The sequence below is a fragment of the Nerophis ophidion genome, linkage group LG04, assembly GCF_033978795.1.
Source record: "Nerophis ophidion isolate RoL-2023_Sa linkage group LG04, RoL_Noph_v1.0, whole genome shotgun sequence".
NCBI lineage: Eukaryota > Metazoa > Chordata > Actinopteri > Syngnathiformes > Syngnathidae > Nerophis > Nerophis ophidion.
Genome location: NC_084614.1, coordinates 71,069,480 through 71,189,889, shown reverse-complemented (window position 1 = coordinate 71,189,889; position 120,410 = coordinate 71,069,480). Strand labels below are relative to the sequence as shown.

Here is a 120,410-nt window from a genome sequence, read left to right as displayed (position 1 = left end):
TAGTACATTCTGAAATTGGACAAACCCCATTTCCATATGAGTTGGGAAATTGTGTCAGATGTAAATATAAACGGAATACAATGATTTGCAAATCATTTTCAACCCATATTCAGTTGAATATGCTACAAAAACAACATATTTTTAATGTAAAAACTGATAAAAAAATTTTTTTTTGCAAATAATCATTAACTTTAGAATGTGATGCCAGCAACACGTGACAAAGAAGTTGGGAAAGGTGGCAATAAATACTGACAAAGTTGAGGAATGCTCATCAAACACTTATTTGGAACATCCCACAGGTGTGCAGGCTAATTGGGAACAGGTGGGTGCCATGATTGGTTATAAAAACAGCTTCCATGAAATGCTAAGTCATTCACAAACAAGGATGGGGCGAGGGTCACCAATTTGTAAGCAAATTGTCGAACAGTTTTAGAACAACATTTCTCAACGAGCTATGGCAAGGAATTTATGGATTTTATCATCTACGGTCCGTAAAATCATCCAAAGGTTCAGAGAATCTGGAGAAATCACTGCACGTAAGCGGACCTTTGATCCCTCAGGTGGTACTGCATCAAAACCCGACATCAGTGTGTAAAGGATATCACCACATGGGCTCAGGAACACATCATAAAACCACTGTCAGTAACTACAGTTGGTCGCTACATCTGTAAGTGCAAGTTAAAACTCTACTATGCAAAGTGAAAGTCATTTATCAACAACACATAACATAACTATCAGGATTGTTTTAGGCGCAACGTTCAAAAGCCAGCATCTGTGATGGTATGGGGGTGTATTAGTGCCCAAGGCATGGGTAACTTACACATCTGTGAAGGCACCATTAATGCTGAATGGTCCATACAGGTTTTGGAGCAACATATGTTGTCATCCAAGCAACGTTATCATGAACCCCCCTGCTTATTTCAGCAAAACAATGTCAAGCCACGTGTTACAACAGCGTGGCTTCGCAGTAAAAGAGTGCGGGTACTTTCCTGGCCCGCCTGCAGTCCAGACATGTCCCCCATCGAAAATGTGTGGCGCATTATGAAGCGTAAAATACGACAAGAAGACCCCGGACTGTTGAACAACTTAAGCTGTACATCAAGCAAGAATGGTAAAAAATTCCAATTTCAAAGCTTCAACAATTAGTTTCCTCAGTTCCCAAACGTTTATTGAGTGTTGTTAAAAGAAAATGTGATGTAGCACAGTGGCGAACATGCCCTTTCCCAACTACTTTGGCACGTGTTGCAGCCATGAAATTCTAAGTTAATTATGATTTGCAAAAAAAGTAAAGTTTATGAGTTTGAACATCAAATATCTTGTCTTTGTAGTGCATTCAACTGAATATGGGTTGAAAAGGATTTGCAAAACATTGTATTCCGTTTATATTTACATCTAACACAATTTCCAAACTTGTATGGAAATGGGGTTTGTACAAATCATAACGTTTTTTTTGGGGGGCGGGGGGGTTTACAATTACCTGTTGCAGTGAATAGTATTCTATCTTTATTTGTGGTTATTTATATTTTCTGATTAAAGTATGTGATAATGTTCATCAGTCAACTCATTGGTGTTAATTTTCCATCTATCAAGATAAAAAAATTCTATAAAAATCAAATTACAGGATGTTATTTATGTAGTTTAATCATTTTCCTCGACTGATGTACTAACATCATGTGGTTTATTTTGTACATACACTTGATCATCTACAAATATACAAAGAAACGCTATTGCGACATCCAGTGGACAAATTTAGAACAGCTGTTTTTTTCATTCAAAAATTTCCGGGTAATTTTTACACTTAGCAAACTCATTCCATGGGTCGGATAAAACCTGTTCGCGGCCCCCGGGCCGTATGTTTGACACCCCTGATACAAACCAATGATGTATAGCAGTCCCTTGAGAATGCACTTCAAGTCAACTGCAGATGCGTGGTCTATTCGTTGAATTTGAGCCTAAATTCAGTGTCTGGGTTGACTTTTGAACTTCAGTGTCACTGATTCAACTTACGATGTTCATCAGGGTGAGAAGATATCTCTGGACGTGTTCTTGTCCATGGAATAGAAGGACAGAATAATCCACAGCTAACAAGACCTGAGACATGAAGAATTGGTTGAGGATACGGCGTAGGAAAAAATGCAACATCAATGCGTTCTTTACCTCAATGTTGAACACTTCTGCTTCTTGGATGAAGCGTCGCTGTCTGCTGGCAAAGCCAGACTTGGACCTCAGCACACCTGAGGAACCTAAGAGAGGTGCTGAAAAGAAGAGTACAGGGTATCACTTTGACTCAATTGCGTCTTACAAAAGGGGAGTGTTCTTTTCCCACCTGCCAGGAAGTCATCAGTTTGATTGACAGCCTGTTTTGTGTTGATGATGGCAGACATTCGATAAACGATGTGTTGTCTTCCTCCTTCCTCGTCCTCTTCTTCACCCGTGCTTCCAATTCCCTGTCGGCGCAACGGTTCGATGAAAAACTCCTCTTTCCCTGTCCGGATCATCCCAGCCTGCAGACACAGATGGGATCCACTGAAGCTCTGCTTACATACGCCAAGGTTCAGTGAGGATTTACGGAAGACATACTGAGATGCAGTGAGCGAAGTGTGTTGGGTGGAGAACAAAGAGTACAACCGCAGCAAAATGAAGGTGACTGTGAAACAGATAAGCTTTGAAATAAAAGTCAGTGTTTTGGTGAGAGTCAAACAGCTCAAAATAATAGCTTACAGGAACGTTTCTTTTCCTTAAGTGAATATGCAGTGCAGCCCATTCCTTTCAAAAAGTCTCATCTTTCCACCACATCTGGATCCTATCAACCGTCTGCCTCGCTCAAAGAAATGACCGTCAGGCTGGGAGTGTGCACGTGGCTGCGGCGCTTCACTTTTTGCAGCCTTCGGCTCGTGACATCAAGAGTTTTGCGCGAGCCGTGAAATTGTTCAAAGACTGCGAGCTCCGTTTCGTACAGCTTGTTGTCCAACATCTACCGCTTGTCCAAAAAAACAGTCCATCACCATAGTGACTGCCGCACACCCATCACCCATCAACGGCCTCTATCTTGGAAGTGTGTGCGAGTTTCCATCACATCTTGGAATGCGCCACATGCAACAACATTCCTTTGACAAATCAATAAGGCAACTACCAAAACTTTTTGGAAAACGACCCACACTGACATCAATGTAATGAAAACCAGTACGAGGATTGGTTGAACAGACATGCACAAGTGGCGAATTGCTGATTTGTTCAACCAATGTGGACAACTTTGGATGCTTGCTCGTCCAAAAGGTTTCTCATTGTGCCCATTGGGTTGAGTTTTTTCTAGCTCTTGTGGGATCTGAGCCGAGGATGTCATTGTGGCTTGTGCAACCCATTGAGACATTCGGGATTAAGGGCTATATAAGTAAAGTTTGATTGATTGATTGAGTCACTAGTGAATAAGAATATTTTCAATGGAGACCTATTATTAGTCCAAGTTTATTTGCCTGGGTCAGGATAACTAGCTTATCAGTTACTTTGCTTTCAATTATTGCAATTTTGTTGTCGTCATTGATAATATGATTACGTTGATGATGTTCACCAGTGTAAATGCCCTTCAGCTGAGTAATGTGTTTAGGCGGCACCCACCAGTCCGTCACAGTTGCTAATAGCAACAGATGTATCCTCCATGTTGGACACCCCTCCTTTGTAGAGGCAGCTGGTGTCACCGATTGGTTGCAAGCGTTTGCGTCCCGACTCCTCCCACCACTCCATGGTGGCATGAGGGGCCACAAGGCGGCGATTGGGACGCAGTCGCAGGTGGAGTTCCTGCCCAAATACCGTCACGTTGTAAAAAAGCTCCGCCTCCCCGTTGTCCATCCATGGTGCATTTCCTGCGTCACTCAACGGTTTGTTTGCGTCGCCGGAGCCGGCTTGTCTTTTGCTGCGGCGCAGGGAGTGGGCCGACACCGACGCTGACAGGAAATGTCCCAGCGAGTTGGTTCTGATTGGACGGATGACACTGAACTCTGACAAAACTCGATGGAGCGAATCTGAGAGACAGGATAAACATAAGTGAAATCACAAAGTCAAACGATGGAATGGAAACATAGACTGGAACATTGGCAAAAAAAAAAAAAAAAAAATCAAATGATGTCCTCTGCAGCAGTACTTCATGTAACTCTATAACACATTGGATGGATGACGTCATCCCCAGACTATCTTCTTATGATGCAATTTGAATACACTTCTTGTATCAAGGACTTTTATTACAGGCATTTACAGTCAAGTTGAATGAATTACAAATAATCGCTTACAGTACCAATGACAGTAGCAGTGTCATAACCATTATGATAGTATTATCAAAAGTAATGGTAAAGTGCATTACCTGTGTTGTCAATAATTAATGCTGAATGTAGAGAGACGAAGTGCACAAACACAATCAACACTCCACACGCTAACAAGTCCATGTCCGAGTGGCTGCAAGAACACACAAACTCCCACCTTGTGTGCATGTGTGCGCGTGTCTGTCTCGTTCAAGTCTTGACTCCTCCCTCAGCCCCATAGAGGCTCCGCCCACATACTCTGCCTTGTGCGTGTGTGCCTGTGTGTGTGTCCTGAGTGCGTTGCAGAGAGCAGTCAAAGAAAAAAAACGAGAGAAACAAACAGCAACATGATCAAAATAAAACAACTTTCATTCCTTGGTGGAGCCAATCAGAGCATCCGCAGCTTGATGAGGTCATCAGTCGTCATGGCCTCCACAGCAAGGAAGAGCGTTGAATGTCTGCAATCCAAGGCACAAAGGACGAGACACGGGCGTAAACGCCAGGCCGTGCAGGTTGACCACAACCAATCCCGAAGGACGTGACACCTGTCAGCGAAGAATCACATGGATGTTTATTCCCACATGTGGAGTTTCTCTGATGGGAATAGTTGAAAGAAACTGACCAATGAGAGTCCAGTATCCGTCCTCCAGACACACGAGTGGACCACCAGAGTCACCCTGGTCCAACACATTGAAACTTTAGCAATGGTCCTGTGACTGCTAAAAGATTTGCCCCACTCAGACTTCAACACTTCTTTAAATGAGCTCAATGGCCTGTACTGCAAATCGAGTTGAAGTTATCCAGGATCACTTCTTTGTTCTACAGTTTACACAAGCCAAACATTGAACATGTGGGACAAGTGGCACTATGAAGCTGAATTACAACGTGATTTGTTAAGACATGATTTTCTAGGGCTGTGTTGAGAATGTCCATATGAAAGGGGCCGACTTAGCAACAGATGAGCAGTCACAGACAGAATGTACCAACAATTCAGCAGTTTACATCACTTGGAAAGAACAATCCATAATGTTAAAGGCCTACTGGAACCCACTTCTACCGACCACGCAGTCTGATAGTTTATATATCAATGATGAAATCTTAACATTGCAACACATGCCAATACGGCCGGTTTTAGTTTACTAAATTGCGATTTTAAGTTTCGCGCCGAAGTATCATGCTAAAACGTGATGCGTGACGTCACGCATTGTAGAGGACATTTTATTCCAGCACCATTCACAGCTATAAGTCGTATGTTTTCATCGCATAATTCCACAGCATTATGGACATCTGTGTTGCTGAATCTTTTGCAATTTGTTCAATGAATAATGGAGACGTCAAAGAAGAAAGCTGTAGGTGGGAAGCGGTGTATTGCGGCCGCCTTTAGCAACACAAACACAGCCGGTGTTTCATTGTTTCCATTCCCGAAAGATGACGGTGAAACTTTACGATGGAACAGAGCGGTCAAGCGAACACGGTTGGATTGGACCATACACACAAAGTACAGTGTATTATGCAGCGATCATTTCGAAAGATCGTGTTTCGAAGAGGGTCCCTTGCGAAGGGCAGAGATGGGCATCGCCACCACCCGTCGACTGGTACTGAAGAAAGGTGCAGGGCAGACCTTCAGGTTGTACAAGTACGACCATATCATCTCACTAAAACACTAGTAACACAATAAGCAGATAAGGGATTTTCCAGTATTATCTTAGTAAATTTGTCTAATAACATCTGAATCGCTCCCTCTGTCTTTTTTTTTTCTAGTCCTTCACTCTCACTTTCCTCATCCACGAATCTTTCATCCTCGCTCAAATTAATGGGGAAATCGTCGCTTTCTCGGTCCGAATCGCTCTCGCTGCTGGTGGCCATGATTGTAAACAATGTGAGGATCCCTACAACCTGTGATGTCATGCGCATATCGTCTGCTACTTCCGGTACAGGCAAGGCTTTTTTATTAGCGACCAAAAGTTGCGATCTTTATTGTGGATGTTCTCTACTAAATCCTTTCAGCAAAAATATGGCAATATCGCAACATGATCAAGTATGACACATAGAATGGACCTGCTATCCCCGTTTGAATAAGAAAATCTCATTTCAGTAGGCCTTTAAGATTGAAGAATAAAATATTATATATGCTAAAGAAATGTTTTTGCAGGAGGAGAGGCTGGTAGAAAATCCCAGACTATGTGAATGTGTAATTTAAACACACTATTAGCAAACAAATACTATATGAACTGTATTACATTACATTAATACATACTTAATTTCAATGGTGTAGTTGAGTTTCAACCCAGGTGGTACAAGGCAAACTTGGTAGCACACTGAATAAAAAAAATACTCAAAGTCGTAAGTAATGTCATACCTAAGGGAACTCTCCTGAAGGAATCAATAAAGTACTATCTATCTATCTATCTATCTATCTATAAGGTTGTGTCTGTGGTGTAGTGGTCAAAGCAGTCTCAATGGGGCCCAATGCAAAATTTGATTTTGGGGACCTCTATTTCTAATTTTGTGGCCCTCTTTTGGTTTGAGGGCCCTCTAATTCTGATTTTGGGGCCCTCTATTTCTGGCAATAATATTGATTGTTGATCATTCACGCACCTATTTTAAACTCATAGCGGCTCTGGCAGTGTTGTTTACATTATTCTATTGTTAGTCTGGCATGTCTATAGACTTAGACTTCCTTTTTATTGTAATTCATATTTGAACTTTACAGTACAAATAAGAACGACATTTTGTTGCATTAGCTCTTAGTAGTGCAGGATAAAAAAAATAGCAATAAGGTGCAGATACAAATAAATAGATTACTGCACAGATAAATACATTGCACTTTTTCACGTGACCATGTTTATGGATGAATGTTATATTGTCTTTTTTATTCCATCGAGTTTATCCATTTTGGGGGGAGTTGAGGGGATAATTTCATTATGATGCGTTCAAGAGTCTTACGGCCTGAGGTTATCACGTCATTTATAAATACATGGTGGTGGCCCAGTTAAGAACATAAATAATACCAATGCATTGATAAGATGAATAATATCAATTATTGAATGATATCCTGGGTGCCACATAGGGTTCCTAATTTAAAAATGTAAAGCTTTGTATTTACAGTAAAAGTCTCATCTTGTCTCATCCGTCTTGTACATATTAGTCTAAAATTACATGTTTTATATTTTTAGAAAATTGTTATTATCTAATGCAGTGGTTCTCAACCTTTTTTCGGTGATGTACCCCCTGCGAACATTTTTTTAATTTAAGTACCCCCTAATCAGAGCAAAGCATTTTTGTTTGAAAAAAAGAGATAAAGAAGTAAAATACAGCACTATGTCATCAGTTTCTGATTTATTAAATTGTATAACAGTGCAAAATATTGCTCATTTGTAGTGGTCTTTCTTGAACTATTTGGGAAAAGAAAGATATAAAAATACCTAAAATCTTGTTGAAAAATAAACAAGTGATTCAATTATAGATAAAGATTTCTACACATAGAAGTAATCGTCAACTTAAAATGCCTCTTTGGGGATTGTAATAGAGATCCATCTGGATTCATGAACTTAATTATAAACATTTCTTCACAAAAAAAGAAATCTTTATCATCAATATTTGTGGATAATGTCCACAAAAAATCTAGCTGTCACTGAATATTGCTTTGTTGCATTTCTTTTCACAGTTTATGAACTCACATTCATATTTTGTTGAAGTATTATTCAATAAATATATTTATAAAATATTTTTTAATTGTTGCTATTTTTAAAATATTTGTAAAAAATCTCACGTACCCCTTGGCATACCTTCAAGTACCCCCAGGGGTATGCATACCCGAATTTGAGAACCACTGATCTAATGTTTACACACTGCAGAGAAAGCGCAGTCCGGAGTTAAATTCCTTGTGTGTTAAACATACCTGGCCAATAAAGATGATTCTGATTCGGTGTACTATTTTTTGTGACAAAAACATGCAACAGCAATGTGCAAAAACGGTTTGTTGTGCAAAAAAAGAATCAAGTGCAAAAGTAAAAATAGTACAAAATTGCTCTTGAGGTCCCTCTAGTGGCCGTGAGGCCCTAAGCAAGTGTTTTGTTGCGTGTGCTTCGGGCTGGCTGTGAGTTAGTCATATCGCTAATTGTAACCCGGTTCAATTTAAACTTTTCAAAGTTTACTCATCACTTATTACTTGTGTTTAGCGGCTAGCTTAGCGATAAGCAGGCCTTCTTGTCCGCTCCTGCTGGTTTTCCCTAAGCATGTAACATGTTAAGCCTCGTCCTCCGGTGGTAATGTTACTTGTAAGAAATTAGGTTATTTTCCGCAGTGGAGGAATATTAAATTAGGGGAGCATCTCCACGCTCTGTATGGACTTACATAGTTAGCTGCTAGCAAACAAACAGGATTCAGCGTTTGTAGTTGGCATTGAACGGCATTTATCAACATTGCCCGATCACATACTTCTACCACGAAATATTCGATACTAATAAACAGAGGTGGGTAGAGTAGCCAGAAATTGTACTCAAGTAAGAGTACTGTTACTTTAGAGATTTATTACTCAAGTAAAAGTAATGAGTAGTCACCCAAATATTTACTTGAGTAAAAGTAAAAAGTATGTTGTGACAAAACTACTCAAGTACTGAGTAACTGATGAGTAACCTGTTCGTTTAATTATGAAGGCATCAAGTAATGCACAAAAACAGAAAAATAGCGATGAACAAATTCAGAGCCAGGAATATCTCTTAAGCAACTAAAACAATAATATATATTAAATAATATATATTTGTTTTTACACTGTATTGAAAAAAAAATTGAAAATGAATTTTACTTTTGCAACCTCATTATACTATTGGCTAAGTTTAATATTCATAAATGTAAGTTTCTCAATACCCGACCTGTTTTTTGTGCCTTTGAAAAAGATTTAGAACTCTACATTAAAAGACTCTACCTCTAACAACCAAAAATCTATGAAAACGATGATGCTGTGTTCCAAATTGAAGTTATTTACTGAGATTGAGTGAGCCTATGGCTACATATTTTTCTTGCATTCTATTTGAATTACTTTGAATTTACAACCCCCTGGCACTGTTTTGTATGTTTTTTATAATGTTTTTTTTACATACTTTGATTATTATTTTCAACTGTTTGTAAATGTTGGAATTTATAAATAAAGGTTTATAAAAAAATAAAAGGGCAGTTAACCATGTGACCGCATGGCTCTGTTTGATTGGTGAAACGGAGTCAAACGTCACCACTCACCAGTGACTGCATTTGATTGGTGAAATGGAGTCAAAGGTCACCAGTGACTACATTTGATTGGTGAAACGCAGGCTTGTGATAGATCCTACTTTGAAGGTCTGCCTGACAAACCAAAAAAACAAAGCGTGCATTAACCGATCGATAAAAATCAGTAGCGAGTAGCGAGCTGAATGTAGATAAGTGGAGCAGAGTAAAAGTAGCGTTTCTTCTCTTTAAATATACTCAAGTAAAAGTCTGTTGCATTAAAAATACTCTTAGAAGTACAATTTATCTCAAAAGTTACTCAAGTAGATGTAACGGAGTAAATGTAGCGCGTCACTACCCACCTCTGCTAATCAATGACCGATCGACTGGCGCCTCCCTAGCTTTGCCCGATCTCAGCAAATCCTTGCTTTTAACTTTTATTATCCGTGCGGGTCTTGACAGATTTATCAATGAATAATGATGTCGTTTTCAGAAACATCCGATTGGTCAGTGGGGGGTACAGTTATTGACTATGATCTGGTATCCTCAAACCAAACCTGCTCGCTCCATCGCATAAGTTACCATGGCCTGCTAAAAGATAACCGGCGTCGTAGTATCGCTTATCCAGACTTGATCCTCAAACTTATCCAGGATTAGTAGTACAGCCCCCAGTTGTTTACCTGACAAGAGTCGACTCCGCCCTCTTGATATCCTGCACACAGCATGTTGGAGGTGATGGTGTACTCAGGCAAGTGCTGCTGACACTGATCCTGTTCCACCAGTGGTACAGAAGCCTCTTGGAGAATATTAGGAAGAGAACCTGGACAAGATGAACACACAGCTAGATAGTTACGTATATAGTTAGACTGAAAGAGGGATGGATAGATAGATACACAAATAGATCCCACCATCAGCATCTCGTCCCCATCCAGCAATGTAACATTTCCTTCCCGCTGTGAACTCTTGACCTTTTTCAGGTAAACACACTGGTTGTATCAACTCTGAACACGTACAAACACATAGAGACATGTTGAGTGACAGAATGTGTATGTGTGTGTGTGTATATACACAGACAGTACATCAATATAGGCTTTTAGGTTCACCAGTCATGTTGACAGGCATCTTCAGGCGCATCATGGCAATGTCGCCATCTTTGGTCAGTCGGTTGTATTGTCGGTTGGCGACGATGCGATCGAGTTCGCGCATGGCAACACCTCTTGCGTCACTCTGAGCATAAAGTCCAAACTTTGCCGACCAAAAGTGGAGGGGTCGTTCTTTCCTGTTGAAAGAAGCGTCAGCCAGCAATCCCAACGCGACGTCCAAACATCTTGAGCTAGGTGGTCTCACCCGTACACACAGTGGGCGGCAGTCAGCAGCCAATTATGACCAAGCAATGTGGCACCGCACACATGTCGACCCTTCCAATACAGTGATACCATCCACGGCCATGCCCCTTTCACTGCGTCAGTCCCGCCAACCACTCTGTCCTCAACTGACAAATAACGAAACTAGTGAGTGGAACTAAGACACAGAGGGACTATTTTCCCCATTCTTACTTTCCCTAGTTGCTGATTGGTCCACGCTGTCATTGCTGACAAAACGAGTGCCACATGCTGAAACCCAAAGACAACAACCGTGACATAAATATTTCAACACTGACAACTGTGTGTTGTGTACTCACGCTGGTTGTTACAGTGGAGAGAAATCACGTGGTCACCAACACAATTTTTGCTGGAAAATACCAAAAATTGTTCTCCATCTTGTGAATTACTCAAGTGTGTGTCTAGAAACAAAATCTACTTCTACATTCTAACTTTCAGGTATTCAAGGTGTTTGCTTTCTACTACCTCACGTTAGATTCCAGACCTCCGTCACTGGTGACTTTGACACTCGTGAAAGGTGAATCTTCTGGCATGGCAAGCAGCGGAGAGCTCCATCCCGACCTGCACATTGGCAAAGCTGAGCTACTGGAAGCTGTGTCCCAGGACTGACTGGTGAGGTCTTACCAGTGGTCTAAACCTGTGTCCCTGACTGTCCTAGGTACTGAACGTTGAAGTCTTACAAGTAGTCTACCTTGTGTCCCTGACTGGTCAGGTCTTACATCAACCGGTGTCCTAGGTAGTGACTGCTCAAGTCTTACAAGTAGTTGACCTTCTGTTCCTGACTGATCAGGTCTAACATCAACCGGTGTCCTAGATGGTGACTGCTCAAGGATTACAAGTAGTCGACTTTCTGTTCCTAGGACACATTTCCCTGTGTCCTAGGTACTGATTGCTCAAGTCTTACAAGTAGTTTACCTCCTTGCCCTGACTCGTCATGTCTTACATATACATGTGTCCTAGCTAGGTAACAATCTCTCAAGTCTTACACGTAGTTTACCTTCTTATCCTGACTGGTTAGGTCTTACATCTAACCTTTGTCCTAGGCACTGAGCTTTCAAGTTTAAGAACTAATCTACCTTTAGTCCCTACCTGTGTCCTAGGTACTGATTGCTCAAGTCTTACCAGTAGTTTACCTTCTTGACCTGACTCGTCATGTGTTACTTATACATGTGTCCTAGCTAGGTAACACTCTCTCAAGTCTTACACGTAGTTTACCTTCTTATCCTGACTGGTTAGGTCTTACATCTAACCTTTGTCCTAGGCACTGAGCTCTCAAGTTTAAGAACTAATCTACCTTTAGTCCCTACCTGTGTCCCAGGTACTGACAGGTGAAGTCAGACAGGTAAGGGCTCCAGGTGTCCGCACAGACAGTGAACAGAGAAGAGCCGATCTGAAACTGGAGACGACTTGAAGTGTTCCTCTGTAACATAACTAAAGTCGTGCCCAGACAAACATACAGCGTTTTGTTTATCTACAATGCAACCAGTTGTCAAGGCAAAGACGTGTCAGCCTCACCACACTTAGCTTCATCTGAAGCATCCTGACAGTCGAGCACTCCATCACACTGACGGTTAACCGGGATACAGCCGCCTGTCTCACACTGGAACTGGTCTACAGGGCACGGATCTAGTTCACACACAACCACAAGAAGAGTTGAGACCTGTGCTCCTATTTAAAATTCTGTGCATGAAATTGACTAACCGTTTCTATACATCAGACACCCCAAATTTGCGTACATATAAAAGTATTCAGACTCATTAAAGTTGGCTTATGCACTCTTTAGTACTAAGAGTGTCTTGGAAAATGTGACACAAATCAGGAGTCTGATTTGTGTCGGACTTTACTACCAGCCAGGAACACCCCCTCGGACATGTAGCACGCTGTACCACCACGCGCCTCGGTCCGGGCCAAAACTTCTCATTGACCATACCCGGTAATTGAAACCGGCTCATGTCACAAGGGTGTAGCTTCGACCAGTTGGCTCAAGCAGGAAGCCTCCCTAACTACTCCCCTCTGTCAACGGCAATACTAATGATCCTCCCGCAGGTTCGCATAGATAAACCTTGTTTACTTCCTCTAGATAGTTAAGTCTGAGTGTTCGCTTTGTGTTACGCCAGAAACAAAGCTGACCATAGAGTGGCTTATCTGACTACTTCAATTTCTGCTATGTTTTAACCTTCTTTTCTTTAAGGTGGAAAAAGTCGCGAAGGAGATCCGCTTATTTGTGGGTATGCCCGTTAGCTGGGTTCCTGCTTGCTTATTGGTAACATAAAAAATATGTTCCAACGAATCGGATTTCATCCATCCATCTTCTTCCGCTTATCCAAGGTCGGGTCGTGGGGGCAGCAGCCTAAGCAGCGAAGCCCAGACTTTCCTCTCCCCAGCCACTTCGTCTAGCTCTTACCGGGGGATCCCAAGGCGTTCCCAGGCCAGCCGGGAGACGTAGTCTTCCCAACGTGTCCTGGGTCTTCCCCGTGGCCTGTTACTGGTTGGACGTGCCCTAAACACCTCCCTAGGGAGGCGTTCGGGTGACATCCTGACCAGATGCCCGAACCACCTCATCTGGCTCCTCTCGATGTGGAGGAGCAGCGGCTTTACTTTGAGTTCCTCCCGGATGGCAGAGCTTCTCACACTATCTCTAAGGGAGAGCACCGCCACCCGGCCGAGGAAACTCATTTCGGCCGCTTGTACCCGTGATCTTATCCTTTCGGTCATGACCCAAAGCTCATGACCATAAGTGAGGATGGGAACGTAAATCGACCGGTAAATTGAGAGCTTTGCCTTCCGGCTCAGCTCCTTCTTCACCACAACGGATCAATACAACGTCCGCATTACTGAAGACGCCGCACCGATCCGCCTGTCGATCTCACGATCCACTCTTCCCCCACTCGTGAACAAGACTCCTTGGTACTTTAACTCCTCCACTTGGGGCAGGGTCTCCTCCCCAACCCGGAGATGGCACTCCACCCTTTTTACGGGAGAGAACCATGGACTCGGACTTGGACGTGCTGATTCTCATTCCGGTCGCTTCACATCGGATTTGACTATGGAAATCCATAGTCGAAGACAGCCCTTGAAATTACTTAATTAAAACACACATTTTTAGAGTTATGTATCTAATTGATGGAATAATTTAGATTATTGGTGTAATAAAACCTGTTTGATCTGTCCTTAAAGCCAAAACATGGATTAAGTTACATCACAGATAAATTGCTGAATTTTAAGATGAAAATTTCACAATTAACATTATGCTGACGATATTTGATGTACGCTGCCTTATTGTTTGATAAATTAGCCAAAGTAGAGCAACACAGGTCTGTAACATGCATATTGGGGTTTGCGTAATATCTTGTAACTTAGTAAAAGTGCCAGTGCATGGGGGTTGATTATTAGACTTGCAAACATTTACATTATTTTTTTCTTTCTTTCTTTCTTTCTTTAGTTTTTTTTTAGAACATGAACACACTTAGAACATAATACATCACACAATTTCATATATTTTCTCTATACATCATGTCCGAAAAGGAGAAGGAAGAAGCAAAGCTTATTTAATCCAAGCCCTTTCTTACTTCAGAGGGTTTACAAATACATATGTTCATTTACCGACTTATTTTTATAGCACAATGACATCAGTGAATGATTAATACAGACGTTCTTGTATTAGATGATTAAGCCAGTCATAAATCACAAACTGAGATTAAGAATATCCCATTTTCAATAAGGTTGAAGGTGTTTCTCATAATTCTTCTTCTTTGTACTTTGTAAGCACTATTAATTAGAACAACCTCTTAAACTGAATCATACCTGTACATTGTTTAACTTCTTTACTTAATCCACTCCATAATCTAATTCCCCATACTGATATGCTAAAATGTTTTAGTGTTGTACGAGCGTACACGTTTTAAATTAGTTTTCCCTCTAAGGTTATATTTTCTCCTCTTTAGTTATAGTTTGCTTTGTACATAATTTTAGTTGTTGCAATTTTAGCAAATCCATCCATCTTCTTCCGCTTATCCGAGGTCGGGTCGCGGGGGCAACAGCCTAAGCAGGGAAACCCAGACTTCCCTTTCCCCAGCAAATCATCGAACTTCAATATTTTGACTCAATAAATAAAGGGTTTGCATGTTCTCTATAGCCAACATTGTGTATCAGTCTAATTCAGTGGTTCTCAAATGGGGGTATGCGTACCCCTGGGGGTACTTAAAGGTATACCAAGGGGTATGTGAGATTTTTAAAAAAAATATTCTACAAATAATTCAAAAATCCATCCATCCATTTTCTACCGCTTATTCCCTTTGGGGTCGCGGGGGGCGCTGGTGCCTATCTCAGCTACAATCAGGCAGAAGGCGGCGTACACCCTGGACAAGTCGCCACCTCATTGCAGGGCCAACACAGATAGACAGACAACATTCACACTCACATTCACACACTAGGGACCATTTAGTGTTGCCAATCAAACTATCCCCAGGTGCATGTCTTTGGAAGTGGGAGGAAGCCGGAGTACCCAGAGGGAACCCACGCATTCACGGGGAGAACATGCAAACTCCACACAGAAAGATCCCAAGCCCGGAATTGAACCCAGGACTACTCAGGACCTTCGTATTGTGAGACAGACGCACTAACCCCTCTGCCACCGTGAAGCCCATAATTCAAAAATCCTTTATGAATATATTTATTGAATAATACTTCAACAAAATATGAAAGTAAGTTCATAAACTGTGAAAAACAAATACAACAATGCAATATTCGGTGTTGACAGCCAGATTTTTTGTGGACATGTTCCATAAATATTGAAGTTAAATATTTCTTTTTTGTGAAGAAATGTTTAGAATTAAGTTCATGAATCCAAATGAATCTCTATTACAATCCCCAAAGAGGGCACTTTAAGTTGATGATTACTTCTATGTGTAGAAATCTTTATTTATAATTGAATCACTTGTTTATTTTTCAACAAGTTTTTAGTTATTTTTATATCATTTTTTTCCCCAAATAGTTCACGAAAGACCACTACAAATGATTGAATTTTGCACTGTTATACAATTTAATAAATCAGAAACTGACGACATAGTGCTGTATTTTACTTCTTTATCTCTTTTTTTCAACCAAAAATGCTTTGCTCTGATTAGGGGGTACTTGAAATAAAAAAATGTTCACAGGGGGTACATCACTGATAAAAAGACTAAGAAACACTGGTCTAATTGATCTTTTTTTTTAATGAATGAAGCACACATTCGTCTTTATTGTTCTTTTCAATGTATTGCTTAATGTTTTAGTTGTATATAAACTGTATATAATTTAACTTATTGTGAGGTACATTAGCCCCCCCTGGTGGGCCCATGCAGACCTGACCAGTGTATTCTCAATCCACTACAGTGACGTCAGTCTGCAGCCGCCGGAACTTGGGTCGGTGGACTTTTTTAACCGCTCTCACAATGTAACTCGTAAAACAGTTTTGTGAACATACATGTCATTTTTGTTTATCATAACATTTGTTCAGTTTGAGTAAGTAATATTTCACACTTCTTGGATGGTTTTGTCAACTTGTGAACCTTATTTCGTCGAGTGTTGTTTTGTATGACACAGCAACAAACACGTTAGCTGCTCGTTTGCCTAATGCAGGGGTGTCCAAACTTTTTCCACAGAGGGCCGCACACGGAAAAATTTAAGCATGCGGGGGCCATTTTGATATTTTTCATTTTCAAACCATAACAAAATATATGTGTTTTTTTTTTTATCCTTAGGGCTCCTGGGGAGCATAGATGGTCTCAGTCACTAAAATGTTAAAAATAATTCAAAGTATTATTATATTTTTTTTATTCAATGTGTACAGTAAATCTCTATATCAACTTGAGGTTGATATAAAAGTAAAACAAATAAGGTTTTATGCCTTTTCTGTCAAAGACAACTTTGTTTTTTTATAGTAAAACTGAAACATGCAGTATTTAGATAGATAGATAGTACTTTATTGATTCCTTCAGGAGAGTTCCTTTATTTAGCAATTAAAGCCCTCAAAGATCAATAATGCAGGACACCATTTTTGAGTAATCGCAGTGAAAAGTTAAATAAAATCCTACTAAATATATTTGACATCCGAAAGGTTCCCCACTCATGATGCATTTTTATTAGTTTTTTTTTTTTTTACTTTTAAGTCTTAAATTTCAAGATCAACTTCCGATATATCTGTCGATTTTAAGTTTGAACTATTATTTTGTTGGTTTTATGCTCTTTTGTCAAAACTTTGATGTTTTTATATGGCAACCACACAACATATGCAATATTTTTTTCCACATAAAACATTTTAAAGTGATGATTTTTAAGTTACAGTATAATACATTATAACAGATTTTTGAGCAATGGAAAAAAAAGAAAAGAAAGACAAAAGGAACAAAAAAAACTGCCTGCATGGCAGCTTTGTGTCAACATTGACACTTTTTCTCACTAGATTTCACCTCATTCCCCTTTTTTTCAAAATAATTTTTTAATTTTTGCAATACTATCAATTTCGCAATTTTTGCAGAATGTGTGGCGGGCCGGTAAACGATTAGCTGCGGGCCGCAAATGGCCCCCGGGCCGCACTTTGGACACCTCTGGCCTAATGGCTACTAAATGTCTTGTCGTGTTTTGTTTGTTCTCCGATAGATCCTGGAGTTGTTTTACTACTGGGAGAAGCCAACCTATATTTGTTAACATCAGGTACATTTTATTTTTTGGATATTGGAGGTGTATTATTACTGTGGGAAGCAAACGTATATTTGTTACTATAAGCATAAACTGCTTCCACAATTAAGAACAACGTCTGAGATCTGTCAACGCAGACGAGCTAATATGTCTTATCAGTAGTCGTTGACAAATTAGTCTGCTTTTAAGTTTGTGACGTTAAAAATTCATGACCTTACCTGGTGAACCTAAGTTGAGTCCTGAGGTGAAGTTGGCTTTAAACCCTCGACCGTTAACCGAGCTGTCCGTGAAAAACCAAACTGTCACATGATTGGTCGTGGAGAAGATGTCCCGGGTTGGGACTTTGCTGCCAGTAAGAACAGCTACAAGAAAAAAAAAAAGATAAACGTGAATAGAAGTGCCAAGAATTCTGCCTAAAAAAAACAACAAAAACCAGCTCACCCAGTGAGGTAGAGTTTGGCCCCGCCCCGTCCCTCACCTCCACCATGTCAAAGTTAGCTTCCACGTCAAAGTCCAAAAAGTGAAGCTGGATGTTTCGACCATGGGAGGTGTGCAGCGTCCACGCACCTGCGATGCACCAAGCATTTTATTTTAATTACTTTTCATGTTTCTTCACAGTTGCTCCGTTAAACGACAAAAATGTGTTCTCACAGTGAGCTTTGTTTCCGTAGTTTTGTGGGTAATTTGGAGAGCTGAAGATGGAGTCTGGCTCCCACAGTTCAAAAGGGCCCCCACAGTCAGCTGACCAATCAGAAATAAATAAATACATAAATAATAACATTTTTCATGTGGTCAGGTTTTAGCGAGGTATAATGGGTGTGGCTTGTGGATTCCGCTGGTTTTGTCAATGTGGCTTGATTTTCACCTTCCTTAGTGGGCGTGGCTTGAATTTCACCTTGATTAATGGGTGTGGCTTGATTGTTACTTGGTTTAGTAGGTGTGGCTCTAGTGTTCCCTGACATAATAGGTGTCATATGATTGTTTTCTCTCAGGGGTTAGTACACGTGCCTCACAATACGAAGGTCCTGAGTTCAATCCTGGGCTCGGGATCTTTCTGTGTGGAGTTTGCGTGTTATCTCCCCGTGACTGCGTGGGTTCCTCTTACATCCAAAGACATGCACCTGGGGATAGGTTGATTGGCAACACTAAATTGGCCCTAGTGTGTGGATGTTGTCTATCTGTGTTGGCCCTATGATGAGATGGCGACTTGTCCACTTGGCCTGAATGCAGCTGAGATAGGCTCCAGCACCTTCCGTGACCCAAAAGGGACGAACGGTAGGAAATGGATGGATGATTGTTTTCTGATATAATATTAAAAAATGGGTGGGCTTTATTGTCACCTGGCTTAGTGGGTGTGGCTTATGTTTTCTCTGCTATAATGGTGTTTTCTATAATGGTGTCCTATGAAGTTGTCTATATGCATATCATATACATAGAGATTTTTTTGTGGCTTGATGTAGGGCTTCAGGTTGGTGCTTCATTTTGATACTTTATAAGTATAATACTATAGAGCAGGGGTCACCAACCTTTTTGAAACTAAGAGCTACTTCTTGGGTACTGATTAATGCGAAGGGCTACAAGTTTGATACACACTTAAATAAATTGCCAGAAATAGCCAATTTGCTCAATAAATCTATACATATATATAAAAAATGGGTATTTCTGTCTGTCATTCCGTCATATATTTTTTTTCTTTTTACGGAAGGTTTTTTGTAGAGAATAAATAAAAAAAAAACACTTAATTGAACGGTTTAAAAGGGGAGAAAACAGGAAAAAAATGAAGAAATAATTTTGAAACATAGTTTATCTTCAATTTCGACTCTTTAAAATTCAAAATTCAACTGAAAAAAAAGGAGAAAAACTAGCTAATTCGAATCTTTTTTATATAATTAAAATAAAATTTATGGAACATCATTAGTAATTTTTACTTATTAGGATTGATTTTAGAATTTTGATGACATGTTTTAAATAGGATAAAATCCAATCTGCATTTTGTAAGAATATATAACAAATTGGACCAAGATATATTTTTAACAAAGACAAATAATTTCTTCTAGATTTTCCAAAACAACAATTTTAAAAGAAATTCAAAAGACTTTGAAATAAGATTTAAATTTGATTCTAAAGATTTTCTAGATTTGCCAGAATATTTTTTTCTTAATTTCAATCATAAGTTTGAAGAAATATTTCACAAATATTCTTTGTCGAAAAAACAGAAGCTAAAATTAAGAACTAAATTTAAATGTATTTATTAATCTTTACAATAAAATTATTTTTTTTTACTTGAACATTGATTTAAATTGTCAAGAAAGGAGAGGAAATAATTTAAAAGGTAAAAAGGTATATGTTTAAAAATCCTAAAATAATTTTTAAGGTTGTATTTTTTCTCTAAAATTGTCTTTCTGAAAGTTATAAGAAGCAAAGTAAAAAACTAAATGAATTTATTTAAACAAGTGAAGACTAAGTCTTTAAAATATTTTCTTGGATTTTGTAATTCTATTTAAGTTTTGTCTCTCTTAGAATTAAAAATGTCGAGCAAAGCAGGACCAGCTTGCTAGTAAATAAATACAATTTTAAAAATAGAGGCAGCTCAATGGTAAGTGCTGCTATTTGAGCTATTTTTAGAACAGGCCAGCGGGCGACTCATCTGGTCCTTGCAAGCACCGCGTTGGTGACCCCTGCTATACAGTATATAAATGGAGGTATAGCTATTCTAGCACTATATTTTTTTCACTGTGCTGATGAGCTATGTCTCCTTTTATTACAATGATTGTCCATGCATTTAAAAAAATATGTATATTACTTTATTTTTCTATATTATACGGAATCTTGGATGTATTTTGTATAATTTTCCATTTTGTCTATTATTTGTGCCCTTTCCTTTTTTGAAGTTGTTCTTGATTTATTATATCAAATGACCACAGCTGTGACTATTTATTTAAGTGTATCACTTCCTGTTAAATAACTGCACACTTACAAAGACCTTGTCAAAACCAGTCTGTGTTTGGTAAGCGCCTGTGCAGTTTATATTAAAATTATAAGGACATGTGTGTTGCTGGCCTTGTTTTTTATTTTTTTTATGTGACTTTAATGTTACCTGATTTAATGGGTGTGGTCTGATTGTCACCTGGCTTAATGGGTGAGACTTAAATGTTACCTAATATAGTGGATGTGGCTTGATTGTTTCCTGAAATATTGAGTGTGACTTGGTTGTCACCTGGCTGAGTGGTTGTGGCTAGAATGATCCCTGATAAAAAGGGTGGGCTTTATTGCCACCTGACTTAGTGGGTGTGGCTTAAATATTCCATGATATGAGTGTGGTTGCTTATCGCCTACATTTGTGGGTGTGTATTAAATGTTTCCTGATTTAAAGGGTGTGGTTTTATTGTTACCTGGTTTAGTGGGTGTGACTCTAGTGCTCCCTGGCATAATAGGTGTGGTATGATTGTTTTCTGATATAATGGGTGTAGGTTGAACGTTCCATTAAAAAGGGGTGGGCTAGATTGTCACCTGGCTTAGTGGGTGTGGCTTATGTGTTGCCTGATATTATGTTGTTTTGATTATCACCTAAATTTGTGGGCGTGACTGTGGAAGAGGGGTTAGTGCGTCTGCCTCACAATACGAAGGTCCGGGAGTCCTGGGTTCAAATCCAGGCTCGGGATCTTTCTGTGTGGAGTTTGCATGTTCTCCCCGTGAATGCGTGGGTTCCCTCCGGGTACTCCGGCTTCCTCCCACTTCCAAAGACATGCACCTGGGGATAGGTTGATTGGCAACACTAAATTGGCCCTAGTGTGTGAATGTGAGTGTGAATGTTGTCTGTCTATCTGTGTTGGCCCTGCGATGAGGTGGCGACTTGTCCAGGGTGTACCCTGCCTTCCGCCCGATTGTAGCTGAGATAGGCGCCAGCGCCCCCCACGACCCCGAAAGGGAATAAGCGGTAGAAAATGGATGGATGGATGGACTTAAATGTTACTTGATTTAATGGGTATGGTCTGATTGTCACGTGGCTTAATGGGCATGACTTAAATGTTACCTGATATAATGGTTGTGGCTTTAATGTTCCCTGATAAAAGTGGTGGACTTTATTGTCACCTGACTTAGTGGGTGTGGCTTAAATATTCCATGATATGAGTGTGGTTTGATTATCACCTACGTTGTGGGTGTGTCTTAAATGTTTCCGTCTTTAAAGGGTGTGGCTTGATTGTCACCTAGATTAGTGAGTATGACTTGATTTTTACCTGGTATAGTGGGCATGGCAGTCGGCGTTGGCACAAGGGTAGGTTCAGGAGGGGCGGGGCCACACGGCTCGGACGTCAGTGTAATGTCATCCAAAGCGATGTCATTCCTTATGCCTCCTTTCTTCAATGCTTCAAACACAACCTGCATTGATCAGCTTGAAATCAGTTTTTTAAATGGGTTTTAACCACCCAAAGTCTATTTGAAGTAGTTTTAAATCAACTTGAAATGTATTCACTGATCATTGCTTTTATATTGCCTCTGGTAAGGAAACTAAAGGACAGACGAAGTTTGGACCAAAAGTCCTCTACAGCAGTGTTTTTCAACCGTTGTGCCATGAGATATTGTCTGGTGTGCTAAGGGAAATTATGCAACTTCACCTAATTGGTCCAAAAAATATTTGCAAATCAATAATTATAATCTGCAAATAATGTGCCGTTGTCTAGTGTCTGTGCTGTTTAGAGCTCGGCAGAGTAACCATATAATAGTCTATATCAGTAGTTGGCAGCAGGTAAGTTATTTGCTTTGTAGAAGTCGGAACGGGTCGAGGACGTTTTGTCGTGATCCCAATATGCAGAGCACAGCGGGAGACAGAATGCAGGTAAAAAGGTATGTTATGCTTAAATCAAAAATGAACAAAATGCAAGTCCCGCTAGGAAAAGGCATTGTAGTATAGGGATGGCTATGAAAAACTAATGTAAAACTGAACTGGCTACACAGTAAACAAAAACAGAATGCTGGACGACAGCAAAGACTTACAATGTGTGTCCGTACATATAATGACAATCAACAATGTCCCCACAAAGAAGGATAGCGTCCACACAACTGAAATAGTCTTGTTTGCCAATACAAAGCAGGTCAGGCAAATGCACTCAAAGCTGCTATAAGAAAACGCCAACAAAACAGGAAGAGCCACCAAAATAACAGCGCAAGACAGGAACTAAAGCACTACACACAGGAAAACAACAAACTAAAAAAAAAGTTTCTGGTGGTGGTGTGTCTGTATTTTTTGTATTAAAAAAGTGCCTTGACTCAAAAACTGCTCTACAGTCACGTGACATGTCAAAAATAACAGTGGACGTCCTGTGTGATGTCACCAACCTGAGTGTCTTTTGTCAGGTTGAGGAGCACTTGGCCGTAATTCCAGTTGTCGCCATAGTTACCGTCTCTGTGGAAGACTAGGGTGAATTCGGTGTGAGGATGCAAAGGAGAAGTTTGGAGCAGCAGGACTTGAAGACGATGCACATCCTCTCCAAACATGTGATACCTTCACAAACGCACCAATTGCTTTTTTATTCCTCTTTGCCCTTAGCTTATTCGTATCAACTTCCTTGTTTGCATGTTTATGTGTTGTTCACCAGAAGCGCAGGCACATGTGCTGTGGTCGAGGGGCCAAAGGCAGGCTGTGGATCCTGAAGCTCTTCGGCCATTGGCCAGGACTCAAAGGCGTGACAAAGTAGAAACCTGAGTCACCAGATATGTGTTGGATGCAAGCAGCGATGCTAACACCATGTTAACGTTCTTACCCACCTGACAGGTTTCCTAGTGTGTGGTCAACACTTGGGCCACTGAGTGGAGGGAAGGTGGAGCCGCTGGTTCGGAACCAGTTGCCATCGTCATCATGCCGCTGCCTCCAAAGGCACGTGCCTTGCTCAAACGTGCATGTCAGCTTCTCCTCGTCTGGAAGACATCCAACGCCGTCAGCAGGGACTTTTCGACGCTTCTCTAGCCATGACAAAAGGCAGCGTCTCACCGGTGAGCCGCGACAGATTGGTGGCACTGAAAGTGGCGTTGAATCCATTCGTGCCGGTAACGTCGTCCCAGGAAAACTCTATGGTGGATCGGTCGGTCAGGAGCCACACCTTCCCGGGAGGAGCGGAGCCCGACAGCTCAACTGCAATATGGTAGATGTCCGTGAATAAGAGTTGTGTCCTAATCCAGGACCGTTTGGGTCTGTTGGACTGATAGGAAACGGTTCTCACCTTCAATCTGCTTTTCAGCACCAACTCCTTCATACAATCTCAGAAAGGCAATGTTTTCTTCGCTTTCAAACTTGTGGAAGTTGATTTGGACCGAAAATCCAGTTTGGACGCTGAAGACAACAAAACAGACCGCCATTAGCTTAAATGATGTAGAGCAGGGAGGTCCAAACTATTTCCACTGAGGGCCGCACACTGAAAAATCAAAGCAAGTGGGGGCCATTTTCATAATATTTATTTTAAAAAGCAGTACAATATATTTTAAAAAAATATACATTTTGGTCTCCACTCAGTTATGATCCCAGGGACCACAAAGGGTTTTGGTAAAAAAAAAAAAAAAAATTGTCATTATTCAGTATTATTATTTTTTTATTATTCAAGTTTTAAATCTGTAGATCAACAATAGGGGAAAAAAGCCCGATTGTAGCTGAGATAGGCGCCAGCACCCCCCGCGATCCCAAAGGGAATAAGCGGTAGTAAATGGATGGATGGATGGACTTCCATGATGTGTAGGTGATGACAAACAAGTTTCACTAAGTTGATTTCCATGATGTGTAGGTGATGACAAACAGTTCTAAGTTTTTCTCTATAATGTGTTGGTGTTGGCAAACACTTCTACCAAGTTGACTTCTATGATGTGTAGGTGTTGAAAAACAGTTTTACTAAGTTGACTTATGATGCGTAGGTGTTGACAGTTGTATTCTATGATGTGTAGGTGTTGACAAACAGTTCTAAGTTGACTTCTATGACATGAGGTGTTGACAAACGGTTCTACTAAGTTGACTTCTATTATGCGTAGGTGTTGACAAACAGTTCCACTAAGTTGACTTCTATGATGCGTAGGTGTTGACAAACAGTTCCACTAAGTTGACTTCTATGATGTGCAGGTGTTGACAAACAGTTCCACTAAGTTGACTCCTATGATGTGTAGGTGTTAACAAACAGTTCTAATTTGAACTCTATGACATGACGTGTTGACACAGTTGTACTAAGTTGACTTCTATGATGCGTAGGTGTTAACAAACAGTTCTCAGTTGACTTCTATGATGTGTAGATGTTGACAAACAGTTCCACTAAGTTGACTTCTATGATGCGTAGGTGTTGAAAAACAGTTCTAAGTTGACTTCCATGACATGAGGTGTTGACAAACGGTTCTACTAAGTTGACTTCTATGATGCGTAGGTGTTGATTACCATGAATTGATTAACGTGTTGAAAAACTTATTCGGGTGTTACCATTTAGTGGACAATTGTACGGAATATGTACTGAACTGTGCAATCTACTAATATAAGTATCAATCAATCAATCAATTGACAAACAGTTCTAAGTTGACTTCTATGACATGAGGTGTTGACAAACAGTTGTACTAAGTTGACTTCTATGATGCGTAGGTGTTGACAAGCAGTTCCACTAAGTTGACTTCTATGATGCGTAGGTGTTGACAAACAGTTCTCAGTTGACTTCTGTGGTGTGTAGATGTTGACAAACAGTCCACTAAGTTGACTTCTATGATGTGTAGGTGTTGACAAACAGTTCTAAGTTGACTTCTATGACATGTGTTGACAAACAGTTGTACTAAGTTGACTTCTATGATGCGTAGGTGTTGACAAACAGTTCTCAGTTGACTTCTGTGGTGTGTAGATGTTGACAAACAGTCCACTAAGTTGACTTCTATGATGCGTAGGTGTTGACAAACAGTTCTAAGTTGACTTCTATGACATGAGGTGTTGACAAACAGTTGTACTAAGTTGACTTCTATGATGCGTAGGTGTTGACAAACAGTTCTCAGTTGACTTCTGTGGTGTGTAGATGTTGACAAACAGTCCACTAAGTGTAGGTGTTGACAAACAGTTCTAAGTTGACTTCTATGACATGAGGTGTTGACAAACAGTTGTACTAAGTTGACTTCTATGATGCGTAGGTGTTGACAAACAGTTCTAAGTTGACATCTATGACATGAGGTGTTGACAAACAGTTGTACTAAGTTGACTTCTATGATGCGTAGGTGTTGACAAACAGTTCCACTAAGTTGACTTCTATGATGCGTAGGTGTTGACAAACAGTTTTCAGTTGACTTCTATGATGTGTAGATGTTGACAAACAGTCCACTAAGTTGACTTCTATGATGTGTAGGTGTTGACAAACAGTTCCACTAAGTTTACTTCTATGATGCGTAGGTGTTGACAAACAGTTCTAAGTTGACTTCTATGATGTGTTGGTGTTGACAAACAGTTCTCAGGTGACTTCTATGATGCGTAGGTGTTGACAAACAGTTCCACCAAGTTGACTTCTATGATGCGTAGGTGTTGACAAACAGTTTTAATTTGACTTCTATGATGTGTAGATGTTGACAAACAGTTCCAATAATTTGACTTCTATGATGTGTAGATGTTGACAAACAGTTCCACTAAGTTTACTTCTATGATGCGTAGGTGTTGACAAACAGTTCTAAGTTGACTTCTATGATGTGTTGGTGTTGACAAACAGTTCTCAGGTGACTTCTATGATGCGTAGGTGTTGACAAACAGTTCCACCAAGTTGACTTCTATGATGCGTAGGTGTTGACAAACAGTTTTAATTTGACTTCTATGATGTGTAGATGTTGACAAACAGTTCCAATAATTTGACTTTTATGATGTGTAGGTGTTAACAAACAGTTCTAAGTTGATTTCTATGACATGAGGTGTTGACAAACGGTTCTACTAAGTTGACATCTATAATGTGTAGGTGTTGACAAACAGTTCCACTAAGTTGACTTCTATGATGTGTAGATTTTGACTAGTTCTACTTAAAGTACTTCAATGATAACTAAGTCTTCAACTATTTTCTTACCTGATGATCCAACGACAGAAGCCGCTGGTGTTGTCGGTCTTGGAAGAGAACCGTCCTGTTGGTCCATTCAAAATGAACTGTCCGTCACATGCTGTTGCTATAGAGACATAAAAATGACATCGCAATTATCGTATATTTATAGATGTTATTTATTTTAAACAGACCACAGCGGTTGGCGTCTTCGTCTGAGGCATCAGCACAGTCCTGGATGCCGTCACACAAACGATCGGCGTCGATGCACATGTGTCGGTTGGCACAGGAAGTCTGATGAGGAGGACACCAAACTGGACGCAAGGAGGAGGAACACATTTAAAAAAGAATCGTGACAAACACATCTTCCTTACCTGTCACAGGTGTAGTTGGAGCCGCTGTGCTCGCCATGTGTTTCTCTGTGGAACACATTTATTTGGTTTATGACCTTTGACCTGCTGTGACATTGCCTGTGACCTCACCGCTAATCTGGACGCTATCGCTGTCCACCACCAGGCCCCTGCTGTCTTGAAGGCCCGCCCTCATCTGGTGCTCCGCCTCCTTACTGTCGACTGGCTGAGTGAACCAAAGGTTAAAGTTCACCAGAACGCTGCCCTGGCTGAGAGTCAATAATCAATAACCAATAATCAACGTTTGGATCATTGCATCCATCAATATAGGATGCCCTCACGTGAAGAGCAGGACCTCACAAGACGTAAAGTGCTCGTTGAGTTGACTGCGCCCGAACGCCTCCCTCACCTGCCGACCAATCATAAGTCACGTGACCTGCCTCAGATTTATATTAACAATAATATGATAATAATATGACCTCACCAGGTGTTGGACATCAAAAGCCAGAGACTTGAACTGCTCACTGCTGGAATTCTTCAGTTCCTCGCTGAACGTGGCACCGTTTATGATCCTCATCTTCCCGCCGAGCACCCCTGGCTTGACGCCATCTTGGGAGCAGCAAGCATAGCATTAGCATCATCACTTTCTGCGTTCACAGCTAAAGTCACAAAAGAACCTAGCTGTGAGAATCACTACATTATGAGTGAAGGATTAAGATCATCACAATAAACAGAGGTGAGTAGTAACACAATACATAAATACTGTTTCATGTAACTTTTTGTATAAAATGTACTTGTCAGAATAATGTAATGTGACATACTTTTTACTTGAGAATTTTTGGAAGGAACGATACTTTTACTCCTACAGTCTAAATTTATTTACTTCATCATTATGTTTATTTAAAATTTGGCTTGTTAAAAATATTTCCTCCAGCTAACAACGTCACATGATCAGTTTTCACTAATCCAACAAAAGCACGATTGATCAAATGGAGCTTGGCAGTCACATGATCACACTCCAAACTACACACTGTAAAAAGTGACATGTCAGCACAAATTTTAAATTTTTACTGACAAACTCGGGGAAAGTAACTTTTATATCGCGTACTTATCTCTAAATTTTTATATTTAAGCCCAGGAGAATTCCTTCTAGAGGAAACATGTTGCGGTAAATTGTAGATGTGTTTTACTAACGTTTTTAAAGGCCTACTGAAATGAGATTTTCTTATTTAAACGGGGATAGCAGGTCCATTCTATGTGTCATACTTGATCATTTCGCGATAGTTCCATATTTTTGCTGAAAGGATTTAGTTGAGTACATAGACGGTAAAGTTCGCACCTTTTGGTTGCTAATAAAAAAGCCTTGCCTCTACCGGAAGTAGCAGACGATGTACGCGAGACGTCAAGGGTTGTGGAGCTCTTCACATCTGAACATTGTTTACAATCATGGCCACCAGCAGCGTGAGCGATTCGGACGGAAAAGCGACAATTTCCTCCATTAATTTGAGCGAGGATGAAAGATTTGTGGGTGAGGAAAGTGAGCGTGACGGACTAGAAGAAAAAAAAAAGACTTTACAGTGGGAGCAATTCAGATGTTATTAGACAGATTTACTAGGATAATTCTGGAAAAACCCTTATCTGCTTATTGTATTACTAGTGTTTTAGTGAGATTATATGGTTGTACCTGTACAACCTGTAGGTCGGCCCCGCACCAGTCGACGGGTGGTGGCGATGCCCATCTCTGCCCTTCGCAAGGGACCTTCTCCGAAACACGATCTTTCGAAATGATCGCTGCATAATACACTGTACTTTGTGTGTGTGTGGTCCAATCCAACCGTGTTCGCTTGACCGCTCTGTTACATAGTAAAGCTTCACTGTCATCTTTCGGGAATGTAAACAATGAAACACCGGCTGTGTTTGTGTTGCTAAAGGCGTTCGCAATACACCGCTTCGCACCTACAGCTTTCTTCTTTGACGTCTCCATTATTCATTGAACAAATTGCAAAAGATTCAGCAACACAGATGACCATAATACTGTGAAATTATGCGATGAAAACCGATGACTTATAGCTGTGAACGGTGCTGGAACAAAATGTCCTCTACAATGCGTGACGTCAGGTGCACGCGTCATCATACCGCGATGTTTTAGCATGATACTTCTGCGCGAAATTTAAAATTGCAATTTAGTAACTCAACCGGCCGTATTTGCATGTGTTGCAATGTTAATATTTCATCATTGATGTATAAACTATCGACTGCGTAGTCTGTAGTAGTGGGTTTCAGTAGGCCTTTAAGCTAATGTTATAACGTGACTGTAAAATGTGCATATTTAGTAGTACATTTTGTAGTACAGTCAAGTACCATTTAAAAAAATAGTTATTAGACAAATCAGGAGCCTTTTTTACTCGGTACTTGAGTAGGTTTTCCGCTGAAACTTACTCTTTCTCAGGTAATGATATGAATAACACATTTTTAATGGTATTACTCTAAAGAAGGGGTGCTACAATATAAAAATGTCAGATTGTGTTATTGTGACCAAAACTATCATGGTTATTATCACAGTTTTGCCGAATGTGATCAAAAAAGGTAGTTTTATGCACACTGAAATATTTTAGCCAATTATTTAAAAATGGATAAATAAGCAACACAAGCACACAATGATTTAATTGGCAAAAGAAACTTTTACTATAGTTTGGGCTTCTTAAGAGCTATGTTATTCACTGTAAGAACTAAAAATATTGATAAAAGTTTTCCAATTGGGCATTAAAATCAACATACATTTTGTGGTAATATTCTGGCGAGGGACCTGTTAAGTTTTTACTGTAAAATTTAAAGATGTTTTTAATTTGAGTATTTAGATGTGTTTACTGTTTTTAATTGAACCGTTTGTTTCTTAAAGGGGTACTGCAGTTTTATTTAATTTTGCCTCTCTGGCACAATCCCATGTTTTTATGTTTTTTTATTCTTTCTAACTAAAAAAATAAGCATTAGCAAAAGTCACCTAAGAATAGAGCTTATAGGAGTTGCTCTATTCTGCCCATAAAGCGCTTAAAAAAACATCCAAGCATCTCACCTCACCTTTATATACAAGCTGTAAGTATATATGCAAAGTAGTTACAGGCACATTCATAACATGTTATATTTACGTATTTTGATCATTTTAAACATACAGCGGCGCATCACGACATTTGATTTTCCCTTCATTAAAGCCAACATATATAATAAAACATAACTTACTGTACAAGGTCTGCTGTCACTGTGATGCCAACTGATTGGATGTTTATATATTCCCAATTAGATGAAGAATGACCCATAACCCTCGCCAAGAAAAAAGGGGGTGGAACCAAGCATCTTTTCAGGTTATTTTCGCCATTTTCTGGACTAAATTGGCTGTCAATATAGACCAACATCTCGGATTATGTCCTCATCGTTTGACTATACAGGTGAGAGATATGATTTATAATCTGAAATAAACTTTCACCGGCTCTGAGGCGAAAATGCAGTTTACCAGTTGATGACATCAATACAATACCATAAGGAAGTTAGCTGTATGTGACGATGCGCCGCCTCCACTTAAAATAGATCCTTAACATTAGCGCCTATGATAACAATATCGTTAATAAATGGTACATTTTCAGGTCACAAATTGTAAATGGAGTATTATAGGCGGTTTCTGAGGGGTCATTTATAGGGCTTTTTGGTCGGAATAGATGACCTCCCATTGACTCCATTGTAAGTTCACTTTTATTTATGTTTAGTTACAAGTAGGGATGTCCCGATCCAGGTTTTTGCACTTCCGATCCGATACCGGTATTGTTTTTGCACTTCCAATCCGATACCGGCCGATACTGGCCTATGCGAGCATGTATTTAAGGTTTAAAGTTATTTAGTCTATTTTGTTGTCAGACTCATGTTAAAAGGGTTTTAGTACTCTTGATAACAACTAGCCAGCTGAATTAGGTGAGTTTGAATAATACACAATGGTTGTTATTCAAGGATAAACAAAAAATAGAAAAAATTATACATGACAAACAGAAATGGCATCATTAAACAGTAAAAAAGTGAACAGTATAAAGTGCAAATAATGCTGTAAACATTATTAAAAAAAGCAAAACACACAAAGAACCTGAATGGGATAAAATGTCTATAACCCAGCATCAATACTTGCTCTTGAACAAGTGTAAACTTAAAAAAAATAAACTATCTACACACTCCTTTCAATTGTTTGCCCCAGTCAGGGGGGGGCAAACAATTGAAGTCCAAGCATAACGGGGACATTATTTTTAACAAAGACGAGCACTTCAAGATGCCTGCTCCTGTGTTCAATGGTGAGTGCTAAAAGCCTCTCTCTCTCAAGAGTCATTAAAATGTCTTACAACTTTACCACCACACTTGACTTTATTGTGGCATGTTTTGCACTCCACCTCTTCATCTTTTTCGTTTTGTAGGGTAAAATAATCCCACACAACTGACATTTTTACCGTAACTTTTAATTCACACGGCCGTCTTAACGGATAGAACACAGACCTGTGGATGTGTTGAAGGTGTGCTGGAAAATGCAGAAAGGTGCGTAGGGAGCAGTAGAAGAGTGGAATGTATTATTTAAATCAGTGTGTTGGAAAACACTGACCGGATTTTTTTTTTTTTAATCTGGATCGGCATTTTCCCATGCCTTACCGATACGCATTTTTTGGCAAATATCGGTACCCGATCCAAATATCGGATCTTACAAGTTAAAATGCATTAAAAAGAAAATGATGGTCTTGTCACTCTTGAATATTGTGAATTAGTGGCAAATTTCCAAAGAAAGTGCAGTTGCTCTTTAATTAAAAAGGAAAACTAAGCATTAACAGGGAAAGACCTGAATGTTTCTTGTATTCATGTTAGCATTTAGGCTAACTAGCGATTAAGGCACTGGCTAGTTTTCCAGGAAATGAGCAGTATCAGTGACTTTTTCAAAGTACGCTAATCAACCACGGTTTTACGATAATTAAAAATCTAAACGGTAACACAGGGGTGTCAAAGTTCCGGGTCGCGGCGCAAACAGGTTTTATCCATAGGTTTTTACCATGAATTGATTAACGTGGACCCTGACTTAAACAAGTTGAAAAACTTATTCGGGTGTTACCATTTACTGGTTTATTGTACGGAATATGTACTGTACTGTGCAATCTACTAATAAAAGTTTCAATCAATCAATCAATCAATATTCCGGCCCGCGGGATGAGCTTGCTGAGTGTAGAAATGGACTGAAATTTTTGATGAAAGAAACTGTTGTTCTAAATGTCATATAGCAATTGTTTGTATCTTTGTAGATAATGCTACATATGTAAAACAAATAAATAAACCACATGTTAGTATACTAGTCGAGGGAAATGAGCAAACTGCATAAACATCCTGTAATGTGATTTTGATGTTTTTTTGATAGATTGAAAATTAACACCAATGAGTTGACTGAACATTATCACATAATTTTTTCAAAAAGTATAAATAACAAATAAAGAGAATACTGTTAACCGTCACATGTAAGTGTAAAAAAAAAAAACATTATGATTTGTACATTTTCAGAATGTGCTTGTTCTATTTTTAAACAAAGAAAACAATCAGAAGTTGTCTTTATTTTTAAGTTTCCGTGCCGTGATTTTACCAGTCCGGCCCACTTGAGAGTATGTTTTTCTTCACGTGGGCCCTGATCTAAAATGAGTTTGATACCCCTGAGGTAACACTAATTGTCAGGAAATTTACAGCAGTTTATAACTATAACGGTAATCGTTAGATTCCTGCTTTAAATTGAAGGTACTCTTACTTTTGGCTTCTCTACCCACTTCTGCCAATAATTAGGAAACATGACAATTGTCAAGTGGAGTGTCACCTTGTGGCTGATGATCCATCCACAGCAGCACCAACAATCCGACACATGTAAGCAGGAGCAGCGAAAAGATGACGATCAGCAAACACTCGAAAGGTGTCACACCAGCGCGTCCTTTCATCCTGAACATCGCTCGGCTTTTCTTCGTTATGCCTTTTTTTTTAAATGTGACTTTCTCCAAAAAAACAAACACAACAAAGCATGCAAATAAAATGTGAAATAAAATGTAAATAATTTTTTGACGACAGAAAAAAACGCTTGACTTGAGCCAAACTTATTACTCCTGAACGTGAGAATGATTGTGTTGCTTTTATCAAGTGGCAAAGGTAGATAACAAGCACCTTACTGCTAATCATTTATCAAGACAATCACTCGCACACGCACACAATGACAAACAATAATTATTTGGCTGATTAAAAAGGGTTTATCAGTAATTAACGAGCTCGTGAATGGGGAGCCCCGCCCTACACTGAAAGTCCACTGGCAGTAAAAGTGTCTCAATATTGTTAGAACTCCCCCAGGTACAAGAGGTCAAAGTGAAAGGCTGAACGGCAAACAAATCAATTAAACATTGAGATATACAGTATGTGTGTGTGTATGTATATATATATATATATATATATATATATATATATATATTGAGAGAGAGATGTGTGTGTGTATATGTTTGTGTATATACTGTGTATATATATGTGTGTGTGTGTGTCTATTTATATATATGTGTGTGTGTTATATGTTTGTATATATATGTATATGTGTGTATATATATAGATGTATGTTTGTGTGTATATATATGTATGTATGTATATATATATGTGTATATGTGTATATATATATATGTGTGTGTATATATATATATGTATGTATATGTGTGTGTATGTATGTATATGTATATGTATGTATATATATATATATATATATATATATATACTTCTATGATGTGTAGGTATAGGCTAGTAGATCTAGAGCTGCCACCTTACCGTGATAGAGGAGTTTGCGTGACCCAATGATCCTAGGAGTTATGTTGTCCGGGGACATTGATACCCCCGGGTAGGGTCTCCCAAGACAAACAGGTCGTAGGTGAGGGATCAAAGAGCAGCTCGAAGACTTCTATAGGAATGTATTGTGAGCTTGGCGGCAGCCGAAGGCAGGGCACTTGGCGGTCCGATCCTCGGCTACAGAAGTTAGCTCTTGGGTTGTGGAACGTCCCCTCACTGGGGGGGGGGGTCCTGACTGTAGTTTGTGCTTACGCACCAAACAGCAGTTCAGAGTACCCACCCTTTTTTTTTTGATACACTGGAGTACTGGTGATTCCCTTTTCCTACTGGGGGACTTCAACACTCATGTTGGCAACGACAGTGAAACTTGGAGAGGCGTGATTGGGAAGAACGGCCGCCCGGATCTGAACCCGAGTGGTGTTTTGTTATTGGACTTTTGTGCTCGTCACAGATTGTCCATAACAAACACCATGTTCAAACATAAGGGTGTCCATATGTTCACTTGGCACCAGGACACCCAGTTCCATGATCGACTTTGTAGTTGTCATCGGATTTGCGGTCTTATGTTTTGGACACTCGGGCGAAGAGAAGGGTGAGTTGGCTGCGATGGCGGGGGAGGATGCCGGACAGACCTGGCAGGCCCAAACGCATTGTGAGGGTCTGTTGGGAACGTCTGGCAGAATCACCTGTCAGAGAGTTTCAATTCCCACCTCCGGAAGAAGTTTGAACATGTCACGAAGGAGGTGCTGGACATTGAGTCCGAGTGGACCATGTTCCGCACCTCTGTTGTCGAGGCGACTGATTGGAGCTGCGGCCACACAGTGACTAGTGTGAAGTTTGTTCATGTACGACCTCTTTTTTTTTTGGACCGAAAGAAGGCCGACATCTGGTTAGTTTTTTAGGTATGGGTTCCTGAGACATTTACAGGCGCCCCATCGTGAATTTCGTGTTGATACGTAAAACTGGTGGGAGGGGCTACTTTTTTCTCATTTTAAAGTTCCGCTAGAGAGCATATTTGGAAGTAAATTTTTTTTTTTTCTCGCCACGTCTAACAAATGACAGATGGTTAATAGTAAAACCCTCTCAGTGACATTAACATTGATATTATACATGTGGGCTCATTGATATAAATGCCGTTAAATGGGTTTCTGTAGCTTAATGCATGTCATAGTTGACATCATAATGTATGTAGCTTTGATGTAGTAAGCTACTTTTGCCATGGAGTTTCTAGTGTAACTTGTAACAATTCACTGGGGATAGCTTCCCCTGTAGCTTAACTACATTTAATCGAGAGTAACTTAAAGCTTAGCTTACATTTTCTAAGTATCTTGCCCATCATTGGTACCGAATTTTGTAGTGAACCATGTGTAGATTCCTAAAGTAGCCTTAAGCTTGACGCTCCTCTACTATCACATTCACTCCGCTTGCTGCGGCAACAACAAAACAAAACTCCAGACGTTCTTCTTCGTTTGTATGGTTTACTTGTGATTTTAATAATTCAAAACGTAAAACAGTCACAATGTGGGAACAAATGAATGACAAAATAAAGAGAGTTTGTTGCAGTACGAGTTGGAAAAAGTATGAATGAGAATAAGTATGAGTGAGGTCAAAAAACTGTGTGGCTCGATTCCACCGCACCTGACTGCCATTACCCATGACACCTTGCGTCCAAATACCACCTTACCACACAGATCCTTCCGCCATATATGCACTTAAAACAGTTACGTCATCAAATCATTTTGACAAATGTAATAATTACAATTAAAGTGAGATTTATATAATTACTCTAAGCATTCAATATATCAATTTTCTTATCCTGCAAATAAAGTAAATAGTCCCCTTTTGGCTGAATAAACATAAAGCACCTTCCATTAAATGTAAATTAACTTAAACAGTATTTAGGCTCCTACACCATGTATACAAATCGATCCGATACCAAGTAGTTACAGGCTCATACATTGGTCCTCATGTGTCCATGGACACGTTTCCTGAGTTTATAAACTTAATATAAAAAAATAAATTAAAAAAAGATCTTGTGATGATAAAAAATATCAATGTAATCATAGTATTATCGACTAGATTAGCTCTTGTACTATTGTTGGTATTATTGCACGCGACCAGTCGTCCGCTTAGGGAATAAAACACACTGGTCAATCCCAAATTCTTTTGGATGACATACCATATTTCCTTGAATTGCCGTCGGGGCGCTGTTTGATTTAAAACCTCTTCTCACTCCTGTGCTTACCAAAGGCATGCGGTAAAAGTAAGCATGCGCTAACTATTTTAAAAGGCATGCAGTAAACGTTTTAGTGCGATGTAAGCTTGGACCTTAAATCCTACTGAATAGCTCTTAATCTTCTTTCCTTTATGCGATTTAAAATTACCGGTATTGAAATCAGCCTCCTCCATTTTGAAAATTATGACAGGGGAAGTGTCACCCGTGACGTCACGAGTTTGACCAGGCGGTAATTCAAGGCAGGCGCATACTATATGCCCTGCGGCAATTCAAGGAAATACGATATGTCGAGTAAAAAGGACCCCAGAGACAGAATGGTACAATACCAATTTTTACTGAAGCTTCAGGAGACCAGCCCTTACAACACCCACCATGGCATCAGCAAGCGAGGTCGAAATTCAAGCAAAAAGTGTTAGCTTATGTAGAGTAAAAACAGCCCCGCTCGCCCAGAAAGAACCACGGCGTTTTCTTCAAAACAAATAAGGAACTGGCTAAAACAGCTCTGTGAGCCGACAAACAGGAACCTTTAAGACAAAACCAATAGTTTACTAGTTGACATAAGATACAAGCAAGAAGGTCACAAGAAGACACACTACATGGGAAAATACTAGCTGCTTTAAACATGAGTATGGATTAAAAAAAGAACACTTAAAAATATCTCTATCTCATTCTCACAGTATCATTGCAGTGGATGTCATGTGTAAATCCACCCATGGCGTTTTTTTTACATTGTGAAGCGCCATCTTGTTAGCGTTGACGCCGGTGAGTTATTGTATCCTCCTATAGTGTGTAGTGAAGCATGTTTAGCTTTTCACCTGTGAGAAAACGTACTTTATTTGCTGCAATAGAGGCGATGATTAGTGATTTAGAAATAGCTAAAACACTGCCGACTGCGGATGGACGTTAGCCGCTTGCTAGCTAGCCATGTTTTAAAGCACCTCGTGCAGGGCAGCGTTTTAGTGTTATCGCTTCAGCTTTATCTTTAGTTTTCAGGCCAAAATACGTCCATTCTCCCTTTCCTGCCTACACACTGTGTCTGCTAGTAAGTACTCTGTGATTGTGCGCTGCCGAACATGCTCCTCTGCTCGTTAACCCAGCAATGTCACGACAAAGGGGAACCAGTAATTTTTAGAGGCAGTGTAGTACTGTTTATGATTAGTATTGCTGTACTTCACTAGTACTGGTATACCGTACAACCCTAATATATACATATTAATATAATAACAATAAAATGGATTTATACTTAGTAATTATTATGAATGTTTACTAATAGTATGACCTTAAAGTTTATTATCAATCAGCTAAAATGTGCCAAACATGGATAAGTGTAGAGAGAATGTTTTTAATTTTTCCCCATCATCCCTTGTAATGAATTGGTGTAATTTAGATTTTTTAATTGGATGTTTTTTTTTTAATAACATCCACAAAGTTCAATGAGCAATTGTGTTATATGTGATATTGTTTGCTGACTTTTTGTGCTGGTCGATTTTTTCTTTCTGCACCACGACTAGGTTGTTTGGATTGTGTTATATATGTAAATGCAGTGCTGTCATCCTTGCAAGTTTGTTTAATGGTGGAGGTTAATTTCGTTGGCCACCAAACGGTGACAAAATGGCAGCACTCAGACCCCAGGCTATTTGTATATGATATTAATATAGCGCTTCCCGCCATTGTTTATTGAATGAACTTGTGGCGTCTGAAGACGCCAGGTGGGCTGTAAGTTGGACACCTCTGTTGTATACGATACATTTACAGTGTATAGACTATACTACAGTGCATTATACAGTATAGAGCAGTACTTCTCCAATACTTTCTGTTACGCCATAACTTTGTAACAACACAATGGTCTTTCCTCGTCTCTCACTGTGGTTACAGTGAAGTACTACATACGCTTCAGCATATTCTGGTACGGCTAAAAAAAAAAAAAAAAAGCATCTTCCCCGAGATTACACACGCTCCCACCTGGCCTCGCACCGTGCCCCACTATTTGAGAAGGACATGTATGGAGGAAGACCGTAAAACTGCATGAGATGAGATGAGAACAACACGATTAGTGGAAAGATTCATGAAAGTTGATAGATGTTCATCCTCTTCGCCTCCTCGTCTTCCTGGCTGCCACCTGATGAGTAAAGAATCACTCAGTGGTAGTGTTCGAAGCTCCGTGAAGGGAAAAATGCGTAACACTCACTTTGCTCCTCCCCCTTCAGTGACTCTCCATTTCTAACCTCCTCTTCTTCGTACTCCTCTTCTTCTCCACACTCGTCGATATTCTTGTACGTTGGCTTGAGGGGTAGGGAAAAAAACGTAACGTTGAAACCAAATCAGCTTGAACTCAGGTGTGTGATTTTTGTCTTTTACCATGAATTGAATAACGTGGACCCCGACTTAAACAAGTTGAAAAACTTATTCGGGTGTTACCATTTAGTGGTTAATTGTACGGAATATGTACTGTACTGTGCAATCTACTAATAAAAGTATCAATCAATCAATGTCTTCACCTGTTCACTCTGACCTGCCTTGTTGCAGGAAGGGAGGAGCTTCTCGATCATCTCACCAATCATTTTGAAGGTCGGTCTGTCTGTCGGCTCCAGATTCCAACACAGAGTCATCAGCTGGTACCTGAAGGTAACTTTCAGTTAACTCTTGTAGAGATGTCAAAGGTAATGAATTAACCCGTGATTAATCACAAAAACATACCACATTTATCATGTATAACCCCAAATTAATCACACAATTTATTCCGACCACACGTTCAGTCTTTTCAAAAGTAGTGGTGCAGCGGATCAACATTGATCCGTGATCCGTTCGGATCAATATCTTCGGTTCGGGACACACGTGATCCGCGGTCTGATTTATGAAAAAAAAAAAGTTGTTCGCACAGCGTTTTAATGGCGAGCGGAGTAACGGAGGAGCTTGAACGCCCTGTGCCATTTAATCGGTTTGTTTATAGGTGCAGACTCCATTGTGCAAAACGAGGGTTTTAAAGACCTACTGAAATTAGATTTTCTTATTTAAACGGGGATAGCAGGTCCATTCTATGTGTCATACTTGATCATTTCGCGATATTGCCATATTTTTGCTGAAATGATTTAGTAGAGAACATCGACGATAAAGTTCGCAACTTTTGGTGCTGATAAAAATGCCTTGCCTTTACCGGAAGTCGCGGACGATGAAGTCACAAGGGTGAGGGCTCTTCACGTCTTCACATTGTTTTCAATGGGAGCCTACAGCAGCAAGAGCTATTCGGGCCGAGAAAACGACAATTTCCCCATTAATTTGAGCGTGGATGATGATATTAAAAGCGAAAGACTAGAAAAATAATAATACAAAAATAATAAAGTTAAAAAAAAAAAAAAGGCGATTGCATTGGGACGGATTCAGATGTTTTTTAGACACATTTACTCAGATAATTCTGGGAAATCCCTTATCTTTCTATTGTGTTGCTAGTGTTTTAGTGAGTTAAATAGTACCTGATAGTCGGAGGGGTGTGTCCAGGGGTGTCTTGAGGGCAGTGTCTGAGGGAATTAGTCACGGCAGATACAAGGACGGCGCAAACTCCACAGATCTCCGGTAAGAGGCGACTTTTTAACAATTTTCTCACCGAAACCTTCCGGTTGACAAGTGGTCGGGAACCATGTTCTCTTGACCGCTCTGATCCATAGTAAAGCTTCACCTCCGGGAATTTTGAACAAGGAATCACCGTGTGTTTGTGTGGCTAAATGCTAAAGCTTCCCAACTCCATCTTTTCTACTTTGACTTCTCCATTATTAATTGAACAAATTTCAAAAGATTCAGCAACACAGATGTCCAGAATACTGTTTAATTGCGCGATGAAAAGAGACGACTTTAAGCTTCAAATGGTGCTGCACTAATATTTCCTGACAGTCCGTGACGTCACGCGCGCGCGTCGTCATTCCGCGACGTTTTCAACGAGAAACTCAGCGAGAAATTTAAAATCGTAATTTAGTAAACTAAACCGGCTGTATTGGCATGTGTTGCAATGTTAATATTTCATCATTGATATATAAACTATCAGACTGCGTGGTCGGTAGTAGTGGGTTTCAGTAGGCCTTTAAACACATGCTGATAGTGTGTCAGCCACATTATGACATCAACTTCAGCGATAAGATTGTGCCAGATTTTTATGAGCTAGAGAAAAAAAAAAAGAGTTGTGGACGGAATATCCCGAGCGTCATCTGTTGCGCTCACGACAGAAGGGTGGAGGTCCAGGGGAACTGTGACGATAAGCACTTACGACTGAGATGAGAAGACACGCCCCCTCTACAAGAATTACCTTGCGCAGGTACTGACACAACCAGTGGAGGAGAAGGAAGATAAAGATATCCCAGTCACAACTGATAATGCCAAGAATCAAATACATGCAGTGAATGAGGCAGGACTGGGACCACAGGTATATGTAGTGAATTTGGCATCACATCTCAGTCAATAGGATGGAGCGCCTTCTTGGGAGGATCAGGAGGGTTTCCTACTTCCACCCAAGCACAACAGCTATAGTACTTATGTGCTTAAGACAAAGTAAGAAATGCTAGAGCTGCCTACTCAGAAGCTCATACATGATGTCCCAACAAGGTGGAACTCCACTTATATGTTGGAGCACCAGGCAGCTATATACTCTGCATTGACCCACAATACACTGAAGAAAAATGTCAAAGACCTCATCATCCTGTCTGATGATGTGAGAGTGAAAGAGGAGGTCCTCCAGGTGCTTAAACCCCTCAAAACTGTTACATCTCTACTGTAATTTCACCTTCTGTGTCAATGATCCTGCCACTGAAAACAAGGACTCTACAATCCATGGCTCCAAGTGTGGAAGACAGCAGCATCGCTCCAGATTTCAAGCTTTATTTCACTACCTATGTTTCAAGGAAGCTGTTGTGCATTCTTATGTTGCATTGCTTTCGTCCTCTGCAAGGTTCTCATAGTCATCATTGTCACCGACGTCCCACTGGGTGTGAGTTTTCCTTGCCCTTATGTGGGCCTACTGAGGATGTCGTAGTGGTTTGTGCAGTCCTTTGAGACACTAGTGATTTAGGGCTATATAAGTAAACATTGATTGATTGAAATGTTTTTTTTTTCTTAATGGTCATTGGTCCAAGTTTAGAGAAAGGAGAAATGCCTTTTTAGGTGGCACTGTTTTTCATTAATTATGTTAAAAATAAGATATTAACTTTAACGTGATATATTTTAATTTAATAATTAATAATTTAAAAGTGTTACAAAACAAAAAGACAAAACTTCTGTTTATTTGTCTTTTCTTTTTTTTTGCTGATCCGAAAAATGATCCGATCCGTGACTCTGATCCGAGAAACGATCCGAACTGTGAGTTTTTTGATCCGCTGCACCCCTTTTCGAAAGGTTAGCTGAAAGACTGTACGCTCAGTGACCAGGTGCAAAGATGAGTGAGAAGACTCCTACTCCATTACTGTGTGGCAAATTTCGCCTTATCAGCACTTTGTTAACGTTGTTCCAGAAGTTTAAAAAAATTTGCACTTCATAAGACACCATTACTAAATTTTCAACCAATAAATGATGTGCAATCATTTTCAATGTATGGAATTAATCTACATTGAGAAAACAAGTAATGAACTGTGATCAAAATCAAGTGTGATTAATCTAATTTAAAACAGCATGACTTTATTGACAAGGACATTAACCTGCGGTCATCAACCACTTAACCGCCCATAAACTACTACTGTATATTGCAAATTGATTATTGTTAACCCACTGTTGTTGACCACTTAACCCGCTAGAATTCACTAAGTTTCCATGCACTAAATTAGTCTGATTTCACACTCTCTAACGTAACTATTGGTCAGGCACTGTGTGCCTCCCGTACACTGGGGGGCACTTATTTCCTATTAGCAGGGATAAATGTGTTGCTTTTCCCATTGACCTATGATGTCACACCAGGCATCTGCAGATCCTGACAAGTTAAAAGCCGAGTTCTGCTGTAATATTGGCACAAATAACAAATATTACACCTCCAATGGCTAAGCTGATGTTAAATAGCAAACAGCCTCAAAAAATGATCTTAGAATGGGCTACGAACATGACGCTACGACCAAGAATGTATCGAAGCAAAGAAAGACGGGCGAAAGAGAGTTGTTCACAAACTTTCGGAGGGGGAATCATCGAAACAAAACTTTTGAATGTGAATTATATTTATTTAGCGCTTTTCTCTAGTGACTCAAAGCGCTTTACATAGTGAAACCCAATATCTAAGTTACATTTTTTTTTAAACCAGTGTGGGTGGCACCGGGAGCAGGTGGGTAAAGTGTCTTGTCCAAAAACACAACGGCAGCGACTCTGATGGCTAAAGCGGGGATCAAACCTGGAACCCTCAAGTTGCTGGCACGGCCACTCTACCAACCGCAGGGTTTCCCACACTTATTTATTTGTGGCGGCCCGCCACGAAAGAATTACGGCCGCCACATATATAAATTTTTTTTTTAATAATTTAAATATAAATATTGTTTGGGGGCTTTTGACTTGCTCGACCACTCATAAAAGCAATGGGACTCTGTCTGTGAATGGAGCTTGTAGTTAAATATTATATAAATATGTAAATATTATATAAATATGTACATAAAGTGTTGTAATTATATTCCAACTCCGTGTTCTTCTTGGTCATCGCTGCTGCCATTGCTGCCCACTTAACCTCCTATTAACTACTGACCAGGACGTGATCCAGTTGTCACTGACTACCTAACCGCCTATGAACTTTGACGACAAAATTACTCGCTGTCATCAACCACTTAATTTCCCATTAATTTATCGACAAAGATGTTAACTCGCTGTTGTTGACTACCTAACCGCTCAGGAACTTTATTGACAACAACAAAGACATAAAGCCGCTGTTGCCAAATATCTAACCGCTTATGAACTTTATTTGATTGAAATATTTCAAACCTGCATAGTACAACAAAACACTTTTTTTTTCTTTTTTAGATTTTGGCAGAGACAATCATGCAAGGCTTGAAAAGGGGTTGGATGAAGCAGATGCTTATAATATCCCAACCCCTCTCACTCATTCCACATTTAACAAACAATATAATACAAGAACAATACTATATAAACTTAATAAACTTATTGACAAGGACATTAGCCGCTGTCAAAAACAACTTAACATTGTTGTCAAGGGTGTTAACCCGCTGTCATTAACCACTTAACTGCCCATGAACTTTATTGACAACCTCCCATTGCTGCTCACTTAATTGCCTATTAACTCTATTGACAAAGAGGTTGACCCGCTGTCGTATACTACCTAACCGCCCATTAACGTTATTGACAAGGAAGTTAATCTTTCATTGCGAACCACAAAACAAGGCATTACCTCTATTGATAAGAACATTTGCCTGCGGTCCTTGACTACCTAATCGCCTATGAACTTTATTATAACCGGCTGTTGTTGACCACTTAACCGCCAAATAACTTTATTGGCAAGGATGTTAACTGGCTGTCATTGACCACTTAAACATTCATAAACTTTATTGACAAGGACAATAATGCACTGTGGTTGACCACCAAACCACCAATTTACTTTATTGAGTTAACATGCTGTTTATCCACTTAAAGGCCAATTAACTAGCTGTCCACTGCTCATTTAGGACTGGCATTGAGATCATACATCATGAATTGTCATGGATGAAAGTTGATGAAAGACTAGCGTGTAGTTTGATTCTATTTTTAAAAAACATCGATACATACCATAAACTTTCATATCTGTATTATCAGCTGTTGCTTGCCAGTGACAGTCACAACTACGGTACCAGGCTAACCCAAAGAGATGCTCTCACCCATCTTAAACCCAAAAGTGATGTTTTGAAAAAGACTAATGTATCGGGCAATCACTTACTGGAATAGACTTCCACAATATCTGCCATCAATCACCAGCATAGTGGGCTTTAAGAATAGACTAAAAGGAGAAGTATTGCGTAAAGAGATTATTCTAGATTGTACCTAATGTCATGACTGTTTTATTGACTATTGAGTATTTTATTGATTATGGGATAAGCAGCAGAAAATGGATGGATGATACTTTTTCGTCACTTATTGTTTGTCTTTGGTACACTAATGTGTATATTTTAGGCCATTGGTTCTTTGTTTTATTTTTGCAAAAATGTACACAGTATATCTATTTTTATATTGCTATTTTTATCTTTGGTATGAAAATCATGTAACAAAAGTTATTAGTATTTTTTGGTTCTTTGATGTTGTTATTTTTGTATTATGACAATTTATTATTGGATCATGTTGTACTGCATTTTAATCTTTTGTTTTGTGGTTGTGTGATGTTTTTTGCCTGGACCCCAGGAAGAATAGTCCCCACTGCGGTGTAGACTAATGGGGATCCTTAATAAACTAAACTTAACTGACAAGGACATTCACCTGCTATCGTCAACCACCTAATTGTCCTTTAACTTTATTGACAAGAACAAACAATTGTTTGGGGGCTTACATTTGTGCTGGAGCGAATTCAGGCTGATCCATGTGACATCCATCTTTGATCATCTTGTAGAAGTTGGTATCCACAGCAACATTGGGGTATGGACTCTTACCTGAGCATGTAGGTACACAGGTGATGTGTCCATGTAGTTAGAGAGATGATGTGGTGTTGCCAGGTTTACCTAGGGAGAAGATTTCCCACAGTAGGACTCCATAGGACCAGACGTCACTCTGTACCGTGTAAACACACTGAAAGATGCTCTCCGGAGACATCCACTTGACCGGAAGACGCGCCTGTCAAAAAAAGAAGGGTGATGAAGAGTGGTCCCCACGTTGTTGTTGTGTAGTCACTAACGTTGCCCTGGACAATGTAGCTGTCATCATTGCGAATGTCTCTTGCCAAGCCAAAGTCGCAGATTTTGGCAAAATGGCGGTCTGTTAGTAGGACATTCCTCGCTGCAACGTCTCTGTGGATACACTGACACACACAGAGTGAGGTGTAGTGAGTCAGTGAATGTGCATTCGTGTGCACGTGTGTGTTGTTACATTTCTTGATGACAGGAAGTCCAAACCCTGAGCCACCTGGTACGAAAACGTCATAAGTTCGTTGACAGACAAACGCTCCTCGTGCGCACCTGAATGACGCAAACATGCACACAAGTTGGTTGTGTGTGTGCGTTGTTAGGTGTGATTGTGCGTGAGTGTTATTACCTGAGGGTGAACGCATTGGTTTCATTTCCTGATACTCGGAACAACATGAGATCCCGCTGTCACTGCAACGAATGAAGACACACAACATTGTCAGTACTTTCATTGTCAGTACCTGAGAGGAAGAAGATGAAAAAAGACAAGAACGAAAGAGAGATTAGGAAGGAGAAAGTGATGGACCTCCTGAGCCTGCCGTCCTGACCCATCACATTGGAGTATTTGGTGTTCAAGATGGTCGCCATGAAGTCTTGGGTGTGCACACGCAGGAAATTGAGCAGGTCGCCATGGCTACAGTACTCCGTGATCATCAGCATGGGGCCTGGTGCATAGAGGTTTCCCATAAAAGTGTGTTTGTAGAAATGTTGCGACCTTTCACTCTCACCTCCTTGAGTGCAGGCTCCCAGCAGGTTGACGATGTTGTCATGGTAACCGAGATAGCTGAGAATCTTCAGCTCGCACATGAGAGCCTCCCGCTCCTCCGAGTGAGCGCTCGCTGTGTGAAAAACGTGCACACGTTTACATGGACGTGTGTGTGTGTGTGTGTGTGTGTGTGTGTGTGTGTTGTATTTCTACCCTTCTTGAGACATCAACAAGGAAAAGTACCTTTAAGACTGAAATCATGGTTTCAATAAGGAAAACCGTTGCATCTATTAGAAAATGTCCGATTCACACCACTGGTGGTGAAATATATCAAAATTAGGGTGGTCCCAAAAAAAAGGGATTTTTAAAATTGACTGTGCGTCGGTTTTAAAAGTGCTCCCCCTTCTGGTCAACATATAAAATAACAAGTCTGTCTAAATATATGACGTGCTTCCCCTCTGGCCAACATATGTAATAAGTGTGTGAAAGAAAATGAAATGCGCCCTCTTTGGCAAATATTTATAAAAATAATAAAATATGTATATAGAGTCATACTGTAATAACGAAGTAAATAATGAAGATTAAAAACTATTTACAAACAAAAAAATACATTTAAAAAAGACTAAAAGCCTGCCTTTTTTGTATTTGTATAGTATGCATATATTATTAATGTTGTAAATGCAAATCTTTATATATCTAAAAAAGGGTGGTCTTAAAGAAGTAGACATTTTTCGGATGTCTCAAGAAGGCAACAAACAAGTGTGTGTGTGTGCATTGTGAATAATGAATGCTTGATAAATATTTGATTAATTATTGATGACTGATGTTTAATTTGTTGATGAATCATTGATAACTGATTCATATTTTGTAAATGATGGAAAAATAAGATGATTGAATGATGTATGATTGATTGATGAACATTTAGTGAATGATTGATGAATAATGGAAAGTAACTGAATTTATTATTAGTAATTAATTGATAAAGGATTGAGTGTTTGATAAAAAAATTATATATGAATTATTAATGACCAATTTACTTATTTGTCGATTGATGATTATTGATCAATTGATTTATGATAAGTCATTTAACATTTGGGGTATGAATGACGAATGAATGATTGATTTATTGTTAATGAATAAAGTTTGATTTATTGATAAATGATTGACAACTGATGAATATATATCTGGTGAATGTTTCTTAAATAATTGATTATTGATGAATGACCAATAAATGAATACTGAATGATTAATTGATGACTAATTAAAGTTTGATTTATTGATGCATAATTGATGACAACTGATGACTATCAGGTGAATAACTTATGAATGATAGATGAATGATTGATTGATAAATGTATAAATAATGGATGACTGATTGATGAATTGTCAAAGAATATCTAATCATTGTTTTTTTTTATGACTAATCGTCGAATAATTGATGAATAATTGATGATTAACTGATAACAATGATCAATGGATGCTTTATTGATGGACAATGGAAGATTAATTGATGGAAAAATAAATGATTAATGATAAAGAATGGATTAATAATATATAATGAACTGATAAAAAACGATGAGTGATTGATTGATGAATGATTGACTGATGCATGATTATTTGATCATTGATTGATGATTGATTGATTAATCGTTGACTAATTAAAGTTTGATTTATTCATACATGATTGATGACAACTGATGAATATCTGAATAATGGATGAATGATTGATATATGATTGATTGAAACATTTATATAATTATAGATGATTGATTGATGAATCATTATTTGATCATTGATTGATTTTTTGATGAATAATTGATTAAAATGATCGATGGATGATTTATTGATGACAAATTGAAGATTGAATGATGATTGATGATAATGGAAGAATGATTAATATACAATTTACTAATAAATAATGGATGATTGACTGATGCATGATTAATGAATGTTTGATTATTAATTGATTGATTAATGAATAAATTATACTGAAGAAAAATTGATTGATGGATAATGGATGAATTATAGATAATTGATAACTAATAGATGATTTAATAAATAGTCCATGGATAATTGATGATTGCTTAATGAATGATCAATAAATATTTGATCATTGATTGATGAAAAATTGATTGATTAAAGAAATGTAAATATTTAAACATTGACTGATGATTATTTCTTTGAAAATGGATGATTGATTGATGATTTATGGTTAACGGAATAATTATTAGGGCTTTACACTGACAGAGGGGTTAGTGCGTCTGTCTCACAATACGAAAGTCCTGAGTTCAATCCCGGGGTCGGGATCTTTCTGTGTGGAGTTTGCATGTCCTCCCCGTGAATGCGTGGGTTCCCTCCGGGTACTCCGGCTTCTTCTCACTTCCAAAAACATACACCTGGGGATAGGTTGATTGGCAATACTAAATTGGCCCTAGTGTGTGAATGTGAGTGTGAATGTTGTCTATCTATCTGTGTTGGCCCTGCGATGATGTGGTGACTTGTCCAGGGTGTACCCCGCCTGATTGTAGCTGAGATAGGCACCCGCGCCCCCCGTGACCCCAAAGGGAATAAGCGGCAGAAAATGGATGGATGGATGGAATAATTATTGACGATTAATAGATTAATTATTAAAGATAGATAAAAATTTGATAATGGATGGATGACTGATGATTGATCAAGATCAGTGGAAAAATGGATGGCAGTATTGATAAAAGTCCAAAATTGGGACTGACGTTTGAGCATCTTGACGGCCACACGGGTCACGTCCTCCTCGGTACTGAGGCCGTACGCTGTGGCCTCCACCACCTTTCCGAAGGCCCCCGAGCCTAAAACAGCACCTGGCGAAGACAGAGGGGTCAAAGGTTAATTAATGCAAGCTTGTTCTAATTTTAAGCGCCGGTGAGAAGTCAAGGTACCGAGGCGGAGCTTATCTCGGGGAAACTCCCACTTGAGGTTGTAGGGCAGCTGGTTGGGGTCGACGAAGGTGTAGTTGTTGCCGTCGCAGCTCTCGATGATCTTCCAGCGGATTTCGTATTTTGGTTTCTGGGCGGCAGACATTTCTCATAGTTTTGGACAATTTCGAAGGACGTCGTTGGCGTACTAACCATTTTCATCCGTAGAATGACAAACAACAAGAACAGCAAAAGCACCACAACGGAGCCACTCAAGGCGATGAAACGAGGCTGCTTGAAGAAACTCTGACTTCCTGCAAAAGTCCAGTTTTAGGACTTACTTAAGAACCAAGATGGTGACGGTGGAACGCTTACGAAGCATGAAGACGTCCCGCGAGAGTCCCATGCTGTTAAAGGAGACACACTCGATGGTGACGTCATCGGCTGGCGACTGAGGGAGGGGCATGTGCTTCTTAAGCTCCTCCCCTTCCTGTGTTGCCACGTCCTCAACCCGATCCCCGGAAACGTTGCCGCACCTGCACAGGAAGTCAGGGTCAGTGGGATAGGAGCGCCACGCGGGGGTGCGGCGGAACGTACGTGTGGACGAGGCCGCCGCAGGTGACCCAAAGCATTGTGGGAAGGGGGAAGCCCGAGCTGCTGCAGGTCAGCGTGTCGTTGTCCACTGTGATGCGGCTGCGCGGCGCGCCTTGGGGTTCAAATGTGGCAAAACATCCGTCAGAGTGAAGACGAAGGGAAGCGTGGTCGTTTGCTTACGGAGAACTCGCAGGTCAAAGGTCAGGGAGCCGTTGAAGAACCAATTAGCGAATCGGAGAGCGTAACGACCTTCTTCCTCGTAGCGAACGCGACGCAGCCGCAGGCTCGTTAGCGACCTGCAAACATCCGAGCTGTGACAAACACACAACCACGACCAGTGTCATCATGCTAACTAACCTGTAACTGTTAGCCGTGTAGCTCTGCGTTGTCTTGGTGTGTGTCGGCATCATCCAGTCCAGGCTCCTGATTGGCGGATACGCTTCCACGGCGACCGTCAATGCCACGTCTCCGCCTTCTTGCACGTAAACCACGCTGCCGCCGACCACATCAGCGCCCTCTTTGTCAGCGCTAACGTTAGCGAGTAGTTCCCAGTCGTCCGTCGCGTTAGCTGGCAGTTCTCCGCTGAGCTCCGCCCAGCCGCTGCTCACGTTCGCGTTGCCTGGAACATGAGCACGCCGCTGTAGGAACGCCTTCAGGAAGGCAGCGTCTGACGGAGAGAATACATGTTTAGTCCTCTTCCATCACGTGAACCCGGCGAAACTTCTTTTCCCCACCGAGGACGCTTAGCGTCGCAGCTGCCGTCGCCTCGCCGGCCTCGTTGCGAGCCGTGCACACGTAACGTCCGCTGTCGTTCCGAGTCACGTCGACAACGCTCAGAGTGCTGTTCATCTGCAGGTGGCTGCTGTAGTGACGAGTCACCGTGATGTTTGGAGCCTGGAAAAAAGAACCAGACCGCCAAGTCCATTTTTTTTCATATTGGCCAATACAAGATAAAAGATGATGGTGTCTGTCCCCAATTTTTGTGTCACCACTTTCTAGTGCTGTGAATCTTTGGGCACACATTCGATTCGATTCCTGGGTTTTATCATTGGATTCAGAATCGTGCCTCGATTCAAAATCAATACTTTTTAATAAAATTTAGTGTTAGTTCTATGATTAACTAGATGAAGCAATCCCTGAAGGAATTGCGTGTGAATGCTGAACTTGAACTGAAATCCTGTAATTTTTTTAGAATTGTTTAAGTAAAGCACACAATTCCCAAATAGGTTGAATATTTTGAAGTTGGAACAGTTTAAATCAGATGATGAATGTGGGAGTTGTGGAACTTTGAAGAATGTCCCATTGATCTAAATGGGAATTTCCCAAAAATGTGTGAATTTCAGGAAAAGCAGGATTTTTTTTGAAAATGGTAAAAAAAAAAAAAAACTTGAACATTTTGAGTGAGTTGAAATGGTTGGTGTTGAAATTTTTGAAATCGGTCGAGAAATGTTGAAGCGTAACATTTTTATTTGAAAAATGGTATTAAGGAATTCCTGGAAATTCGGGGAAACCAGGAATTTTTCCAGTGCGAAAAAGAACTTTGTGTTTTGTCCTAATTAAGAGGAATGTTTGGACGGTGCAATGGTTGAAGTGGGTTGAAAAATGTGGAAGGAGTAGTCGCAACAAGAAAGGGTTTGAAAAAAACGGGAATTCCTGGAATTTTTGGGAACTTGGAAAATAATACTTTGACTGTCCAGGATGAGTGGAATGTGTTGAAGGTGGAATGGTTTGAATCGGTTGAAAAATGTGGAACTGGTGGAAGTTTGAAAAATGGCCAATTCATTTTGAATGGGAAAACTGTCCCTGAAAACCTGAAATTCTGGGAAATCTGGGAATTTGGGGAATTTGTCTAGTTAGAGCAAATATGCTGAGCAGTTTGAAGTTGGAATGGTTTGAATCAGATGAAAAATGTGGGAGTTTTGGAACTTAGAAGAATGTCCCATTGATTTCAATGGGAATTTCCCCAAAATTTGGGAATTTCAGGAAAAGCGGGATTTTTTTGGAAAATGGTAAAAAAAAAAAAAAAAAAATTGAATGGTCTGAACGACTTGAAATGGTTGGTGTTGGAATTTTTCAATTCAGTCAAGAAATGTTGAAGCAATAACATTTGTAATTGAAAGATTGTATTAAAAAATTTCAGGAAAACCGGGAATTTTTCCAGTTCGTAAAACAACTTTGTTTTTTGTCCTGATTAAGAGAAATATTTGGACAGTGCAATGCTTGAAATGGGTTGAAAAATGTGGAAGGAGTAGTCGCCAAAAAAAGGGTTTGAAAAAAAAAACGTGACTTCTAGGAATTCCTGGACTTTTTTGGAACTTGGAAAAATAATAATTTGAATGTCCAGGATGAGTGGAATGTGTTGAAGGTGGAATGGTTTGAATCGGTTAAAAAACGTGGAAATGGTGGAAGTTTGAAAAATGGCCATTTCATTTTGAATGTGAAAAATGTCCCGAAAAACCTGGAATTCTGGAAAATTTGGGAATTTTCGGTAAATGTCAAGGGAAAGCGAATATGCTGAGCAGTTTGAAGTTGCAACCGTTTGATCGGATGAAAAATGTGGGAGTTGTGGAATTTTGAAGAATGTCCCGTTGATTTCAATGGAATTTCCCCAAAATTTGGGAATTTCAGGAAAAGTGGGATTTTTTTGGGACAATGGTAAAAAAAAACAAAAAACTTCAAAGTTCTGAATAAGTTGAAATGGTTGGTGTTGGAATTTTTTAAAATCGGTCGAGAAATGTTGAAGCAGTAACATTAACTGAAAAATGGTATTAAGGAATTCCTGGAAATTCAGGAAAACCAGGATTTTTTCCAGTGTGAAAAACAACTTTGTTTTTTGTCCTAATTAAGAGAAATGTTTGGATGGCGCAATGGTTGAAGTGGGTTGAAAAATGTGGAAGGAGTAGTAGCCAAAAAAAAGGGTTTGAAAAAAACGGAATTCCTGGAATTTTTTGGAACTTGGAAAAATAATACTTTGAATTTCCAGGATGAGTGGAATGTGTTGAAGGTGGAATGGTTTGAATCGGTTGAAAAATGTGGAAATGGTGGAAGTTTGAAAAATGGCCAATTCATTTTGAATGGGAAAAATGTACCGGAAAACCTGAAATTCTGGGAAATCTGGGAATTTTTCAAGGGGAAAGCGAATATGCTGAGCAGTTTGATGTCGAAACGGTTTGAATCAGATGAAAAATGTGGACGGTAGAGCGCGTCAAAATCTGGAGAAAAAATAGAACATTAAATTGAAGTTGAATAAATAAATGATCTTTGGTATAGAAAACCTTATGCCTTGGAGCATTCACACAACTACATTTCTCCATAAAATTACTAAAAAGATCTGATGAAGTTTTGTATTACTTAAAAATCGATTTTTGATTTTACTTTTTTAATCGATTAAGAATCGTGAATTATTTGAAAATAGATTTGTTTTTTGACACCCTTACTAGTTTCACCATGACATGATTTAAAAAAAAAAAAAGTCCCACAGTGACTCAAAATAAGTAGATACGTTAGTTTATACCATAATTTTAAAATATTTGTCTGCTAACTGTATTTATCTGATCTCCCATCAGTACAGATTCAGATTAAAAAATATGTTTTTCAGCCAGTGTGCCGCGCGAAATTATGCATCAAGTTTTTGCAAACCATCCATCCATCCATTTTCTACCGCTTGTCCCGTTCGGGGTCATGGGGGGTGCAGGAGCCTATCTCAGCTGCAAACCATCCATACATCCATCTTCTACCGCTTATTCCCTTTGAGCCTATCTCAGCTACAATAATCCACATATAATGTGCTGTTGTTGATTGATTGTGCTCTCTAGAGGTGTAATACTCTTTCATACCAGTAGATAGCAGCCAGCAGGTAGCTAACTACATTGTTCTCTTACTTTAGGACAGGCCTGGGCAATTATTTTGACACGGGGCAAATTTTGAGAAAAAAATGTGTCTGGGGGCTGGTATATCAATCTCTCTCTCTCTCTCTCACACACACATGTATATATATATATGTATATATATATATATATATATATATATATATATATATATATATACATATATATATATATATATATATATATATATAAATGTAAGCTGTTCAAATGTATTGTACAGTACGTGTGCTTGGGTCGTGTTATAGGAACACTAATTCAAAACATCACAATAATGTCTGATTGAAAGCTAAAAATGTTATGACAGACCCCTTTAAAAAAACAACTGAATGAGTCACCCAGAATGTGGACTATACAATATTAACTATGAACGATAAAACACTGAATATTAACAACATATGAATGTTACACCTTTCGATCAAAATATTTTACAATCAAGCGAAAAGCAACAAACAGAAACATGAACGCAGAGGGTAAAAAAACCCACCTACAATCTGATATATCCCTAAGCTTTAGAACTTTGTTGTAAAAATCACTGCACATCATAACGGCAGCTACAGTTTCCATCTTAAAGATCTAAAAAAAATATTTGGGAATCCGGCGGGCCAGATTGAACATCTTAACGGGCCGCATGTGGCCCCCAGGCCTTAATTTGCCCAGGTCTGCTTTAAGACAAGAGAATTAGTTGCGGTTTTATACAAGAATTGTAAAATATTTGTCTAAAATGTGTATTTAATATATTTATCAGTACAGACTGTGATTAAAAAATGGGTTTTTCAACCATTGTGCCGCACGAAATTATGCATCCGGTTTTTGCAAACCAATAATTACAATGTGCTGTAGTTGAGTGTCTGTGCTTTCTAGAGATGTAATACTCTTCCATACCAGTAGATGGCAGCTGTTTGAATTCATATGAACAATGACGTCAGGTATTTAATGAGGACGAGTTTATGTTGTCAACATAGGTTACTGAGTGTCATTTTTGAACGTTTTCTGCTGGTGGCGTGCCTCGGACTTTTTCCAATAAAAAAATGTGCCTTGGCTCAATAAAGGTTGAAAAAACATGGGTCTGCTACAATTTGTCGACAAGATCGCAACCGATTTATATCATAAGAATTATACTTTGCTTATTTTTACATTTACCTAAGGCTTTTGAATACAGATGATTTTAAAATTCTTCTGACAACATTTTTTAAATTGAAAATGTTTTGAAATGGCTGTGTAGCTATCTTACTTCCCATTGGATTGAGTTTTTTCTTGCCCTGATCTGGGATCTGTCGTTGTGGCTTGTGCAGCCCATTGAGACACTTGTGACTTAGGGCTATATAAGTAAATATTGATTGATATATACTAAAATAGAACAATATTGTTTCTATTAATAATCATAATTCTAATGGAGCGAGATTAATTTCTTGGGTTCTAAAGGATTCTATTTTGCGAATTTCTAATCTATATCAATTGTTTAAAAAAATGTAAGAATATACTGCTTCTTACATACATACAAAACAATAATCTTTAACATATCAATAGATTCAATGTAATGACAGACTAAGCTAATCGATGCCAACATGTTTGATCGCTCAGAGTTATCTGTTGACTTTCTGGTAGCCAGACTCCAAAATGTGACTTTTTAGCACAGGGTAAAAAAAAAAAGAAAGAAGAATAAATCGGGGAAGTTGGAAGATTGTTTTTGTCAGACAGGGAAGAACCATGTAGCAATCAGGTCAACAAGCTACATGCTAAGGAAATTGCTGAATTGTGTGTTTTTTCTTGCCATTTTACGACCCCTTTGCCACATCATAGCTCTTTAGGAAGTTTTTCTTTGGTTCATGTAATAAAAACAAAGAGCAGAACCCGGTTTACCCTGAAGCAAGAGTTAAAAGTGGCAATATCTGGTTTGAAGTCCAGATTTAAAACGATGTACAGTGCAAAAAGTGCTCAAGTTTTTAATAGTAATTCACTGCACTATTTGAGGAAATAATTGAAAAGGATGTAATGACGAGGGTGTTGAAATTAATTTAATGGCGGACACTTGATGAAAATATGAAACCAGCTTAAAAAATATATTGTTCACAGTAACTTATGTACATTAATATGTTGTTACTTCATAAAACTACTGTAATTGTTTGTGCTATATTTTATTCTACTTATCTTAAAATGCGTTTCTTTTATCAAAAGTGTTATGTTCAAATGTTGATGTTTTTTGAGGGCTGAAATGTTTTTAATGGATTTTTTAATTCATTTTGATTGGAAAAATTGCTAAGAGATATTGGGATGTATGAGCTTGTAAGTCTTGTGTGTACAATTACTGTCAGTTTGTTTACTTGTAACGAACTAAGTAATACACACCATTAGACATTTTAATGTCGGCAAAACATGTAATGTTTCAGAAGTATCTGTCTTCAAATACAGCATGTAACTTCGTCTTTAGGGACATGAAGGCCATCTAAAGGTAGCGTCTGACTTCTCACCTGCTCATGGGGGTGTGTCCAGGTGACAGTGTAGAAGTGGGAGGGGTTACTTGTCACACAGGTGACCTCGAAGGTTTCTCCTTCCAGGCGGAAAAATTCACTCTGTTTGACAGACGCCTGAGGAGGATGACGATGTCCTGGAGGTGGGAAACAGACAGGTGACATAGTCAACTGAGAGACTGGTGGAAATAGAGATGAGCTAGGGATAGACAGGTGAGACAGTCGAGTGACAGACAGACTGAAAGACAGGTGAGACAGACAAGTGATTCAGTCAAGTGAGAGACAAACTGAAAGACAGGTGAGACACAGACAGACAGGCGAGACAGTCAAGTGAGTGTAAGACAGAAAGACAGGTGAGACAGTCGAGTGACGGACAGACTGAATGAAAGGTGAGACAGTCAAGTGAGAGACAGACTGAAAGACAGGTGAGACTGCTAAATGAGAAACAGAAAGATAGACAGGTGAGACAGTCGAGTGACAGACAGACTGAAAGACGGGTGAGACAGAGACAGACAAGTGATTCAGTCAAGTGAGAGACAGACTGAAAGACAGGTGAGTGAGAGACAGACAGGTGAGACAGTCAAGTGAGAGACAAACTGAAAGACAGGTGAGACAGACAGACAGGTGAGACTGCTAAATGAGAAACAGAAAGATAGATAAGGAAGACAGTCAAGTGAGAGTAAGACAGGTGAGACGGAGACAGACAGTTAAAGGGGAACTGCACTGTTTTTGGAATTTTGCCTATCTTTCACAAGCAAACGTTACAATGGACACCCCTGCTTATTTCAGCAAGACAATGCCAAGCCACGTGTTACAACAGCATGGCTTCATAGTAAAAGTGTGCGGGTACTAGAATACTAGTAAACGCACCACAACGGTACTAAAACGGTATTTTAGTACAGTTGTGGTACTAAAATACCACAACGGAGACCCTTGATCAGGGGTCGGCAACCCAAAATGTTGAAAGAGCCATATTGGACCAAAAATACAAAAACAAATCCATCTTGAGTCACAAAAAATTAAAAGCCATATTACATACATATAGTGTGTCATGATATATCAATGGAATTATGAGGACTTAAATGAAACTAAATGAGCTCAAATATACCTACAAATGAGGCATAATGATGCAATATGTACATACAGCTTGCCTAAACAGCATGTTAGCATTGATTAGCTTGCTGTCAGGCAGTCACCATAGCTCGGTTGGTAGAGCGGCCATGCCAGCAACTTTAGGGTTGCGGGTTCGATTCCCGCTTCCGCCATCCTAGTCACTGCCGTTGTGTCCTTGGGCAAGACACTTTACCCACCTGCTCCCAGTGCCACCCACACTGGTTTAAAAATGTAACTTAGATATTGGGTTTCACTATGTAAAGCGCTTTGAGTCACTAGAGAAAAGCGCTATATAAATATAATTCACTTCACTATCTGATTAGCACTCCACACAAGTCAATAACGTCAACAAAACTCACCTTTGTGCATTCATGCACAACGTTGATAGTTTGGTGGACAAAATGAGACAGAAAAAGAAGTGGCATAAAACACGTCTTAGAGAGTCGGCGAAAGTTGTACATGTAAACAAACTACGGCGAGTTCAAGGGCCGCCAAAATAAGTAGGACAAAACGGTGCTCGCAAAATACTCGAATCAGTGAAGCATGTTTAATATAAACTGTGTGCTTTATAAAGTGAAGGGAATTATATTTACATAGCGCTTTTTCTCTAGTGACTCAAAGCACTTTACATAGTGAAGCCCAATATCTAATTTTTACATTTAAACCAGTGTGGGTGGCACTGGGAGCAGGTTGGTAAAGTGTCTTGCCCAAGGACACAACGGCAGTGAGTAGGATGGCGGAAGCGGGGATCGAACCTGCAACCCTCAAGTTGCTGCCATGGCCGCTCTACCAACCGAGCTATACCGCCCCAACAATTAGGTAGGTTTGTGTCATGTTTGTCCTCCTACAGAAACCCTATTAAAACAAAAAATATGTTTTTTTCCCCCCTCATCTTTTTTCATTTTTCATTCATTTTTGAAAAAGCTCCAGGGAGCCACTAGGGCGGCGATAAAGAGCCGCATGCGGCTCCAGAGCCATGGGTTGCCGACCCCCGCCCTAGACTGTTGAACAACTTAAGCTGTACACCTACCAAGAATGGGAAAGAATTCCACCTGAAAAGCTTCAAAAAATGGTCTCCTTAGTTCCCAAACTGAATGTTGTTAAAAGGAAAGGCCATGTAACACAGTGGTAAAAAAGCCCTCGTGCCAACCTTTTTGCAATGTCTTGCTGCCATTAAATTCTAAGTTCATGTTTATTTGCAAAAATAAAATAAAATAAGTTTCTCAGTTCAAACTTGTTAAGTGAGATTAAGACTGAAAGACAGGTGAGACAAAGACAGACAGGTAAACGGTCAAATGAGACACGAATAGAAAGACAGGTGAGATGGAGACAGACAGTTAAAGGGGAACTGCACTTTTTTGCCTATCATTTACAATCATGAGACAAGAACACACCTCACATGTTTTTTTGGATTTTAAAGATGATAAAAAAAACACTTGGAAGATGCAGCTGATAGGAGTCAGTGTTGTAACCTTCAAAGCCCTCTAAAACTACTCCAAAACCCCCTATTAACTTTTATTTACACACTGCAAGTATATATATAATGTAATAACAGACACGTTCACAACAATATGTTCAATATTTATCGTATTTTGGTCATTTTATGCACAGCAGGAACTAGTTCTTTGGCGCATTTATTTCCGTTTCCATGGCAGTGCACTTCCGACTTCCTGCAAGAAAATGTGTTCCTACTTCTGGAATCAAACGCAAGTGTGTTTTCTATTCACGGCAGACTTGGTAACAGAAAACGAGGTCGACTATTTTTGGACGAATGAGGATTCACAACCTTATCTTTTTCGAAGCTGAATATACTGAGGATGAACTGTTGCTTTGCTAACCACCGAGAACGAGACGATTTTTACTTTTGTCTTATATGATTGTGAATGATAGGCAGAATTACCCAAAAAGTGCAGTTCCCCTTTAAGAGAGCAAAAGACAAGTGAGACGGAGAGAGACAAGTAGGACAGGTGAGACCGAGACAGGTAAGAAAGTTACTTGGTGCCACCAGCAGGTTGAAACTTTTGGATCTGAAGTGTCTCCCAAGTTTGGATCCCGAGCAGAAGTAACGTCCGTTGAAGTTTTTCTGGACCTTATGGATGAGAGCTCCTCTGTGGGGGTCAAAGGTCACGTTCATGCCATTGGGGAGTTGTTGGTCCTCTGATTGGAGGGTGAGGTTTGTGACGGACGGGTCTGTCAGCAGACACCTGACCAGGAAGTCTTGGCCCTCTTTGACGGTGGGGGTCATCCCACGAGGCGTGACAAAGATGATGGACGGGTCTGCCCGAGTAAAAGTAGGTCAAATGGCGGTCGATTGTGAAAAAAGGGGGCGTGGCCTCGCTCACCTTTGACGTACAGGTGGATTTGAGTGTGCAAATGCTCCAGACTCTGGTTGACGTAGGAACAGCGGTACGTTCCGGTGTGTCGGACTTCCAGGACGCCATCCTGGGCGGGCGGCGAACGAAACGCAGTGGTGGACCACTGGACCGAAGCGTTGCCCTGACAACTGAGGCTGAAGGCGGAGCTGGCGTTCAAGACCACCTCAGACCCGTTCAGTAGCGATTGAGAGTTGAGATGAATGGATGGTGGAGACATGTCTGGAAGGAAGAGCAGGTGATTGACAGGGGGCGTGGCTACCCCACCTAGGAATAAACCGGAGCCTCATTTAATTTTAAATGTATTGGATTTGTTTGTATTAAGAAGGAAATAATATTGAATATTTAGATTAATTTAAAAAGTAAAATAAATGAATACTATTATAATAATAATAAAAAATCATAATTTAAAAAACATCTTAACAATAAGTAAAATATTTACTTTTTACCAATTACATTTGGTTGTATTAAAAAATATACACAATATTTAGATTTTTGTTAATGAAAATAATGATTTAAAAAGTAAAATAAATCAATACAAGAAATCCTAAAATTGTAATAATAGTAATAAATTATAATTTAAGAAATATTGTTACTTTTACTGGATTTGTTTGTATTAAAAAAGAAATAATTTAGTTTTTCATTATTGTAAATAATAATTTAAAGAATAAATACAATAATAATTAAAAAATATATTTTGTTTACCAAAAAGAAAAAATTAGAATCTAATTGGATTTGTTTGTATTAAAAATACATCCGATATTTATTTTTTGCATTATTGTAAATAATAACACTCATTTATAAAAAAAACAATGAAAATTAATTCAATAAATAATAAAAAAATATGTTGTTAACCCTCCAAAAAATGTTTTAATCAATTGGATTTGTTTGTATTAAAAAATAATTTCATAAAATATTTTGTTATTTTATTATTGTAAATAAGTCATTATAATTGAATAAATAGAATTAATAAATAATAATAACAAAAAAAAAACTAATCTTGTTAACCAAAAAACAAAAAAACTTATTTAAAATCGATTGGATTTGTTTGTATTGAACAGGAAATACATATAGTATTTTGTCTTTTCATTATTGTAGATCCATCCATCCATTTTTTTCTACCGACTGTCCCTTATGGGGGTGGCGGGGGGTGTTGGAGCCTATACCAGCTGCAATCGGGCAGAAGGCGTTGTACACTCTGGACAAGTCGCCACCTCATCGCAGGGCCAACACAGATAGACAACATTCTCACTCATATTTATTCATTAGGGCCAATTTAGTGTTGCCTATCAACCTATCCCCAGGTGCATGTCTTTAACACTAATTAAAAATAATAAAAAAATAAATTAATTATATTGTTAACCAAAAAGAAAAATACATTTTATTTAAAATCAAGTGAAATTCATACAATATTTAGTTTTTTTATTATTGTAAATAATAATTTGTACAATGAAATAAATGAAAACAACAAATAAAATATTAACAATAAAAATAAATACCTTTTTAAAATCTGATATTTTGATGTCTTAATCATAATACAATTGTTTTTGTTTGGTTTTCTAGTGCCTGACTAGAAAAACATACACTTTGCAATTGCCTAATACGTCAAATATAATTAGGACAAATAAGAAGTAATATTTTCAGCTGCCTTCATATTACATGTTGCTCTGGATTGATTAAACTAATTCAGATTTAGCTGTTGAACCAGAACGATATCAATCGGTGAATATTTAGAACAGAAAAGTCCATTTGGGTTTTTTAGAATATCAACAACAAAGAAAAAACTTGTTAGGGAAGTTTGCTTTAAGTCAGGACAAGAAATTTTTGTTGACGTGACAGTTGAAATGACGTGAAAAACAGAAGTGAAACTTTGTGTTTAACGCTTATCAGCAGTTTGGAAGTTATGGGTCTGGGAAAGAAAAGAGGAAGAAGACACACTTGTCCTCATTAGGATGGCAAAGATTTCCACCATCAAACCGGGAGCTTCTAGAACGTACTCTAACTTTTAGCCTACGAGTGTTGTTCTGTCATTATATACAATCACTTGTTAAAAATACATTTATTATTGCATCGTTACCAATATTGTTTTGCTACTTACTAACAATATAATAATGTGAATGCTACACCGAAATTAATCTATTCTTCCGTAACGTTTTTCGTCCACCTAAACGACCCAAACCGTTAATCCGATTCATCCCGTTCAAACGTCAGAATGTTCAGCGCTTCCAGGACACCTCCAATATTACCCATTTTACAGCAATTCATTATTTTCCTGTATTTTCTACCCGTTTTTTTCTTATGACGACTCCTCCCACACCTTTTAGCTAATTTCCTCCATAAAAACATTCATCTTGATCAGGACAATAAAACTTGTTTTTTATTTTTTTTTACCCAAAAATTCCCTGGTTTTAAAGTAGTCAAGATTTTCTAAAATATAGGACAATGTATTTGGTGCTCCCCCCACCATTCTCATTTAGTTATCTTTTTCCCCTGTATAACTAACCTTGAATACAAGTAAATGTTCCACAGCTTTGCATGGCAGCTCCCTCCATCAGTGTGTGAATGTGTGTGTGAATGGGGAAATAGTGTCAAAGCGCTTTGAGTTCCTTTAAAAAAGGTAGAAAAGTGCTATACAAGTATAACCCATTTACCATTTACTATCAGGAAATATATTTGTTGTAGTAACAGAAAACCTTTAATAGTGTGAAATTAGCCAAAACCTCTGCAGATTATTGCCTTTTTACATATTGTATTGATGCTGCAAAAATCATAATTTAGAATTGTAGTGATGTAATTATGTGCTTTTGAGTTCCTCTACCAAATTTAGCTATGGTTTTAACTTTTTAAAATGTGTTTAAAAAAAAAAATGTTAGCTTGTTTGCAAGTACATTTTTCACACAATCAGGTAAAGCCCTGCGATGAAGTGGCGACTTGTCCAGGGTGTACCCCGCCTTCCGCCCGATTGAAGCTGAGATAGGCACCAGCGCCCCCCGTGACCCCAAAGGGAATAAGCGGTAGAAAAAGGGATGGGTGGATGGACAATCAGGTAAATACTTTATTGTAAAAAAAAAAAAAAGAATTTTTATTTAGCCCCGAAATTAACTGAAAACTTAGTACCGATGCGGCAAAGAATTCTGGGTAATCCAATGTCATTTTCAACAGTTTAATCGCTCCCTTTAACAACCAAAGTTGTACATTATTATGACAGTCAGTCTGTTTAGTTCAGTAGATTACACGCTGGCCTCACCCCAGTAACTTGGATTCAAATCCCGGAGCATTTTTTTTTTTAGATACTTTTGCTGCTGTACACCCATGAATCATATAGTCGAAGTTCAACTATTACAACATACATGTATCTTTTTTTATATCCATACAAAGTTTCACTAGTTTCTGATTTTCAACATTCAAACCATTTTAACAATCAAACCTATTCTACAATCATTCAAATTCTATTTTACATTCTACCAACATTTCAACTCGCATTCTTCAATATTCAAACCATTCCTACTGTACATTTAAACATATTTTGACATATTTCAGCTGCATCATTGGGGCGTTCACACTAGAGAAATGGCATTTTCTTATCCTTACCTTCAGTGGAGCCACCGGAGATGATTGATAGCAGGAGAAAACAGAACGCCTTCATCGCCATCTTCTTCAAACTGACTGACACTTAAGAGGCTCAATTTCATGCCAGATGCTGGCTCCGCCCCCTGCTTACAGCCTCAGACATCCAACAGCAGTCCTGACAACCAGTGAGTGCGACAATTATTATCCTATTATGCAAAACTTAGGATCAAAACACAGTAGTTATGCATAAGTCGGTTATAGTACGGCCAAACAGTTAGTCACAAACTAGTCCATTTGCCGGAATGGAGTACCTAAACAAAGTCTCACCGCGGGGCCAAATAAAGTTGCGAGTGGCAAAGGTGAAAAACACTATTGATTTCAAGAAATAACTCGTAGCTAAGTAGAAAGGTGGCATTTGTTTTGCCGTTTTCCTTTTTCGTTTTGGCCGACAAGAATAGCGTAATCCAGACTTCAGAGACCGTACCTTCTGAGCAGCAGTTCTTTGAGAGGGTCTTCAACTTCACGACGATGACTTGGTAGTGCTTGGTGTCGTCGTGGGCTGTACCTCCCACGCGGAACAGCCCTTCGGACTGAAAGAACCACGAAGCCGGGTCGTCGGAGCATGTCGGCCACAATCGTCGCTGTCGCGGCGCCGGCGTCCGCTTGCGGGAGCGCGTTCAACGGGGTCACCAGTGTGGCAATATAACAGCTCTTGGTTTCTTTACGTTCCTGTGTTTTGTATTGTTTCCTCTCCAGCGCTGTTATTTGCAGTTCTACTTCCGGTTTGCCTCTACTACACTTTTACTTTGATGCCTGGCTCCCTCACCTGTTGGCAATCGCGACACAACGGTCTCTGATTGCCAATCAGGAAGCCTCTGGATCATTGTTATCTCTACAGCACTCTTTATTTTGTTATTAAATACTTTTTATCTGCACTTTGCCTGCCGTCCCTGCATTCTGGGGTCGAAACACATTCTAAGCGCTGCTACGCCGGAATAAAATTATTCTTGCATTGCCATGTAGTCTCTGGCGCCACCAGGGAGATGCACCAAAACCACGCCCCCACCTGGGAACTACAACAGGTCCTAGTGTCCGCCACACTATATTCTTATTTATAATTACCGTATTTCTTTGAATTACCGCAGGGCATATAGTATGCGCCTGCCTTGAATTACTACCGGGTCAAACTCGCTTCCCAAAATAATTAGAGCATGCTTAGTATTACCGCCTGGTCAAACTCGTGACATCACGAGTGACACTTCCCCTGTCATCCTTTTCAAAATGGAGGAGGCTGATTTCAATACCGGTCATTTGAAATCGCATAAAGGGAAGAAGATTAAGAGCTATTCAGTAGGACTTAAGGTCCAAGCTTACATCACACTCAAATGTTTACTGCATACCTTTGGTAAGTGCCAGAGTGAGAAGAGGTTTTAAAGTAATTAGCGCATGCTTACTTTTACCGCATGCCTTTGGTAAGCGCAGGAGTGAGAAGAGGTTTTAAAGTAATTAGCGCATGCTTACTTTTACCGCATGCCTTTGGTAAGCGCAGGAGTGAGAAGAGGTTTTAAAATAATTAGCGCATGCTTACTTTTACCGCATGCCCTTGGTAAGCGCAGGAGTGAGAAGAGGTTTTAAATTAATTAGCGCCGCGGCGGCAATTCAAGGAAATACGGTATGTATCTTATTTACCTAGGAGATCCTTTTTTTTCATGCCGATGTTTTTTTTTTGCTTTTTAAACAAACTTGATTTAATTTTAGTGCATGTTTTGTCTACTAAAACATGGAGGAAAAATTGTTCAATAATATTAGTTTTTTGTTGTGCAGTAAAATGAAGTGAATTATATTTATATAGCGCTTTTCTCTAGTGACTCAAAGCGCTTTACATAGTGAAACCCAATATCTAAGTTGTATTTAAACCAGTGAGTGGGGCACTGGGAGCAGGTGGGTAAAGTGTCTTGCCCAAGGACACAAGAGCAGTGACTAAGATGGCGGAAGCGGGGATCGAACCTGGATCCCTGAGGTTGCTGTCACGGCCGCTCTATCAACCCTAGCTATACCACCCCAAAATAAATAACAAAGCAAAATAACACGTTTTAATATTTTATCTGTCATTTGAGACTGTACTGTAAATTTTGAATATCAAAACAAGTCTGTGATCCATTGACTAAAGACCTATAAGGAGTCTTCCTTGCTTGTACCAAGATGGCGGCAAGATACCAGTCCTGTCCAAAGGCTAATGAGGTGCACAAAGCTCTCTGACCCACTTTGGGAGTAGGAAGGCAGCATCAATAGGGACATGAGGTTGATTCGAGACTTAGTATTCTTATCAATGACGGAGCAGGAAGGGGCTGGGAATACGTCTGTGGCAATTCGGTGATTGTTGGTTGAGCTCTGAAAATGATAAAATCTGTTGATGTAACGTAAACGTAGAGGAGGTCACATGACATTGCAACGTGTCTTGTTATGAAATGTTTGCTTATTTTACTGTTGAGAAAAAACATGCAGTTTACATTTTTGAACAAAGAAAAAAAAGCCTTGTTACGATTACTGCGTCATAAAAATGGCATCGAGTTGAAGCCACGGAGGGATTCTCATAGGCAGCTTTCCCCCTGCTCCTCGCCACCGCCTGATGCTGTCACTTCATCAGCTCTGAACACAACACCGACAGCAACCTCTTCAAAATCATCATCATCATCACCGCCATTATCATCATACCTGTCTGCGTCCTGCGCAGCGCCGCCATGAAGCTCCACGCTGACAGGCGTGATATAGGCGCCATTAGAGGGACCCGCCTCCTCCAGGTGAACTGTCACTTTGGGGTCTTGGCTTCCTGTTTGCGCCAGGAGGCGAGCATTGACTTGACAAACGTCTTTGTTGGAGGTCAAAATCATGTCTCACCGCTCGCGCCGGTCGGCCCGTCGGCAGGATTGTTGCGTGTCAGGAAGTCATCCGACAGCCCGGCGTATATCTGGGGAGGGGAGGAGGAGCCGCTTGAAGTGAGATTCAACTTTTAAGAAAGCGGTCCTAACAAGGTCACCACCTTTCTGTAGTCATCAGTCAACATGAGGTCTAGAGAGGCCACTAACGATGAGAACGGCGGTCTGGACCCGGGACGCACGCACCAACACGTCTTCATCAAGTCGTAACTGAACACAGCACATTTCACGTGTCATACATGTTGTTGTCATCAATGTTATCATGCATGATTTCATACAAACCCCGTTTCCATATGAGTTGGGAAATGGTGTTAGCTGTAAATATAAACGGAATAGAATGATTTGCAAATCATTTTCAACCCGTATTCAGTTGAATATGCTACAAAGACAACATGTTTGATGTTCAAACTGATAAACATTTTTTTCTTTGCAAATAATCATTAACTTTAGAATTTGATGCCAGCCACACGTGACAAAGAAGTTGGGAAAGGTGGCAATAAATACTGATAAAGTTGAAGAATGCTCATCAAACACTTATTTGGAACATCCCACAGGTGTGCAGGCTAATTAGGAACAGGTGGGTGCCATGATTGGGTATAAAAACAGCTTCACAAAAAATGCTCAGTCTTTCACAAGAAAGGATGGGGCGAGGTACACCCCTTTGTCCACAACTGCGTGAGCAAATAGTCAAACAGTTTAAGAACAACGTTTCTCAAAGTGCAATTGCAAGAAATTTAGGGATTTCAACATCTACGGTCCATAATATCATCAAAAGGTTCAGAGAATCTGGAGAAATCACTCAACGTGAGTGGCATGGCCGGAAAACAACATTGAATGACCGTGACCTTCAATCCATCAGACGGCACTGTATAAAAAAACGACATCAATCTCTAAAGGATATCACCACATGGGCTCAGGAACACTTAAGAAAATCACTGTCACTAAATATAGTTCGTCGCTACATCTGTAAGTGCAAGTTAAAGTTCTACTATGCAAGGCAAAAGCCATTTATGAACAACATCCAGAAACGCTGCCGGCTTCTCTGGGCCCGAGATCATCTAAGATGGACTGATGCAAATTGGAAAAGTGTTCTGTGGTCTGAAGAGTTCCACATTTGAAATTGTTTTTGGAAATATTCGACATTGTGTAATCCGGACCAAAGGGGAAGCGAACCATCCAGACTGTTATTGACGCAAAATTCAAAAGCCAGCATCTGTGATGGTATGGGGGTGCATTAGTGCCCAAGGCATGGGTAACTTACACATCTGTGAAGGCACAATTAATGCTGAAAGGTACATACATGTTTTGGAACAACATATGCTGCCATTTAAACTCCGTCTTTTTCATGGACGCCCCTGCTTATTTCAGCAAGACAATGCCAAGGCACATTCAGCATGTGTTACAACAGCGTGGATTCGTACAAAAAGAGTGCGGGTACTTTCCTGGCCTGCCTGCAGTCCAGACCTGTCTCCCACCGAAAATGTGTGGCGCATTATGAAGCCTAAAATACGACAGCGGAGACCCCGGACTGTTGAACGACTGAAGCTCTACATAAAACAAGAATGGGAAAGAATTCCACTTTCAAAGCTTCAACAATTAGTTTCCTCAGTTCCCAAACGTTTATTGAGTGTTGTTAAAAGAAAAGGTGATGTAACACAGTGGTGAACATGCCCTTTCCCAACTACTTTGGCACGTGTTGCAGCCATGAAATTCAAAGTTAATTATTATTTGCAAAAAAAATAAAGTTTATGAGTTTGAACATCAAATATCTTGTTTTTGTAGTGGATTCAATTGAATATGGGTTGAAAAGGATTTGCAAATCATTGTATTCCGTTTATATTTACATCTAACACAATTTCCCAACTCATATGGAAACAGGGTTTGTACATGACCTATCATGTTGTCATGCATGATGCCATATGTCTTGTCCTATCATGTTATCATGCATTATGTCATGTTGTCATGTCATGTTGACCTATCATGCATGATTTCATATTTGTTGTCCTATCATGTTATTATCCATGACACATGTTGTCCTGTCTTGTTATCATGCATTTTGTCCTATCATGTTGTCATGCATTATGTCATACATCTTGACCTATCATGCATGATTTCATATTTGTTGTCCTATCATGTTATTATGCATGATTTCATATTTGTTGTCCTATCATGTTATTATGCATGATTTCATACGTGTTGATCTATCATGTTATCATGCATGTAATTCACTTCACATGTTGTCCTAACCTGTTATTATTCACGATTTTAGAAAGTTGACCAATCATGTTATTGCATGTCATACATGTTGTCCTATCATGTTGTCATGCAGGATTTCATACTTCTTGTCCTATCATGCTATAATGCATGATTTCATACATGTTGTTCCATCATATTATCATATATGCTATCTTATCATGTTATGATACATGTTGTCCTATCCTGTTATTATTCACGATTTTAGAAAGTTGACCTATCATGTTATCATGCATGCCATAAATGTTGTCATATCATGTTATCATGCATGACTTCATGTCTTGTCCCATCATGTTATCATGCATGATTTCATACATCTTGTCCTATGTCATGCATGATGTCATACATGTTGTCCCATCATATTATCATAGATGTTGTCTTATACATGCCATCCTATCATGTTATCATGCATGATCTCATACATGTTGTCCCATCATATTATCATACATGCTGTCTTATTATACATGCCATCCTACCATGTTACCACACACAATGTCATACATGCTGTCCTATGATGTTATCATACATGTCCTATCATGTTATGCATGATTTCATACATGTTGTCATATCATGTTATCATGCATTATGCCATACGTGTTGTCATATCATGTTATCATGCTTGATTTCATACTTGTCTTATTATGTTTTCATGCATGATGTCCTACCATGTTACCACACACAATGTCATACATGCTGTCCTATGATGTTATCATACATGTCCTATCATGTTATGCATGATTTCATACATGTTGTCATATGATCTTATCATGCATGATGCCATACATGTTGTCATGCATGTTATCATGCATGATGTCATACATGTTGTCATGCATGATATCACATATTGTTCGATCATGTTATCATGCATGATATCATATCATGTTATCATGCATGATGTGACACAAATCCATCTTGTGTTAGGTTGTAATACTGGACATAATATAAGCTGTCATGTTATCTCACATGACATAATACATGTTATTATGTTGTACATGACGTCATACATGTTGTCATAAGTGTTGCCGTACATATCGGAGTTGGCGTGTTCGGGCTGTGCCAAGCGGTGCCCTCTCTTCAGTGCTGAGTAGAACTGTTGGGTCCTGGTAAGTTCCGAGTATGGACTCTCTCCTGGAAAGAAACCACACCAAGGTCTGGTCAAGTTGGTCCTCGGGGTCCCACCAGTACCAGACGCTCACCCAAAGAGAAGATCTCCCACAGTAGAACTCCGTAGGACCACACATCACTTTGGGGGGAGTAAATATTCCGGAAGAGACTCTCAGGCGACATCCACTTGAGTGGCAGGAAAGTCTGACGGGGAAAAAGACGACAATGACGACTCTTTCTCCCGATGGATCGTCATTATGTCAACTCACCTGTCCTTGTAGGATGTAGTCCTCCTCCTTCAGCAGGTCACGAGCCAGGCCGAAGTCGCCAACCTTGGCCAGGCCCCCTTCACATACCAGAATGTTCCGAGCCGCCAGGTCTCTGTGGACACACTGTTGACACGCGTCAGCACTTCTCCCTCCCAGGTGTGTGCTGACCTGTGCGCGCGTACGTTACGGGAGGACAAGAAGTTCATGCCGCAGGCGACCTGGTAGGAGAAGCTGAGGAGGTTGTTAGAGCCCAGGACCGGAGAGTCGCTGAAGAGGACGGATGCTGCCTCCTGCTGGTCTGCAGGGAAATGATCAAATGTTTAATATACAGTAGCGCCAATGGAGCAGAGAGCAGGCTTAGTGAAAACTGAGCATGCAAACCCTAAAATTAGGGGAACTCAGGTGTTTCCATTTCAGAAAGAGGGCTAAGTCAGATTTAGAGTTAGTTGCAATGGGAACATACACTGAAACCCTAACATGTTTGTCATGTCGCCTCCGTCCAAACTGTCAGACAAGGTGTGTCAGTTCATTTGTCACCAACAGACATCCCAACTAAATTCATTCCTGAATTTTAGGTCAGGGGTAGGGATCTATGATCTAATACACAAAACCAGTGAAGTTGGCACGTTGTGTAAATGGTGAATAAAAACAGAATACAATGATTTGCAAATCCTTTTCAACCTATATTTAATTGAATAGACTGCAAAGACAAGATACTTAAACATTTGAACTGGTAAACGTTATTTTTTTTGCAAATATTAGCTCATTTGGAATTTGATGCCTGCAACGTGTTTCAAAAAAGCTGGCACTAGTAGCAAAAAAGACTGATAAAGTTGAGGAATGCTCATCAAAAACTTATATGGGTCATCTCACAGGTGAACAGGCTTATTGGGAACAGGTGGGTGCCATGATTGGGTATAAAAGCAGCTTCCATGAAATGCTCAGTCATTTACAAACAAGGATGGGGCGAGGATCACCACTTTGTGAACAAATGCGTGAGCAAATTGCCCAACAGTTTAAGAACAACTCAACGGGCTATTGCAAGGAATTTAGGGATTTCACCATTTACGGTCTGAATTATCATCAAAATGTTAAGAGAATCTGGTGAAATCACTCAGGCGGTACTGCATCAAAAACCGACAACAGTGTCTAAAGGATATCACCACATGGGCTCAGGAACACTTCAGAAAACCACTCAGTAACCACAGTTGGTCGATACATCTGTAAGTGCAAGTTAAAACTTTACTATGCAAAGCGAAAGCCGTTTTTCAACAACACCCAGAAACGCCGGCGGCTTTGCTGGGCCTGAGCTCATCTAAGATGGACTGATGCAAAGTGGAAAAGAGTGCTCTGTGGTCTGACGGGTCCAAATTTCAAATTGTTTTTAGAAAATGTGGGTGTCGTGTCCTATGGACACGAGAGGAAAAGAACCATGCGGATTGTTATCGGCGCAAAGTTGAAAAGCCAGCATCTGTGTTGGTATGGGGATGTATTAGTGCCCAAGGCATGGGTAACTTACTTGAAAGCACTATTAATGCTAAAAGGTACATACAGGTTTTAGAGCAAGATATGTTGCCATCCATGCAACGTATTTTTCATGGACGCCCCTGCTTATTTCAGCAAGACAATGCCAAGCCACATTCTGCATGTGTAACAACAGCATTGCTTCATAGTAAAAGAGTGCGGGTACTACACTGGCCTGCCAGTAGTCCAGACCTGTCTCCCCTTGAAAATGTGTGGCGCAATATGAAGCTTAAAATACCACAACAAAGACTGCTGAATAACTTTAGCTGTGCATCAAACAAGAATGGGAAAACATTTCACCGGAAAAGCTTCAAAAATTGCTCTCCTCAGTTCCCAAACATTTACGGAGTGTTGTTAAAAGGAAAGGCCATGTAACACAGTGGTAAAAATGCCTTTGTGCCAACTTTTTTGCAATGTGTTGCTGCCATTAAATTCTAAGTTAATGATTATTAGCAAAACTAAAAAATAAATATATTGTCTTTGCAGTCTATTCAGTTGAATATAGGTTGAAGAGGATTTACAAATCATTTTATTTTGTTTTGTTTACGATTTACACAATGTGCAAACTTCACTGGTTTTAGATTTTGTAGATATTCCTTATCACTACTGGCATTCATCGATACACTTATCGGTGCTCTAGGTAATTGGTATACATAAAAAGGTGAAAAAATGCCTATTTTTTTATTAACATAAGAGTTTGTACACAACTAAAATCACGTACCATCTCACAGCAGAGACGTCTTTTTGTTTGTTCTTCAAATCTTAAAACAAGTCAACTGCATTTGCAGTGAAAGGTGCAATACATATTCACCTGGCAGCATGCGCACGTTCTCAGATACGTCGGTGATCTCGTGCACGTCCTCGCCCTCCTGCTTGTTCATGTCCATGTAACCTCCGTCGGCCTCTCTGCGCGGACACACAGTCAATCATTTGTGCCTTAAAGAGTGTGTGCTTGTATTTCTTCCCTTCTTGAGACGTCAACAAGGAAAAGTACCTTCCATATGAGGACCGGTGAACAAGATAGGACATAAATTATGGTCCTAATACGGAAAACCATTGCATCTAATACAGAATGTCTCTTTTGCACCCCGGGTGGTGAAAACTATCAAAATTAGGGTGGTCCCTAATTGGAGAGATTTTGTGTGTCGGTTTTAAAAGTGCTCCCCCTCTGGCCAACATATGAAATAACAAGTGTGTGTAAAAATTTGAAATGCTCCTCCTCTGGCCAACATATGTAATAACAAGTGTGTGTAAGAAATTGAAATGCACCCCCATTTGGCCAAAATTTTAATAAATAAAAAAATATGTATATAGAGACACACTGTAATAACTTGAAGTAAATAATGAAGATTAAAAGCCAATAACAAACAAAAAATTAACTAAAAGCAGTCTTTTTTTCACAATATGTCGACTTTTTTCTTATAAAATTGGGAACAATTTCTCACATTCTTTCCATTTGTGTAATACTGCAATATTTTCTTGTAAAAGTATTACTTTTTAATGTAAAAATAGTACTTTTTCCTGCTAAATGTTGACATTTGTCATATAAAATTCTGACTTGTACCACAATTTTGCCAATTTTTTTGTTGTTCTTGTTTTGTCATAATTTTGCCAAGTAAAATTCCAATTATTATTATAATATTGAAGAAATGTTTACGTTTTCTTATAAAATTGTAACTTTTGTCGAGTAAAATTACGACTTTTCATAAAATTGCCAAAATTTTAACTTTTCTTTTAACATTGCGTCTGTTATTGAGTTAACTTCCAACATTGATCATAATATTGCACACATGTTCAGTTTTTCTTGTAAAATTTGGACTTACGTTGAGTAAAATGACGACTTTTATTCTAATACTGCCAAAATTCTAGGTTTTTTTGTGGAAATGTGAACTTTTTCGTGTGAAATTCCAACTAATTTCTCACAACAAGCTTTTTTACATTTGCATAGTATACATATATTATTATGGTTGTAAATACAATTTTTAATATATCTTGAAAGGGTGGTCCTAAAGAGGTAGGCATTTTTCAGAGGTCTCAAGAAGATAACAAATACAAGAATGTGTGTGTGTGTGTGTGTGTGTGTGTGTGTGTGCATTCGGAATAACAAATGATCGATGAATGATTGATAACTATTTGAATAATTTTTGATGACTGACGTTTAATTTGTTGATGAATCATTGATAATATCTGATTCATATCTTGTGTGAGTGTGTGTGTGTGTGTGTGTGTGTGTGTGTGCGTGCGCGTGCTCTTGTATTTCTACGCTTCCTGAGACAACAAGGAAAAGTAACTTCCATATGAAGACCAGTGAACAAGTTAGGACCAAAATCATGGTCCCAATACCCAAAACCATTGCATCTAATAGAGAATGTCTCATTTGCACCCCTAGTGGTGAAATCTATCAAAATTAGGTTGGTCCCAAAAAGTAGAGATTTTTCAAATTGACTGTGTGGGTTTTAAAAGTGCTTCCCCTTCTGGTCAACATATGAAATAAGTGTGTGTAAAAAAATGTAAGTGCTCCCCCTCTGGCCAAATTATGTAATAAATGTGTGTAAGAAATTGAAATGTGCCTCCTTTTGTCAATTTTTTTACTTTAATAAATAAATATGTATATAGAGACATACTGTAATAGCTTGAAGTGAATAATGAGGATTAAAAACCAATTACAAACAAAAAAAAATTAAAAAATAACTAAACGCTTACCATTTTTATATTTGTATAGTTATTATACAAATAATGTTGTAAATACAAATATTTCTATATCTTGAAAGGGTGGTCGTAAAGAGGTAGGCTTTTTTCGGAGGTCTCAAGAAGGTAACAAAGCTAATGCAACGAAATTTCGTTCTTATTTGTACTGTAAAGTTCAAATTTGAATGACAATAAAAAGGAAGTCTAAGTTTAAATGCAAGAATGTCTTTGTGTTCGTGTGTGTGTATATGTGTGTGTGTGTGTGTGTGTTTGTGCGCTGACCTCTTGGTGTGTGTGTCGTTAGGTATAAAGGTATGTCTGTGGCTTTGCAGGTAAGTCGCCAGGTCTCCATGGCAACAGAACTCAGTGATGACATAGATGGGACCTAGACGCAGACAGGCAGACGTCAGCTGAGCAGCACAGGGCGCCGATGCCTAAATTTACGCAATTGTTGTTGACCTCCCGTGGTGCAGGCACCCAGCAGGTTGACCACGTTCAGATGAGGACCGAGATGGCACAAAATCTTCAACTCCGACAGCAAGGACTGACATGCACCACTGTTGGCTAAACAAACACACTCGTCAGCACAACACACCCACCACTCTCTGGTGAGCACACCACCCGGAGCAGGTAAGCGCAGGTGCGCACATTTCACCATCCTCACGGCAGCTCTGGTCGGCGTCTGAGACTCCTGCAGACCAGAAATAGTCGCTTCCATGATTCGGCCGAAAGCCCCGGAAGCCAACACCTGACCTGCAGACATCCAGGTGTGGTTTATTTGTTCAACGACTATACTATCTGGTGTTAGTACCTAGTACTACGTTGTCTCTTGGTATTTCCCATGAGGCGTCGTAAGGCAGGAGGGCGGGGTCCAGGTAGGTGAACTCTTGTCCATCAGGACTCGCAGAACCAATCAGCTTCCAGCGAACTTCGTAACGAGGTTTCTGGGAGACAACAGTTGGAAAAATAGTAATGTACTTGTTTTACTATTACCACTGTTATTACTAGCAATCATACTGCTTATACTAGTACATCATGATGTTACTATTATGATTACCTACAACTAGGGGTGTCCCGATACAACTTTTTCCACTATCCGATGCAAAACAAATATTGCCGCTTTGACTATTGGTCGATCTGATACGATATCAGCACTAATAATATTATCTAACTTATTTTGTAGAGTGAGACAGTACAGGCCAAAACTTTGGACACACTTTCTCCTCATTTAAAGTGTTTTCTTTATTTTTGTGACTAAATATATTGTGGATACCTACACAGTGGCCTACTGGTTAGAGCAGTGGTTCTCAAATGGGGGTACGCGTACACCTGGGGGGACTTGAAGGTATGTCAAGGGGTACGTGAGATTTTTTTTTAATTTTCTAAAAATAGCAACAATTCAAAAATCCTTTATAAATACATTTATTGAATAATACTTCAACAAAATATGAATGTAAGTTCATAAACTGTAAAAAGAAATGCAACAATGCAATATTCAGTGTTGACAGCTAGATTTTTTGTGGACATGTTCCATAAATATTGATGTTAAAGATTTCTTTTTTTCTGAAGAAATGTTTAGAATGAAGTTCATGAATCCAGATGGATCTCTATTACAATCCCCAAAAAGGACACTTTAAGTTGATGATTACTTCTATGTGTAGAAATCTTTATTTATAATTGAATCACTTTTTTTATTTTTCAACAAGTTTTTAGTTATTTTTATATCTTTTTTTCCAAATTGTTCAAGAAAGACCACTACAAATGAGCACTGCTGTTATACAATTTAATAAATCAGAAACTGATGACATGGTGCTTTATTTTACTTCTTCATCTCTTTTTTTCAACCAAAAATGCTTTGCTCATATTAGGGGGTACTTGAATTAAAAAAAAATGTTTACAGGGGGTACATCACTGAAAAAAGGTTGAGAACCACTGGGTGAGAGTGTCCACCCTGAGATCGGTAGGCCGTGAATTCAAACCCAGGCCAAGTCATACCAAAGATTATAAAAACGGGACTCATTACTTCCCTGCTTGGCACTCAGCATCGATGGTTGGTTGCTGCTCACTGCTCACCTCACCTCCCAGGGGGTGAACAAGGGGATGGGTCAAATGCAGATGACAAATTTCACCAAACGTAGTGTGTGTGACAATCAGTGGTACTTTAACTTAAGATTGTCACTGAAGGCATCAAAACTATGAAGGAACACATGTGGAGTTATGTACTTTAACAAAAAAAGGTGAAATAACTGAAAACACATTTTATATTCTAGTTTCTTCCAAATAGCCACCCTTTGCTCTGATTACTGATATGCACACTCTTGGCATTCTCTCGATGAGCTTCAAGCACACCCGTGGAGTGAACACTTTTTCAGGTGACTACCTCTTGAAGCTCATCGAGAGAATGCCTAAAGTGTGCGAAAAAATTATCAGAGCAAAGGGTGGCTATTTTGAAGGAACTATAATATAAAATGTTATCTCTTTATCTCTTTACTTGACCCACTTCTTGGGAAACTGATCAAGGAGCTCTTTGTATTATTAGGTCCATCAGTGCTAAATATTATAAACTTATCACTCTCCTCGGGCACTGTTCCCCTAGCATTCAAAAAAGCGGTTATTCATCCTCTTCTTAAAAGACCTAACCTCGATCCTGATCTCATGGTAAACTACCGACCGGTGTCTCACCTTCCCTTTATTTCAAAAATCCTCGAAAAAATTGTTGCGGAGCAGTTAAATGAACACTTAGCGTCTAACAATCTATGTGAAACCTTTCAATCCGGTTTCAGGGCAATTCACTCCACGGAGACAGCCCTCGCAAAAATGACTAATGATCTATTGCTAACGATGGATTCTGATGCGTCATCTATGTTGCTGCTCCTCGATCTTAGCGCTGCTTTCGATACCGTCGATCATAATATTTTATTAGAACGTATCAAAACACGAATTGGTATGTCAGACTTAGCCCTGTCTTGGTTTAACTCTTATCTTACTGATAGGATGCGGTGCGTCTCCCATAACAATGTGACCTCGGATTACGTTAAGGTAACGTGTGGAGTTCCCCAGGGTTCGGTCCTTGGCCCTGCACTCTTCAGCATCTACATGCTGCCGCTAGGTGACATCATACGCAAATATGGTATTAGCTTTCACTGTTATGCTGATGACACCCAACTCTACATGCCCCTAAAGCTGACCAACACGCCGGATTGTAGTCAGCTGGAGGCGTGTCTTAATGAAATTTAACAATGGATGTCCGCTAACTTTTTGCAACTCAACGCCAAAAAAACGGAAATGCTGATTATCGGTCCTGCTAGACACCGACCTCTATTTAATGATACAACTCTAACATTTGACAACCAAACAATTAAACAAGGCGACACGGTAAATAATCTGGGTATTATCTTCGACCCAACTCTCTCCTTTGAGTCACATTAAAAGCGTTACTAAAACGGCCTTCTTTCATCTCCGTAATATCGCTAAAATTCGCTCCATTCTGTCCACTAAAGACGCTGAGATCATTATCCATGCGTTTGTTACGTCTCGTCTCGATTACTGTAACGTACTATTTTCGGGTCTCCCCATGTCTAGCATTAAAAGATTACAGTTGGTACAAAATGCTGCTGCTAGACTTTTGACAAGAACAAGAAAGTTGGATCACATTACGCCTGTACTGGCTCACCTGCACTGGCTTCCTGTGCACTTAAGATGTGACTTTAAGGTTTTACTACTTACGTATAAAATACTACACGGTCTAGCTCCATCCTATCTTGCCGATTGTATTGTACCATATGTCCCGGCAAGAAATCTGCGTTCAAAGGACTCCGGCTTATTAGTGATTCCCAAAGCCCAAAAAAAGTCTGCGGGCTATAGAGCGTTTTCATTTCGGATTCCAGTACTCTGGAATGCCCTCCCGGCAACAGTTCGAGATGCCACTTCAATAGAAGCATTTAAGTCTCACCTTAAAACTCATTTGTATACTCTAGCCTTTAAATAGACTCCCTTTTTAGACCAGTTGATCTGCCGTTTCTTTTCTTTTTCTCCTATGTCCCACTCTCCCTTGTGGAGGGGGTCCGGTCCGATCCGATGGCCATGTACTGCTCGCCTGTGTATCGGCTGGGGACATCTGTGCGCTGCTGATCCGCCTCCGCTTGGGATGTTTTCCTGCTGGCTCCGCTGTGAACGGGACTCTTGCTGCTGTGTTGGATCCGCTTTGGACTGGACACTCGCGACTGTGTTGCATCCATTATGGATTGAACTTTCACAGTATCATGTTAGACCCGCTCGACATCCATTGCTTTCCTCCTCTCCAAGGTTCTCATAGTCATCATTGTCACCGACGTCCCACTGGGTGTGAGTTTTCCTTGCCCTTATGTGAGCCTACCGAGGATGTCGTAGTGGTTTGTGCAGCCCTTTGAGACACTAGTGATTTAGGGCTATATAAGTAAACATTGATTGATTGATCTCACCTTTTTTGTTAAGTACATAACTCCACATGTGTTCATTCATAGTTTTGATGCCTTCAGTGACAATCTACAATGTAAATGGTCACGAAAATAAAGGAAATTTATTGAATGAGAAGGTGTGGCCAAACTTTTGGCCTGTACTGTATGTTAGAAAAGGCTTAATCAAGTGACATGGGCTCTGCATACATTTTACTTTGTCCAAGATGTGTTTTGTAATACTGTACTGTACACACACCAGCTGATAGATGGTAAAGTTTCTCTTATTTTTAGTATTGATGACCAAATTTGGAGATGTTCAAATCGCCATGTAAAATCACAGATGCTAATCCGTAACTTGTATATAGCATATTTAATGTAAATTAGCATTAAGATAGCATATTTGTTTTATTGCATTTCTGCTATGTATGAATGTCACAGAGACGTTTTTAGTATCATATAAGTGATGTATTGACATACTTTGTGTATTTTCAGTTTTACCGTGTTTTGCTATCTGTTGGCTAAGCTCGCAAGAAGAGACGTTCCCGTTGTATCGGACTTCTTATATTGGACGTTTTAGTCCAGAGGTGTCAAACGTACGGCCTGAGGGCCGGATCAGGCCTGCGAACAGGTTTTATCCGGCCCGCGGGATGAGTTTGCTCAGTATAAAAATTAACCTGAAATTTTTTAATTAAAGAAACCGCTGTTCTAAATGTGTCCACTAGATGTCACAATAGCAATGCTTTGTATCTTTGTAGATGATGCTATATATGTACAAAATAAACCACGTGATGTTAGTGCACCAGTTGAGGAAAATAATCAAACTACATAAAAAACATCCTGTAATTTGATTTTGATTTACATTTTTTATCTTGACAGATTGTAAATTAACACCAATGAGTTGACTGGTGAACACTATCACATCATTTATTCCAAAAATAAAAATAACAAAAAATAAAGTATGCATACTATTAACCGCTACATATAATTGTAAAAGAAACGCAATAACATTATGATTATACCACTTGAGAGTAAATTTTTCTTAAAGTGGCCCCCGATCTAAAATGAGTTTGACACCCCTGTTTTAGATGGTGGCCGATATAATCCAGTACGTTATTTGTTTTTTTTGCTGATATCAGATCGATATCTGATCGGGTCACCCCTACCTGCAATTTTAGCTTTGTTGTTATTAGCACCATTCTGTTTTAAAATTTTTAGATTTTTACAAAAAATATTTCTTTAACTAGCACAGGTATGAGTAAAATGAACATACAACTACTCGGAATACAAACTTTTCTCCATAGGACGATGAGTATGATGAGGAAGACAATGGCAAGGATGACCAGAATCAGAACCAGCGACAACATGGCCACCTGAGACAAGAGAGCTTGACAGGAAGTGATTCATTAGTACTTAATATTGGTTCTAAATGTGTTTGTACTAGGGATGGGTACCTTTTACTACCTCTTTTTAAACTTTTAAGCCAGTTCATTTTGGCATGCTTGCTTTGTTGGCATGGAAAATTGCATGATTACTTAGAAGCAGTGTGCTAAGAATATGCCTTTTTCTATTTGAATTGGCACTTGGTTGGACCGACGTAATTCAGTCAGTACCTAAAAAAAGTTCCGAAATCAGTAGCCACTTCTAGTTTGAACTGGGGAGGTCCTATGAACATGGCCCAGGACTTCATGGAACACTTTTTAGATAACAAGTATGGGTCTTGGTCAGAGGACCCATGGACCTTAATAGCATTTAGACATTCATTGGAATATTTTCATTTGGATCCTCAAGGTTCTACGATTTTAGGAAATCCAATAACCAAAGACTACCTCGGAACTTCTAAAATAACAAGAGTAGTACTTACAAGTAGATGCGAGTCGAAGGTCTCTGGTTTGTCGACCAGCAGAGTTTGAAGCCTCACAGCGGACGGCGGACAAGGATGCTTGAGTCTGCAGAGTCAGTACACTGCGCACCTGTACATTTAAGACACAGGTGATGATGTCATTGTCACCTGTCTTATCACCTGTTGATCCAATTCAAATTTTTGGGGTGACAATTTGATTTAGAATTGTTTCTCGATTCAACACAATACTTGCTTTACATCAACTCTTGCAATGTATTACCTTATTTTCCGGACTATAAGGAGCACTTAAAATAATTTTTCCCCTCAAAACTCGACAGTGCGCCTTATAACCCGGAGCGCCTAAAGTAAGGAATAATTCTGGTTTTGCTTACCGACCTTGAAGCTATTTTATTTGGTACACGGTGTAATAAGTGTGACCAGTAGATGGCAGTCAAACATAAGAGACATGAGTAGACTGCAGTATGATGGCAATCTCTCATAAGAGCTGCATGTAGACTGCAATATGACTCACGTAAAAGACAACAACATATTATATGTTCCATTGAAAATATAGAACATTACACACGGCGCTCAAAAATCTATCAACATGTTTTAGTACAACTTTGGTAAGCGATGAAGCCACACCGCTTGATGGATTGTACTGTGCTTCAACATACAAATATTATGGTGTGTGCATACAGTAAGACATTATCTGGCGTTTTGTTTTGCAATATTATGCAAAAGCAACTTTTCTTACTTTCTGGTACCTGCTGATCTGTATTTGGGATCTGCATAAATCCTGAAAATGTGCACACGTGCCGACACCGTGGTTGATAAGCTTCTTCTTTTTCTCTATCTTCTTGCTATGGGACATTTATCCTTCGCTGTTGCCATGTCTAATATTACAAGTACTGGAAAGTTCTTTCTTATATCAGTCAGTAAACTCGCCATGAAAGGGATAAAACATACCGGTGTAGTGAATTTACATTATTCACCCAAGGAACTTTAGTTATTAGAGCGTTCCGGTCGGACGGTTTTTAACGGGACACAATTCAAGGGGATGAGGAGATGCTGCTCCGTTATTGATTTAAGTAAAGTCTGAATGTCATTAAAACAGTTAGCTCCATTGTTTGACACGTCTTCCACTCCCGTCCTTGCACGCTAAACCGCTACAACAAAGATGAAGGGGAGAAGACGCTACGTAAATAAGACCGCCTAAAAAAACGGTGCATCCGGAAGCGAGTCTCAGAAAGCGGCTTGAAGATGATCCGTAAAACATAATCTATGCAACATTACATGTTATGTAGACCACAAGGAAATCTTTTATATTTAGAAAAAAATAAATACTAATATGATTCCTTTAATGCAACCTTTATTCCGGTGCACCTTATATATGAAAAAAGATTAAAAATAGACCATTCATCAGCAGTCTGCCCTATAGTCCGGAAAATACGGTATTTGGTCAAATAATTACAATAAAATATTTTTTAAATACACTACAGGTTACAAAATGTTATTTTGGTTCCACGTAAGCATGGAGATGGCCTAAAAACTTATTTTTTCAAATGTATTCCTAAATTAAACTACAATAAAGGATGACGAAAAAAATTACAAAAAAATTTTTTTGAAAAATGATTAATCAATTTACAATTATTACTGATTAGAATTGATTTTTTGGAGCACTCCTTTACAATAGCTTGTTTCCGACATCCTCACTAAGTGACATTAAAGTACATCACATGTTTACACAGTTCAACATGCTTAAAACAAAAGAAGCAGGATTTATTCAAACCCACATCATTTTCCATGCATGGGGAAAAGAGTTGAAAAACTAAACACAAAATAGTAAAATTTTGGGTAAAAAGACTACTTGGGCAGGAATAAAGAAAAGCTGTTAAAAATGAAGTAATGGAAATTTAAAAAAAAAAAAGAAAATGGTTACTTAAGTAACAAAAGTGAAATAAATAAGAGTTAAATTAACAATGATAAATAAATAAATAAGTACCGTATTAAAACTGGATGCAGGGGATGATACCACTGCTTACCTGGTTTATGCCTCTGTCCACCATGATAGTGATGTTCTCTTGTAGAGCCACGCCCTCCGAGGCAGGTGATTGGCTCTTCCAGCTCCCATTATTGCACCTGCAGTCAAAACAATTAGTTCCCACACAGTACACACATTACAAATAGTTTTCATGGCGTCTGTTTGGTAAACACATACAGAGTTGTGTACTAGTGACGCGCTACATTTACCCTGTTACATTGACTTATGCCACTTTTTGAATAAATGAGGATAGGAATTGTGTAGTTGTGGATTGTACAAACAAGCAAAACATGATGAAAAACTAAAAATGAGTAAGAAAATAAATACAAAATAAGACATATTGCACATCAAATGACTGTATTATGGATAAATTAAACAAAAACACGACCATAACAAATTACATTTGTCAGAGTAGTTTTATTGAAACATACTGTTTACTTTTACTTCAGTAGTTTTGTGAAGAACGAATGCTACTTTTACTCTGTGATTCCGATGGCTACATTTATTTATATTATCTTTGTTATTATTTATACACTATTGATTACTGCTTGCAAAGACGCATTAATTTGGCTAGTCGGAGAGACGTCATCCAGCGGGCACGGTCACATGACTCCGCGTAAGCACACTTAAATCAATCACTGTTTACTTATATAGCCCTAAATCACAAGTGTCTCAAAGGGCTGAGCAAGCCACAACGACATCCTCATCAGGGCAACAAAAAAACTCAACACAATGGGATGACAATGAGAAACCTTGGAGGGGACCGCAGATGTGGGCTCCCCCCTCCTGGGCGAACGGTGCAATGGACCCTAACCCCTCTTGATGTTCCATTTTCACCAATCAAACAGAGCACTCACACTACACACTGTAAAAAGTGATAAGACGTCAGACGAGCCAGCACAATTCTTCCATGTTTCCTTACAAATTGGGAAAAGGAATATTTATATCATGGGTAGTCAGCTGCGTTAGTAGAAATTAGTGTTGTCCCAATACCAATATTCTGGTACCGGTACCAAAATTATTTTGGTACTTTTCTAAATACAGGGGATCACTAAAAATTGCATTGCTGGCTTTATTTTAACAAAAAATCTTTCGCTACATTAAACGTATGTTTCTTATTGCAAGTTTGTCCTTAAATAAAATAGTGAACATACAAGACAACTTGTCTTTTAGTAGTAAGTAAACAAACAAAGGCTCCTAATTTAGTTGCTGACATATGCAGTAACATATTGTGTCATTTTCCATTCTATTATTTTGTCAAATTAATTAAGGACAAGTGGTAGAAAATGAATTATCAATCTACTTGTTCATTTACTGTTAATATCTGCTTACTTTCTCTTTTAACATGTTCTATCTAGACTTCTGTTAAAATGTAATAATCACTTATTCTTCTGTTGTTTGATACTTTACATTACTTTACAAATTTGGGTATCAATCCGATAGCAAGTAGTTACAGGATCATACATTGGTCATATTCAAAGTCCTAATGTCTCTAGGGACAAATTTCTTTGAGGACCGGTACTTTTCAAAGGCGGTATAGTACCGAATTTGATTTATTAGTACCACAGTACTATACTAATACCGGTATACCGTACAACCTTTGTATAAATGTTCACATTTCAGCCTACAAGAATTCCACTTCCAACTACAATCTGTGCATTTCTGCAAGGAATTGCGTGTGAACGCCGTATGCACAGGCCGCAAAAAGTCGAAGCCGCAGGGAACCAAACTGAAATGCTAACATTAGTATACCGATTAACTTGTAATGTGGCAAGTACCAAGTGATATGACATTGAGATAATGGGTTTCTCAATGTAAAGCGCTTTGAGTCATTATATAAATATAATTTACTTCAACTTTCCTTACTAGCAGGTGTCATGGCAAGGTATTAGTAAAGTACTGTGGTACTAATGAATCATACCACCTCTAAAAAGTACCGGTCCGCCAAGAAATATGGGCCTAAACACATGAAGACTTTGAATATGACCAATGTATGATCCTATAACTACTTGGTATCGGATTGATACCCAAATTTGTTGTAGCATCCAAAACTAATGTCAAGTATCAAACAAGAGAAAAATAAGTAATTATTACATTTTAACAGAAGTGTAGATAGAATATGTTAAAAGAGAAAGTAAGCAGATATTAACAGTAAATGAACAAGTAGATTAATAATTAATTTTCTACCACTTGTCCTTAATAATGTTGACAAAATAATAGAATGATAAATGACACAATATGTTACTGCATATGTCAGCAGCTAAATTAGGAGCCTTTGTTTGCTTACTTAATACCAAAAGAAAAGTTGCCTCGTATGTTCACTACTTCATTTAAGGACAAACTTGCAATAAAAAAACATATGTTTATTGTACCATAAGATTTTTTGTTAATATAAAGCGAATAATGCAATTTTTTTTGTGGTCCCCCTTACTTAGAAAAGTATCGAAAAGTATCAAAATAATTTTGGTACCGGTACCAAAATATTGGTATCAAGACAACACTATGCTGCACTGTATTAAACTTCCCTAAACTTAAAATAATCATTTACACTCTTCAAGTCCTTATTGTTGTACTTTCAGAAAAAGCACTCTTAAAAACTATTATAAATCATTTACATTTTTTTATTGTTAATGTCATGTAATATTATCTTCTGGGTTAAGCTTGAATTTATTCTTGTTAGCAATGTCTAAGTGTGTGTGTGTATTTTACCCGTGTGCACTGTGACAAGTGAACCAGGTGACGGAAGGGGCTGGGGCTCCTTCGCTTACACACACCATGGCCCTGTTGCTCGACTGCGACAGCGAGATAATCTTTGGGGGTGCTGTTTACACACACACACACACACACACACACACACACACGCACACACACAGACACGCACACACGCACACACACACACACGCACACACACACACACACACACGAAGACGAACAGTGAGTTGAAAACAGGGCGATATGTCAGTCATCACTCTCTGACCTTTGACCTCGAGGTGGAAGACGACCTCGTCTTCTGCGTCGCCGTTGGCAACGGTTACAGTGTAACGCCCCGTCTGGTTCAGCCGGACGTGCCTCATGGTCAGTGTGCTCACGTAGCTGCCGTCAACAGTAGTTACTCGCCATCGCGCCCAACGTTTGCCCGGTTAACATGGCCGCTTTCTTACCTGTTGTCTGCCACACGTGCGCTGGTGTCGGCCACGACGCTCTGGTTGTCTTTGGTCCAAACTATGGTGGGGGAGGGGTGGGCTTCCACCACCACCCGGAGCTCAACCGTGTGGTGAACAAGACTTGAGACGTTGGTGTCATGTGACGGGCGCGCAAAAACGTAACCTCGATCTGGAAAGATGCCACCTGTGAGTGTGTGTGTGTTCTTGTATTTGTAACCTTCTTCAGATATCAACAAGGTAAAGTACCTTCCATATGAGGACCGGTGAACAAGTATGGACCAAAATCATGGTCCCAATACGGAAAACCATAGCATCTAATAGAGAATGTCTCATTTGCATTCCTGGTGGTGATATCTATCAAAATTAGGGTGGTCCCAAACAGGAGGGATTTTTCAAATTGACTGTGTGTCGGTTTTAAAAGTGCTCCCCCTCTGGTCAACATATGAAATAACAAGTGTGTGTAAAAATTTTAAAGTGTTCCCCCTCTGGCCAACATAAGTAATAAATCTGTGTAAAAAAAATTGAAAAGCGCCTCCTTTGGCTAAAATTACTAAAAATAAAATAAATAAAGATGTATATAGAGACACACTGTAATGACTTGAAGTAAATAATGAAGATTAAAAACCAATTACAAAAAAACAAAAAACAAATTTACTAAAAGCTTACCTTTTTTATATTTGCATAGTATGCATATGTTATTAATGTTGTAAATACAAATCTTTATATATCTACAAAGGGTGGTCCTAAAGAGGAAGGCATTTTTCATAGGTCTCAAGAAGGTAACAAATACAAGAAAGTGTGTGTGTGTGCGTGTGTGTGTGTGTGTGTATGTGCGTGCGTGTCCGTGCACTCACCCAGTATGGTTACTGTGAGGTTTTTCCTCATAGTCCGTCCTTGAAGTGTTTCCTCAACCGTGCACACGTACACACCTGCAGGAAACATCCCAAATATCTAACAACTACCCTGGCAACTGACGGTGTAACTGATGAACGCCCGATGAGTACCTACCAGAATCTGCCAGCGTTGCCATGGGGATGTTGACAAATGAACGGATTTGATTGGGCAGAAATTCGGTGAGTGGCTCAAATTCCTGCAAAAGTCACAGATATTAAGTACTTTAAAAAAAAAAAAAAACTAAGTTACCTGTCAATCAATTTATATGTGGGTGGAAAGGAGGTTAAATGTCACGGCCCGACTGAGCGCACCTCCGGCTTGCGTCAGTCCGGCCGCAGCAAGCAGCAGTCACGCACCTGTCACTGATCAGAGGACTTGCATTCATAAGCCTTCTCAACCTGCTATCCCGTGCCAGAACGTAGTCATCTGTTCCCGTACAGTCTTATGCATTCTCTCTCTGTGTTTCTTCCCTGTCGTGTTGAATTGCCTCATGTCCTCCCTGCAGCCTGCCTTCGTTCCCATGTTACGAGCTGTGTATCTCGTCTTTCCGCGTTCCCTCTGCTTCTCTGGCTGCCTTTTGGATCTCGACCTCCTGCCTGGACACGGACCTTTGTATCGCTCCCGACTTCCTGCCTGTCTCACGGACCTACGAACCTGCCCTGCCCCTGTTGGACTTCCGCCTCTCGCTCAACACTAAGTGTAACACACTACAGTTAAATCCTACACATAGTCTAGCACCACACACATTCTTGACTAGGTCTCACACTTCATTTATTAATTTATATATATATATATTTATATACATATATATAGTGTATAAATATATAAAAATAGAGTTTAAACGACATCCCTCTGGCCTGTGTCGTCTCCTCCTCCTGTACACATAACTGTTACCTGTGAGTCAATTGTGGGTGGAGACTGGGTACCTCTGAAAAAAAAAAGAATGCATTAGTGGTTGGAGACTGGCTTACCTGTTTGCGAGGGAAGTCCCACGAGAAGTAAACCATTTCCATGTCTTGGACAGTACAGTTGACAGTAAGAAGTTCTCCTTTCTTCAACAAGCTGCTGGACGCTCTCAAGTCCACCTGCATCTCTTTGGCCACTGACAGACGGGTGAGCCACACAGATCAGCCACAGATCAGTGAGATCGACTGTGGAGGCTGTGAACTCACCTACGATGCTGAAAACGTAGTACACCTGCGACCGGGTCTCCTCAGAACCGTTAAAGGCCACGCACACGTATGACGAGTCGTTCAGGGGACCCGTGAAGCCGTGAGCAGGCTCGTATTTTACTCCGGACACCGGAATTGTGTCTCCACGCTCGTACAGACTAACGTTCAGCCGTGGGTCGGAGACCACGCACGGGATCGTGTCTTCCTCCTTCTCCTTCATCACCACACCTGGACCAAGCGGAACAAACCATTCAGCCGGATCTGAGGGGGGCGAAAGAAATCATCAGGTTCAGGACGAGGACTTTTTAATCATCCAAACACCAAAGTCACCGTGTCCGGGGATGAAGATGTCCATCTCTTTGATCTGATCAGACGAGGATTCCTCACAGGCGTATCTCCCAGAGTTCCTCCAGGTGACGTTGGAGAGTTGCAAGACACTTCTGAATTTCTGCTTGTCCACCACAACCTCGTCGTCTTGAAAATCCTCTCGAGGCAAGCGCCATGACACCTCGCCCCATCCAGAACACACCTGAGTGACAGGTAACATGATCAGTTCAGTTCAGTTTCTTTGGAATGTGCACATGATATAATTAATGCATCACACATTTCCAGTTGTTTCATTGCGGCACGTCCGAAAAGGAGTCGGAAGAAGCAAAGCTCATTTAATCCCAGCCCTTTTCAGACCGAAGCAATTTTATCCATCTTTCTTGTTCTTTGTAACAGAACAGTGAACAAATAAATAATATACCATAGTAAGCAAACAAATATTAAATACATAAATAATCTTTGTCTCAATAAAAAACATTTTTTTTTAAAAAGGGTTCAAGTAAGGGAAGAGTGGATCGTGAGGTCGACAGGCGGATCGGTGCGGACGCTGTATCGATCCGTTGTGGTGAAGAAGGAGCTGACCCGGAAGGCAAAGCTCTCAATTTACCGATCGATCTATGTTCCCATCCTCACCTATGGTCATGAGCTTTGGGTTATGACCGAAAGGACAAGATCCCGGGTACAACCGGACGAAATGAGCTTCCTCCGCCGGGTGGCGGGGCTCTCTCTTAGAGATAGCGTGAAAAGTTTTAGTTTGAGCTCCTCAAACTAAAACCGCTGCTCCTCCACATCGAGAGGAGCCAGATGAGGTGGTTCGGGCATCTGGTCAGAATGCCACCCGAACGCCTACCGAGGGTGGCACGTCCGACCGGTAGGAGGCCACGGGGAAGACCCAGGACACGTTGGGAAGACTATGTCTCCCGGCTGGCCTGGGAACGCCCTGGGATCCTCCGGGAGGGGCTGGACCAAGTGGCTGTGGAGAAGGCAGTCTTAGGCTGCTGCCCCCGCGACCCAACCTCGGATAAGCGGAAGAAGATGGATGGATGGATGGGTTCAAGATGTTCATCATATTTCTTGTTTTGTGTACTTTGTGAACACTTGTAGTTTGAACAGTCTCTGAAACTGAATCATATTGGTGCTTTGTTTTATTTCTTGGGTTAATCCATTCCATAATTTAATTCCACATACTGATATGCTAAAGGTTTTACGAGCATACACATATTTTACATTTAATTTACCTCTAAGATTAGATTAAATTAGATTAGATAGTACTTTATTTATTCCGTCAGGAGAGTTCCTTCAGGAAAATTACAATTTTCAGCACAATCCCATTCAAGATCAAACAAACATTACAGGGAGACAGAACAGGATCGCTGACGGCAGACCCGTCAGCGATCCCCCTTACAAAAAAGATAACATACAGGTAAACGGGGGGGGGGGGGTAGAAGATTAAAATAAAATAAAAAAATAAAAAATCGGTCTTAGCCTAGGCCCTGGAGTGGGGGTGCAGACTGAGGCCAAGGGAAAAGAACAACTCATAGCCATAGTACACATCCCTCTTACATGTGTGTAAGAGGGAAACATCAAACATCACAGAACACAAAGGACATTAAAGACATTAAAGCAGCAGATACAAGCAGACACTTCTACATACAGCTATGAATAAAAAGTAAAAGAAACATATCCACTGTGGTGGCCTCTGCGGTGTTCCACGCCATCGTCCGCTGGGGAGGAGGGAGCATGGCCAGAGACAGAAGCAGATCCAACAAAGTGACCAAGACAGCCGACTCCACTCTCGGCCAGTGTCCAGTCCGCATGGATGAGCGAGGATACGTCCAAGGTGACTGAGGTGTCTGACACCTGCTCACCCAGTCAAGACACCGCGAAGCCTCTCCGTCCCAGCGCTCAGTGCTAGCTCCGCAGCCCTGTCCCCTCATCCACATCTCCTCCAGTCCCTCCAAACAGACTCTGGTGTAGCAGACACCCAGCAGCTGGTCTCCATGGCCAAAAGGCTCCCGGGAGGCAGATCCAGAAGTCCACAAAAAAAGCACCACAGAGGTCACGAAAGTGGCACCCCTTGTCACACAGTCCCAAAGGGTCCCGGACCAAAATGCAAAAAAATATAATAACACATGAAAACAAGAGGGAAACACAAAAGGATGATACAAGAGCACAGAGCTCCTGCCTACAGCAGCCACTACAGCAGCGCCATCTTGGAAACTATATATATATAAGGTTATATTTCTGTTGAGGGGCTTCAAAGCACAATAGTGTGCAAGTGGGTTTCTGTATAGTATCTCCAGCCGTGTCCATGTGGTGACATAAATTACGGTATTTTTGAGAGGTGAAGTCGGACTACTGAAGGCCTAGGTGAGAAACGCACACCCGCCACTGCCATATTCCTTGTTACACACATGCAGGAGTTGCATGAATCCCAGTAGGGTAGGTGTCTTGCCAGAACACCGGCTCAAATTTGAGTCATCGTGTCATCTATCCAGAGTGAAGCCGCTTCTAAGATACTAATCCTAACCCACTGCTTCCCTGCTTGGCATTCAGCATCAATGGTTGGAATTGGGTATAAATCGCTAAAGTGATTCCAGAGCCCAGCCACCGCTGCTGCTCACTACTCCTCTCACCTCCCAGGGGGTGGAACAAGGGGATGGGTCAAATGCAGAGGACTATTTTCACCACACCTAGTGTGTGTGTGACCATCATTGGTACTTTAACTTTATAAGCTTCATAAAAATGTGTTATTGTGTTTTACTTTAGTTGTTATAAAACATATTCACTTCTATATTCTTTTGTCAAAGTATCGGATCAGGATTCGAAATTGGATCCCTCATTTGCCGTGCATCTTAGTAGTTGATTAGCAAGTGTAGCGGTGCTGAAATCATAATGTACAATCGATAATGCTAACCAGTAGCATGTCAATGGCATATCAATTGTCAATTAGCACCAAGCTAGCGAATTTCGAAAAGTGGAGCCTTACTTTTGTGTGCTTTCCATCAAGTACGCTTGCTTTGTTGATATGGACAATTGAAACATTGGACTGACTAGCAACTTTTGGACCAACTAGCGACTGCACGACACCAAGGCCGCGGAACACACACATACATGCATCCACAAAAAATATACGCCACACACACACATACCCCATCACCCATGCAACGGCTTTGATGCAAATCCCTTAGGGGTGATGGATGGGTGTGCAGCGCCTGAAGAGCTGCAGCCCGCTACCGTGGCCCCCACTCCCTCCCCTCTGTTGCTAGTCTCTGTCACGGCGCAGACTCAAACCCTTGTTTCTCCTGCAACTGAGTGTCACAATTCCTCCTCTGCCTGCTCGCCCGGACACACCCCTGCTCGCGCTCAGGGCAGCACGCACACGCAGCGACAAGGCCGCAGGCAATCACGCATCAGCGCACCTGGACTTGACCAGAGGGAACGGCGTAAAAAGCCAGCGAAGCCAGGAGACCTACGCCAGAACGTAGCCGATCTCCCCTGAGTAAGCATCACGTCCGGCATCCCTCCCTTGTTCCTCGCTCGCCTTCTTTGTGCTTTTCCTCGTTCCCGTCTTGATGTCCTTTGTGTCTTCCAGTGTCTTCCGTGATCTTGTCTTGCCTCACGACCTCCTCTCGGATCTTTGCTTGCCTTCCCCGATCCTCGACCACTGCTTGGACCCGGACATCGTTGCCTCTCTCCAGCCCTGGACTGATTGCCTCCCTACTGACTGCCTCTTTGCCTTCCCCCTTGGGTTCGACAAAAGATACATTCAACACGTACCGACAACATCCTCTGGTTAATCCCACATTGTTAATTCTACATATCGTCCGCATTCACTCACTAGTGGTGGCATACACACCCCACACATTCACTATGACTGGTTTAAAGGCCTACTGAAATGAGATTTTCTTATTTAAACGGGGATAGCAGGACCATTCTATGTGTCATACTTGATCATTTCGCGATATTACCATATTTTTGCTGAAAGGATTAAGTAGAGAACATCAATGATAAAGTTCGCAACTTTTGGTCGCTAATAAAAAAGCCTTGCCTGTACCGGAAGTAGCAGACGATGTGCGCGTGATGTCACGGGTTGTGGAGCTACTCACATCCGCACATTGTTTACAATCATGGCCAACAACAGAGAGAGCGATTTGGACCGAGAAAGCGATGATTTCCCCATTAATAAGAGCGAGGAACAAAGATTCGTGGATGAGGAAAGTGAGAGTGAAGGACTAGACCAGGGGTAGGGAACCTATTGCTCTAGAGCCAGATGCGGCTCTTTTGATGACTGCATCTGGCTCTCAGATAAATCTTAGCTGACATTGCTTAACATGATAAGTAATAATTCTGCTGGTAATCACAGTGTTAAAAATAACGTTCAAATTATAAAACATTTTCATGCATTTTAATCCAACCCTCCGTTTTCTATCGCACCTGTTCAAGATGTCGAATTAATGGAAAGAAGTATTATATTTATTATTGGTTAACTTGTAGAATAATGTTATTAAAAACAATAAGATACTTATCATACTCTTAAAAACTGTTGGTCTTACTTAAATATGCACGCATTTCGTTGTATTCAGTGTTAAAAAATATTATATGACTCTCATGGAAATACATTTAGAAATATTTGGCTTTCATGGCTCTCTCAGCCAAAAAGGTTCCCGACCCCTGGACTAGACAAAAAATAAAACTAGACGGCAGAGCGATTCAGATGTTATTAGACAAATTTACTAGGATAATTTTGGAAAATCCCTTATCAGCTTATTGTGTTACTAGTGTTTTAGTGAGATTATATGGTCGTATTTGTACAACCTGAAAGTCGGAGGGCTGTGGCCACGGGTGTGGTGACCGCCAGTGTCTCCGAGGGAAGCCACGTTTCTCGACGAGGTGAAGGCAGCCGATGCTTCCTCCATGGTGGAAGCATCCGACGGTCGGGGGCGGCCGGTGGGAGGAGGCAAGAGAGTCCGCAGCTTCCTCTTTGACAGGTGCAAGAGGAACGACGCTAGCTCTCCGCTCATGTCTACGGTAAAAGCCGACTTATTACCACCATTTTCTCACCGAAACCTGCCGGTTGACATGTGGTAGGGAACCATGTTCGCTTGACCGCTCTGTTCCATAGTAAAGCTTCACCGTCATCTTCCGGGAATGTAAACAAGGAAACACCGGCTGTGTTTGTGTTGCTAAAGGCGGCCGCAATACACTGCTTCCCACCTACATCTTTCTTCTTTGACGTCTCCATTATTAATTGAACAAATTGCAAAAGATTCAGCAACCCAGATGTCCATAACACTGTGGAATTATGCGATGAAAAAAGACGACGTATAGCTGTGAACGGGGCTGGACCAAAATGTCCTCTACAATGCGTGACGTCACACGCACATCATACCGCGACGTTTTAGCATGATACTTCTGCGCGAAATTTAAAATTGCAATTTAGTAAACTAAACCGGCCGTATTGACATGTGTTGTTAAAGGCCTACTGAAATGAGATTTTCTTATTTAAACGGGGATAGCAGGTCCATTCTATGTGTCATACTTGATCATTTCGCGATATTGCAATATTTTTGGTGAAAGGATTTAGTAGAGAACATCCACGATAAAGTTCGCAACTTTCGGTCCTAAGAGAAATGCCCTGTCCCTACCGGAAGTCGCAGACGATGACGTCACCCGTGTGATGGCTCCTCACATATTCACACTGTTTTTAATGGGAACCTTCCAACAAAAAGTGCTATTCGGACCGAGAAAACGACAATTTCCCCATTAATTTGAGCGAGGATGAAAGATTTTGTGTTTGAGGATATTGATAGCGACGGAATAGAAAAAAAAAGCGCGATTGCATTGGGACGGATTCCGATGTTTTTAGACCCATTTACTGGGTTAATTCTGGGAAATCCCTTATCTTTCTTTTGTGTTGCTAGTGTTTTAGTGAGTTAAATAGTACCTGATAATCGGAAGGGTGTCTCCACGGGTGTCTTGACGCGCAGTGTCTCAGGTGAGTCGACGGCAGCTATGGACGGCACAAGCTCAGCTTTTCTCCGGTAAGAACTGACTTTTTAACCACAATTTTCTCACCAAAACCTGCTGGTTGACATTTGGTAGGGATCCATGTTGGCTTGACCGCGCTCTGATCCATAGGAAAGTTTCACCTTCAGGAATTTTAAACCAGGAACCACCGTGTGTTTGTGTGGCTAAAGGCAAAAGCTTCCCAACTTCATCTTTCTACTGTGACTTCTCCAATATTAATTATACAAATTGGAAAAGATTTAGCAACACATTTGTCCAAAATACTGTATAACTATACCGTTAAATCAGACGACTTTTAGCTGTGTGTGTGCAGCGCTCATACTTCCTAAAAACCTGTGACGTCTTGCATACACATCCTTACACGACGTTTCGAAGACGAAACTCCCGAGAAATTTAAAATTGTAATTAAGTAAACTAAAAAGGCCGCATTGGCATGTGTTGCAATGTTGATATTTCATCATTGATATATAAACTATCAGACTGTGTGGTGGGTAGTAGTGGCTTTCAGTAGGCCTTTAATATGGATTAGAAATAACTTCAGGGTGTCGGGTCAGGACAGCAATTATTCGTTCAGGTGAGTGCAGGAGAAACAATAGGTTGTCAAAGTCCAAATTTTCAGGTTCAATTGTATATTGAAGACATGCATGAGTTGTTTGTTTGCGTGTGTGTGGTTTCCTATACAAACAAATAAAATCATTATAAATCAACTAAAGTGACCACAATGCAATGAAATACAGGTACAAGCCTGCAACAGGGCTGTTAAATATACATCACTTAGCTGTGTATACACAGTTTGCATAAATGCACAGAATTTGAACATCCCAGCCCTAAGTAATGTAAGGAATAATAGAATGTAAATAGCATCACAACAATAATTCTAAATTGTCAATTGGGGCTAACAAACATTTCCAATGCTACAAACAGGCCCCAATCAGGGTATGATATTTAGCTAGCAGTTAGCTTGTGAACCTGCTGCCAAAAAGCCATTAGACTACAATAAAACTGACTAAATGAGTTGCAATATAGTTTTAAGCACACAAGTGATATTAAAGTGTATATAAAGTAACTCACTTTGTATTGACGTACACTGCCAACTAAACAATTGACATCGAAGTTCACCGTAACTTTCAGGACTTGCTGATGTAATGATGCGTTCAATGCCCCCTCCAGTGTCGTAAAAGTGAACTACACTCAAGCAACCCAATGACACAAAAAGAAAACAAGCGTTCCAGAGACGGTCTTTTGTACAGTTCGAATAAACCTTCTAAACCGCAGTTCTGCTTTGGTGTCAACTCCTTCCCTTTGACTAGTACACAACAATCTCAAGATGTATGTTGGTAATCATACTTGTCAACCTTGAGACCTCCGATTTCGGGAGGTGGGGGCGTGGTCGGGGGGTTGGGCGAGGGGCGGGGGCGGGGGTGTGGTTAAGAAGGGTTGAGTATATTTACAGCTATCCATCCATCCATTTCCTACCGCTTATTCCCTTGGGGGGCTTATTCCCTTGGGGGTCGCGGGGGCGCTGGTGCTTATCTCAGCTACAATTGGGCAGAAGGCGGCGTACACCCTGTACAAGTCACCACCTCATTGCAGTATGCGTAGAAATCTTTGTTAATGAATCACTTGTTTATTTTTCAACAAGTTTTTAGTTATTTGTATATCTTTTTTTCCAAATAGTTCAAGAAAGACCACTGCAAATGAGCAATATTTTGCACCGGTATACAATTTAATAAATCAGAAACTAACGACATAGTGCTGTATTTTACTTCTTAATCTTTTTTTTTTCAACCAAAAATGCTTTGCTCTAATTAGGGGGTACTTGAATTAAAAAATGTTCACAGGGGGTACATCTCCTAAAAAAGGTTGAGAACCACTGCTCTAAAAGCCGTAGATGTTATTGTCACATATTCATAAACAATAAATGGCAGTATTGTCCTGTTTAAGAGTGTCACAACATTGCTGTTTACGGCAGACGAACTGCTTTACGGTAGACGAAAACGTGACTGCTGTTGTTGTGTGTTGTTGCCGCGCTGGGAGGACGTTAATGAGACTGCCTAACAATAAACCCACATAAGAAACCAAGAACTCGCCCTCGATCATTCTACAGTTATAACGTCATTGGGCAGGCACTCTGTTTATATTGTGAGAAAGCAGACGTGAAAACAGGCTGTTGACACGTTACTCTGGTCCGCATGGAGCTGGAGGAGGCGTGGCCTACAGCTCCGCCTGAATTTCGTGAGATTTTCGGGAGAAAATTTGTCCCGGGAGGTTTTCGGGAGAGGCGCTGAATTTTGGGAATCTCCCGGAAAATCCAGGAGGGTTGGCCAGTATGGTTGTAGTATGCTCTGCTATGGAGGTTTTTTCCCCAGCTCCAGACTGGGCCACCTTAAGAGCCCAGTATAGATTATGTTTTTTTACTCATCCTTCCCCAGCATTTACCTTTTTCCCTTTTACGGGGTGACTTATGGCGACCCATCAGCGTTCCTGTTCTGTAACCCTGTACACTATTTGTTTGTCTTATCTCGATTTGTGCTGAAAACAAAGTTCCGTTGTACTTGTGCAATGACAATAAAAACCTACCTACCTACCTACCTAACAACATTAGAGGCAGTCCGCTACTAATATGCCTGTTGCTTGCACCTCCTGGTACCCCAGCACCTCCAAAACCCTCAAATCTAAACTTCAAACATCCCAGGACAAGCTAGTCCGGTTAGTTTTAGACCTCCACCCCAGATCACACCTCACTCCAACCCACTTCTCCAAAGTGGGCTGGCTCAGGGTGGAGGACAGAGTAAAAAACTTGCACTGAGCCTAGTCTATAAAATCCGCTACACCTCCCTGATACCGAAGTACATGTCGAACTACTTCCTTAACGTCAATGACCGCCATAACCACAACACCAGGGGGAGCTCCACAAACCACGTTAAACCCAGATTCCGATCTAACAAAGGTCTTAACTCATTCTCTTTCTATGCCACATCAATGTGGAATGCACTCCCAACAGGTATAAAAGTAAGTGCATCTCTATCCTCCTTCAAAACCGCTCTAAAACAACACCTCCAGGCAACTTCAACCCTTTACTATTACCCTCCTCCATTCACATCCCATCTCTCCGGATTGCAAATAACCTAATGTAAATAATCAAATGTATTTCTAATGTATATACTTGTTCTTATGCTATCCGAACTCACTATGTTCTCTGCTCGCTGTATATATCCTACTAAGTAAGACCTACACTGTTTCAATGTCCATTTCTCTGTTGATGCAATTGTTGATGACTGAAGTACTGATATCAACCAAAGCTCCTCATCCCACCCCCCAGATTGTAAATAATGTAAATTATTCAATGTATATACCATGATGATTAACTTGTGTGATGACTGTATTATGCTGATAGTAAATATTTGTACCATGAATTGATTAACATTGAACAAGTTGAAAAACTTATTTGGGTGTTACCATTTAGTGGTCAATTGTACGGAATATGTACTGAACTGTGCAATCTACTAATAAAAGTTTCAATCAATCAATCAATCAAAGTGCTTGAGCGGGTCCTAGTCTGGAACCGGACGTGACGTCAAGGTATCAAGATATGGCAAAGTTTGATTTTACGTGAGTCGGTACTCGGTAGTATTCGATCAGTACTGATAAAAGTACAGAGTTTGGTACCCCTTCTGAACGACAGGCGGGTACTTGTGGTCCTTACCACAGTAAAGTTGGAGTGCCTCTGAAGAAGAACGTGGGAGTCGTGTGGAAGCAGCTCCAGACTGTTGCCTCCCTCAGGATGAAGCAGTAGCACACCTTCACACACAAACAAACATAGTAAGCACATCCGGCCAATCAGAGAGCAGGACAAAAAGACATTAGTTGTGTATTGGGTGGATCACACTCTGGTGTTGTTGCTCACCAAACAGGAAGTACAGCAGTGTCAGACTTCCTGTGTGTTGTCTGCTGGACACCAGCATGGCTTCTGAGGGTGACAATAGCGTCCAATAGTTGTTAACAATAATAATAATAATAATAATAAATTTTATTTGGTATAGCGCTTTTCTGAGCACTCAAAGACGCTTTACAGCAGGGGTGTCCAAAGTGCGGCCCGCAGGTCATTTTTTAACGGCCCCACGGCACATTTTAAAAATAGTATGGAAAAAAATTCAAACATAAAAAGTGGTATAAAAGAGCAAATGTAAAATGTAACAGGAACATTTTGCAATGTTTACTCTAATAACACACAGCTGCCATGCAGGCTGTTTCTTTCTTTAAAAAATAATAAGTGAATCAAAATGTCATTGTGAATTATTGACCTATTCAAGGCTCCAATTACGTCACATTAAATATTCCACTTCGAGATATTTTTGTGGGCAAATGTTGAATATTTTCTGTTTGCCATATAAAAAACTGAGATGTGTTTTTTTTTTTTTCAAAGAAGGGCCTAAAGAATAGAGTAGAATAGATCTTTATTGTCATTGCACAAGTTCAAAGAGATTGATTTTTTGGTACAAGTACCGCTAAGAGCAGACATACGTTACAGGGGAAGACAACACGAGACAACCAACGGATCAGCCACTTACGGCGCTCCTTAAAAAGGTGAGAAAAGTATGACATTGGGAGAGAGGGGGGAGTAAAAAAAATATCAGTCTAAGGCTAGACCCTCAGGAGGGGTTCAGACTGAGTCCAAGGAAAAAAGCTCACATAGCATGGCACACATTTAGACATGGCACATATATCACACCAACTTGCAACAGAGGGACGGGTTGGGTTTGAGGAGACACTGCTGCCGCTGTATAGCGCTGCTCAGCCATCCACAGCCCCAGAGGAATTAAGCAGTGGTGAAGGTGTTGATTTCAAGGGCGGGGGTCATGTGTGCATATATGCCCAATTAACTTGGGAGAGATGATGAACGTTTTTGTATGACTGAGGCCGATCAAACTACGACTGCAGGTGTTGTTGACAAAAAAGGAAGGTCAAAAGCGTCTATCTTTGAGGAGTCCTCGGGAGATTTTCTTCAGAACAGCCAGTTCCTGTGTCAAGGCCATTCAAGGGAGTACAAATCGTAGATTAAGAAGTTGTTTTTCTTCGAGAAGACAAAAATAGTGACTTATCTCCTCTGTTTGTCCATGCTGGATTTCTTCAATTCCAATTAATTTATTCCTTCTCTGCAAACTTTTCCAAGATGAGATCCATTTTGGGATTCAACTCAGAAATCACCCCAGTCTGTGTTCCCACAGCCCGACCCAATCCTTCCATCGCGTTGAACAGCCATTGGGCCCCTTGAGTGGCTGCCATCGTCATCCGAATTTGTCGATAGACCAGAGCAATGCCCAGCCCAATCAGCAAGTGCCCCGCGATCACAGCTCCAATTAGGTAAATGTCTTCGACGTCCTCGATGGGAAAGGGCTGAGAGGCACATGATCCTCCATGTGTTCCAGGAGTCCCTCACGTAACCCGCAGAGATGGTTCTATCAGGGCAGCCAGGCTCCCCCGAACCTCTTTTTCTTCTCGAAAAGACTGTGTCAATTGCGTCAAGAGTCCAGCTGATCATATTCATATTGAAATTTGTATTAGAGGACAGCGCAAAGAAAGAGGCTTTAAAAAAGTTAAGACAAAGACAAAGACGCAGAGAGCAAGCAGGGAAACAGAGAGAATTGCGACCGCCCTCACCAGAGGCAAGCTTGAATGAACAAACAAAAAACATAAACTACAACAAAACTTATAATTGACGAATAGATCTGAAGTTGATCTCGAGACCATTTTGTTAAAAGTAAACGGTGAAAAAAAATATATAATTTATTTTTCAACACTTTAATGAGTAGGACCCCTTTGGATCAGTGTGTTTTGTTTTTAAGTGTCATTGCACAAAAAATAATGGTAAATTTAAATCAATGGTGTTATGAGTTGTTGACCTTTTTACGGCTCCAATTATTATATACTCTCAAATATTCTACTTAAAAATTTTATTGGGTGAAAATATCGCATATTTTGTGTTTTTTTCCATAAAAAACAACAACATGGTTTTCTTTGACAAAAAGAGCATACAACCTAAATCTTTAAAAACGTCATATTGACAGATAGACCTAATGTTGATCTCGAGATGTAAAACTTGAATAATAATAATAAAAATAATAATACTGAATAATGACCCATTTTTTACATTTTATTTTTACCAAAAGCCTTTGGGGTCCCCAGGATCAAGCCTGAGTGGAGGCCTGAATGTATATTTTTTATACATATATTGGATTATTTTTTTAAATAAATGGCCCCCGCTTGCTTTGATCTTTCAGTGTGCGGTACTCAGTGGAAAATTTGGGACACCCCTGCTTTACAGGATAAAAAAATTAAGATATAAAACAGTTTACAGTAATAATACAAAATACAGGAAATATAAAAGCAGTACATTGTAAAATACATAAAATTACAGGACAATTACATACTTGTTACCAAGTATGTTTGTTTGTTAGTTGACACTCAGCATTAGTCTTCTAGACTTTTTTTTTTTTTTACATTTGTGCAGCTCATCTCTTTTAGTCGACTTTGTTTGGAAATGTGATGACTGAAGGCAGCTGGAGTATGTGTTTTGCACATCTGCCCTACAGCCACATGGTTCTGGGTTGGAATCTGAGCTCAGATGTTGCTGTGGAGTTTTGCATAATCTCCCCGTGCTTTTGTGTGTTCTTTCTTCCTGGTCTAAGCTAGGGGTCGGCAACCCAAAATGTTGAAAGAGCCGTATTGGACCAAAAATACAAAAGAGAAACTGTCTGGAGCCGCAAAAAATTAAAAGTCTTATATAAGTGTTATAATGAAGGCAACACATGATGTGTCTATATTAGCTATATTAGCCTACAATCAACATTACTTTAAAAGTTTTATATATGAAGGTAACACCTGATTTAAGTGTCTATATTAGCTATATTAGCATACTATCTTTGTTGTTGCTATTTTTGTATTATGACAATTTATTATTGGATCATGTTGTACTGCATTTTAATCTTTTGTTTTGTGGTTGTGTGATGTTTTTGCCTGGACCCCAGGAAGAATAGTCTCCACTGCGGTGTAGACTAATGGGGATCCTTAATAAACTAAATAAACTAAATCAAAGGCTGATGCAAACCTTTGTTGACAGAAATGTTGCATTCTATTTTTTATTCTACACAAATCATTAGTAAAATGGAGGCTTCTCAGAGGGTGAGATAACTCCTGGAAATGACTGTCTTAGAATGGCCAGAGGTATAGATGCGTGTGTCCGATTTTAAGGAAACGGCAGGCTGTCTTCTACCAGTGGACTTATTACAATATTTGCAAGAGGGGTAACGTTTGTACCCCGCCCTCCGCCTGATTGTAGCTGAGATAGGCGCCAGAGCCCCCCACTTTTGCAAAAGGGAATAAGCGGTAGAAAATGGATGGTAACGTTTGCTGTGGTCTGGAACAACATGGCACACAAAAAACTATGAGAAATGCAGCCAATATTGCATATAGATAATATGTCATGAGACATGCAAATATAAATTAAATACATGGAGGACATAAGTGAAGGAAAATAAATGAGCTCAAATATACCTACAAACAAGGCATAATGATGCAATGTGTACATGCAGTCAGCCGAAATATCGTGTTAGCATCGATTAGCTTGCAGTCATGGAGTGACCAAATATGCCTGATTAGCACTCCAGCAAATCAATAAAATCCACAAAGCTCACCTTTGTGCATTCACGCACAGCATAAAACGTTTGGTGGACAAAATGAGACAAAGAAGGAGTGGCATAAAACGCGTCTTGCCTGTACATGAAAACAAACTACGATGAGTTCAAGGATCGCTGAAATTAGTAGGACAAAACAGTGCTGGCCAAATACTCTCATCAGTGAAGCATCTATAACAAAAACAGTGGGATTTCTAACAATTAAGAAAGTGTATGTCATGTCTGTTCTCCTACAGAAAATTTATTAAAACAAAAAACTATGTTTTTTCTTCATCTTTTTCCATTTTCACACATCACTGAAAGAGTTCCAGGGAGCCACTAGGGCTCCCTAGGGCTCACTTATGTAAAATTATCCATAAGTGTCAATACTCTGGTTTGTCTCTGAGAATAAAAGGAAATAATCCCTGATGTATAATTATTAAAGTTGTACTGTTTGTGACATTTTTTTTTTTTTACTAATGTATTGCTGTGGCATATTGTGTTTCAATCAATCAGTCAATCCAAGTTTATTTATACAGCCCTAAATCACAAGTGTCTCAAAGGGCTGCACAAGCCACAACAACAGCACATTTATATTGTAATTGTATTTATTAGCAGAAGAAGATGGATGGATGGATGGATGGATGTATATATAAACACACTCATATTAATTGGTGGTTGCCCTGTTGTATTTACTTAAAATCCAAAGGCACAAGAACGAATGTTTCAACATTTTTGCTAACACAGTGTTAAGGCAATTTAACGACCTGCGTCAAGCTGGCCTGCTTTGTAATTGGAGATATTAAAATACCCCTGCTGTTTGTGCAGTGAAAAAATGTTTTGTGCTGTTAGGGCTTTTAAGTAATTCAAAAATGACCTTTTTGACTTGTGACATCACACATTCCCCTTTCCGTGTTCAAATCTCACCAGACTTGTTCTGCTTTGTGTTGTCTACTCTGAACATGCGTGTGCCGTAAAAATGTTGTACGTTTAAAGCTTAAAAGGGGAATTGCTCTTTTTTGAGATGTGTATCATTCACAATCCTTATGTAAGAGAAGAACACGTTTTTCTTTTTTTCAATGCATTCTAAGTCGTAAAATATGGCAAGTATGAGGTGGATAACAGTGAAGCTAATTGGATTTGTATATTTTGCCCAAAAAGCTCTCTTAAAAACATCCAAAAACCAACAATATTCCATTTCGTGACATGAGTAACAACGAAGTATTAGCGATATTGTTAGTATGAGCGCTAATTCCAAGGAACTATTTTTACCGTAGCCGTGATCACAGAGAGCTAACTAGCTTCTACCATGAATAGATTAACGTGGACCCCGACTTAAACAAGTTGAAAAACTTATTCGGGTGTTTCCATTTAGTGGTCAATTGTACGGAATATGTACTGAACTGTGCAATCTACTAATAAAAGTTTCAAACAATCAATCAATCACTCAAAGCTTATGCTACCATATTGACATTTTGAGCTGCTGCTGCTGTGTCACCTCTGAGTTGGTGAAAATTAAATCTAAATTCTAAATGATGCCTCTCACGTAGATAGTAGAAGGTTGTGGCCATAAACCGAGAAATTGGTCAACTTTGAAATTCAACTTAGACACGGAGATGGTAAGAAAGACACAAATATCGTTTTTTTTTCCAAACCGCAGGAGGATTATGACTAATTTTTCATATTAAAGATAAGCACATCCCATCAGTTAGCATCCTAGTGAGAGCAGACATTGTACAGTAAGTAATCGTTATATTTTAAAAATAGTTTGTATTCCTGTTTAGCACTTACCAAAACTACTATTTGTTGCATCTGCTTCTAAAACGTGTAAGTCATCCTCCTAATATTCAGGCTCAAAAATATACGTTTCTGGATGATGATTTGTCCCAAAGTAATCATTGTTGGCTCTCGTGAAGTCTGCCATGGTTAGTAGTGTTGTTGTTGTATCTGACGGAAATAGCAAACATTGTGATGCGACTGGGAAATTAGTAAGCCGCTGTATGCTTAAAACGAGCAGAAACTACAATAGCTAGACAAAAACAATTGCAGCACAAACTTAGAAAAAGTTTCAGGAGATTTTTGAAAAGGTGCTGGGTGTGGGGGGCTAAAATAACACATTAATAACGGGACAGCTCTTTGAGACACTTGTGATTTAGGGCTATGTAAATAAACATTGATCGATTGATTGATTGACAAGTTTGGATGGATTTTTTTATAAGGTGCGGGGGTATGGAGAGCTATGATAACATATTAATAAAATGTATTTTTCCAAATGTTCTATAATTAGACCATATTTTCTTTCGGTATAATATAAAATACCAAAAACATGGTCTGATTACAAAAACATTTGAAAAAGTATATGAATAAGAAGATAAAATGAACCTTTTTGAGCACATTAATAACATAAGAACTAAAAAGAATGGTACTTGTAGCACTGATTTTTACAAGGTGTGAAGGCTGGATGACATCACTCGTCAGAAAAACTATTTTAGAATAACCTTAAACCATTACGGCTTTTAGGGACCTTTGCATCATTAATAGCTCATAGAAAGATTTTATTGGAGTGGAAAATTACAATTTGCCCCCAAGGCCTCCCTATGGTTTAAGGACCTCATGTTTTTCTTAGATTTAGAGAACATTTTATAAACTATGAGGGGTACACCAAAACAATTTGACTTGACCTGGGGCTGCATAATTATTTACATAGCTAAATTAAAGACACTATGGGACAGGGGTGTCCAAAGTGCAGTCTGGGTGCCATTTGCGGCCCGCAGCTATTTGTTTACTGGGCCGCCACACATTCTGGAGTTGCTATTGCAAAAAAAAAAAAAAAAACATTTAAAAAAAATTGTAATGAGTGAAATCTAATGTTGACACAAAGCTGCCATGCAGGGTGTTATTTTTCTTTTGTCTATCTTAATTTTTCATTTTTTGCCATTGCTAAAAAAAATAAAATAAAAAAATTACCAATTCAAGGCTCCAATTATTTTAAATATTTCACTTTAAAAGGTTTTATGTGGAAAATTTTGCATATATTGTATGGGTGCCATACCAAAAAAAAAATGACAAAAGAGCATAAAACAAGCAAAATAATAGTTTAAACCTAAAATTGACAAAAATATCTGAAGTTGATCTTGTAACTTAAGTCTTGAAAGTAAAAAAAATAATAATAAAAATGTATCACTTTATGAGTAGGGCACCTTTTGAATCCCAAACATATTTAACGGGATTTTATTTATCATTTCACTGTGATTACTCAAAACATAATAATGAATTAAAATCAATGGTGTCCTGCATTATTGATCTTTTTAAGGCTCTATTTACTTCACTTTAAACATTGCTTTCTGAATGTTTTAGGCAGTGGGGGATATACTGCACATTTCAGTTTTATTATAAAAAACAAAAATATCTTTGACAGAAAAGGCATAAAACCTTTTAGGGTTTGTTTTTTTTACGTTATATCAACCTGAAGTTGATATACTGTAGAGATTTACTGTAAGCATTAAATAAATAAATAAATAATAATTTGATTTGTTTTTAACATTTCAATGACTTAGACCAGGGTGTTACATTTGGAACACATATTGGATGCGCGAGGTGTCACCCTAAGATGCAGCATGACCAGGACAAGATTGCAGGTAGGAGCTTGTTTAATACAAAAAGGTAAAATAACACTGGTACAAAAGGGAAAAGAAACGGCGTGCCAACACACAGGAAGCTAATGCTAAACTTAGCATGCAGTTAACAGAGTCCAAGAATTGCGTGCCGAATGCACGGAAGCTAAGGCGAGACATAGCAAAGGTAGATACCAGGAAGAGACACAAACGTGACTGTTGCATGTAGCAAACAAACCATCAAGAATGAACACAGGTAGGAGGCAGGTTTAAATACTAAAACACTAATCATAAACAGGTGTGCGTAAAAAAGCCAGTGCAGGTGGAACAAATGAGGTAACCATGGAGACCAGATGAAACAGGAAGTGCTCAAACTAAGGGATCGGAAGAGTCCAAAAATAATCAAAACACACAAAAGGACTCAAGAACTAAAACTATGTCAGATCCAGGAGGCGGATCGTGACACAGGGGTCGGGAACCTTTTTGACTGAGACAGCCATTTAAGCCAAATATTTAAAAATGTATTTCCGTGAGAGCTATATTGTTATAACACTGAATACAACTTAATGTCTGCATTTTTAAGTAAGACCAACATTTATAGAGTATATCTCACAAATTCGCAAGGCAGCAGTAGTGGCGACCCCAAGATGCAGGAACCAGGAGAGCGAATAGCAGGTAAGATGCTTTTAATATCATCAACAGAGGAGAATGAAGCAGTCCTGCATGTACAGTTCTAAACAATAGTCAATCTTCCAGCCCTGAGGAACGCACAAGACAAGCATAAATAGAAATATGCTGATTGGCAGCCGGTGTGGACCGGCTGCCAATCAACAGCAGTAGAGGGGAAAAAAACACAGCGCTCAGCGGGACAAGCAGGAAATGGAAACAAAATAAGAGCACTGATGGAAAGTAAAAATACAAAACAAAGACGCACAAACAGAAATTACATTTTTAATAACATTGTGATTGGGAAGCTCACCGATGATAAATAAAATACTACTTACCATTGAACAGGTGCGGTAGAAAACGGATGGATGGATTAAAATACATGAGAATGTTTTATATTTTGAATGTTATTTTTAACACTGTGATTACCAGCGGAATTATTCATTACTTATCATGCTAAGCAATGTCAGCTATGATTTATCTGAGAGCCAGATGCAGTCATCAAAAGAGCCACATCTGGCTCGAGAGCCATAGGTTACCTACCCCTGACTTATACCCTTTATGGTCCCCGGGAGCCCTGAAGGTAAAAAAAAAATAACAAAATCCACATCTTTTGTTAAGGTTTGAAAATGAAAAATATCAAAATGGCCACATGCTTTATTTTTTCCATGTGTGGCACTCAGTGGAAAAACTTTGGACACCTCTGCTATAGGATAAATGTGACACTCACTGTTGACAATGAACCTTTCCATTTACCTCAACTTTTATTTAATTTTTTTGGTGTTGTTGATTTTATTCAGTGACATTTCTCTGTATGTTTGTGACATTTTTTTCTTCCTTTAAGTCAATTAGTGGGATTCTCTATCTGCTTGTGGTGAAGAGGAAGGCAGTACATTGCTACCCACTGTGACTGAAATGTAGGACAGGGTGGGAGGGGGTGTTATTATTTTAGTTGTATCATTTTTTTGCAATTTTTTTCGGGGGGGGGGGGGGGGGGGGGGAACAAAAAAAAATAGTGTCTGTTTTCTTAGTACCTGTATTATGATTTCCCTATCAAATGAATAAGTATATATATATATATATATATATATATATATATATATATATATATATATATATATATATATATATATATATATATATATATATATATATATATATATATATATATATATACATATATATATATATATAGGGACGGCGTGGCGCAGTGGGAGAGTGGTGGTGCGCAACCCGAGGGTCACTGGTTCAAATCCCACCTAGAACCAACCTCGTCACGTCCGTTGTGTCCTGAGCAAGACACTTCACCCTTCCTCCTGATGGTTGCTGGTTGGCGCCTTGCATGGCAGCTCCCTCCATCAGTGTGTGAATGTGTGTGTGAATGGGTAAATGTGGAAGTAGTGTCAAAGCGCTTTGAGTACCTTGGAGGTAGAAAAGCGCTATACAAGTACAACCCATTTATCATTTATTTATATATATTTTTTATTTTTTTACGGCACAAACAAAAAATGTTATGGCATAAACCAGCACAAATGTAGCAAAAACGAATGGCAGTGTTATTTTTAATATTTTCACTGATTACTGTTGGGCCAAATTCCAATCCAAATGGGCAAGGAGGGACCTGAAGTCAAGTTTTTCAGTCGTATGTCACGCAATTGATTGTAATGTGACACTCACTGTTGACAATGAACCTTTCCATTTACCTCAACTTTTATTTTCATTTTTTTGGTGTTGTGGATTTTATTCAGTGACATTTCTCGTATGTTTGAGACATTTTTTTTCTTCCTTTAACCTGAGGGTTTCTGGTTCAATCCCCACCTTCTACCACCTCGTCAAGCCTGTTGTGTCCTTGAGCAAGACACTTCACCCTTGCTCTGATGGTTCGTGGTTAGCGCCTTGTATGGCAGCTCCCTCCATCAGTGTGTGAATGTGTGTGTGTATGTGTGAATGTGGAAATAGTGTCCAAGCGCTTTGAGTACCTTGAAGGTAGAAAAGCGCTATACAAGTACAACCCATTTACCATTTAAGTCAGTTAGTGGGATTCTCTATCTGCTTGTGGTGAAGAGGAAGGCAGTACATTGCTACCCACTGTGACTGAAAAGTAGGACAGGGGTGGGAGGGGGTGTTATTATTCTACTTTTATTATTTTTTTGCAATTTAAAAAAAAATAAAAATTCTGGGGGGGAAGACAAAAACAATAAGTGTCTGTTTTCTAAGTACCTGTATTATGATTTCCCTAGTCAAATGAATAAATAAATACATTTTTTATTTTTATTTTTACGGCACAAACAAAAAATGTTATGGCATAAACCAGCACAAACGTAGCAAAAACAAATGGCAGTGTTATTTTTAATATTTCACTGATACGGTTGGGCCAAATTCCAATCCAAATGGGCTAGGAGGGACCTGAAGTCAAGTTTTTCAGTCGTAATGTCAAGCAATTGAGACAATGCACGAAGGATACGTACTGTTTTGGAGGTGAAAAAAATTACAGAATCTTTTTAAGGAAGTATCCTATTTTGGGTCCGGTGTGAACTACGACCAGGGGAGTGATTAATGGGAGTGGAATGAGAACGATGTTGATGCGAACAAAACAAATAAAGTAGTCGTTCTGCAAGGCTAAACTGTCGTTCTTTCTACAAGTCAAGGCCGTCACAGACGCCCTCTCGTGGTATCTAGGGATGACGTCTCTTGGAAATTCCGGGGCTTTGTAAGATTTGGACACGGATGTGGTGGACTGCCTTGGCTGTATTTTTGAAATACTTAAAAGCCTTAAGAGCACTGGCTGTTTTTTTACGGCACAAACGTAGCAGGAATACACAGCAGTGGTATTTAATATCTCCATGCAGGTAATTTACCATGATCTATACATGTACTGTGATGAGAGCGTGATGCTCTCCTCAAGACAACATGTGTCATCACAGATGACTGAATTACTTTTTCCAATATCACTTATGAAATTTTGGGGGTTTTCTATGTTTGAAGTGTCAAAAAAACCCCCAAAACAATCCATTTTGTACTCAAACTTTCATCATCTTCAGGCATAAAGTAGTAAAGTAATGCAGTACTCACATGTCCATGAGTACGACCCAAAGAGTAAAGTTTGGTTCAACTCTGACGCTCCTGGTCCGCCTTCTGCGTTTTTCTTCGTCTTCGCCGCGGATTCCAGTCGCTGGACGAATGGAAACAAACTGACTCACTGTGAGAGAAGAAGAGAGGGAGAAAGAGAGAGAGAGAGAGAGAGAACGTCTGTTTTTCAATCTGTATTTCTGCCAACCCCGACAGGAAGTCAATTGACTCCAACACACACACGCACACACACGCACACACACACACACACACACACACACACACACACACACACACCACACACACACACACCACACACACACACACACACACACACACACACACACACACACACACACACAGGTCAGTAGTGAAATACCGTCTCTTTGCAGACATTTAGATGTTTTTGTCCTTACCCTTATCCAAGCAGCAACCAAGTCTTAAAAATCTACTCTAATACGTCTATTTTCCAAAACAGAGATCCATACTCAAATGAGTCTACTTCATCAACACAGACCTAGTCTAATGAGTCTACATCATGGGTCTCCATCAGGTTGCCAGTGAGCCAACAGATGTTGAGTAGCTCACTGAAGGGTCAAAGAAAAATACACTGGTCTACTAGTGAAATGCTTCCAACAGAAAAGTAGGTCAACCTTTCCAAATTTGGGTCACTAATAAAAAAAAATATGAGTCCAAAGTTTTCAAGATCCATTATTGGTTCCAGATAAACTATTGAAAAAATCTGTAAAAAATTATGTGTTTAAAGGCAGATTGACGGTTTTATCAATTTGAAAAATATGTTTCGTCTTTATTTGATGTGTGTTTTTGGAGGAGGGATGGTGCAAAAAAAAATTACAAATTTTGAAAAAATTGCGATTCTCATTTGCAAAAAATCCCTAATCAAATATAAAAATTAAAAAGTCTATTATTTTCTATTTTATCTTATTTTTACTTTCCTTACAGCCACTTAGGCAAATCTAATTTTATGCAGATACTCATATACGCTGTCTAGATATACTTAGTAAGATTAAGTTTAAGTTTAAGTCTCGTCTTAAGACCCACTTTTATTCTTTGGCTTCTAACACTAAGTGAGTTGTGTGGTACTCTGTCCTCTGTTGTCTCTGTGTTTTTTATACACTTTGATTTCTATTTTACTGTTCTAATTGATGTACCCTTAAAATTGTTTTTAATCATATTTGTTTTTATATTATTTTTTTTATATAAGATTTATTTTTATTTATTTTTTGTTTTTATTCAGTCATTGGTGGAGCATAATAGTTTTTTTTAATATTGTTTTTAACATGGCTGTGCAGCACTTTGGAAACATTATTGTTGTTTAAATGTGCTATATAAAATAAAGTGGATTGGATTGGATTGAAAGTTAAATGTTGGATACTTCTGCCCTCCATCCATCCATCCATCTTCTTCCGCTTATCCAAGGTTGGGTTGCGGGGGCAGCAGCCTAAGTAGGGAAGCCCAGACTTCCCTCTCCCCAGCCACTTTGTCCAGCTCCTCCCAGGGCAGATCTCTGGGATACTTCTGCCTTTTTGACTTCATTAAATGTTTGGGTTGATTTTTATTAAACAAAACCAGTTTTCTTTTCACTAATGCAACAAATGATCAGAGCTGTTTGTCTATTTTATGGAGGAAAGTAGTAAGTCATAGAACTGGCATCCAATGTTTTTTGAAAAAAAAATTCTGAATCGAATCGTTACCGCCAAGAATCAAATTGAATCGTGTAGTGCCCAAAGATTCACAGCCCTAATGGGTACTGTTCTCATTTGAACCGATAATCAATCGATCAATCAATCAAAGTTTATTTATATAATCCTTAATCACAAGCGTCAAATCCCATATCTGGGCAAGAAAAAAACTAAACCCAATGGGAACAACGAGAAACCTTGGAGGGGCCCGCAGATGTGGGGACCACCCTGGGCCACCAGTGCAATAGACGTTCAGTGGATCTCATTAATAATGTGAGAGTCCAGTCCATAGTTTGGCCAGCAGGGCATAATTCTGAAAGGAGACAAGTCAGCAGCACAGGGACGTCCCCAACTGATGCACAGATGAGTGGTCCAAACTTTGAACAGCCAGAGCTTCATCTGTGGTCACCTGCTAAACTCTCCACCCAAGAGAGACAGCGTAGAAAAGAGACAGCAGATCAACTGGTCTAAAAGGGGGTGGGGGGAGTATTTAAAGGCTAGAGCAGGGGTCGGCAATCCAAAATGTTGGACCAAAATTACAAAAAACAAATCTGTCTGAATTAAAATCCATATTACATACAGATAGTGTGTCATGAGATATAAATTGAATTATGAGGACTTAAAGGGAACTAAATGAGCTCAAATATAGCTAGAAATGAGGCATAGTGATGCAATATGTACATACAGCTAGCCTAAATAGCATGTTAGCATCGATTAGCTTGCAATCATGCAGTGACCAAATATGTCTGATTAGCACACTCCACATAAGTCAATAACATCAACAAAACTCACCTTTGTGCATTCATGCCCAACGTTATAAGTTCGGTGGACAAAATGAGAGAAAAAAAAAAGTGCCATAAATCACGTCGGAGAAAGTTATGCATGTAAACAAACTAGGGTGAGTTCAAAGACAGCCAAAATCAGTAGGACAAAACGGCGCTCGCCAAATACTTGAATCAGTGACGCATGTTTAATATAAACAGCGTGCTTTATAGCAATTAGGGAGGTTTGTGTCATGTTTTTCCTCCTACAGAAACCAAATTAAAACAAAAAATATGTTTTTTCCCCCTCATCATTTCCATTTTACATATATTTTTTAAAAAGCTCCAGGGAGCCACTAGGACGGCGCTAAAGAGCCGCATGCGGCTCCAGAGCCGCGGGTTGCCGACCCCTGGGCGAGAGTATCCAAAGGACTTTTAGGATGGGACTTAAACACTTCCACAGAGCATCTCTAACTTCCATAGTACTGGAGCCCAAATAGAAAACGCTTTATAGCCCCCGCAGACTTTTTTTATGCTCTGGTAATCACAAATAAACTGGAGTTCTTAGAACGCAGATTTCTGACAGGGACATATGGTACAATACAATCAGCAAGATAGGATGGCGATAAACCGTTTAATATTTTTTTTATATGTAAGTAGTAAAACCATAAAGTCGCATCTTAAGTGCACAGGAAGCTATTGCAGGTGAGCCAGTATAAGTATATATATATATATATATATATATATATATATATATACATATATATATATATATATATATATATATATATATATATGTATATATATATATATATATATATATATATATAGGTATGTATAGGTATATACAGTATAGGTGTAATATGATCTAATGTTCTTGTTCTTGTTTTTGTCAAAAGTCAAGCAGCCACATTTTATACCAACTGTAATCTTTTAATGCTTGACATAGGGAGACCCGAAAATAATACCTTACAGTTATCGAGATAAGACGTAACAAACGCATGAATAATTATCTCAACATCAATGGTGGGCAAAATGTAACAAATTTTAGCGATATTACGGCGATGAAAGAAGGCCGTTTTACGAACCCCGTTTCCATATGAGTTGGGAAATTGTGTTAGATGTAATTATAGGGATAGGGAACCTATGGCTCTAGAGCCAGATGGGGCTCTTTTGATGACTGCATTTGGCTGTCAGATAAATCTTAGCTGACATTGCTTAACACGGTAAGTAATGAATAATTCCGCTGGTAATCAAAGTGTCAAAAATATCGTTCAAAATATAAAACATTCTCATCCATTTTAATCCATCCATCCGGTTTCTACCGCACCTGTTCAAAAAGTCGCATTAATGGTAAGAAGTATTTTATTTATTGTTGGTTAGCTTCAGAATAATAATGTTAGTAAAAAGAATAAGAGACTTATTATACTCTAAAAATGTTGGTCTTACTTAAAAATGCACGCAATTAATTGTATTTAATCTTTAAAAAAATATTATATGGCTCTCACGGAAATACTTTTTAAAATATTTGGCTTGTATGCCTCTCTCAGCCAAAAAGGTACCGACCCCTGTTATAAACGGAATACAATGATTTGCAAATCCTTTTCAACCCATATTCAATTGAATGCACTACAAAGACAATATATTTGATGTTCAAACTCATAAACTTTATTTTTTTTTTTGCAAATAATAATTAACTTAGAATTTCATGGCTGCAACACGTGCCAAAGGAGTTGGGAAAGGGCATGTTAACCACTGTGTTACTTAACAACACTCAATAAACGTTTGGGAACTGAGGAAACTAATTGTTTAGCTTTTAAAGTGGAATTCTTTACCATTCTTGCTTGATGTACAGCTTAAGTTGTTCAACAGTCCGGGGTCTTGTTGTCATATTTTAGGCTTCATAATGTGCCACACATTTTTGATGGGAGACATGTCTGGACTGCAGGCGGGCCAGGAAAGTACCCGCACTCTTTTACTACAAAGCCAGCTGTTGTTAGACGTGGCTTGGCATTGTTTTGCTGAAATAAGCAGGGGCGTCCATGATAACATTGCTTGGATGACAACATACTGTATGTTGCTCCAAAACCTGTATGGACCTTTCAGCATTAATGGTGCCTTCACAGATGTGTAAGTTACCCATGCCTTGGGCACTAATACACCCCCATACCATCACAGATGCTGGCTTTTGAACTTTGCGCCTATAACAATCCGGATGGTTATTTTCCTCTTTGTTCTGGAGGACACCACGTCCTCTGTTTCCAAATATAATTTGAAATGTGGACTCGTCATACCACAGAACACTTTTCCACTTTGCATCAATCCATCTTAGATAAGCTCGGGCCCAGCGAAGCCGGCGGCGTTTCTAGGTATTGTTGATAAATGGCTTTCGCTTTGCATAGCAGAGTTTTAACTTGCACTTACAGATGTAGCGACCAACTGTAGTTACTGACAGTGGTTTTATGAAGTGTTCCTCAGCCCATGTGGTGATATCCTTTACACACTGATGTCGGTTTTTGATGCAGTACCGCCTGAGAGATCAAAGGTCCATAATATCATCGCTTACGTGCAGTGATTTCTCCAGATTCTCTGAACCTTTTGATGGTTTTACGGACGTGGTTGGTAAAATCCCTAAATTCATTGCAATAGCTTGTCGAGAAATGTTGTTCTAAAACTGTTTGACAATTTGCTTACAAATTGGTGACCCTCGCTCCATGCTTGTTTGTGAATTACTTAACATTTCATGGAAGCTGCTTTTATACCCAATCATGGCACCCACCTGTTCCCAATTAGCCTGCACACCTGTGGGATGTTCCAAATAAGTGTTTGATGAGCATTCCTCAACTTAATCAGTATTTATTGCCACCTTTCCCAACTTTTTTGTCACGTGTTGCTGGCATCAAATTCTAAAGTTAATGATTATTTTCCCCCCCAAAAAAATGCTTATCAGTTATAACATCAAATATGTTGTCTTTGTAGCATATTCAACTGAATATGGGTTGAAAAGGATTTGCAAATTATTGTATTCCGTTTATATTTACATCTAACACAATTTCCCAACTCATATGGTAACAGGGTTTGTAGTGACACTCTTAATGTGTGACTCAAACGAGAAAGTTGGGTCGAAGATAATACCCCGATTCTTTACCAAGTCACTTTGTGTAATTGTTTGGTAGTCAAATGTTAATGTGGTATTATTAAATAGGTGCCGGTGTCTGGCAGGAATAATCAGCATTTTCGTTTCCTTTGCGGTAAGTTGCAAAAAATTAGTGGACATCCATGGTTTAATTTTATTGAGACATGTGTCCAGGTGACTCAAAAAAAGCCCTCAGAGTACCTCATTTTATTTACAACAGTAATAATATATACATACTATGCAAAAAGGAAGATAAAAATGTATTTTATGTTTGTAATTTGTTTTTAAGCTTCAATATTTACTTCAAGTTATTGCAGTATATCTCTATATACATCCATCCATCCATCCATTTCTACCGCTTATTCCCTTTTGGGGTCGCGGGGGGCGCTGGCGCCTATCTCAGTTACAATCGGGCGGAAGGCGGAGTACACCCTGGACAAGTCGCCACCTCATCGCAGGGCCAACACAGATAGACAGACTACATTCACACTCACATTCACACACTAGGGCCAATTTAGTGTTGCCAATCAACCTATCCCCAGGTGCATGTCTTTGGAAGTGGGAGGAAGCCGGAGTACCCGGAGGGAACCCACGCATTCACGGGGAGAACATGCAAACTCCACACAGGAAGATCCCGAGGCTGGATTTGAACCCAGGACTGCAGGACCTTCGTATTGTGAGGCAGACGCAATAACCCCTGTGCCACGGTGAAGCCGCTCTATATACATATTTATTTTATTTGATTTTTGTACATTTTGGCCAAAGGGGGCGCATTTCAATTTCTTACACACACATGTTTTTTCATATGTTGACCAGAAGGTGTGCACTTTTAAAACCGACACAGTCAATTGGAAAAATCCTTCCTTTTTTAGACCACCCTAATTTTGATAGATTTCACCACCAGGGGTGCAAGTGAGACATTCTCTATTAGATGCAATGGTTTTCCGTATTGGGACCATCATTTCGGTCCTAACTTGTTCACCGGTCCTCATATGGAAGGTACTTTTCCTTGTTGATGTCTCAAGAAGGGTAGAAATTTAAGAACACACACAGACACACAAAAGTTCATTAAAATATGGACTTTTGTCGAGGTTAGAACCCATTATTCATATTCACTTTGTTTACATTGTTTCTTGAAATTCACTTAACTATTAAAACTTCTCGATTCACGATCCCCGTTCACGGGAGTTGGTTGGTGACAAAAAAGTATCAATCAATCAATCAATGTTTATTTATATAGCGCTAAATCACAAATGTCTCAAAGGGCTGTACAAACCATTACGACTACGACATCCTCGGAAGAACCCACAAAAGGCCAAGGAAAACTCACACCCAGTGGGCAGGGAGAATTCACACCCAGTGAGACGCCAGTGAAAATGCTGACTACGAGAAACCTTGGAGAGGACCTCAAATGTGGGCAACCAGCCCCCCCTCTAGGGGACCGAAAGCAATGGATGTCGAGCGGGTCTAACATTATACTGTGAAAGTTCAATCCATAGTGGCTCCAACACAGCCGCGAGAGTTCAGTTCAAAGCGGATCCAAGACAGCAGCGAGAGTCCCGTCCGCAGGAAACCATCCCAAGCGGAGGCGGATCAGCAGCGTAGAGATGTCTTCCCAACCGATACACAGGCGAGCGGTCCATCCTGGGTCCCGACGAGTGGTCCATCCTGGGTCTCGACTCTGGACAGCCAGTACTTCAGCCATGGTCATCGGAGCGGTCCCCCTCCACAAGGGAGGGGGAGACATAGGAGAAAAAGAAAAGAAGCGGCAGATCAACTGGTCTAAAAAGGAGGTTGATTTAAAGGCTAGAGTATACAAATGAGTTTTAAGGTGAGACTTAAATGCTTCTACTGAGGTAGCATCTCAAACTGTTACCGGGAGGGCATTCCAGAGTACTGGAGCCCGAACGGAAAACGCTCTATAGCCCGCAGACTTTTTTTGGGCTTTAGGAATCACTAATAAGCCGGAGTCTTTTGAACGCAGATTTCTTGCCGGGACATATGGTACAATACAATCGGCAAGATAGGATGGAGCTAGACCGTGTAGTATTTTATACGTAAGTAGTAAAACATTAAAGTCACATCTTAAGTGCACAGGAAGCCAGTGCAGGTGAGCCAGTACAGGCGTAATGTGATCAAACTTTCTTGTTCTTGTCAAAAGTCTAGCAGCCGCATTTTGTACCAACTGTAATCTTTTAATGCTAGACATGGGGAGACCTGAAAATAACACGTTACAGTAATCGTATTCGGTACCCATCCCTAGTTTTGAGTACTGATGTTTGAATCAGGGTTTTGAGCTGACAATTTACAATACCGATCATCTCTTCATCCATAGACTTAGACCTAGACTTAGACTTCCTTTTTATTGTCATTCAAATTTGAAGTTTACAGTACAAATAACAACGAAATTTTGTGGCATTATCTCCTCGGCGGCAAGGCCCCGGGGGTGGATGAGATCCGCCCGGAGTTCCTTAAGGCTCTGGATGCTGTGGGGCGGTCTTGGTTGACAAGACTCTGCAACATCGCGATGACATCGGGGGCGGTGCCTCTGGATTGGCAGACCGGGGTGGTGGTCCCTCTCTTTAAGAAGGGGGACCGGAGGGTATGTTCCAACTATCGTGGGATCACACTCCTCAGCCTTCCCGGTAAGGTTTATTCAGGTGTACTGGAGAGGAGGCTACGCCGGATAGTCGAACCTCGGATTCAGGAGGAACAGTGTGGTTTTCGTCCTGGTCGTGGAACTGTGGACCAGCTCTATACTCTCGGCAGGGTTCTTGAGGGTGCATGGGAGTTTGCCCAACCAGTCTACATGTGCTTTGTGGACTTGGAGAAGGCATTCGACCGTGTCCCTCGGGAAGTCCTGTGGGGAGTGCTCAGAGAGTATGGGGTATCGGACTGTCTTATTGTGGCAGTCCGCTCCCTGTATGATCAGTGCCAGAGCTTGGTCCGCATTGCTGGCAGTAAGTCGGACACGTTTCCAGTGAGGGTTGGACTCCGCCAAGGCTGTCCTTTGTCACCGATTCTGTTCGTAACTTTTATGGACAGAATTTCTAGGCGCAGCCAAGGCGTTGAGGGGATCCGGTTTGGTGGCCACGGGATTAGATCTCTGCTTTTTGCAGATGATGTAGTCCTGATGGCTTCATCTGGCCGGGATCTTCAGCTCTCACTGGATCGGTTCGCAGCCGAGTGTGAAGCGACCGGAATGAGAATCAGCACCTCCAAGTCCGAGTCCATGGTTCTCGCCCGGAAAAGGGTGGAGTGCCATCTCCGTGTTGGGGAGGAGACCCTGCCCCAAGTGGAGGAGTTCAAGTACCTAGGAGTCTTGTTCACGAGTGGGGGAAGAGTGGATCGTGAGATCGACAGGCGGATCGGTGCGGCGTCTACAGTAATGCGGACGTTGTATCGATCCGTTGTGGTGAAGAAGGAGCTGAGCCAGAAGGCAAAGCTCTCAATTTACCGGTCGATCTACGTTCCCATCCTCACCTATGGTCATGAGCTCTGGGTCATGACCGAAAGGATAAGATCACGGGTACAAGCGGCCGAAATGAGTTTCCTCCGCCGGGTGGCGGGGCTCTCCCTTAGAGATAGGGTGAGAAGCTCTGCCATCCGGGGGGAGCTCAACGTAAAGCCGCTGCTCCTCCACATCGAGAGGAGCCAGATGAGGTGGTTCGGGCATCTGGTCAGGATGCCACCCGAACGCCTCCCTAGGGAGGTGTTTAGGGCACGTCCAGCTGGTAGGAGGCCACGGGGAAGACCCAGGACACGTTGGGAAGACTATGTCTCCCGGCTGGCCTGGGAACGCCTCGGGATCCCCCGGGAAGAGCTAGACGAAGTGGCTGGAGAGAGGGAAGTCTGGGTTTCCCTGCTTAGGCTGCTGCCCCCGCGACCCGACCTCGGATAAGCGGAAGATGATGGATGGATGGATGGATCTCTTGGTAGTGCAGGATAAAAAAAAATCTTTTTTTTTTTTTTTAAAGCAATAAGGTGCAGATATAGACATAGACAGACAACATTCACGCTCACATTCACAAGGAATGAATTACCATGAATTGATTAACGTGGACCCCGACTTAAACAAGTTGAACAACTTATTCGGGTGTTACCATTTAGTGGTCAATTGTACGGAATATGTACTGTACTGTGCAATCTACTAATAAAAGTTCCAATCAATAAATCAATCAAGCAAAACGGGCCAATCTAGTGTTGCCTATCAACCTATCCCCCATTGGGTGATGTCTTGCGGGCCAAATTTAGGACACTGGCGGACCGCACTTGGCCCGCGGGTCGTTGTTCGGACACCCCTGATGCAGGTAATGTGTTTCACTACGTAAAGTGCTTTGAGTTTCTGAAGAAAAAACACTATATAAGCATAATTTACTTCACTTCATTTACTCATAAATATTGAGTTTTTGCCCTCAGAGTACCTCATTTTGTCATTTGTAAACATTAGCCAAGACAAAAAATTACTTTGACAAAATAAATGTATTAATCTAATCACTATTGTTATTATTATTCTACTTGATAACTTCCTGTCAACATCTGCTTACTTACTTCTAGACCAGAGGTCTCAAACTCAAATTACCTGGATGCCACTGGATGCGGAAACTGGGTGGGGCTGGGCTACAAAGAAAAGATTTCTTCAAAAAAATCAAACATGCACTTTTTAATGTGTTCACCTTCTTTGAATGGCTTTCCCGCCCTAGCAACATACTTGCCTACTCTCGCGACCTTAACGGGTAATACCAGAATGTTAGTGCCCCTCCCGACAATCTCCCGGGGCAATCATTCTCCCGGTTTTCACCTGGACAACAATATTTAGGCCGTGCCAAGACGGCACTGCCTTTAGAGTCCTTTACTACCTGCCGTCTCGTTCGCTTTTCCATCATACAAACAGTGTGCTGGCAAAGTCAGATATTGTAAGAGGTTTCTGCAGACACACGGAAGTGACTGCAAGACATAGTTGATCAACAGCCATACAGGTCACACTGAGAGTGGCCGTATAAACAACTTTCTCACTGTTACAAATATACGCCACACTGTGAACCCACACTAATTAAGATTGACAAACACATTTTGGGAGAACATCCTCACCGTAACACAACATAAACGCAACAGAACAAATACCCAGAATCCAATGCAGCCTTAACTCTTCCGGGCTACAATTGGGGGCGGGGTTGGGAGGACGGGGGTGTAGATTGTAGCCCGGAAAAGTTAGGGCTGCATGGGATTCTGGGTATTTGTTCTGTTGGGTTTATGTTGTGTTTACGTTGTGTTACGGTGCGGATGTTCTCCCAAAATGTGTTTGTCATTCTTGTTTGGTGTGGGTTCACATTCTGGTACATTTTTGTAACAGTGTTAAAGTTGTTTATACGGCCACTCTCAGTGTGACCTGTATGGCTGTTGACCAACTGTGTCTTGCAGTGGCTTACTGCGTTTATGGAAGTCAAATACATACATCATGTGGGTGGCCTGGCAGACTGTTTGTACAGGTTGTAGAGGACTCTATGGGCAGCACCTCAACGGTGTGCCTCGATATTGTTGTTAAGGTGAAATACGGAAGAATGATTACCTCAGAAGAGGCACTGAAAATTGGAAGTCACCCAGGAGAAATCGAGGGTACACAATTAAGACGCTATACAGCGCCACTCATATAAAACTCGTGGGCCGCACCAACATTAAGTTTTCACATTAAGGTGCGGGCTGCAATTGGCCCGCGGGCCGCGTGTTTGAGTCCCCTAATCAAGACTATTTATTGGTGTTCTTGCAAGCTAGCTGAGCGGTTATCCTAGCTGTTGAGCATGCCTGCTCTTCACTTGATCTTGCTTTGTAAAATGTTTAACCTCGTCCTCCGGTGATCATGTTACGTTATGATAATAATTAAGACACTAAGAAATGCAGTTAATTTGCTTTGATGGAAGGGATTACTATTATCCTAGGGGAGCGGCTCCACACTATAATGAGACACATAATTAGCTGGTCGCTTGTCATTACACCCTTAACATATTTTATGTAGCCTGCTTCTTGTTTTTTATGTATTTATTTTTCAAATGTATTGACTTTGCTTTGTGTGTTACCTCAGCGTTTTTTATTGTGATGTGCATAGCCTTTGTAAAGTGCCCTTGTAAGAATTTCCCCAAACGTCTACACAATAATTACCTAAGATGTGGCAGTAAGTTTTTTATGGTTCAGGTTATATTTAATTTTGCCGAAGATTCCAATACTTTTTGCTATTTTATTACTTTTCAGCACAGCTTGTGATCTAAAAACCCCACCCAATAACTTACTTTCATGTGCTCTTTTGATCTCTTTATTATTAATTTTCAAATGTACATCCAATTTTACTTTCTAATTTCAAAACAACATGAGTTTGGGTTCAATTAAATTATTAATTTCCTTCGTTACTACTTCCAGTAGCTGCTGAAAGTCCTCCCCGGAACAGACAATATTTGTCTCATCTGCAAAAAAACACAAACTAATTTAGAAATATCAACCCATTGTTGAGCTACGAGGGCTACAAAAATGTGGTCCGCATGGTCCGCAGCTATATTCAGTTGTAATACACTTTTCCCGCCCTTGTGGCAGTAATGACATCATCAAACAAACAGAAGACGTCTGGAGCTAATGTCATACAGAAGCGAAAACTAATGACTGAAG

General features: G+C 39.9%; 4 protein-coding genes across 8 annotated transcripts in view; all 4 read right to left on the bottom strand.

The window, feature by feature from the left end:
* Window positions 1–4,702, bottom strand: part of LOC133551834 (A disintegrin and metalloproteinase with thrombospondin motifs 2-like) — a 35,086-nt gene extending 30,384 nt beyond the window's left edge. The window contains exons 1-5 of the mRNA XM_061898974.1: window positions 4,355–4,702; window positions 3,616–4,019; window positions 2,327–2,504; window positions 2,158–2,255; window positions 2,008–2,091 (exon numbers count right to left, since the gene is read on the bottom strand). Coding sequence (XP_061754958.1) covers window positions 2,008–2,091; window positions 2,158–2,255; window positions 2,327–2,504; window positions 3,616–4,019; window positions 4,355–4,481 — 891 coding nt within the window. The 5' untranslated portion in view covers window positions 4,482–4,702. The remainder of the gene's footprint in view (window positions 1–2,007; window positions 2,092–2,157; window positions 2,256–2,326; window positions 2,505–3,615; window positions 4,020–4,354) is intronic.
* Window positions 4,703–4,914: 212 nt separating this feature from the next.
* On the bottom strand, window positions 4,915–23,908 carry tmprss15 (transmembrane serine protease 15). Its single transcript, XM_061896440.1, has 19 exons — window positions 23,773–23,908; window positions 23,544–23,684; window positions 23,321–23,470; window positions 23,149–23,254; window positions 22,892–23,057; window positions 21,793–21,934; window positions 18,206–18,295; window positions 17,996–18,121; window positions 17,773–17,916; window positions 12,392–12,502; window positions 12,184–12,307; window positions 11,342–11,437; window positions 11,176–11,225; window positions 11,051–11,107; window positions 10,842–10,986; window positions 10,598–10,773; window positions 10,403–10,495; window positions 10,175–10,314; window positions 4,915–5,011 (listed from the first exon to the last, which is right to left on the bottom strand). Exons 1-19 carry the CDS (start codon window positions 23,906–23,908, stop codon window positions 4,991–4,993), a joined length of 2,214 nt encoding a protein of 737 aa, XP_061752424.1. The 3' UTR covers window positions 4,915–4,990.
* A 12,434-nt stretch (window positions 23,909–36,342) lies between these two features.
* Window positions 36,343–63,809, bottom strand: csf1rb (colony stimulating factor 1 receptor, b). 3 transcript variants are annotated; one of them, XM_061898968.1, is made up of 22 exons: window positions 62,475–63,809; window positions 58,854–59,150; window positions 58,507–58,788; window positions 55,399–55,535; window positions 49,778–49,937; window positions 49,401–49,710; window positions 49,224–49,339; window positions 49,047–49,155; window positions 48,825–48,985; window positions 48,663–48,763; window positions 48,474–48,600; window positions 48,291–48,395; window positions 45,581–45,691; window positions 45,379–45,517; window positions 45,202–45,263; window positions 45,037–45,125; window positions 44,846–44,968; window positions 44,673–44,784; window positions 44,504–44,603; window positions 38,523–38,643; window positions 38,213–38,306; window positions 36,343–38,143 (listed from the first exon to the last, which is right to left on the bottom strand). In XM_061898968.1, exons 1-22 carry the CDS (start codon window positions 62,533–62,535, stop codon window positions 38,088–38,090), a joined length of 2,973 nt encoding a protein of 990 aa, XP_061754952.1. In that variant the 5' UTR covers window positions 62,536–63,809; the 3' UTR covers window positions 36,343–38,087. The 3 variants fall into 3 exon arrangements, with proteins under 3 accessions (XP_061754952.1, XP_061754953.1, XP_061754954.1); XM_061898969.1 differs by having other exon boundaries at window positions 58,854–59,105; window positions 62,475–63,800; XM_061898970.1 differs by lacking the exons at window positions 58,507–58,788; window positions 58,854–59,150 and having other exon boundaries at window positions 62,475–63,797.
* Window positions 63,810–64,909: 1,100 nt separating this feature from the next.
* LOC133551833 (platelet-derived growth factor receptor beta-like) lies at window positions 64,910–110,763 on the bottom strand. 3 transcript variants are annotated; one of them, XM_061898972.1, is made up of 28 exons: window positions 110,652–110,763; window positions 108,160–108,286; window positions 97,042–97,104; window positions 96,841–96,935; window positions 87,108–87,306; window positions 86,778–87,038; window positions 86,577–86,707; window positions 85,720–85,801; window positions 85,566–85,640; window positions 84,709–84,880; window positions 84,525–84,640; window positions 84,257–84,368; window positions 81,549–81,645; window positions 79,525–79,633; window positions 78,953–79,047; window positions 74,039–74,171; window positions 73,876–73,980; window positions 73,687–73,791; window positions 73,510–73,612; window positions 71,351–71,445; window positions 69,198–69,313; window positions 69,016–69,138; window positions 68,839–68,950; window positions 68,671–68,770; window positions 65,494–65,599; window positions 65,352–65,421; window positions 65,169–65,283; window positions 64,910–65,102 (listed from the first exon to the last, which is right to left on the bottom strand). In XM_061898972.1, the coding sequence occupies exons 3-28, from the start codon at window positions 97,097–97,099 to the stop codon at window positions 65,045–65,047; spliced, it is 2,943 nt and encodes a 980-aa protein (XP_061754956.1). In that variant the 5' UTR covers window positions 97,100–97,104; window positions 108,160–108,286; window positions 110,652–110,763; the 3' UTR covers window positions 64,910–65,044. The 3 variants fall into 3 exon arrangements, with proteins under 3 accessions (XP_061754956.1, XP_061754955.1, XP_061754957.1); XM_061898971.1 differs by lacking the exon at window positions 110,652–110,763 and having other exon boundaries at window positions 108,160–108,314; XM_061898973.1 differs by lacking the exons at window positions 96,841–96,935; window positions 97,042–97,104; window positions 108,160–108,286; window positions 110,652–110,763 and adding an exon at window positions 94,206–94,344.
* Between the last annotated feature and the right edge of the window lie 9,647 nt (window positions 110,764–120,410).

Excerpts from the sequence above, each read along its gene's own strand:
- tmprss15 (XM_061896440.1), bottom strand. The coding sequence starts at position 23,908 with ATGGCGGTCTGTTTTGTTGTCTTCAGCGTCCAAACTGGATTTTCGGTC. Across the intron at positions 23,685-23,772 it reads TGCTGAAAAGCAGATTGAAG|TTGAGCTGTCGGGCTCCGCT; the intron begins GTGAGAACCGTT and ends ACCATATTGCAG. Across the intron at positions 10,496-10,597 it reads GATGCCTGTCAACATGACTG|AGTTGATACAACCAGTGTGT; the intron begins GTGAACCTAAAA and ends GTACGTGTTCAG.
- csf1rb (XM_061898968.1), bottom strand. The coding sequence starts at position 62,535 with ATGGCGATGAAGGCGTTCTGTTTTCTCCTGCTATCAATCATCTCCGGT. Across the intron at positions 59,151-62,474 it reads CTCCGGTGGCTCCACTGAAG|GTGGGGTAGCCACGCCCCCT; the intron begins GTAAGGATAAGA and ends GTTTATTCCTAG. Across the intron at positions 48,764-48,824 it reads GCGGGACGTCTTCATGCTTC|GAAGTCAGAGTTTCTTCAAG; the intron begins GTAAGCGTTCCA and ends GGACTTTTGCAG.
- LOC133551833 (XM_061898972.1), bottom strand. The coding sequence starts at position 97,099 with ATGCTGGTGTCCAGCAGACAACACACAGGAAGTCTGACACTGCTGTAC. Across the intron at positions 68,951-69,015 it reads ACTACATCCTACAAGGACAG|ACTTTCCTGCCACTCAAGTG; the intron begins GTGAGTTGACAT and ends TTTCCCCGTCAG. Across the intron at positions 65,103-65,168 it reads GCTGCGCAGGACGCAGACAG|AGCTGATGAAGTGACAGCAT; the intron begins GTATGATGATAA and ends TGTTGTGTTCAG.